General features: G+C 45.3%; 2 protein-coding genes across 6 annotated transcripts; both read left to right on the top strand.

The window, feature by feature from the left end:
- Window positions 1-19060: 19060 nt before the first annotated feature.
- Window positions 19061-22390, top strand: LOC128841686 (toll-like receptor 13). Its single transcript, XM_054036963.1, has one exon. The coding sequence runs from the start codon at window positions 19061-19063 to the stop codon at window positions 21917-21919; it is 2859 nt and encodes a 952-aa protein (XP_053892938.1). The 3' UTR covers window positions 21920-22390.
- Window positions 22391-35019: 12629 nt separating this feature from the next.
- Window positions 35020-86974, top strand: CSNK1A1 (casein kinase 1 alpha 1). Of its 5 annotated transcripts, none has more exons than XM_054036964.1 (11): window positions 35020-35553; window positions 36368-36474; window positions 53354-53480; window positions 55141-55239; window positions 57778-57861; window positions 62979-63118; window positions 66988-67066; window positions 68114-68188; window positions 69633-69739; window positions 71029-71177; window positions 77556-81235. In XM_054036964.1, exons 1-11 carry the CDS (start codon window positions 35431-35433, stop codon window positions 77582-77584), a joined length of 1119 nt encoding a protein of 372 aa, XP_053892939.1. In that variant the 5' UTR covers window positions 35020-35430; the 3' UTR covers window positions 77585-81235. The 5 variants fall into 5 exon arrangements, with proteins under 5 accessions (XP_053892939.1, XP_053892943.1, XP_053892941.1 ...); XM_054036968.1 differs by lacking the exon at window positions 77556-81235 and adding an exon at window positions 85469-86974 and having other exon boundaries at window positions 35021-35553; window positions 71029-71141; XM_054036966.1 differs by lacking the exon at window positions 77556-81235 and adding an exon at window positions 85469-86974 and having other exon boundaries at window positions 35021-35553.
- Window positions 86975-122635: the final 35661 nt, after the last annotated feature.

Here is a 122635-nt window from a genome sequence, read left to right as displayed (position 1 = left end):
ACAGGAAGTTCCCAAAAGAACATTGAGCAGTTACTGCTTTGAGATTGCCAGTGATTGCTCAGAACACTAAAACTGATTTTCCTCACACAGAGACTGATGCAGACAAAGCCCGACAAGAGCTTACCCAACAATTGCAATGGGGTTATTTCACATTAGGGCATCATGTACACACCGGTGGGGGGCAGGGCTGCTTTAACGTCCATTTGATTATTTCCCACATATTGTTCTTTTCAGCTCTTTGCCCCACAAGGTCTTTCTCTCCATTTACTGATATCACTGATTTCACTGTCTCCTTGCCAGTCAGAAAACACACAGTCTAGAAATGGGCTCACCGGCTTGATGTCATTTCAGACCACTCAAACACTGTGGGCTTGACAATTCAGCTCAGACTCATATGTTATCCTGTTCACATTCTGCTCAAGACAGAAACATGGGGGAAGGAAGTGAGAAGGAAAGAAAAAATCCAATGAAATATAATATGGGGGACCAGATCTTCAGCTGGTGAAGGCTGGGATAGATCCTCGAACATCATTTTTGCTGCCTTAATAAGGCAGAGGGCACCCACCTGTACCAGCCATGTCACTATCCATGGAGGAAGCTGTTTAGTCAGCATGCATAAGGGTGACAGAATCAGACACTTAAAGAGCACAAAAGTCCAGAACAAAAAGATGCTCTTCCTCTTCTCATCCCTCCTGGACAGAGGAATTTTAAGAGTATTGATTTTGGAGAAAGATTTATCAAAAAGGCACGGTTGGCACTTTGATCTGAACAGACCTGGGGATCACAGGTAGAAGAGCAAGTTGGGGGGTTAAATATTGAATACTCCTTGGGGGAAAAGATCCAAATTTATGCGAATCTACAGAATAGACTGTGAGGTTTGCAAAACCTGAACTCTCTGACAAACCCGTGAGCTATACTGTCAATTTCATCATTCCAGGGAGAACGGGGCAAGCTCTGAGAAATGGCGTGGAACTATCCAGTAACGAATAGCTGGAAACGATCTGGGTTTATATGTCCTGCTAGAGCTCACGCCGTATTTTTGTATTCCACCTCAGATTTTACCATATATGCTAAACAAACATTTCTGTGATGACAATGTTAAGATTGAGCTGGTAATTCCAATATCTTCATCATCAGCCCATAGTTAATTAGGCTCATCTGTGCTTGCATTTACCCACTGTGTGTGTACATATGCACTTGCACCCACAAAGTAGGCACATAATTGCACACAGATTTGCCTCCCGAAATTGTTTGAAAACTTGGCTCTGAATTTTGAATCATGCCTATAACTTAGGGCCTGATGCTCTGCTGACATAAACCGCTGAAGCTCCATGTGAAGCGAATGAAGTTGAGGATCTGGTCCTTAACTCCCATTGGGGCACAACGTCACTAGCAGGATAGGAAAGAAAGCAGACAGTGAAATTAAGTGGAGGGGATTTGATCCAAGTAGAATGCATCCAGTGGCATCTTTTAGTGCGGAGGGGTTTATTTATGGGCTGACATTCATGAAACTGTATTTGGCTCAACTCCTGTGATATATTCCAAAGAGACTTTTTTCTTTATAATAAAACTCTCTTCTCATGAGAGTCATACTCACCGGAACATTATTTTTCAGTGTTTCTAGCCAATCTCCCTTCTAATTTGACTACAACCTACTCAGCTTGATCCCATCTCAGCATGGGCTCTCTCCCCCAACCCTCCACCCCTTTGGACTGTGAGAAGGAATGTAAAGCTCTATCAAAATTTTGACCAGTCATTCCCAGTGCAGAGACAGCCGCAGTTAACCTTCTCCTTGCTCCTTCCCAGGTTTAATGTCTCTCCTTTGAGTTGGGTGGGTAGAGTCACCCCTGCCAGCTCCCCCTGCCTGAATCAGGAAGCCTCATTTTCATCTGTCACAGACTGAGAAGTCTTGCTGCTTTCGGCATGATGGCAGTTTTTCCTCTTTCCCACTGAATTTCAATCCTCCTTCCCACTTCCTGTCTCCGCCTTCTCCTGTTCTCCCTTTCCCTGCGTTCCCTCTCTTCTCTCTCATAAATAACATAAATAATGGTGAAAAAATAGACCCCAACAGCAAGAGAGACAACTAAATGTCAGCTCTCGATCACATGGCATCGGAGCCACACCCCTCTTCATTTTTATCATGGTTTTATGGCTCCTCTCTGCCCCATTTTATGCTGTAGGGACCTGATGTCCCAGTCTCCAGTGTTCCCTTCCCTAGACCTTTAATCAAAGGCATGTTGGCATAGTATTCTCTTCCCAGGGATGTGCATCCCTGCATCTCCCATTCATGCTCTCTAAATTCTCACAGGGCTGCCAAATCTGGACTAGGCCAGTTATGCTAATTAAGCCAGTTCCAGTTCATGATAACTAACAGTTTGAGGACATCAAGAGAAAGCCAGATGCTGATTTCAGAGTGATGGTTATAGGCTAATGGATGTCAAACACTCTGCTCTTCTATTTGATTCAAGAGCTTTCCTCTTTCTCTATATGCAGACCAAGCAGTCTGGGCTCCTGGAACTTCTATTGAAGTCTCAGTATCACTTTAATTGCTTTTTTCAAGAAAATAAACAATGCCGATATTTATTCATCTTCCTTCCTCTTATTAGTGCAAAGGATGCAGGTGGCTGCCTTTGTTACAGGGGCTTATTCTAATCAGCAATTGGATTTTTCCATTTCACCATAAATTCCTGACCACAACTGGGGCTGGCTGGCTGAAAGATGCCTTGAGATCTCAGGATGATCATTGGAACCAGGCATCCTGGGGAACTGGGAGAAGGGCCTGGAGCCTTTCATCTCTGGGTCACAGGTCCAAATCAAGCCCCAGTTGGATTGTGGACATCGCCATCTGATAGCTACAAGAAATGAGTGGATGGATCTTAGTCCAGTTCCTAGTGCACATCACACTGAACACTACCACACTTGGTCCTGTTTTTGGCAACCTGTAGGAGGAAAGGCTGTGGTCTGACAGGGCCATGGAGAGTGGCAGGAATAAGTAAATAAAGTAACAAGTTTGCTGGAGAGTAGGAATAACTATTTTACAAGCTGGATATTACACAAGCATCCACTAGAATTATTTGCCCATCCCTCCCAGTAAGGTCTCCACCCAACAAGCCCTGGGCTCCTCACACACTGACAGGAAGCTAACTTCTGGCACCTCCATGATAGCCTGCTAATTTGCTTGCAGAGCTGGCAGGTGGTTCCTGCTTTTGGACTCAGAATCTGAAGTCAGGCTGTGCAGGTTTCTGTGGTGATGCACAAGGAAATGTAACCCTGCAAAGGAATCTGAGAATAGGAGTGGAAGAGAAGATGGGTGTGATGGAAAAGGAGTTTGTGCCTCCCATTCACATTCCATACAAACAAAACTGCACCAGCTGCACCTCATCACTGTAGGGAGAAGGGTGCCGTTCTATTGACACAACACGATTACACCACAGTTTCAGACTCTGGTCACCAGCATCCCCCATCAAATAGTTTCTGACCTCCATAAGGGAGACAGTTCTGTCCTCATTAGGCAGGAAAAGTTTCTCAATTCAGGTCAGGAGGGCAAATGCTCAGTCCCACCTAGGACCTCTTTTTGGGTGAGATGGTAACATAGAATCATACATATACAATATGTGGACTACCTGGGGACCTCTTACTATGCAGATCACTGACAGAATAGACCGTAATGGCCATGTATCTACACTCCTGTATGTTCCAAAATTCCTTGGGATGTTTGGGGTGAAGTACATTTACTGTAAATAAGGTAACTAGGAAAAAATAATTCCATCAAGGAAGTCCACTTGCAGTGCATTGTCTCTAAAGTAAATTCTTAAAAATAATATTTAGATTAAATCAGCCCCTCTGATTCTACGAAGACATGAGAAAGTGTCAGATGGGGAAAGGCTTTTGAGAAAGACCCAACCATCCATATTTGATAATACTATTTTCCTCTCCCTGATTTTGTGTTGATTCTGCAGTTGTGTGCCCATTATCGCACACACCTGACATCCAGAGCTGGACCTATACCCTGCTGTACACTACTGCCCCACAGTTCCAAAGACCCTGGACTACATAACACCCCCAATCTGCAGCAAAATACCCCCACATCCTGCCATCGGTAACCCAAGCACCACATCGCCAATGAAGCTGCACACTCGTTTGCTGGTATATTCCACACTATCAGCACACCAGGGAGCATTGGCTTTGAAAGATAAGCTGAGATGCCTACCCGAGGTGAGCTCTTCCTCTCTGGTGTATATCTTCCAGGGAATCACACTAATCCTGACAGCTCATCCACTTCTTATAAGTGTTTCTGCACCAAACTGACCAGGAGTCCACTCTTTATGGCCCATTGTTGTTCTGAAGATGAAATCAGATGCTGGTTTCCTGGCCACTGCTGCAGGATCCGAACTTTGTTCTTCCTGCTTGGATTGAAAGTCAAAGATGGAAGGAACGTGAGAGCAACATTGCAAAGAATAAAGCTGCCAAGCCAGTTGGGGCACAAGCTCATCAGTCAACATTTCCATTGGTGCTGATGCAACTTGGAATGTGTTTGCTTGGAATGTATTTGCCTTCCCACAGTGACCACAAATTTATCAACTACTGCCAGAAGACATAAGGACTTTCTGGCTCAAAATGGATTAATGCTTAGTTTTCTTGTTGGTAAAAAGATAAACCAGCTCCATGAATTCTAAGAGACATTCCATGTATTTCCAGCAGAGACAGGGAAGTGTTAGTACCATTATACAAAGCACTAGTGAGACCTCATCTGTAATACTGTGTGCAATTCTGATCTCCCATGTTTAAGAAAGATGAATTCAAACTGGAACAGGTGCAGAGAAGGGCTACTAGGATGATCCGAGGAATGGAAAACCTACCTTATGAGAGGAGACTCAAAGAGTTTGGCTTGTTTAGCCTAACCAAAAGAAGGCTGAGGGGAGATATGATTGCTCTCTATAAATACATCAGAGGAATAAATACCAGGGAGGGAGAGGAATTATTTAAGTTAAGCGCCAATGTGGACACAAGAACAAATGGATTTATACTTGCCATCAACAAGTTTAGGCTTGAAATTAGGCAAAGATTTCTAACCATCAGAGGAGTGAAGTTCTGGAACAGTTTCCAAGGGGAGCAATGGGGGGAAAAAACCTAACTGGCTTCAAGACTGAGTTTTATAAGTTTATGGAGGGGGGTATGAGAGGACTGCCTATAATGGCATGTAGCTGATCTACGACTGCTAGCAGCAAATATCTCCAACAGCCAGTGATGGGACACTAGTTCGGAATGGCTCTGCATTACTACAGAGAATTCTTTCCCAGGTGTCTAGCTGGTGGGTCTTGGGGTCAGGAAGGAATTGGCCTCTGGGTCAGCTTGGCAGAGACCCGGGGGGGAGGGGTCATCTTCCTCTGCAGCATGGGGCATGGGTCACTTGCAAGTTTAAACTAGTGTAAATGGTGGCTTCTCTGTAATTTGAAGTCTTTAAACCATGATTTGACGACTTCAGTAACTCAGCCAGAGGTTGGGATCATTCTGATGGCCCAGACATCTGGTGCCTAGTAACTAACAGCCCTGGACAGCCAAGCCTCTGCAGGAAATCAACCAATTTGACAAGCTGGGGAACAAAGGAACTAAGGTGGAAAGCAGGTGACAAGAGTTTTCCAGGACAAAGGACTGGAGAGGAGCCAGAGATGGTGGCTAAACAGAGGCAGCTGGAAGGGAGGGGGGCTGGTGAAATGGGGACTTGGGGGTCAAGAGCCAGCTCTTAGGGCTCTGGATCTGACCAAGATGGACTTTGCCGTAACTTCCAGCTTGCTGTGCTAACAAAGAATTGTCTATGTTGTGCTCCAGACAACTAATAAACCCTTTTGTTTTTACAATGCTGGCTGAGAGTCGCTATTGACTGAGGACTAAGGAAGGCAGTGTGTGTGTGTGTGTGTGTGTGTGTGTGTGTGTGTGTGTGTGTGTGTGTGTGCACGTGCTTTGCTTCCCTTTGTGGGTGTGGGTGTGTGGGTGTGTGTGCAAGGCTTCCCCAGGTGGCCTATTCAGCTGGACGCACTGCAGGGAGCTCACAGCGTGAAGCTGGGGTGATGACGGTTCTGTGGTTAATCCCAGGAGGCACTGAAGGCAAGGAGCCTTACCCTCCAGCGAGTGTGTCCTGCGGGGCTCGTCACACTGAAGACGCTCCTGCCAAGGATTGATTCAGAGCTGTTCAAGAGCACCAAGCCTGTGAACCCATGAAACTGGGTCAACAAGAGTTTCTAGGAACGACTGAACAGACTATCGGTATTTCCTGTTCATTTTAAAGAGAAGCAGATCTTGTGTTTTACAGCATCTCCATCTTCTTGAATGAAGGTGGATTCTTTGCAGGCGGTGTCAGATGCAAAACGATTTTTTAAAGACCAATTTCTTGCTAAACTGCTGCTATGAGGTGAACATCAGACACTCTGGTGTTGGGGCCCAGGAAGGAGAAGAATAAGACAGGGCAGATTGTGCAGACAAATACTACAGACAGACCTTCTGCATGTGGAATGTGATGCAGAGAAAACATTTGTTTTTTTAACTACGTAATTACTGCCGTTAGGTCATTTCTCACAATCCTGCTTCCACTGCAGCTATGGAAAAATTCCTATTGACTTCAGTGGCAGCAGGCTGTGCTCCAAGGTGTCTCGCCACGTGTTCCATTCTGCCATTGTTTTCATACCCAGTTGTTTATTTTCCTTGAAATATTCTTTATCACTAACAGAAGGGAGTTTCTCTGTGCTATTTCCTGTTGCCTTTCCAAGCACAGAGACTACAAACTAACAAAGGCTAATATCTTACAGGCCATTTAATGTGATCACTAATCTCATTATGGCCTGGGGGAGCAAGGGCTGCTTGGAAAAACAGCACTTAATATGGAGTAAAATAATGGGAGTTTTAAGTTCTCTTGATGGGATTTATTTCATATTTTTATGTTACAGCTCCAGCTACTTTGACCACCTCGGAAGGTTTGTCTCAATGATCGCTTGAGTCAGTTTGCACCTGAAAAACCACAGGCTGTTGTGGAATGGCTGATAATTCTGAAGTCTTGTATTAGTTCATTGCCATTAGTGTGACTGAAGATCTAAAGACACATTCTCCTCTTAGTTATGGTGCTATAGCCCTATTGAATTCAATGAGAGGGGAGTTTGAGTTTCACAATATGAAAACACCTGGTATCCAGTCCTGCTGTCGTCCCAAATGCAGGCAGAACTCATGTAGACCATACTGAGGGCCTGCAGCATTTCATGCTGTGGGCCAGATCCTCAGATGGTGAAAATTGGTACAGCTCCATTGGCTTCTGTGAAAGAAGGCTGATTTACCCCATGGGAAGATCTGGCCCCAGCTGTCTTTATCCTGTTACGTGGGAGATGCACAAGGGAGACTCGCATAGGGAAAATAAGAGGAAATTGTTATTTTAAAGACCTTTTTTTCCCAGAATTATTTGCAACTTTTAAAAAGTGTGTTATTAATAGCACTTATGGAAATGTCATATGTTCAAAGTGTTGAACAAACCAGCCAGTTTCACTCCCTGAATTATAATGCTAGTGAAGTTTCCTCTGTGACCTATGTGTGTATGAAGAATGACGCAATTACTGTGATAGAACAGGTGATATCATAAATCTGAGAGCTTACTGCAAATATAGAGAAAATTAGCTTTTATATGTCATATGGCCCAACCTTCCTCCTCAAATCATCTAGGAGTAGCTCCAGTGAGACATTGAGAATACACACTTTATACATAAGATGGACCAAAGCCGGCAAGTCAGGAGAGATATTAGTACAACCCAGCTTGGTGGATACACCAAGTTCAGAAGAAGTGATCCTGGAAATTAGGTTTCTCTGTTCTGTTGTCCTTACGTCGCAGTCTAATCTCTTCCCAAGGGAGTTCCAGCTCTGCATTCACCTGCACTCTCCTTGAACACTGTCCAAGAAATGCACGATCCAATCATTTCCAACACTTTGGCCCATTCCCATATAAAGCAAAAGGAAGCTGGAGGAGTCCAGGATGGTGTCAGGAAGGTGTATCCTTGTGGACTGATGAAAACTGAACATTTATTTCTTCTGCTTTGAATCTTGAGCTTTTCTCTTTTGCTTCCATGTCAGCCAATCATCCTGGGCTCAGGAAAAGCCTGATGAAGCTTTAGAATGACATTGTGACGTTGTGCAGTCTATATGGTTTTATAAAAACTTGATAATAAGTCAATATAATGTAACTGAGATGGTTTTAGAGAAAATACGGTAATAAGTGAATGTAACGTAACTTCATGCAAAAGGTCTCTTGTAAGGTATCATTACAAAGCTTATAATCTACTGAGTATGATCATCTGATTTGTATAAATGTACCACTCTTGTATCCAAAACTAGAAATATAAAATGTAACTCTGAGGGCCTATTGTAATTGTGTAAAGTGTGGACCATTAATGATGGTTTGGAATCTTGATGACTCCCATTGTCTGCAGATGGCTGTATTTACCTGTGAGTCTTCCTGTGTATGTGTGTGTGCTGGCAAGTGAGTAATGAAGTCTTGCAGTAACATGTGATCATGTCACCTGAACTGGAATCCATCTTTAACCTGGTGCTTTTCCAGTGAGGGGGGGTGGAAACCCAGAGAGACAAAGAGTTCCCGCCTTATGCAAAAGATATATAAAGGGGGGAAGAGAACAGAGAGGGAGAGAAGCCATCATGAAGAATCCCCTAGCTACCACCTGAGCTGCAACAAGAGCTGTACCAGGGGAAAGAATTGTGCCCAGGCCTGGAAGGTGTCCAGTCTGAGAAAAACTTACTGAAACATCTCTGAGGGTGAGATTATCTGTATTTAGTTTGATTAGGCATAGATTTGCGCATTTTATTTTATTTTGCTTGGTGACTTACTTTGTTCTGTCTGTTACTACTTTGAACCACTTAAATCTTACTGTCTGTATTTAATAAAATCACTTTTTATTTAGTAATTTACTCAGAGTATGTATTAACACCTGGGGGAGCAAACAACTGTGAATATCTCTCTATCAGTGTTATAGAGGGCGAACAATTTATGAGTTTGCCCTGCATAAGCTTTATGCAGGGTAAAACGGATTTCTCTGGGTTTAGACCCCATTGGGAGTTGGGCATCTGAGTGCTAAAGACAAGCACACTACTGCGAGCTGTTTTCAGGTAAACTTGCAGCTTTGGGACAAGTGATTCAGACCCTGGGTCTGTGTCTGGAGCCAGACGGGAGTGTCTGGCTCAGCAAGACAGGGTGCTGGAGTCCTGAGCTGGCAGGGAAAACAGAAGCAGGGGTAGTCTTTGCACATTGGGTGGCAGCTCCCAAGGGGGTTTCTGTGATCCAACCCGTCACAGTGAAAACTGAACATTTATTTCTTCTGCTTTGAATCTTGAGCTTTTCTCTTTTGCTTCCATGTCAGCCAATCATCCTGGGCTCAGGAAAAGCCTGATGAAGCTTTAGAATGACATAAATCCCTGGTTTTAATAAAGAAAATGCAGTGCAATCTGTTCTTTTAATTAACAAACAAGATGGAGGTGGTTTGTTCCATTAAGTGGCTAACAAGCAGTTGGATTCTTTCCCTTGACTATAAATGATTGAGAACTCCCGAGTTTAGGAGGAAGTAAGACCTGTGGAGATTTCAGGATGACAAGAGGGACTGGAAGACTTGGGAAGGAGATCATCTCTCGGACACAGCTAGATTCTATCTGGTCCCCAGTTATTAATGGGCTTTGGACCTGGCCTTGGACATCTGTAATCATAATTGCCTGATAGTTGTTCAATAGACTTTTTTATCTATCAGGAACAGTGGTGCAAGTAGAAATCATTTCTTGCTGGTACTGGGCTGATGGGAGGGACACAAGGGGGGGGGCACGTGACCTCCCCACATGACCCTCCATATGACTCCTCCCCACCCCGCCCCCAGCCAGGAACTGATAAGCAGTTGATCAAAATCACCTTCTCTGATCCCTTGGGGCCAAAATCCTGTTCCCATTGAGATCAAAAGGAGTTTTGCTATTGAGTTCAATGGGAACAGGCTTTGACATTTGGAGAGGAAAGAACAAAACCACTCAAGCAAGGGCTGTGTTGCTTGTACCACAGGTATCAAAGGCTGCTGACTCATGAAAAAGTCAGCAGACACCTGATCTTTGACTATTGCAAGGGAGAAATCAGCAATCAATGAGGCTAAAACAGTCTCTGTACCATATCCAACTCATAAGTCCATCTGCAAAGGATCAAGGAAATATGAAGGCTTCAGATTACCTTAAAGTCCTCAGTCCCTTGGTTAGAATGCTCCCATTAGTATATGTTCATAGACCAGAGGCTGGAGCAGGAAAGAGGCCAGAGCAGGAAAGAGGTAAAATGGATAGGTTTCCAGGCCAGGGCCTTTTGGCTTCTGCCAAGTGCCAAATAAAGGGAAATCTGTTCTTACTGCAGAAGATGGTGTTTGGAGTCACATGGGAAAGTTACATATCCATCACCCCCACCCATATTCTAGTTAGATTAGAACAGTCACAAAAAGTCCATTAAGTGTAGACAGGTGTTTTCCAGGGTCCATAGTGAGCTAAGTGTTCCTTAATGGGCCATTCAACTTGACTTGTCCCTTCATGTGCTGGCTAAATACCTTGTGGGCTTTATCACAGGAACAAACATGTAGTAAACATAGCGAATATTCATAACTTCAGATACCAAGTTGAATATAGATGCATAGAAATAGCATAATCATAAGTACCGGCTATTTCACCTACATGACTATTCCCAAAAGAGATTCTGAAAAATCACACCACATACCTCAGAGCCTATGTGTCAGCACCATGCCCCACTGGAGTTTTGTTATCTGTTATGTAACTACAGAGATGGAGCCAGTGACATGACTCCATTTAGCTTAAAAAGGCAAGGTTAATTTTTAGCTGTTCAGATGTGACGGCACCTTTAGTCCGTGAGGGCGTACTGGCTGGCACACATTCAGGTTAATGGGCTTCAGTGTTCCTTTGCAGTTAACTTTTTAATGTTCATAAGCCTGGCATGTGCTGAGGTGGTTTAAAGCAGGGGTCCCCAACGCAGTGCCCGCGGGTGCCATGGCACCCGCCGGGGCAGCCATATGCGCCCGCCTCCTGGCCGCCGGACAAGCAGCCGTCAAAATGCCGCCATGAAGCGGCAATGTCAAGAAGCACTACCGCCGAAGTGCCGCCGAATTTCAGCGGCATTTCGGTGGCGACGTCTCTTGATGATGCTGCTTCACGGCGGCATTTCAGCGGCGACGCCTCTTGACGTTGCCGCTTCAGGGCGGCATTTCGGCGGCTGCTTGTCCGGCGGCCACAGTCGTCCGGCGCCTGCGCCACAGAAAAGGTTGGGGACCACTGGTTTAAAGCATAACACAGGCTCTTATGTTTGCAAATCTGTGAACCTCTGCCTCTTTGAGATTTTATTATTTTTTTTTTTTGGTTGGTCATAATGTGGGAGGGCCTCCTCTTCGCCCTCTGCTCATGAGGTTATGTATGTGTCTTGTGGCACTTTTCTGAACACCAGTTGGAAGGAATTTTTTTTCAGTAAGTGTGGACTGATTCTTTTCTCTTAGAAGGCATGTAATTTTTTCAGCTTCACACCAATTAACACAGAAAACAATTGGGGCTGTTAAACTTTCTTCAAATTCCATAGAAATTTAAGTTCAGCTATATTTTCCAGTACAGTGATGAAATGGGTGTTTGTATATACAAACATCAACATGCTTAACTACTCACTTTCCCCCCGAATATGTAGTATTTCAGTCTGTTTATATGGAATATGGGAGTTGCGTGAGGAGCTATTTCAGCATATGTATGACTTATTAAAAGACAAATTTTAAGTAGGACTGTATCCTAAACTGCATTATGATATCGTACTCAAACATTGCATTTCAATGGGAGATTCAACTTCCTTTATAGGAACAGAACAGACTTCTCAAACGCTTACCACAAAAGTGGTCCATAGACACGCAAATAGTCCCATTGTCTTCAATGGGATTTATCAAATGATTAAGGGTTTACAGGACTAGGTTCCAAGTCTGTAAATTGTCCTGGATGAAACTGACAATGCCTGAGCTGTCAGATCAGAAGGAGTTTAATTCGAATAAAGGTGGGCAGATGTGTGATAAGTCTTAGCTCCGTTGCTAAGATGAGGAACATATTTTCAGCAAAGTTCTTGGCAGATTCCTGAGGCAGCTGGTTTAAGGACATCAGTGTCTGGCATTATAATCTTCACTTATAGTTCTCTGACCCACAAAGCTGGAAAATGAGGCTTTTGTTTTCTTTGTTTTGCTGCTCCAGTTCCAGTTAGCAAAATGCACATTAGACTAGTTTGGCTGCAAAGAAGAATTCTATGTACACTAGGGTCAACACCTGATTCCTGTCAGGCTGCAGAACTGGGCTGGCATCAGAATCCAAACATCCTCTGGTCAGTCCAAGCAAAGACATTCCTCTAATGATTTGGACTTGATGTGATGCAGTATGGATGTCATGGATAGGTCAGACCAATGGGGAGAAACAGAATCAAAAACACTGTTTAAACACCTTCCATCCTCCCAACATTCCTCCCCTCTTGAGTACTCCTGACCAATTTTACAGCACAATACATATGCTAACAAACTTAAACAAAGCCTTTGTTTAAGTTTGTTAGCATATGCATTGTGCTGTTAAAGCCATATAAAGAATGAATGCCCTCCCTAGCCCTGTTCTGCTCCTTTAAGGAACAGAGCTCAGTCCCACCCCACTACTGGAGACGGGGGCTAGCCCCAAGTCTTTCTGCTACCCCGTACCTCCTAAAAATCTCTTGCTGGTACTGCATACTGGAGCGTACCACCCTACTTGCACTCCTGAACAGGAATCAATGACCACGGTATCTAAACCCAATGCAGAGAATCAAAGCAAATAACATAATTCCAGAAAGGAACTCAAAAAAGGGAACTCTGCAGTCTGTGGGGCAGACAGCTGTGGAGGATGGGGGTATGGGTCTAAAAATAGCCTTGCTCTGTACATTGTTGAGAAACTCTGTGAAAAAAATCGTTGGCCTCAGCGCAAAGACTAGTGGAGAAATGTCTCCCATACAAAATTGCCATCACAGCTGGCAGGGACTAACTGAAGTGCCCTTTCACACCAAGTGGTGGTCCCTCCTGGTCAGTATTCAGGCACATCGAGGGGGAGCTTGTCCTGACACTGCCTGCGTTGTATGTGCTCTGGGGCTAAGTGGAGGATTTGCCAAAATGGGTTATGCTCCCCAGCTCGTATTTAGGAACTTACATAAGCGGCCTGCTATTGGAAGGTGCTAAGCAGCCAGCACCTTCCAGTGAAGACAAATGGTAGTTGCTGGGTGCTCAGCACCTCTGAAAGCAGACCACTTCTTTAGGTGTCTAAATATAGATTTAGGAGTGCAACTTATGTCCCTACTTTGGAAAGTCTCCAGAGCTGTCGCCATGACACTGTTCTCCAGCGCTGAAATTCATTTAAAGCCCCACTCCAAAGGAACCCTTGGAAGATCTTGGTCTAAAAAACACCAGAGCTTTTCAGGGATAGCTCAGTGGTTTGAGCATTGGCCTACTAAACCCAGGGTTGTGAGCTCAATCCTGGAGGGGGCCATTTAGGGATCCAAGGTAAAAATCTGTCTGGGCATTGGTCCTGCTTTGAGCAGGGGGTTGGACTAGATGATCTGCTGAGGTCCCTTCCAATCATGAGATTCTATGAATGCAGCTTGCAACCTTTTAATCTATCACTCAGATCCTGAAGCTAGAAAGGGGGACCTGTGCATTGTAAGCAGTGCTCATAGGACAACAGGGAACAGGGCTCTGTGCATCAAGGGTGAGATTGATTTGATGGTGATATTTATCTTACTGTGGCAACAATAAGATGAGAATAACCCTTCCTTTAGCTAGCACCTTCCATCCACAGCTCTTCACAAATGCTAATGAACGGAGGCTCACAACAGCCTTTTGAGGAGAGAAAACTCAAACAGCATCTCTCAGGCCATGCTCTTTTGATCTCTGCAAGCAGCAGCTCTCAAATGGCAAGAAAATCTTTGCAGCTCAGTGGAGAGGAGCAGATACTCAGACCAGAGGTGACAGATGCATTGATCACTCTAACTGAAGGGACTCAATAGGATTCTGTCTAGCCGTAAAGGGACACCTTTTCAAAGAGACCCGAGCTGCAGCTTTTCCTTCACAATTATTTGTCTGGAATTGGGTGTTCCAGTCTGGGGCCATCTCTGGGTCGAAATCCCCGAATCCTTACTCCTGCAAAACTCCCACTGAGCAGTGTCAAGGGACTGGATCTCTCATGGACATCCAGGGGAATGGCACATGCTCAACACCTCTCAAGATGTGGCCTATCAGGAGTTGAGCCGGAGTGAGAACAGGGTAAACACAAAGTACAGTGCGAGTGAGGGCTCCTCGGAACCGCTGATGTCTCAGACCAGTTGCCTGAACACTGACCTACAGGGACTGCTGGTAGGGATGAAAGGGATTAAATTAATCCTTGACCTAGAGATAGGCAAGGGCCCAGCTGACACTCCGGCACAAATCTGCACAGCTCTGGGGTGGGTGCAGTTTCTGCTATCCCACCCTTTCAGGATAGCCCATTATCCTCCAATTGGTCCTAGACAAAACAAACAGCTGGTTCTCAGTCTGTAATCCTCAGGGAACCATGCCCAAGCATAGTCTGTAGAATACAAACCACTTATATCATATCTGCCTGGTTGCTTTTGTTTTCCTCTATGGTAACAAAGACATTTACAGCAAAAGGCCTGAGATTTCCTTGCCTCCTCTAAAGTGCCATGAGCACAGGAAATATATTTAAGGCTCCACCCTGCAATGGCAGCTAGCTTCCTGTTTGGGGACAGAAGTAGGCTGGGTAAGCAGAAGGTCAGAGCAGTTCAATGGTGCAATAGGGGAACCCCATGACTCTAGCTGCCCTGGGAATCCACAGGCTGGCAGGGTGTGTGAGACATAAACTGATGTTTTCTGGAGTCACAACTGATTATAATGACAGGTTTCAGAGTAGCAGCCGTGTTAGTCTGTATCCGCAAAAAGAACAGGAGTTCTTGTGGCACCTTAGAGACTAACACATTTATTAGAGCATAAGCTTTGGTGGAGATGCATCCGAAGAAGTGGGCTGTAGTCCACGAAAGCTTATGCTCTAATAAATTTGTTAGTCTCTAAGGTGCCACAAGTACTCCTGTTCTTTTAACTGATTATAAAACACTCAACCCAATCATACGGATTGAAAACACAATGGGCCAGATTCTTACCTTTTGTAAAGGGCTGAAACTCCATAGAGTCAACGGAGCTGTGTCCATTTACACCAACAGTGCATCTGGCCTAACGTCTTGAACCAACAACATGTATCTACGCTGTTCCCACAGAAACACAGATATGATGGGCACCAGCTAGATTCCATGCATGTGGCACAGGAAATGAGCACTGGCTTCATTCTGCATTATCTACAGATGCATTGTAAAGAGCCGGCTAGCTCATTATTGGGTATCATTACCATAGTCCAATATCCATAATCATTAAAACAGGTGCCAGAAGTGGGTGGCAGCAACTTGGGAGCAGGCTGAGAAGGGAAAGGCTGGACAGCAGTTAGCTTAGGAGTTGGGGCTTTGGAGGGCTGGAGAGCTGAGAGTTGCAACAGCCCCCAGGCAGAAGGCCAATGCGAAGGGGTCACACTGATTCCTGGATACCCTTATACCCATGTGCTGGACTGCCCCTCTGGGCTAAACTGAGAACTGGGATTTATCTTGTAACCGTTAAAACAAGCATGCCCAGGGCGCAGCTGTTATTTCTGGCAGTCCTAGGAAAAGAATCAATCTTCAGTTATATAAAGTGTGCCAAGGTTTTGGGGAACCCACTGAGACTTAGAGCCTGAAGCCCTTGTGCTTGGAGTGCATACATACCTTGCCTCTGAGCTTGTGGTATGCCCAGCACACGACTAACACTCAGGGTACAGTGGTACTCACTGCAATAGCCTGCTGGGGTCTCAGTTGAGGCCTGGGTCCTTTTCCTGAGATGGACAGGAGAGGGCAGCATATTGCGTCACCAAGGCTGTGCAATTGGGCCCCAGGGAACTCCCTCCCTCTGAAGGTACAGACATTTCAGTCAAGCCAGATACCTCCCCAGTTCTATCCCTTTTGGAGTTTACATCTGTCACTGGCTTTTTTGCCTTAGGAAGCTACTTATGGGGCCAAAATGACATTGGATCTCATCTCACAATCTTCCTAGCATCCAGGAGCAGTAACTATGCAAAGACAAGAGCTCCCATTACAATGGCCCCAGGAATGGCCCCCTGAGGCACTGCTCTAATAGTCTGGAGATCTGCGTTTTAGACCTTGGTCTAAAAACTCGCTGTGTGACTTTGGACAAGTCTCTCTGTGCCCCACTGTGACAGGGGGTTCTACTCACTTCCTGGCAGTTCTGGGGGATTAGCTCGCTCAGGCCGACACTCCTTCCAGCAGTTATACCCTGTCAATTTCTCCTCTGCAGCCTGTCTCTCACTCCAGAACTGCAGCGTCCTCTTCGTCACTCAGCCCTTTGAGCAGGTCACTATTGTAGTTACTCCTTGGGGCATGTATGTGGGGTGAATGTATCAAGGTTCCTGCTCTTCAGTAGCCTCAGGCAGTCTTCCACTTCACTGCTTCACAGTGCCACTCCCGCAGTGACTAGGGTGACCAGATGTCCCGATTTTATAGGGACAGTCCCGATTTTTGGGTCTTTTTCTTATATAGGTTCCTATTACTCCCCACCCCCTGTCCTGATTTTTCACATTTACTGTCTGGTCACCCTAGCAGTGACTGGTAGGAGAACCCAGGCCCACCCTCTACTCCGGGTTCCAGCTCAGGGACCCTCTACACAGCAGCCAGGCTCTGTTTCCTGCACCTTGCTGCCTTTCCCTGAGCTACTTCCAAACCATCTGGCCCTCCCCACTCCTCTGGGTTTTCCAGTCTCTTCCCTCCATCCTCCCAGGGAGTAACTTTAGGCAATTCATCTCTGCAGCATGCCCCCTCCCCAAACACTCCTCCCTTTTCCCAGGGGGTGATTGCAAACTTCTCCCGGCTGCCCTTTCTCCTTCCAATTTCCTGTCCTCACCTGTCCCTCTCAGGTGAGCTTCTCTCTAAGTAGCTGCCTCCAGCCTAAAGTTTACCCATTTGCAGCCTAATTAGCTGATTGGCCCCCGTGGTCCAACTCAGCTCTTGCAGGGCCAGTATGGGGAGCACACCCCACCACGCTCATACTGCCACCAACCCCAAACATTCAAAAAGCACGAGATTGGCTTAAAATCATGCGATTTCAAAACCCAGTACATTTGGAGTTCTTTTTATTTGTCTTCTGGTGTTTGCACTTTTAAGGGTCACGTTTTCCAACTTTTCTCTGCAACCACGAGGGCCTGACATTTACTTTTTAAAAAGCTGAGATTCTCATGCAATGCAGTGGCAACACTCCATTGAATTTCCTTATTGTTATGAGGTTTGACTCACAAATATTTATAAAGTGCTTTTGAGATCCTCAGATGGAAGGCACAGGGTGAAATTCACCCCTTTGCGAAGGACTTAAGTGGAGTATACCCCTTGTACTGGCTGTCTGCCTCAGGTGAATTTCACTGTGGAGAGAATGAAGTATCATTAACCATCATGTCACAGGATGACTGGCCCTTTAAAGGGAGATGGGTCCAGCCCTACCTATGACTCACTTAGTTTGCCTTCCCAGGTGGAGAAAATGAACAATGTCACAGGACAGGCATGCCATGTGGATAAATCAGGCCTCCTGGGGTGTAGATAAAACAGAAGCCTGTGGAGTGCAAAGGGAAGAGAAGAAAAGCTTTTAGATAGGAAGCTCTGGGAGTCGTTGGAGAAGGGAGAGACTCAAAGGAGGTTGAGGAGGAAGCTGCATGAGCCGCTCCGCACACAGACTCTTCATAGCTCTCAGGCAGAGGGCCTCAGGGGCAGAGGGGCTGCCAGGACAGGTCAAATTTCAGTGAGTGCTGTCACAACCCCACCTTTTGAGCATTCATTCCACCCTTTGTTAATAAACACAGCCCCCAAGATGCATTAAAGCCTATGTTACTTGACACATTAAAGCCTATGTTGAAGTTATTAGGGAGCCCCAAGAAAAGGAAACAGAGGCAGGGGCTAGCCAAAAGCCAGTCCAGATAGATGGCTCTGTGACGTATCACTATTTTGATCATGAAAAATGTAAATGCAAGACAACCCAAACACTTGAATCACAAATTCCAATACTAAATCCTGTTCACATTCCTAGGAAATGCCCCTATACTGAGCAGGTCTGATTCCTACCAGCAGAGGGTAGCAGTGCACATACATACATATTTTATCCTCTAAACTAACCACCAAAAAAAATCTCATTTTCTGAAAAGAAACGCTCCCAGATTTTTGCCTATTATCTGGAAAGACAATTGTTGAGGCATGTCTTTCAAAGGAAGCCACACAATGCATAAACTCACTTTGTTTGACCTCCCAACTACCTCCACGGCTGAGACAAAAATAAACCACATAAGCAAATAGGCCTTTTATAGGCCAACTTTTCAAATGTGGTCTCATTCTTGCAGGTGCAGTTTTGTACCCATGATTATTTGCACTAACAGTTCAGGACACTAAGATGTCTACAGGTATGTCCCTGATTTACAGGAGCAATTGGGGGTTTAAACATCTGAGTGACCTAAATTGCAAAATCGAGCTCTGGTGAAGACCTGGATGAAATTACGGCCTTTCTGCACACTTACCCATTGTGCACATGCCTGAGTGTTTTATGCAGGCCCTAACAGATGCTCAGATACCCACTGCACCGTCCTTTGAAAATTTGGCCCTTTAATTTTTAATTCTTCAGTAGGATGAGACGTAAAGCAACTAACTCCAGCTCTTCTGAAAATAGAGATCTCAATATTTTATTAATAGTGATATGCAATGCAAGGATATTTCTCTTCCTCATTTGGAGACTTTTCCTGATTACACAAGAGCACTAATTTCACTCTCTGTTCTCTCCTCGCTACAACGACTGCTCTTGGTTTTGAACTAAAGGAGCGCTCAGGAGTTAGAGAGATGTTGTTCCTGCAGCTTTTCTCTGCTTTGATTTTCTTCAGCCAAGGCCAAGGAGTGGCTCCTTACTCACTGCAGAACTGTATGGTCCATGGAAAGTGGAGCAAAACGATAAAGGTGCTGTGCTATCATCAGAACTTGTCACAAGTCCCAAGTGATCTTCCCTGGAATGTAAGCAGCTTAGATCTGTCTGAGAATCGGATTGCAAGCCTGAGGCAGAGTGACTTCAGCAAACTGAGTCTGTTGCAAGTCTTGAATGTTTCTCAGAACCAAATTCATCTAATTGAAGAAGGCACTTTTACTCACACAAGTAGCCTAAAGATCTTGAACCTCACTTCAAACCAGCTGAGAGTTCTTTCCAGCTCTATGTTTGATGGGCTGGGGAATCTTACAGTCTTGCTACTTAGGAAAAATAATATTGACAGGATTGAGCCATCTGCCTTTGCCCGCCTGATGAAGTTAAAGGTAATTGATTTATCATCAAACAAGTTACGTTCTCTGAATGCTTTGGATGTTGTGTTTAAGGTAAAATCTTTGGAAGAGCTGCACATAAGAGAGAACAATATAACACATTTCACGACCAAAGATAATGTGCCCATGTGGCTTCGTGAACTGGATGCATCCCATAACCCAATCTCTTTCATTGATGTTGCAACTGATGCTTTGTATAGACTTCTTTCACTGGATTTATCTTTCTCTGGCACCCATAACCACATTACATGGATTATACAAGACCCTTGTTTCCTGAAAGGGTTAAAGAGATTATATTTAGGAGGGATATTTATGACACCACTAGACATATTGACTGTGGTTCAAAAACTGAATTGCTCTTTGCTAGAGGAGATCCACCTAAATGAGTTGAACTTGACTGATTCTGACAATCTCATAGAAAAGGTATGCCTTTGGCACCGCAATGTCAAGACTCTTAACTTACAAGGCAATAAATTTGAAAGCATTAAAGGAATTGTCTTTGAAAACTGCACTCATCTATGGCATTTGGATCTGGCACACAACAGGTTAAAAGTGGTGCCGTGTATATCTTTTCAGCCCCTGAATTCTTTACAGAGTCTTTCCTTGGCAAACAATGAGTTCACTGAAGTACCAAATGCAACTTCGAATATACTGTCTCTGAAAAGTCTGGATCTCAGCTTTAACCAAATTAGGGAAATTGTCCCAAATGACTTTGCCAATCTAAAGAACCTGGAGCACCTCACTCTAGCTGGAAACAGAATCACTAAGATCAACTCAGATTTGTTTCCGGATCTACACAATTTGTTGGAATTAAATTTGGGAACGAACCTCCTTTTGGAAATCTCACGACCTTTTTCAGATAGTTTAGGGAAGCTGGAAAAAATGGAACTAGCAGGAAATAAGATGAGCTCCATCAAGAAAGAAACTTTTAGGAATCTGACTTCTCTGCAGTTTCTTAGCCTGCTGGACAACCAAATTAGCACAATAGAACCTGGAGCCTTTGAAGGTCTGAGCCACCTGCAGACACTGCTTCTTGGAACTAATAAGATCACCAAGGAAACTTTGCAGAAAGGCATCTTCCAGGGAGTAAACTCATTGGTTGACCTTCAGCTTTTTGAAAATTACATCTCCTATGAGACATCTGAAGAACTTGACAACCCTCCCTTCATTCTCCTGAAGTCCTTAAAATATCTCTCTCTGAACAGCCAACGTCACAGAGGGCTTCTGAATTTCCCATCTAACTTCTTGCAGGGGTTGGAATCAATAGTGAGAATCCATGCAGGCAACTTGCCCATCACTGATTTGGATCCAGCCACCTTTAGTTACACCCCTACGCTCCAAGAACTGGATTTGAGCTGTAATCCTATCAATCCCATTAGCCCAGCTCTGCTCCAGCCTGGACCGAAGCTGACAGAGCTACATCTCAATAAAATAGGGCTGCAGTCTCTTGATTTTGTTCTCCACGTAAACTTTTCTAAGCTGTCCATACTCAGGGTGTCTGGAAACAAACTAAATGTAATTGAACTTAAACACATAAGGGCTTTACCTTACCTTACCTTTTTGGATCTTAGACAAAATCCTTACACTTGTTCTTGCGATAACCAAATGTTCCTCAGTTGGTCTCTTCATGACTTAAAAACTCAAGTGCTCTATTTCTACCAGTACACCTGTGCTTTCCCACTTGCCAGTAAGGGAAGGAAACTATGGGCCTTCCACACCTCCTCCTGCACAGTCAACCATGAGTTTATCCTGTTTGTTACGAATACAACCACAATTATTTTGCTGATGATAGTATGCATCTGTTTTCGCTGGAGGTGGCAAGGGATTTATGCTTACCACCTGCTACTTGCCTATATTCATGACAAGAGGTACAAAAGGATGAGGCAACAAACAAAATACGACTATGATGCGTTTGTCTCCTACAACACGCATGACCAGGAGTGGGTGATCAATGAGCTCCTTCCCACACTGGAAGACAAATACCACTGGAGGCTATGTCTGCACCATCGTGACTTTGAACCAGGGAAGTGCATCCTGAAGAACATTGTGGAAAACATCTATGCCAGCAGGAAGACCATTTGTGTCATAACCCGCCACTACCTGGAAAGTGAGTGGTGCTCTAAGGAGATCCAGATAGCCAGTTTTCGCCTCTTTGATGAACACAAGGATGTCCTGATCCTGATTTTCCTGGAACAGATCCCCAGTGGTAGTCTATCATCCTACCACAGAATGAGAAAGCTGGTGAAGAAGAAAACATACCTCATGTGGCCCCAGGAGGAGAAGGAGATTCCACTGTTTTGGCATAAACTCAACATGGCCTTGAAGACAAGTGAGGGGAAAGAGGATGAAGATCCTATTTTGTCTGGGATCATTCCAGATGAAGATCAGTAAAGACAGTGGCCTGCGGTGACTCTCTCTGTCTGCTTATGACATTTCTGATGGGGCCATCTCTGCGATTTCTAGATATCAGCCTGGATATTGAAGACACTAATGTCCAGTATTTGAAATTATTTGGCTTCCCCTCACTGCAGAGGACTGTGACAGTGGCACTTGCATTACAAAGAGGTTAGTACTAAAACCACCTGCACATTGCCAGGCCACGGTTGAGGCTTATAGACTGTGCCAGTGACTGTATGTGTGTGTGAAGCTTGCATTGATACTATGTGTTTTTGTACCTGTTCTGTGGCTAAACAGAAGCCTTGAGTCTGCAGGGCCATCAAGCTTAATTTACTGAAATTTGTTAATTGGGTTTTAATGCGCTTTAAAAATGTAAAAGAAAGAAAGAAAGAAAGAAAGAAAGAAAGAAAGAAAGAGCTCAGTAGCAAAGCTAAGTAATTGTGAACCAAAGAGAGCAAACCTGGGGTAGAAAAGAATGATAGAAACAGGGCCGGCTCTAACTTTTTTGCTGCCCCAAGCAGCAAAAAAAAGTGCCGCCCCCCGCCGAGTGCCGCGCCGCGCCCCCCCAGCGCCGCGCCCCACGCCGCCCCCCCCGCCGAGCGCCACCGGAACCCCCCCCCGAGCGCCGCCGGAGCCCGCCCCCCCCCACCGAGTGCCGCCGGAACACCCCCCCGAGCGCTGCCGGAGCCCGCCCCCCCCCGCCGAGCGCCACTGGAACACCCCCCTGAGCGCCGCGCCCTGCGCCGCCCCCCCCGCCGAGCGCTGCCGGAACCCCCCCCCGAGCGCCGAGCCCCGAACCCCGCGCCGCCCCCCCGCCAAGCGCCGCGCTGCCGGAGCCCGCCCCCGACCCCCACCAAGCGCCGCCGGAACCCCCCCCCCAGCGCTGCGCCCACGCCGCCCCCCTGCCGAGCACCGCGCTTCCGGAGCGCCCCCGCTCCCCACGGAATGCCGCACCGCGCTCCCCCCGCCGCCCCTTACCAGGTGCCGCCCCAAGCATGTGCTTGGTTGCCTGGTGCCTGGAGCCGGCCCTGGATAGAAACAACCTTTGCAAACCCAAAACAAAAACTTAACAAAATTATGAATGCCTTCCTGTCTGCAGCTGTTTGGCACAGTGAACATATAACCTTTCTGTGAAACTATTTTAAAACAATTTGCAAATCACCTTTAAGAAAAGGTTAGGTACAAACTTTCATTTTCAAACTCCCTGAAGTTATGTAAATCCTGCTTCGAGGCCATTAAAGAGAACAACTGCATAGAGAAAAAGCTCTACTATGAACTTTTAATTATCTTTACACTTGTTAAAATCTAATGTTTAGGTTAATTTCTACATTTCATTTTTTAATCTTTAGGACAAGAGATTGATTACCAGTGTCAATCAGGAGAGGGAGAAAATATCCACACTAAGTCCTGCTCTACACATTGTGTTTATACTGGTAGAACCATGTTGGCTGGTTTGTAATTTTTAATGAAATAATGATACTGGTACAACCCCTAGAGTGGTTGCAGTTATCACAGTATAAAAGAGCTTGTACCACTATTGCTTATTGCACTTCCCATACAGGAATACCAGTATATACATAAGAATATACCAATATAGCACTGTTTTATAGATATATAGCTGTGTCCACATTAGAGGGATTGTACCGCTTTAGTTTTAGTGGTATCATTAAAATGGTACAACTTTTGTGTGTACATAAGACCTAAGGCTTAAATGCAGTAAAGCATTTAAGCACATGCTTAATTTTAAGCAAGTGTACAGATCCTGTGGTGATGAGCAAGGTCTGGGAACCAATATGGAATAGAATAGAAGCATGTGACTAGACCCACTGAACTAGAGCTGGGTTTTTCAACAAAACAGTTTTGTTGGAAAATGCCGATTTGTTGAACTTGAAATATTTCACGAAAACACGAACTACACACAGGCAGGGCTCTATCCAAAATCCACCAGCTTGGGGGCCTGCAGCTCTGAGCAGTCTCACTATGCGGACTGCACTATGGTTTCAAGGTCTCTGCTCTGGACCCAAGAGCCTGAAAGGCTTTAGGGGCTCTCAAGGCTTCCAGACTCCCAGCCACAGAACTGGAAGACTGGGAGCCCTGGCTTCTAAGCAGCCTGATAGAGAGTCAGGATCCTAGAAGCCCTGGGAACCGCAGCTGAGCTGGAAGCTCAGGCTCAAATTCACAGAGAAATTTTTGCAACAAAATGTTTTGATTATTTCAAACGGATTTTCCCCCCAGATTTTCCCTTTTGCAGGGAATTTTGAAATTCTATGTGCATTTCTAAACAGAACTTTATTTTTTAGTTTGGAATTTCCCACAGAATGAAAATTCCGACTTTCAACCAGCTCTAATCTTAATGACTTTGCTAGACTGGGCCCTTACTTCCTACTCTGGCATAAGCAAATGGATTGTGAGGGATTCTCTGTTGTTACAAGAAGACACCTTGTGATAAATGAAGGGGGGGTGGGACTCCCTTTTCTGGACACCCAGCCAGCCAGTAGCTATAAAATCCCTCTTAGTAGCTGTTCTCTAATTGCTCTACTTGTAAAGGGTTAAAAAGTCTCACTGCTATGCAGGGGCGCCTCCAGGCACAGGGCAGCAAGCGCGTGCCTGGGGCGGGAAGCTGCAGGGGGCGGCGTGAGGGCGGCAGTCAGGCAGCCTTCGGGAGGTGCGCCGGTCCCGCAGCTTCAATGGCAATTTGGTGGCAGGACCGGCAGATCACCCGCAGAAATGCTGCCAAATCCGCGTGACCAGCGGACCACCCGCATGCATACCACTGAAGGCCGCCTGACTGCTGTGCTTGGGGCAGCAAAAAACATAGAGCCACTCCTGCTGCTATGCATAGGTAAAAGGAAGTGAGTGGGCACCTGGCCAAAAGAGCCAATGGGAAGGCTAGAACTTTTTAAAATTGAAACAAGACTCCCCTTTTGTCTGTCTGTTGTTCTCCCGGGGAGAGGCAAACAGGACAGAGCTATGATGTAAGAGCTTGGGCCAGGTATGAAAAAATCATCAGTATCATACCTAGAAACTACTCATTTAAAATCCCAGATATGTAAGTAGATCAGGAAATGTCTAGGAAGACGCAATTCGGTTTATTCCTTGTATTTCATTATGACTTGTGGATTCTTCTGTGCTAACCCCAGGTCCTTTTGTTTTGCTTGTAACCTTTAAGTTGGACCTCAAGAAAGCTATTCTTGATGCTTAATCCTTGTAGTTGTTTTCTTTTTTTAAATCTAGCAAATGTCTAAATTCCAAGATGTATTTTCTTTCCTTTTTTTTGGTTAATAAAATGTACCTTTTTTAAGAATAGAATTGGATTTTTGTGTCTTAAGAGGTTTGTGCACATGTTGTTTAATTAGCTGGTGACAACAGCTGATTTTTTCCTTTTTCTTTCTCAGCTCTTCCCCGGAAGGGGGTGGGGAGTGAAAGGACTTGAGGGTACCCCACAGGAGGGAATTCCCAAGTTCGCCTTCCTGGGTTCTCAAAGGGGTTCTGCACTTGGGTGGTGGCAGCATCTACCAATCCAAGGTCAGAGAAAAGCTGTAACCTTGGGAGTTTAATACAAGCCTGGAGTGGCCAGTATTAATTTTTAGAATCCTTGAGGGCCCCCACCTTCTGCACTTGAAGTGCCAGATGGGGAATTAGCCTTGACACACCTAGACAGATAGTGTGAGTTAACTGGATGGTTTTGTTAATCTAATTTGGTGATATACAGTAGTAGAGTCTTTGTGGATATTCCCACTATAACTCAGCATTTAAGAGTCACTACAGGATGTTTTAAATGAGCCCATTCTGTTGCATTTTGCTGAGTATTTTTAATAGCTGCTGTCTTAATTCTTTAGCATATGTTAGAAGAGAAGTTTTTAGTAAAACAAGGTGAATGATGCAGCATTTATGAAAAGATGACACTCTGGGTCACATCCACCACTGCAGTGACTTCAGCGGAGCTGTTCCCATACTCTAATACTCAGCTAATGTCTAATACTTGACTCTTGGCCTCAGTGATCAGTTGTGACAGTGAGATCCACAGACTACTATGGGTTGTATAAAATGATTTTCTTGTACTAGTTTTAAGTTTGCTGCCTTTTCCTTCCATTGAACATCGCTTTGTTTTTATATGAGAGGGCATCAAATTTGCCTTCTCCAGACCACTCCTTATTTTGATGCTCCCTCTTCTTTGTTTCCTCTCGAAAATAGCCGCAGTCTTGTCAATTTCTTTTCTTACTGAAGCCTCTCCAGGCATCTAGTTACTACTCCCTGCCTCTGAACCTGATCTATTTCTGACATATCTTTTTTAAGATGGGCTGATCAGAACTGAACACGCTATTCCAGCCAGGGGAAGGTGTACCCTGGATTTATCCAATAGCATTAGAATATCTCTAGCAGTATTTCCTGTCTCCTTCTTTATGCACCCTGACACTTTTTTTTTTTTTTTTTTTTTTACTGCCATTTCACATTGGCAGAGGCTTTCATTGAGCTGTTCACAATGATACCCAGACCTTTTTCCTGATTAATTAGGGTCTGATTCTTCCACCTTTACTCATGCTGAGTAGCTCCTCACACCATGAATAGGACCACTGGAAACCACTATCACAGTGCCACCAGTTGACACCATTGCTGACAGTCTCAGCAGAGAGCCCAGTGACTGAATGGGCCACAGGTAATGAACTCCCCTTACTTTAGCAGGGATCTGTTGTATTAATCTCAGGGTTGAGGCACATGGACCAGAAGCAGAATTTGGCCTATTGACTGTAACAGCCAATATGGAGCAATTGCTGAACTCTACATCCTGTCAATAACTTCAGCAGCCCAATATTCTGGGTGTCTGAGACCTACTAGTGGCTCTCAGAGGAATAATGCTACCTCTGGTTATGTCCCAGTGCCTTGCCCTTGGCCGATGCCCCGATGCCTTGGCCCCTAGCAGCACAAGATTCTTGTCTACAGCAGCAGCCCAAAAAGCTGTGAGCAGCTCTAAAAATAGATCAGTAAACAGCCTACTCTCTGCTGTAAAAAGCCCCCAGCTGAAGGTCATAGAAAAGCTACAGACCTGGCCACCCTGTTCAGAAGGAAAGCCACAAGGAAGCTGTGCCCTTGTCTCAAGGACATGCTCCTGACATAACAGCATGGGCAGTCGGGAAAGCACTGAGATACTGAGGCAGAATGGGTGTCTTGAAATGAATATCCCAGTGAGTCTGCAAAACCATTCATCCAGATCTAATCTGATGCATAAATATTGTAGCCAATAACACAGGAGCTGGCCCGTCGCTAATGCAGAAGCACGTAGATGTTAGCCATGTTACTGCTCTTGTATTAACAACCTTTCCTAACTGCATCAAACAGGTTGTACTGCCCATGACTGGGAATATGATATTTCATAGGTCTCTGCAATCTGATATTTAACCCACCAGTCAGATGGAGAGGCGGTGTTGTTTAATAACTAGACCAAAGTACTTGAAGTCAGGTGATCTGAGATTTATTCCCAACTTTGCCAATGACTTCCTGTGTGACTTTGGGCAAATCACTTAAGGCTTAGGCTCCCTTTGTGCCTTTGAAAATCTTTCCCCTCAAATGCGGCAGCCCTCAGTTTCTGTGAAATGAGGTATTGCTACTTGTCTACTTCACTGGGTTGTTGTGGAATTAAATTGATGAAAAGTTATAATGTGACTGGAGATCCTCAAATGGCAGGAGCAATACAAGGACAAACGGGCAGATCCTGATCTCATTTACATCAGTGTAAACTTTGAGTAATTCACTGGACTTGCGTCAGGTTAACGTTGACATACCTGAGATCAGACTCTGTCCCAAAGTCTTCGTACGTGTTATGCTATTTGTGCAGTGCTCCACCCTAGCTCTGATGTTAAAACAGTAGTCCAGTAAAATTGAATCTAGGCTCGCCTCTCTGACACTGGGTTCCAGCCCCCTATTGTCAACAGAGCAAGCAGAGTGAATCCCGGCAGGGGGCTCAGAAATAATTATTTTAATTAAACACCCAATTATCAGCACTCACAGGCCACCCATGAGGAGATGCGCTTGACACTCTCTGACCTTTCAGATCACTGCATGGTGTAGCTTGTCATTGAAAGGCTTCCCTCCAATGCTGCTTGGCAAGAGGAGGGGATATCCCTGCTGCTCAGAAGGACGATCTGGTCCCTCTCTCTCTCTGATTTCATAGAGACAGATTCATTGGCACTATTGCAAGAATGCTGCTGGATCTGTACTGTATAGAACAGCTGTTTCATTATGGTGTGCACAGCCCCCCTCCCTACCCTGGGATCAAATTAAAAGCTTTGGGGACATTCAGTTGCATAGAAAGAATGACTGAAGTGTGAGCAGTGCTTGGATCAAAGTGATATTGAGCTAATTATATGAGAAAGGTTCTCAACAAAGCAGGAAGTTCAGTTTCTCTAATGGAGAGAGAAGAAAGGGGATTTATTCCTTTTGCTTTATCTGGTGATAACAGATATAAACATCTCTTCCTTGCTTCATGCCCCCTGCAAAACAATGAAATACATGAGATTCATAGAGCATTTCAGAGCCTTTAGACGGAGAAAATATTAAAGGGCTGAGGCTAAAAAGTGTGGTGTATTGAAAGTGTGTTAAAATTATAGTCTTTTAAAATTCTCAATGGTTTAACCTTACCGGTGACTACTACTGCACGCTTGCTGGCGAGGGTATTCTGTCGGGAAACGTGCAGTAGTAGTCAGTCTCCAAAGATCCAGCCTACAGCAAGGTGAGATGACTTGCAGAAGGTGAGGTCACTGCTCAAATTGCAGAAAGGGAGGTTTAGGTTGGACATTAGGAAAAACTTCCTGTCAGGGTGTTTAAGCACTGGAATAAATTGCCTAGGGAGGTTGTGGAATCTCCATCATTGGAGGTTTTTAAGAGTATGTTAGATAAACACCTGTCAGGGATGGTCTAGATAATACTTAGTCCTGCCTTGAGTGCAGGCGACTGAACTAGAAGACTTCTCAAGGTCCTTTCCCGTCCTAAATTTCTATGATTCCATCAGATTCATTTGTCTCAGGCAATTTTTTTATTGTATTTTGTTGATGGTGGTGTGTAGGCTGATAGTTCCCAATTTTAAGTTTGAATTAAGCAATTACTTTTTTTCTCTCAGTTATTTGCAAAACCATCTTTGAAGCTGGGAACGCACGCTTTTTTTGCTGATCGGATTTGTCCATCTTCCTCTGACACACACTACAAATCCCCTTGCAACCCACATTTACAATGCCACTAATGCTTCCTGTGGTTTACATCTTTTAAAAAAGAAACCCAAAGTCAGAAGTTTTCATCAGTTCATTTTGTTTCTGATACTGACAGGCTGTGCATATGTTGTTAACATCTGTGTAACTTGTGTTTTTTCTCAAAGGCTCAGAGTGAGAACATGGACGTAGAGGCTGTGGCTGCATTTCTGAAAGGCCTGGATGGCTTTTGGACTGTCAATATCATTCACAGCTCTATAAACTAAAGACCAAACTCCACAGTGTAGGCCATGTTTATCCATGGGAAAGCTGGAAAGTTATTTCTCCTATAGGGCATGACAGCTGGAAAGGTGCATTATGAAGAGTGTTCCTCTTCCTCTGAGGTATCAGATATTGGTCACTACTAGAGGCAGGATTCCAGAATAGATGGATCTATGTGTCTAATCCAGTATGGCAGACGGTAGGGTACCATACTAGACATACCTGTGGATCTGATCTTATATAGCAAGGGGCAGAATACTAGCTTAGGCCTTTGAGTCTGATACATTGTGCCAGAGCTGGATATAGAACTGGATGGACCTATGGATCTGATCTGATATGGGTAAGGCATGGGATACCTGAATGGATAGCTCTATGATGTTCATTCAGATCCTATGTCCTTCCTAATGCCATTCACTTAATGTGTTGAACTCCTGCCCATCCAGAAATTAATTTCTCTTTCTTGTACTTGAGAAAAATATTACCTTCTTGCTATTATAGAAAGATACATACATAGGTACATCTCATAAATTGCCAAGACCCAAATCTTAAAACTGGCATTTATAATGTGGGCAGAACAATAGCAGAAACAGGAAATGAGCCGAGGTCATTTCAGTATCATACAACTAGACTTGGAAGAATTAGATTTTTTTTTTATAATTTTGATGGATAATATTGAGTTTTAAGCATTTTTTTCAATTTGTATCAATTTAAATCTTCAGTTGTGCAAAATTATGGGATTTAAGCTTTTTTTTATTGTTATCGATTTACATTTTCACAGTTGTAGGAAAGTTGGGGGAATCAGAAATGATTTAATGACAGTAGATATTGAGATTTAAAAGGTTAAAGCTTTATAACTGTTAAAAATTGTCAGCATCAGGTGTCAAAATACTCAATGTAAATATCCTTAAATCGAATTCTAATAAGTTCTCAGGCAGCATTTTTCTTACTTTGCCTATTTGTAAATTTCAGTTATTATCTATGGAAATATTTTTGCGGGTTTGTGTGTGTGTGTGCAGTGAAATTGACATTCACTGATAAAAGTTGAATCCTGCCAAGCCTATGTACATTCTATGATGTTCCTTGAACCTCATGCAGATGAATGGCATGGTGGAATTGTCCCTGTGATCTTGTGTGCAAGCATGCATGGAAAGTGTATGTGTGTGCATGTGTATGTTTAAATAGTGGGCAATGCATGTGTTTGTGTGTATGTGCATGCACATGAACACATGTGTGTTCTTAGGAGTTGGAATCAGAGGGTTACCTGGGGAGATGATTGTATTGATGCTGATGCCTTTGCTAACTAGAAGCATAGATAGATAGATAGATCTCTTTTCTTTCTGAGACAGCCAAAACTCCCATCCAGCTTTCATCATCTCCCATCTTTGCTACTGTGGCCTCCCTAACACCCATATCACCATACAAAATGCAGATGTTAAGATCATCTTCTGTGTTTTGACCGAGTCCCTTTGAATCTCCTCACTGGCTCCCTCGGTTTCATGGCATCAAGTTTAACCTTCTCGTCCTCACCTTCAAGGCCTTTCAGAACTCTACTCTCTAAATGTATCAGCTCTTGTCTCTTCTTGTATTACTCTTCCTCCATTTCAGCATGTTCATCAGCTTCTCACACACATCTCTGTGCCTTCTTCCTGGCTGCCCTCTATGCCCAGAACATCCTTCCTGAGCTGATCCTCTTTCAAATCTTTCAAAACCCATCTCTGCTGTGATGCCTGTAAGAAGTTAACTAATTAGTAATGGCTTGAGGGACTAGGGTGACCAGACAGCAAGTGTGAAAAATCAGGATAGGGGGTGGGGGGTAAGAGGAGCCTATATAATAAAAAGACCCCAAAATCGGGACTATCCCTATACAATCGGGGCATCTGGTCACCTTATGAGGGACAGATGGGGATAACTGGCATTTACCTTATATATTTAAAATCATCAAGAGAAAAAATAACAAATGTCTATATGTATATTACAAATTGTATATTTGATCATATCCCCCTTCATATGATACTTGTCTTCTTAGATTGTAAGTTCTTCAGGGCAGACACACTGTCTTCATGGGATTCCAATCCTGATTGGAGTCTCTGGGTGCCATTGTGATATAAATATTCAGCGGTGTTGGAACAATTTTTATAGTGAGGGTGCTGAGAGCCATTGAACCAAACTGTAAACTCTGTATATAATGGAAACCACTTTGAGCCAGGTGCTGCGGCAGCACCCCTCAGCACTCCTAGTTCCAGCACCTATGTAAGTATTAGTTTTAAGCAGTAATAATAGCAGTAACTTTTCAGCCATCAGATGGCAGCATTGCACAATTTTGCAAATCTAGAGCAGAGAGGTCAATAGCACTCAGATACACCCATATATGGTCTATTTATCGGACAACCTGTTTTTCCAGCTCTTTCAAATAAATGTGACTCAAGCCAAACAGCTTCCCAACTGCTCAAATCCCTTCAAGAGCAGCTATTAAAAATGCTGTAGAGCTTTAAGTGTTCCTGAGCTGTTTGCATATCATGATCAACAGTAACAGCATGGGTAATTGGGGACACAAAGCTCCTTATTTAGAAATGAGTTGAGGGAGTTGTTCTGAGACATCTCAAGTGCCCTTGAAAGTCCAGTTCCCTTCTCCTGTGATATGTATCCATACTCCTTGGTACAAGATCAACATTCACTTTCAGTGAGAGACCAGTGCAGATATTTCTTACTTATGCAAAGACAGAATTTACATGGGAATGAGTTTGGGGCTGACTCTAACTTTGGACATCCTTATTGATTCTCAAGTATGTGGATTAGTCCAGAATGTGATCAGTGTTGATTAAGATCAGTTTTATTTTCATTGCAGGGAGAGATGGGACCAAAGCAAAACTCAGATCCAAATATCCTGAAGCACAAGGAAGTTTGGATTTGAACTTTGCAGTTCAGAATCATTGCTAACTGCAAGCTGTATCCCTTACTTGGACTTCTTCATCCCTTTTGGTTTCCTGCTTTGCAGCCACCTTATACATAACAAGTGCAGACCAAATGAAATTAGGCAAGTCTTAGAGTTATCACATAGTCACAGCCAAGACTTAGGGCTTGTTGACAGAGAGTTCTTCTACCACTATACCTAAAGCCATTTAGAAACCAATATAGTTAAAACAGTACAACTCCCTAGTGTGGATGCAGATATATCAGGGGAATAGGCTGTATTGGTATAAGCACCTTTATACTGGTATAATTGCATTCACACTAGGGGTTGTACCGCTTTAACCATATCAGTATAAAGTCACAGTCCTAATCAAAGTAATTAAATCGGTACATAAACTGTGTGTAGACCAGGCCTTAAATTAGGCTCCTCATCATTCATAAGCATGTGGTTAGCAACCCCACCAGCTGAGCTGAAAGGGAGCTTCTGTGGCTGATCCAGTTAGCAAGAGACATGCCAAGTTGGCATCTAATGGATGCTGCTTTTATAATTTGGCTGCATTTCTTTAGATACTTTCTGAACAGGGCTGGAGGCCTAAATCTTCTCCCAAATTTAGTCTTGCACGGTGGAGCCCATCCTGACAGTAAGTAATCATGAGTCACAAGGAATTCTCAGTTTCATGCTCTTGCAAAAGAACAATGCAGAGAATGGATCGAGAGGACAAAGAAGGAAAGAACATTTAAAAAGGCAGAAAGAAACAGCAGACCCAGAATATATCTGGCTGACACAAAGCAGCTGCTTAAAGAATTCCCAGCAGAAATTTGCAAGGCATCTCCAAGACTTAGTACTACACAATTTACAATCCAAAAAGACTCGTAGCTGAACCAAGGTTAGGAGGTAAATCAGATCATGTCAGATCTACCAAAGAAGGATGATAAAACAGAGCTTGTGTATGCACAAAAGCAGAGGAGAGCTCCACTCCATTCTTAATTCACCCCTATTGTGCTTCTGGGCCTGAGATACTGCAGCAGGCATCTCAGAATAGCAGGAAGACTTTAGGTGCCACATGTTACTCTGAATTCATTTTTTTATACAATGAAGTCAAGCACTTAACATTAATGTTTCAAAGGTTTTCAGATTTGATTTGGGATCTGATAAGTTGTCAGCAGAGCTTGGATACCATCCACTTTGGGCCATACTCAGAGCTGATGTAAAAGGTGATGTGAATTACAGGTTATGTGTGTACTGGTCAGAAAGATGGTGTACATGGGGGTAACTGACACACTGAAGATCAAGAAGGGGGTATGTAGCAGGAAAAGTGACTAAGAGGATGGGTACAAGAATCAGATCTATGAATACAGCATTTAAGCTCAATGTAACATTACTGCTATTTTCCTCAATGTGACCCCAAAGCATTAATTTATTATTTATAAAGCCACCTAAGTCAGGTACCTGCTCCAAAAAGGTTCTAGAGGAGATCCATCCACTTATAAAAAGATAAGCTGTTGCAACTCCTTTGACTTCAGTGGGAGTGGACCCATTTACACCTGGTCTGACTTTTAGGCCCTTTATATCTTCAAAGTATTCTTCACCTAGGGTCCCCTCAGCCACTTTACAAAGAGCCAACCAACCGGCAATATTTAGCAGATTGGTTTGTGGGATGGACAAAAAGTAGCTGTGCATGTGCAGCCAAATTTTCAGAAGTGGCCACTGATTTTGGTTACCTCTGGTTTTGGGTGCCCAAGTGTTGCCAGCTTTCATGCCATTTGGTGTTTTTCTAAAGCCCCAGCACCCAGAGTCACGTGATTAATTGAGGATCTCAGCTTTGTTAAAAAATTGTCTCTGTCCTTCATGTCCGTAGAGAAAACTTGAAAATATTAATCTTAGAGGCTCAAAAATCAGACGCCAAACAAAAAATAAGTCCAAATTGAGACTTTTGAAAATCTCGTAATTTTTAAGCCAAGCTCATGATTTTTCTGTGGCTTGACTCATGATTTTTTAATACTCAGCATGAGCAATACTGCCAGCTAGAGACATTGTGGGCTTGATTTTCCAGTGCTGAGTGTTGAGCACCAATTGAGCAACTCCCACTAACTGCACTGAATGCTGCAACAGATGCTGAAGATCTCTGAAAATCAGGCCCCGGCTGTCACAAGCTGGACACCAAAAATGGAAGCACCCACAATGAGATGGCCCCCATCTGAAGGGGGCTGAGATTGCTAGCCCAGGGCCCTGGCTCTGCTTTCCCCAAAGCAAAGCTGGCTGCCAGAAACAGAGATCTGGGTCTCTGGGGTGGCTTGGGGGGCTCAGCTGCCCTGGAGCAGAGTCTAACCCGCTGCGTGTGCTCTTGCTGCAAAGCCCACGTGCCCCTCCCTGGCCCCATTCCCACCAAGTTGGCCATGTCAAGTGACAGAGGCTCCTAGTGATTTTGAAAGGCCACTGGCCCTTTAAGGATGGGGGGCGGGGAACAGGTGAGGAGGACGGGCAGGCATGCGCCCGTTCCTTTTCACCCTTCCGCCTGGATTCCGAATAGGGTTGTGCGCATGTGCACTTGCGGAAGCGGACGCTGCGTGAAGAGCCAAGCTAGTCATTGACTTTGATTTAACTCCTTCTACGCATGCACGCTGGCTCAACGTCCTCGCCTGCCCTCTTAGCTTGCACATGCGCGTTTTGTGTCCTGTCGACCATGCACAGTAGCTGCCCCGCCCCGTTCCCAGAGTGCCCTGCGCGGTGAAGAAGCGGCGGCCGCAGAGTGGAGGCATTTTGTGTCCGTGATAGCAGCCGCGCGATATACAAGATGGCGGCGGCTACTGAGTGAAGTACCAGCGGCGGCGGCCGGGATCCGGCGGTGCCAGCTGCGCTCGGATCCCCAGAGACTCCCGGTGCCACTCCCGTATCTCTGGAGCGGGCAGAGAGTGTAGTGGCGCCCGGCCGGGGAGTAGGGCAGAGCCGCGGAGGAGGACGCCCGCCGCAGGGGCCCGGCCTAAGCTGAGCGGCGGGGACCAGATTCCTCCTCCGCTGCCGCCTCCCACTCCTCCTCCCGGGCGGCGCAGAGGCCCCGCAGGCCCCTTGCTCCAGTGTAGGACCCCCGCCTCACTTCCCCTCAGCGCCGGGAGGGCCGCGAGCCGCCCCTCACCATGGCGAGCAGCAGCGGCTCCAAGGCCGAGTTCATCGTCGGGGGTAAATACAAGCTGGTGCGGAAGATCGGGTCGGGCTCGTTCGGGGACATCTATCTGGCCATCAACATCACCAACGGGGAGGTAAGGGCGCCACGTAGCCCCGCAGGGAGCCCCGGGACTCATCCCTTCAGGCAGTCCCCGCCCCGGGGCACGCACCCAGTGACCCTCATCGAGCCGGGGGCCTGTCAGCCCAGGGAGCCCAGGCCCCTGTGGTTGGTTTCACCAAGAGATTGGGCGATCAACGTACCCGCCGGGGTGGTTAGTCCGCTACCAGAGGGAGGCTGGCCCTTCGCAGGAGAAACTTACCTGGTGATAGCACATCGATTCGGGGGATCTCCACTTACCCTGGGGATGGGTGGTAGAGTTAGGAACATCCCCTCTCCTCCCCCCCCCCCCCAAGGGATATGTCCCTTGCCATCAGCAGCGTAGGGGATCGTCTTCCCCTCCCCCAGTCATCCATCCCTTTCCACTTTGAGGGGGTACACACTTACCGGGCACACACTTACCTGGCACTCAACATATGGGGAGAAACACAGAAGACCTCCCTACTCTTCGGTTTTCTTCTTTTTCCTCTCTCCATCCCACATTTTTCCGAGCCACGAAGAAACAACTCCCATCTCGATTAGTCGTATGGATCTGAAGACTAAACATCTCTAGTCCTATTTCCCTCCCAGGATGGATATTTATGCACAAATCAGCACCGTGTGGATTTTATTTGCAGAGCCCTGCTGCTCCTCCATATTATGGATACTGAGCTAGTGTTGTGAGCTCTAGAAAATTTTCCCATATTCCCAAAATCTACTGCAGCAGAGCTCTGAGTGGGAGTGGAGTGCTGTGGTCCTCCTAAACCCCTGTGCTTGGTGGATGCTCTGATCCCTGTTCCCTCTCACTGCAGGAAGTGGCTGTGAAGTTGGAGTCTCAGAAGGCCAGGCATCCCCAGCTGCTGTACGAGAGCAAACTGTACAAGATTCTGCAAGGCGGAGTTGGCATCCCCCACATAAGGTAAGAGTCAAATAGGCTGTGGGACATTAGTATGGACTCTTGTCCAGTGCATTGTATGATGGGGCTCCATGGTTAGAGAAGGGTTGAGTGTTTTTACTCAGGATTGATTTAGGAGGTGGAATAGTGTGTACACTGTAGAATTAGCAGGATCTCTCCCACCCAGCCTTCCCCATTCCCCCTTACTGCCCTGTTGATTTCAGCCTTTTATGCAGCAATCCCTGAGGAGGGGGAATTCCTGCAGGATTTGTGTTTGGGAGTGTAGGCTGGCTTCCGGGGAGGCAGCATTGGAAATGGCTGCTCTCTTTTGTTGTGTTTTTGTTCCAACATGTCTTCCTTCTCCGCTCAGAAAATGGCGGATGGACGTGACTAACCCTTCCCCCATCTTCTGTTGGGACATGGACATGCTCTGGCATGTACCTCTCTTCCTTCCAGCACATTTGTGTGTCCGGAAGGCTCAGGTCTGCAGAGAACCTCCAGGGGGAATGAAATGGCAGCCCCCTTCTGTTGCCCACAACAGATGCGTCACTGAGCCCTCTAGAGATACAGTGCCAAGATTATATCCCCTCCTCCCCCCCATTCCCTTGTTATGCAGCTTCCTTGTTTCATGCTAATTATGAAAACTTGTTTTAATACATCGGGGAGGCTTAGTTAGAACTATTTTTAAATTTTCTTAGTAGTGAAGCAGACTTGAGAATTGGATTATTGTACTAATACTGGTAGGTCAGCCAGGTGAGCAAGAATAAATCAAAAACTGGTGGGTTCCCCTTACTTCAGTATAGAGATGAACTGAAATTTAACTATCTTTATACAAAAACTTTTTATAAGAGTTGTCACTTTTCAAGAGCTTTCATTGAAAGCTTATTGTATTTAAAATTCTGTGAATTGTGTTTAACATCTGTTTTGTGGTGGGTGAGAAGAAAATCAAAACTGTTATTGGAGTCAATGGCTACATAAACATAACTCAGTGGTTTTGCAAAGCATAGGGTACTAGCAATAGTTAGGATTGGAGGAATTAGATTTTTATTGGTAAATCTTGATAAACATCAGTTTCACCATGTACACACAAACCAATGAAAAAAATATTTCCATCAATAATAGAAATTTACAAATAGGCAAAGTGAGAAAAATGCTGCTTGAGAGCATAGTTTGATTTAAGGATATTTACATTGTATATTTTGAGGTGATGTTGACAGTTTGTGCTTTAATGATTTGAAGTTTTAACTCTTTGAATCTCAACATCTGCTGTCCTAAAATTACTGTTGTCTTATCCCCCAAAATTCCCTGCAACTGTCAAATTTTAAATTGATAAATATAGAAAATGTTTAAAAATCGATTTTAGCCATCAGTTGTTTTAAAAAAAAATTAAAATTGGACTGACAAGCCTAGCTATAGTACCTGCTTTATATCCCTTCTTTTTCTTGTTTAATGTACATAAAGGATATAACCCCACAGATTTTGTAGGACATTTTGACTGGCCTCTGTTATTGTAGGACACATTATTTTGTAAATCTTATTGAATACTAATTAGTTTAATGCTTTCCTTCATTTAAAATAAGGACATTTGTGTGTGCCCCCAGTTATGGCATATGTGCAGTAGATATTACTGCTCATAACTATATTGCCATAGGCTGTGTTGTCCTATATATTTAAACCCTTTTCAAAATCAGTATAGCCTTATGTAAGGGTAGAACAAATATAACTGTATGAAGTAAAAAACCTCTAGCTTAAACTGTGAAATCAGAGCTGCATAGACTATGCAACTTCAGCATCCTTTTCAGAGTTTTAAAAAGGAAAGTCTTCCATTGAAGAAAATAACTGAAATTGTCTGTTGAAATGTCACTACTGAAATATTTCAGAGTAGTAGCCGTGTTAGTCTGTATCCGCAAAGAGAACAGGAGTACTTGTGGCACCTTAGAGACTAGCAAATGTATTTGAGCATAAGCTTTCGTGGGCTAAAACCCACTTCAGCTTATGCTCAAATACATTTGTTAGTCTGTAAGGTGCCACAAGTACTCCTGTTCTTCTTACTACTGAAATAGTTGCACATTAAAACTATGCTAACTTGGAAAAATTGCCAAAGCGAACAGATACTTAATATTTCACGACCAGTCTGAAAAAGCAGGTATTTTTAGGTAAATGTAAATTGTTTTTCATTTAAATAATAACATACCTGTTATGCTACCAACAAGTCCTTAACGTAGTATCGTTTCCATGTAGCAAAAGCGAATTACAGTTCAAAGAGATGTCCCTGGGCTTAATCGGTAATAAACTTACCTATTACTGTTTTTTCCAAGCTGAGATGCTAAGAGTCAACTTAAATAATATTCTTGTATAAAACTTACCTACTGTTTGAAAATAACTAGATTGATATCACTGAAAGAAAAAACTTGTTTTTAGTATCTTTCTAGTTTTTTCTTTGTGCATTTGACAGTATTTTATATATCCCATTTCACTTTGTGTATTGTCAGCAATTTCCCCTTTATTTTGAATGTTTTTTTCCACACAACATAGGGGAATGAACAACTGTTCTAAAGAATAGGAAATGATGGGTAATACTACAAAAAATTGGTCGGGAGATTTGGCAACTGATAGTATCTGAAACTACTCGACTCACTCTTTTTTAAAACTGACAAGAGTTCAGGTTAAGCAATCCCTTAGATAATCCTGACTGACACAGTCTCTAGTCAATTTCACTTTCAGATTCTCACAGTGCTAGTCCTAACCGTCTGTGTTCTGCAAAATGTTGCCTTTCAGAACATCTACCTTCATTTGAAATCCTTCCACAGCACTTCTGCTGGGTTTAAATCTTGGGTGGGGAGGTGGGGGGTATACTCTACCAAAATTTGAATTGACAGTCTATAACCACACGTTTCTACTTTTGGCTGGCATCTTGCTCGATGATATCTGGTGACAGTTGCAGTGAGAACCTAAAATAAAGGCTTCTTATTTTGTGTTTTCTACTTTAACATCAGAGAAGGGCAATAACAATTTGTACAATAAAGTTCTTGTCCACAAACATTAAGCATGATGGAATTTGATTCAGGCCAGATACCTGTGTTGCTGTGAATGAAGATGAATAACCTGACTTACAACATGGAGTGTGTCACTAAAACACCCATCAAGGATACGTACATTGTACAAAGAATTAATTTGTTACCTTGATCCTGGTGATGTCCATACATTGTGCATATTGTGCTTGATTTTTCTCTTTAGCCACATGTGATCTGGTACTCTTTAACTGCACTCTTTTTGGGAAAATGTTTGACTTTTATATTTAGTTTAGTTTTCAGTTAAATATTCTGACAGTATACCATGTCAGTACTACAACAGAATGTGTGTAATTGAAACAGTTCGAATAGAATTGAGTTGTGCTCTGCTGGAGGAGAATATTAAGGCAAATTTAATCCTTTTTTCTTCATAAGTCAGGCAAGCTTTAAAACTGTTATGAAACCTTACAGCTGCACTCTATTAAAGTAGTCATAGCAGGAGGCATTGTGATCCAGTGGGTAGGACACTTGACAGGGAATTGAGAGCTCATTCTTGGCTTTGCCACTGGCTTGTTGTGTAATCTTGAAAAAGTCACTCTTTCTGTACTTCAGTTTCCCCATCTGTAAAACTGAGGTAATGCTTTACAAAAGAATTCAAGCTCACGTTTAACAAACTGGGGAAAGTCGAGAGGAGTGCCACAGAACCAATTAAAGTTTCAGAAAATATAACTTATGAGAAAACATTGGAAAAAAATGGGGGTGGTACATCTGGAGAAGAGAAGATTGAGGGGGGACATAAGTCTTCAAATATGTAGAAGGTTGTTACAAAGAGGAGGGAGATAAATTGTTCTCCTTACGCACTGAGGACAGGGCAAGAAACGATGAGCTTAAATTGCAGTAAGGGAGATTTAGGTTAGACATTAGGAAAAACTTTCTAACTGTAAGGGTAGTCAAGCACTGGAACAAATTATGTAGGGAGGTTGTGGTATCTCCCTCCGGTAGTTGGAGGCTTTTAAGAACAGGTTAGTCAAACGTATCGGGTGGACAAACTACAGCCTGGGGGCCACATCTGGGCCTTCAGACGTTTTAATCCCGCCCTCGAGCTCCTGCTGGGAAGCGGGATCTGGGGCTTGCCCCACTCCACGCGTGCTGTGGCTCCGCGCGGCTCCCAGAAGTAGCAGTATGTCCCCCCTCTGCCTGCCCCTTACTCATAAGGGCAGGCAGGGGGCTCTGCATGCTGCCCCTGCCCCAAGTGCCACCCCCACAGTTCCCATTGGCCGGCAACCGTGGCCAATGGGAGCTGCAGGGGTGGCGCCTGTGGACAGCGCAGCACGCAGAGCTCTCTGTCCGTGCCTCTGAGTAGGAGCCAGAGGTGGGACGTGCTGCTGCTTCCGGGAGCTGCTTGAGGTAAGCGCTGGCCGGAGCCTGCACCCCTGACCCCCTCCAGCACCCCAACCCTCTACCTCAGTGCTGATCCCCCTCCCATCTTCCGAACCTCTTGGTCCTACTGTCCTGCACCCCAGAGCCCACACCGCCAGCCTGAGCCCTCACCCCCAACCCCCTGCTCCAGCCTGGAGCCCCCTCCCACATCCCGAACTCCTCATTTTTGGCCCCACCCCAAGGCCCGCACCCCAACTTCGTGAGCATTCGTGGCCCGCCATACAATTTCCATGCTCAGATGTGGCCCTTGGGCCAAAAAGTTTGCCCACCCCTGGTCTAGATAATACTTGGTCCTGCCTCAGTGCAAGGGACTGGATTCGATAACCTATCGAGGTCCCTTCCAGTCCTACATTTCTATGATTCACTGCTGAGACCTGTGTATAAAAACCACTAGATAACACCTTTGTTATGCTGTATCTATATAAGAAATAAAATGGTAAGCCTGAGTTACTAATGTAAAGATTATGCAGGCTAGCTTCTGAAAACATGCTGGGCCTTCTTAAGCCTGGTCTGCACTAGAAAATTTGGTTGATTTAAGTGTGTCCATTTGAATGAAAAATCCACACCCCAGAGCGGCATTGTTAAGCCAACCTATGTGCCTGTGTAGACAGTGCTAGGTTGATGGAAAAATTCTTCTGTTCACCTAGCTACCACCTAGGGAGGTGGACTACCTGTGTTGACAGGAGAACCCTTCCTGTTGCCATAGGTAATGTTACACTGAAGTGCTGCACATACCCTACACATATCAAAGCAGTAAACACGGAAGTGCAGTTACTAATACTTTTGCAATAAGAGGCAGCCTCTTTTGAATACTCAACTCTCTTGCCTCTTAGATGCAAGCGCAGAAACATGCTTAGATACATCTAGTCATCTTGGTTTTACTGGATCTTCAGATATGTTGAGATAAATTAGCTAAAAAACCCCTTACATGTCTTCATAATTTATAAAGAAGCAAAAGGGCAAAATCCAATTTTAAAATACATTTTTTGAATGTCACCTCAAAGAGCTGAGAGAGCTGACAGTACATGAATCCTCAGCCTTCACTGTAAACAGGACAGGTTGGAGACTTTGCAATCCTTATGTTTAAGATAAACACAAACAGTCAGATTTGGGCAGGAAAGGTTTTGCTTTATGGTGTAAAAGAAATCTTGAAAAAAGGGCACAGCTATTATTCCATACCCCCACCATGCAGACCCCTTCAAATTATTAAGAATTTGAAAATAGTTCTGAGTACAAAGAACTATATAAATGCACTAGTAGTTAAACAATCTAATGTGTGTTCTTGACTTGTACATTTATTGTGCAACATGAATTTCATTTTTGATTTGACAGAAAGAACTTGAATCAAGGTTATACTTCTTTAACTGATTTTTGTGCCCTAAGACAGCTCTGATGGACTGAATGAAAAGTCCACATTCTTCTGACAGGTTTATTCTGATGGTTCTAGGGCATTATGTCAGTCCCCTTCTTGTACTGTAATGCATTTTCATGTTACTTTCTTGTTTAATTGATCACATTAATTTGGGGTATTTGACTTTGTACCAGGTTCCTTGGTTCTGGCTGGCTATATATTTGGCTGGTGGCTTGTTCTGAACTTTATTTCTTGTATTAATTTATTGTAACTTAAATGTCTTTCAGGATGCACCCTCTACATATTTTTAAGTAGGTTTTCTTTGGGTAGAGATTTTTCTTGAGGATTAGTTGTTCAGATGAATTACCAGGATCTGGCTGTATTTGGAATGGGTGATGTATCTGCTCCTTGGTTACAGCTAATCATGTGTAACATATTAAATGTTGCATTTATTTGAGGGCAGAACTAAGGCTGTGGCTACATAAGGCTTGTGTAGACAAGGTATAATAACACATACACTGGTAGGTGATGATTAATGGCACTAAAAATATACCATTGGTTCTTTGATGAATTCCAAGGCTACTGAAAACATATGTATTGTGTATATCATAATTTTCCTTCCACCAGGCTTAATGTTCAAATCTGTTGTATATTGTACAGGTGTTGAGGCATGTTTATGCCAATTTCCATATTCCTTATTGCAGGGGGAGTGGAGAGAGAAGGTTGAAGCTTCTTACAGCTTCCCACCATCTTCTTGGGAAGCAAATTCTAGAAGACTGTTTATGATTAACCTTATTCTCCTGATATGACCTACAAGGTTTAGAGTAGTCTGCCCTATGTTCTCACTATAGGAGTCTTAATACCCCACTAAGCATATGAAGCTGACTATAGTGACATTTTAATTCAGTCGTAAGTAGAATCACACCATTTTATGGAGCTATTCAAATTCAACATTTAGCATGGGTCCTTCCTAACTTACAAAATGAGTAAAACCTACTCTAGCATTAAGCCTCAAGAGTGCAATATGTGCAGTTAGATGAGTAGTGATGTAAAAGACATTTGAAATTTATTAACGTAAAACCATTCAAATTTATAAATATTATAGCTTATGATAATGCACCCTTCAAACAGTGTCCTGAAACATCTTAAAAATGTTCAAGGGTCTTTTGGCTTTACTGTTCACTAGTATCTCCCACAATAATGGACTATTCAGGGAAACGGTGAAGCTGAGTTACACAAAGTACTGCAGGAAGCACAACGTAAATTGAAAAAATAGGTACTTAATAGTAATCCTAGGATTTGTTAGTAACAATAGATAAATAATTATCAGACTTCTTTTCAAGTGAATGTCCCTTTAAGCAGTGTTTTATACAAGTTAAATATTTTAACTGGTGAGATGCATTCTCAGCTTGGAACTGCTTATTTGAGATCATAAGACAGGGCTTGAAAAATAGACCTGCAGACATGGAGAGGGCACAACTGTAACTTCCATCAGCAGCGCTCTGGTGGGAAAAGTCCAGTTCTTGTGAATTGCTGGAAGCAGGGAAGGTCCTGTCAGTGAATTCTGTTTCATATTTGTAGGTGTGTGAGACTCCCCTGCCACTTCTTTTCCCTTCCAGCAACTGATGCTTTTCTTTTTGTGACAGAGCCTTTTGGCTGACAAAGAAGGTAATCTCTGCTATTGAATAGGGATATCCTCAATCTTTTCCAGATCTTCTCCTATACTTGGTTCTGTCTGCCTCTGCTCACAGCTTTATCTAGCGGAAGCAGATACCAAGGTAGCCACCAGTTTTGTCCATTTCAGTATATGTGGCATCCTGTATGCAGTAATTAAACTGACCAGATTTTTGTCGGTTTTTATCCTGCTTGGGAAAGCTGAGCGGCACTAGAGCAATCTAAAGACTTGGGATGAAAGCACTCCATGGGTTCCTCCTTATATTGGAGGATTATTTTTGCAACCCAAAAGGCAGGAAGGCTTAATTTCTATAGAAACCTATGTAGAAACAATTTACCAGATGTAGATTTTCTGCCTTAAGCAATTAGTAAAATAGCAAGTCAGTCACTTAGAAGTGCATATGCAGCATAGAGAGTTCTAGTCAATTTAAATGATCAGGCTGCATTCCATTTATGGGAATAAGTAGCACTAGCATACTTTATATATTTGAAATCTGTCTTAGTTGTACAAAATAGTCACAATATTTTATTTATAGTAACTCTAACTTTCTTATAGAAAGTGTTTAGTTGCTGCTTCTTAATTTAGTACTTGGGTGGCCTAATTTATAACTAACATTAATTGCCACAGTGAGTGACATCTGCTAAATATTTCACTTGACTGTACCGGTTATCCCATATTATGTTAATTGCATTTGTATTCCTGACTCTTACTTGGTCAACAATTAACAATTATTTTTCCAGCCTTATGGAAAAGAACATACAAGTCAATATGGAGAAGCTAACACATATGTAAATTGTAAAATACTTAGGCAATTCAGTCTCAAATATCTCACGGTGACAGGCTCTATTTTTCTTATATATACTCTGTGCATTACATTAGGAGGGGTTGAATTAGCAAGTGTAAAGAATCCAAACTCTTGGTGCATAGGCATACTTGTTTGCCAGGAAATTTTCCTCCATCTTTAATAGTTGAAAGGTGACTGCCATAATGAAACTGTATATTTGAAACAGAAAGATATTAAGGAACCAGTTGATTGGTGCCAGTCAGAATAATTGTAGGCTAGAGCAGTACAGGATACTGACAAAACATAGGGAACCAAGAAAAATAAATGTGTGTAATGTCCCACGTAGAGGTATGAAATCCATATGCGTAAGCTGTGCTGGTCTCAATAAGTTATCACTGATATTTTCAAGTAGTCCATTTCATTAGATGTAGTCTGAGATAAAACACATTTCTATTTGAGTAAACGAGATCTAAAGCTGTAGTGATATGTTTGAACCAATAACAGCTTTGTCTGCATTTCCTCATAGACTCAAATGCACAGGTGTGTTTCCCATGTCTAAGATTGCTACTATGGCTACTTTCTGCTTCAGTTTTATTGTATTTAGTAACATGATGTACTTTGTAACTGTCACTAGAGTGCCTTTTATATTGCTTTGAGATTATTCCTTTGCGTCCTTTTTGCCGGTGTTTGAGTTTTACGTTTGTGCCCCAGTTAAGGGTGGATCTGTATGTTTGAGAACTCTTAGATGGGTATTTATCTGAAGATGTAATGGCTTTTTCTGCTCGAAGTTTTGTGACTGCTGTTTATACTTGTCTAATGATTTGGATTAAGCTCTTACCTGCTGTTTTGTGGAACAGTGAAAGTGATACAACGTGGTCTGAAATCAGGCCTAGAATCTCACTGGCTGTTGGGCTAACATAGAAACAAGTGGTTTCATCTACTGCTCCTACACATGGCTTTCTTCCTTCTCCCTCTGTTAAATACTCTAGTGAGTCCTTCCTCATTCAAGATTGAATGTACAGGTTACTTTAGGAAGTAACATTTGACCATAAAGTTACCGCTTTGATAATTGAACAAAATTAGTCTTTTGTTAATAAACTTGCTATTGTTAGTCTAGTTTCTCAAGATCTTCTATATATTAATTTGTCACTGGCCATATTCTTGTAACATGTCTCACTAACATCAAGGTTTTGAAATTGAAAAGTTTCAAAATGTCCGTTATAGCTCGGCCGTGAAAAACACGTCACTGACTGTGAAATTTGGTCTTTTGTGTGCTTTTACCTTATACTATACAGAATTAATGGGAGAGACCAGTGTTTCTTGAACTCAGGGTCCCGACCCAGAATGGGGTGGTATGGGGGGAGGAGGCGGGGGGTTGCAAGGTTATTGTAAGGGGGTTGTGGTATTGCCACCCTTACTTCTGTGCTGCCTTCAGAGCTGGCTTGCCAGAGAGTGGCAGCTGCTAGCCAAGGGCCCAGCTCCTGAAGGCAGTGTAGAAGTAAGGGTGGCAGTACTGTGACCCCCTTACAATAACCTTGCAAACCCCCCTCCCCACCCTCATTTTGGGTCAGGACTCCTACAGTTACAACACTGTGAAGTTTTAGATTTTAAATATCTGAAATAATGAAACTTACGATTTTTAAAATCCCATCACTGTAAAATTGGCCAAAATGGACCATGAATTTGGTAGGGCCCTAGTTGTAGCCAACTTAAAAGCAGTTGCTGTTTAGAGGATGATGCCTTGGTGGAACTAAGTACAGTAATTGTGCACCTAGCACTGCGGTATCAACACTTTCATTTGCTTTCCTCAAGGTTAGTCATTTAAAGAAATAAAAACCATGGGTTTGCTGAGTAAACACTAAGGTGAATCATGTGACTTGGCAGAATGCCTGCTTGCCCATCTGGGAGCTGCAAACCAAATCCTTTCTCACACCACAGTATCACATGACTTAATTCCCCAGCATAGTGAGATAGACATTGACACACAGGACGTTACAAACAAGTTTTCCAATTCTGCCTATGTATGTTACACTGCTTTACTACAGTAAAAATGTGCTAATGCGCATATATGACTGGAAGGTTTGTATATTTTTGCAAGTCTTTGATGCCATGTAAGGTTTGCTTAATTTGAAAGTCTGTCCTTATCTTAATCAATACCTTTTGAATAGTTCATTTTAATTAATATGAAATTTTCAGCCCATTGGAAAGCAGGGATGCATACAGTTGTAAATTTAACTGACTACTGCCCCAGCTCTGCAGGCCTAAAACTCTCAAGTCTACCTCAATTTCTGATCTCCCAGATTTCTTACCCCTATAAACAAAGAGTACTTTACTAACTTGAGTGTGGCCTATATCTAGGCTTGGCAGGATTTGATTTTTCTTTTTTGATTTCAACTGATACTGAAAACATATATTGATATTATTTTAGACTTTTATCAATTTAAATTTTCAGTTGTGGGAAACTGTGTTTGCAGGACCAGACAGTGGGGAGGTCAGACAGTAATTGTTTAATGACAGTAGATGTTGTTTCAAAAAGTTAGCTTTATAACTGTTAAAAAGCAAATTGTCAACATCACGTCAAAATATACAATGTAAATATCCTTAAAGCAAACTAAGTTCTCAATCATCATTTTTCTTTCTTTGCCTATCTGTAAATTTTGATTATCATTGATGAACATGTATTTTCATTAGAGAGTGTGTGTGTGGGGGGGGGTGAAATCCCATTTATTGACACTTACGGATTAAAAATTGATCATTCCAAGACTACCTGTAAATTCTTAGCCATGCCCTGAAGTAACGACTATTTAGCTCAGAATGCAAGTTATTTCACAATCAAGAAGCATCATTTTACGCAATCATGTGTTTGCTAGTAATTTTGCAACCTCTGAGATCTGACAAACACCATAGTATGATGAAAAAATTAACATGTTTGTGGATTAATGAGCAAGGATGGGTGAGCATCTGCTGTGCCAAAAACCAGAACATGCACACCAAATTTTTAGGCCGCAGAAAAAATAAATATCTTGTGTGAGGCTGAGTAATCTCTTTGAGGACGTTATATAATATGAATTTTTACAGGGTAGGGATCTCAAAGGACTTGCGTATATTCCATCTTTCTTATTAGTGTGTCTAGTGTGAGTGGCTAATTGTGTCTTAAAACAATGTTTTAACTTCTTGACTTCGTTCATCATAAACTTTTTGCCTTGCCTTACTTCCAACACATCCAAAATGTATTGATGCTTCTTGACAGTAAACCTCAATCTGAGATTTAAAAAAAAAAAAGGTAATTTCCTGCAATTCCAGATCCAAGGCAAGATCAGCAGTTAATCTCCAAAAGATATCTGGAGAATTTGTAATCGGAGATGCTCAAATAGCATCTCATATCTGGCTAGATCTTTAAATACCCTTAATTCACCCCAAAACATAAAATTAGGAGTGTATTGTTTAATTCTGCCAGCTGCTTTGGAGCTAGGCCTTTGAGAGAAATCATGTGTAGAGGAGGGGAGAGTTTGTGGCAGGGGTGCCCTAGGTAAGGGCCTCTCATTTTTTTTGGTAAAAATCTAATTTTCTCATAACACAAATGGCAATGCTGATTTTACGTCTGTGTAACATTGTTCTTCTACATGCCAGCTAACATTGATTAAATGAATATAGAAGTATAAAGTTAACTAGACTACTTGCCAGATCTTTCTACGTTGTAAGTATATTTTCCAAGGGTTTGCTTGTGAGAGCCAAGTTTCTGCATTCCTTACTATTAGTTTCCAATAGTAGCAGCTACCAAACAAACCTTGAATGGACAAGATGTAGCCTAACTTCTTAATCCAGTTTTTCCTGGAAACATTACAGGAAAATGAAGTTGTTGATTTGCAGTGTTTAGCAAAGCAAACACTGAATATTTCAGATCTCCTTTACCAAACCTTTCAAATTAACTGGTTGTGTGAATAGACCAGAGTTATTTCTGACATGTAACAATTTAAGAAATTAAAGAGGTGGTGAAATACTATAGCATTTTCCAACATACATTCCTTTTGGTAAGCTGTTGCAGAGCTAGCTTTGCTTTAGGCCATGGAGACTAAATATTACAAGCCTGTTAAGAACTCTTGATAAATACTGAAACCCTTTATTTTAGAATTGGTTCTGAGGAGAGGGATTTTTCTGTATTTTAAAAAATCCCCAAACAAAATCTGCCGTAACGGACATAATCCACCCAAAACAGAGTTTGTTTTGGTGGGAGGGAGAATACATTGAGATGTTAGCAAAAATCTAAAAATAGACTGATTTTAGTCTGGGTGAATGATGTTCCTAGTCCACGCCTTGATAACGGTCTAGTTAAAAACAAAAAACCTGTGCCTTGTTAGGAAAAAATCCTCCCTCTTTCAACAATTCATACACCTCACTGAGATATATATACCTGCACCGTTTGGTTGGGGTCAGTTACCCATAGAGCATATTGCTTCCTTGCGTCGTATAATCCTTAATTTAATTTAAATAAAAAAGATGGCTGAAATTAGCCTTCACTTTCTAAATTTGAGGTAAACCTAAGCACTTAGTGAAACATGTTTGGGCAGAAGCAGGTGGAGCTATCCTCGTGATTCGTCTGTTTGTTCATAGCATGTATGAGGATTGGATGGAGGGATTGAAATGCTTTTCAAAGCAAGTAGGAAACAACTTCTATGGAAGGTCTGCCCAAACGCTTGATCCCTCTAACTATACACCCCCAAAACACACTGATCTCTTATTTCTTACGTTGAATTAAGCAGCTTTTTTAGTTCTAAACTAATCCATTAGCTCCATTGTTAATGTGCTCATTTCCTGTGTTAAGTTTTAAATCATAGAAATGTATGGTTGGAAGGGATCTTGAGAGGTCATCTAATACAGTCCTCCTGTGTCGAGTCAGGGCCAAGAACACCTATATCAGGGATTCTCAACCTTTTTTAAATCCGGTCCCACCTTAGCATTGTTTTTCCTGGACTCCTCCCACTCTACCCCCTAAAATTGTTTTTGAATGAGTGACATTGCATCCTGGTGCTTGCCCCTGTACCCCTAGATTTACTATAATTACTGAACTATTAGAAGATTTGTCATGCCCCTAAAAGTTGGACACCCTCCCCAGGTTGAGATGATCTGTCCTAGACCACCCCGACACATTTGTCTAACCCAGGGGTCCCCAATGCGGTGCCCGCGGGCACCATGGTGTCTAAGTGCGCCCGCATACTGGCTGGCAGACAAGCATCTGCCGAAATGCCGCCAAGAAGAAGCATCCTCTGGATGGCGTTGCTTGTCGGGGGCATTTCGGCAGATGCTCACCCGCTGCCACGGTCCTCCGTGGCTTGTCGTCTGGCACCCACCAGGTGAAAAAGGTTGGGGACCACTGGTCTAACCTATGCTTAAAAACCTACAGTCATGAGATTTTGTTTAAAAACACTTGAATTGCAGGATGATGCATATGTTTTCAGTATGCTTTGCTGCTATTTGACATAAAAGGAATGTGGACTCTGAAATCCTGGGTTCTATTCCAGGTTCTGAAGGGAGTATTCTCAGGTGGCTTCAGACCCTTCTGCCCTTACCTCTCCAGCCTGTCCGTGTTTAGTCTCTGCCCTCTTAGCTCCTCATCCCTCTGCATTCCAGTCAAGTTGTTCCTCCTTCTCCCTAGGTGCCAGCAGGGGGTGCATGGGAAGCTCAGTTCCCAGTGCATGTTGTGACAGTGGCTTTTGCCAGGTAGAAGGAGCAATAGCAGGAACGTGTGCTCTACCCCTGCAGCATGCCCATTAGAGAGAGAATCTTTGGAGAATGTAGCTGCCAAACTAGGTGCTGAGACTTTCAGAAACTCCTAACTTGGCCAAATTTCAGTTGCTTATAACTTTACCAGAATTTAACTGTTTGGGTTGAAAATGGTCTTACAATGGACAGTGGTGGGTAACTGTATCTATTTTAGACTGTGCAGGTAGCAATATCTATAATGCAAACAAAATATAGTACTTTTTGAAAGGGAAACTGGAACCTAAAGCTTTCAAGGGGGCCAGGACCAAAGCCAGAGCCCTACTGCTCTTGGGGTGGGGGGTCAAAGCCTAATCGCTTCAGCCCCAGGCAGGGGGTGTAACCTGAGGCCAGCGCCACACCCACCCACCCTGGAGTCCAGCCCTGGGCCCCAGCAAGAGTAATGTCAGTCCTTGGCAACCCCATTAAAACAGGGTCTTGACCCACAGTTTGAGAACCGCTACCCTAGACTAAAGAGCCCCTGCACAGGGGTCGGCAACCTTTCAGAAGTGGTGTGCCGAGTCTTCATTTATTCACTCTAATTTAAGGTTTCGCGTGTCAGTAATACATTTTAATGTTTTTAGAAGATCTTTCTATAAGTCTATAACATATAACTAAACTATTGTTGTATGTAAAGTAAATAAGGTTTTTAAAATGTTTAAAAGGCTTCATTTAAAATTAAAATGCAGAGCCCCCGAACCGGTGGCCAGGACCTGGGCAGTGAGAGTGCCACTGAAAATCTGCTCGCGTGCCGCCTTCGGCACGCGTGCCATAGATTGCCTACCCCTGCTCTTGCATCTTCTCCCTGTGTATGTACTTTAAGAATGTGATCAATTTGTCTTTTAACCTTCTGTTCCATATAAATTACACTTCCAACCTCACTGTAAGGCATGTTTTTCTGACATTGAATCATTCTTGTGGCTCCTGTCTTAGTCCTTTCAAAGTGTTGACGCCTGCCTGGTGGGGGTCTCGTCAATGCCACATACAGTGGGGATATTGCCTCCTTAATCCTCCTATTCATATTGGCCCTCTTTAGCTGTAGCATCACACTGGTAGCCTGTGTTCAGTTGGTTACCTACCACAACCCCTAACGTCCTCTTCACACTCTGCTTTCCAGGATATAGCCCCCAGCCTGTCAGCGTGGCCTCTACTTTGTTCCTAGATGTAGGACAATGCATTTGGCTGTACTGAAACACATGACCTGGATTGATGGAGTCAGTAGTGGTTGAGGACAGAGCAATCTGGGATACCCTACTTTCCTAGAGTCCTCTCCTTAAGTAGGTATTTGCTACAGGAGTTATACAGACATGTGGTAGTTGGGGCATAAGTCGGAACTTGATATAGTCTTCCGTTCGCCTACCTTTATTTTTGGGATAGTTATTACTAATGCTATGGCAAGGGTCATATTGGTCAGATCCCAGAAAAGTTAATCTTATTTTCTTCACTTTGTATGATCGAAGTCTCCAGTGTCTGACTCTGTCCATTGAAAGACCTATGTACAGGGTTACAGTAGTCAACTCTGAAGGTCACAAAAGTATGTTTACTGTGGCTAGGTCCATCTTTGATAAGATGAGGTGCAGTCTCTGGCTAGTTAGATGGCAGAAGGTTTTTGTCATGACCATTTTGTCAAGCAGTAATGAGCAAGGAGGACGTGTGCTGTAAACTGCTGAATCCTGAGAAGAACCTTTCAAAGCATGTCCTTTTCCTGACTTTCATCCAACCAATTATCTTGATTAGACATTATTTGGAGAGGTGCAAGTTGAACTGGAGAGAAAGCAGTGGTGGTGGTTGTTCCTTCTTGCCTCTCTTCCCTTCCCCTCTCCCCCCAGAAAGATGTTAAACCTGATGGGAGGGAGGTATTTAAGCTTTGTGGGACTTCACGGTTGAGCACTTTCAATGTAGATGAGCCCACTGCCATACTGAGCATTCTGAAGGGAAGAACTGGAGTTATTTTGAAGTGGTCCCATCAACCCCTATTACATCTGGTAGGATAATAGTATGCATTGGTATGAAATACCATAGACACATTAGTAGGAATACTGTGGATGGGAAGAGATCTTCCCTCATTGCTGAAAAAATAGATATGCTTTTTGTAAGTCGTAGCTGCCTCTGCTTTGCTCTGTCATTTTAATTTGGTACACTGGTATTTTTCAAATGTTCTGTCAGAAAGTGGCAGACATCTAGTTGAAGACTGAGAGGGATGTGAGAGTTGCAGGTGGAAACTGACACTCCTTCGTTTGAAGTGAAAATTGAAGGCACACCTTATTAAAATACAAACAAAACCTTTTTGCTCAATGTCCTATGAAAGTGGAGTGATTTTTCTGGAAAGTAGGGTGACTCAGTAAGTTGCTACAGAGCTTTTTGTTGCTGCTTGCTTTACAAAAAGGTATTCTATTTAATAATAAAAAATTAAACTGTATCCTGCTTGTAAAGGCCAGCTGCCAGTCGGTTGTTTTTAGTCAGTGCTTTTGGTGGTTAATAAGAGAATGGGAGAGTTAACATAGTTAAAGGCCAGCATTATGTACTGCTTTCTGGAAATCAATGGCAGGGAGAACAAAATGGAGCTGATCCAATTAAGACCTAAACAAAATGAATATTATAAAAGAAATGCATCATTGCCACTAATCTACATCAAAGTAAATTACTGTCACAAAAATACTCCATGTCTAGCAGTAGCCAGGGCTTGCTTATAAATACTGAACACTGTAAAACAGTCTAGTTAATTGGATTTGTGCATCAACAATCTCAATTGTTATTTTGAAGTGGGAAAACGTATTACTTGGCATCTTCTAGAAAATATTAACTGGCTACCTCATTGTTAATACTACAGATTGTTAGTTTATCTTAAACAGAATGATAACTTAGACATCTCTGCTTCATTACAGGTGGTATGGTCAAGAGAAAGATTATAATGTTCTAGTTATGGATCTTCTGGGACCCAGCCTTGAAGACCTCTTCAACTTCTGTTCCCGCAGGTTCACAATGAAAACAGTACTTATGTTAGCAGACCAGGTATGTGAAACTTAAATTCACATTGTAAGGAAAATGAAGCAAATAGTGCTCCTTTTAAGTATGTCAGAATGTGTGCAACTCAGTACTCCAAATACTCAAGTGACTATTTGACCCACATAGAACAAAAAATAGGAACAGTGATAGTGGCAGTTTCGTGGTATAGAGCATAAGATTAGCATTGTAGAGAACTAAGAATGCAACACAAATATTAGTATTCTACCCGTGCTAGTGTTAATGCTTTATAAAATCATGCTCTTAATTTTATTTTACTTACATCACAGATGTCAAGTATTGGTAAAAAGCAGTCTTCAAAATTTTGGGTTAATTTGTTTAAATGAAACGCCATAATAGGCTTCAGCCAAGCATGTTGTTGGCAGGCTGTATATAGACTTTTTTGTCAAGCTCTGCCACTGCACATCAGTGTGTATCTGCTACATTCTTGCTATCCTGACTTTGTCTTCTCAAATTGAATGGTTTTGGGATGTCTGCTTTCCTGTAGGGACAAGCATGGGGATGCCAAACACCTTTCTCTTAATTCAAATCTCTAGAGTTGAGGTTGTTGTGAAAGGAAAAGTTTTGATTCTTCGAGAGTAGCTTAAGTATCTATGGGTCAATAGGAATGCCTTTAAACGCACCGCTAGATAGGATGTAGAACTTTAGTACAGGTTTCAGAGTAGAAGCCGTGTTAGTCTGTATCCGCAAAAAGAACAGGAGTACTTGTGGCACCTTAGAGACTAACACATTTATTAGAGCATAAGCTTTCGTGGACTACAGCCCACTTCTTCGGATGCATACCTTTAACTTTAGTACAGTAAATTTAAAGATGGCCACTGGGACACATTGCATTAGGATTGTTTCTAGCTTAGAGAGATGCTACAGTATTGACACCTGTAGTTCACTAAGGCCTGGTCTACACTTAAAATTTAGATCAACATAGCTGTCGCACTCGAGGTTGTGAAAAAATCCACACGCCTGAGCACCATAGCTATGCCAACCTAACCCTCTGTGGTAGGTGCAGCCAGGTTGATGGAAGACTTAGCTCCTATTGCTTGGGAGGTGGTCCTACAGTAACAGGAAAAACACCTTCCATCGCTATATGGGGTTATATCAGCATAGTGATGGCGTTGTAGCTATAACACAATTGTCCCCGTAATGTAGTCCTCGCCTAACGCTGTAGTAGTATTGTCCAGCCAATTAAGATAACCAGAATAGCTAAAAGGCACATGTGGAGTAACAAACTGTTAATGAGTTGGTTCCTAGTTAAACAATATCAGGAAAAGATTTCTAAAACAGTCCTGTAGTAAACAAAGTAACTTCTGCTAGATTGCTTGGATTTTTTTAAATTTGTGGATAAATCAATTGTGAATAGCACTTGTGCTATTTATAGTGAAACAATTGGACACTTTTACACTGAAGGCTTGTAGTATTGGTTAAGTGATGACAGACCAGTGATTATCTTCATCAAACTGTTTGTCGCTTCACTTGACACATCTATTTTGTGAGTACTTGTTAAAATGTACTTGGTTAAATATGCAATTTATAACTCATTCATTATTAAGGAAAATGAACTTGAACTGAAACACTGGACTTTTTTTTCCTAATATCTTTGATCTTTCTCTTTCTAATGTTAAATTCTGATTATTTTTTCTTGTATTTACAGATGATCAGTAGAATTGAATATGTGCATACAAAGAATTTTATACACAGAGACATTAAACCAGATAACTTCCTAATGGGTATCGGGCGTCACTGTAATAAGGTTAGTCTAATGCTCTCTGCATGAAAGAACAAGGAGGGTAATGCCTCTAAGAATGGTTCTGATAAACATTTAGATTTTGAAAAAATCTATTCAGCTTGAGTTAACTGTTTGTCATTGCTGAAATGGATATGCTAAAGAGACTAAATCAGTTTAATTCTTTGATGCCAGGTGGTGGGATTTCCTTACATGTATTGCTAAATGCCGTGCCATGAACATTTGGGCCTTTGACCCACCTCACAAGGAGGATTTAATGACAGGATTGTTTTTAAACAAAAAATCTGAATTGTAAACTAATGTAATTGATTACCTAACGTGCTCTGTCCAACTATGGTGTTTCATTAATCAAAGTTCGTGCATATCAGAATAGCTTAATTTTTTTTCCCTGAATGTTAAAATCAAATCTTAACTCTTGGCTCCAGGACTGATTTCTTGATGCAAAATGTGTTCGCACCAGCTTAGGAGCTCCTGACCTACCTGTCACCAAGGTGTTAAAAATTTGTAATGATTGGTAATGAAATCTTCAGGATTATGCATACAAAAATAAACAGTCAGCCTATAAATGGTAGGATTGTTGACTTAAACTGTATTTGTAACTGAATTTCTGCAAACCTGTCAAGTTGGAGAAGTACTAAAATGTAGATTAGCTGAAAGCTTGAAGATCACACATCAAAACTGACCTTACTGGATCTTAACGTATTTAAGTTAAATTGGGGGACTTCTAGTTGCTAACTTTAAACTTGTGGGGGCGGGGGGTTACCTTAGCCAGAGATGCATGCTTCCAGTTGGAAACTTTGCATAGAGAAATACTGTTTTCAATGATTAGTTCTGTTGAGTGAAATGTTTAATTCTCAATTGTTATGTTGAGCTCGGGCAGACAGGCAGCATTGGCAATGCAGTAAGCATGCTATTTAATAGAAATTTTTAACTTGAGGACAAATGTAAATTAAGCTTTTTATTGGAAGCAAGATTCCCACTTATGTTCTTTATATGCTATCTGAGGATGTTTACTATCTTTCGGCACTATTAGCTATAAAATGTTTACCTTTGTTTGCCTGTATGAATGCCAACTTGAAGCCATTAACATTAGAAACAAAATTGGTTGCTAACATGAGAAACATCAGAGTTCTGTCTGAAGGGGTGCAGTGCACAATGAACATTTAGATTTAACTGTTTTTGTTGGAAAATCTTTTGTAACAGTCAAATTGAAAGGTAAAGTCTTCATGTAATCCTGTTGCTGTTAAACCTTGCTCATTCCCAAGTTTCATACTTTTACTCTATAGAGCTCTATTTTTCTCTGCTATAAAGCAGTCAGGTTCTTTAATTTTCTGGCAAGACCTGGCAATATAATTAGAAAAAATTAAAATAGCTTATTTTAATTTTTTTTACTAGTTTGTCTCTGATTTCCAACTTCTTTCGTTTTTGGCCGTTTTCCCACACTTTTGCACAGTCATGCTGGGTTGGCATTGTAGCTCCTTGTTTTACCTTGATATGGAATAATGGCCTAGAAAATACTGCTGTGCTCATTTTATTAGATGAGCATGTTAGTCGCATCAGCTGAGTGGAAAACCTAAATTGCCTGCAGACCATGAATTTTTAGTCAATGCCACTTGCTATCTGTGTTAGGGAGCTACACAATGAAATGGTGGTAAACACTCTTGTTGTGGGCATGAGTTTTATTAAATACCAAGTTGAACAACTTAGATAGTCCTTGATGTAAGAATGTAAAATTGTTGCTTTACCTAAGCAGAATTGAAAAGGGACATTTTGGTTCAGTTTTGGACTAATGGCTGCTCCATTTTAGAAACACTTGCTTCCAGATATAATACACTGTTTTGTTCCTTTTCTTTGTAGCTAAGTGCAGCTACGTATTTAATAGTTTTGTACATACTCCTTGAGGACATGCCAGTCACAAAAAGACTAGGGTGCCATGGTAATCTTGTTCCAGTAGCTTCCTGTCAATTATAAGCAATATTTTTTTTTTAAATGTAGTCACAATTTAAATTTAAGTGATCAATTTTTAAATTATTCTCAATTTGATATTTGGGAGTAACTTTGTTCCTACCTTAAAAGGTGAACTTTCAGCTCTGCTAGAAATAAGCCCTGCATGCTTATGAAAGTAAACTTTAAGGTGACTAAATGCCTTCTACCTCTTCCTTACTGAAGATTTACTTTTTCTGAATGTCTTTTGGGGAAGGGCAGTTTGTGGTATCAAAGAATGCTTTTGTAAGCAAAGCTTCAATTTCCTTTTTTGATAGAGCCAAATGTCACCATTGCTATCCCTGTTTAAGGCAGTGCCATTATGGAGTGGCTCGTATTCAAAAATTATCTTGCCACATCTTTCAAAATTCTCTCCTTTAAAAAAAAACAAACAAACAAACAAAAAACTATTTTGGAAAACTACAGTGCTTGGTGGAAGAAGGATGGCATTTGGCTACCCTGTTCTTTCTCTAATGCCTCGGTGTTGCCTGTCTGCGCCGGCCATTGTTGCAATGTAAGCAATACTGTTTGATGCACTGCCACCCTCTATTGTTTGTTCAGTGTTTAGAATCTCCAGTGGGGAAGAGGAAAAGAAGCATGACTGTTAGTACTTCTCAGGACCCATCTTTCTCAGGATTAAACCAGGTCTGAAACTGTCTCCTATTCCAACCTCAACCCCAAATTCATGTGCTTTATTTATTTTTTTGTTTTGTTTCTGGAGAATGTAGACCTTGCAAAAGCACCTCTTATGTTGGCATTATTCAGACATACTTGGCAAACATGTAACATTTCTAAGATGTTTCCCTGTGGCGCTTGTCTAAACTGTAAAGTGTTTTCTGTAAACTTTAATGTGAAATGGGTTATATGTACATGCCTTGTATTCAAATGCAGAAATTGGTTTTAGTTTGGTATATAAAACTTTAGTGCAATTCGTTGCATGTCTTGACGTGGATAGGTTACCCCTTCAAACTGGTAGCAATGTAGCAGCAGGACTTGCTCATAGGGCTGTACATATGCCCGCTAGCAGGGTGCATGTTGTATATCTGAATGTGTTCAGATATGGGGAAATCCTGTTGACTACCTCAGTCAGTCTCCCTTCCCATGCAGTTTTTGCTTGGTAAATCCATTTCAAATGGTGGTGTGAGGGCACTCATGACTTAAGACTGCGCTCATAAAATGTAGCTGCCCTGATAAGCCTCTATTGGATAATCTCACGTTGCCTGTTGCTTTCAAATCTTAAGTGTAGGGTTCCTTGCTGCTAGGAGGGAGGACATGATTGGAAAGGGAAAGCAAATCTTGTGCCTATTTCTAACCATGCAGTTGAAACTAAATGGAAATTAATCAGTAAGCAACTCATCAGTTGGTTGGTAAGGTGTACTATTCTGGTATGTAGCTTGCGGAAGCAGTAATCTTCACTGCTTGTACTACAGAACAACTACCTATGCTGCACCTGACTAAGTCATTAGGAATCTAGTTCTGAAAACATGTCAGTCAAGGCAATTTTTATTCTGCAGCTGCCCTACCCTTATACGTCAAATTAAATTAAGGTGCTATTGAACTTGTTTCTATGATGGCTCTTCTGTTAGTGCTGACTGGCATCTGATGAAAGAGTCTGTCCATGTTAAAATTGGGTCAGAGGGTGTTGTGAAGAGATCCCAGCCTCCTACATTGACAGATACTACTTTACTCCATTGAACCCTTAGTTGTCTAGAAGGGAGGTGGCTGAACTTGCTGTCCTGCTCCTGGAGACTAGGTTAAGTCCCCAAGGAAAAAAAAGTTACAGTGGAATACAACAGAGATTCCAGTTACTTGATCAGTGTAAAAAAGGACTATACATCACTGGATTAGGCCAGTTTTAAATAATTGATATCTGTACATTTTAAATATGAGTAGGGAACAACAGCTTTATGAGCCCAATATGCATTTAAGCAGGTCTATAAGAGTTGTAGCAGGAAGCATGGAGTATCACAAAATTCCTGCAACTAATCTCTTTTTTTTTTTTTTTTTTTTAAAGCAGCAGCAGGTAGGATTTAAAATGCCATGTGGAACAAAACTCCAGGAAAAAAAATACAGAATTTGCCTAAAGAACTATAAAGACTGCTGCTGTCTGTGTGGATATTCCTTTTATTTTGATTGGTATCATTAGGCTGTGTTTCTTCCTACACTTACGATTAATGGCAGACCCCAAGGATTACAAAAGTGCTTGTCATATCAGTTGAGACTTTGAAGTATTTAAAGTACTTTGTAAATTCCTTGTGTAGTTTAAATGTTCTGATTAAGTGAATGTGTGTAGTCATTGAGGAAGGTGGCTTTCCTTTGAGGCATAAAACACTTGTATTTGTTATTACTGGAAGGAGGCACTCTAACAAACAGCTTTTGTGATCAAAGGATCATATTGGTGGCGGTCATGTGATCACAAAGCTTTAAACTTTGAACAGTGGATGGGAGTCATCTTTCTGGGTGGAGGTCAGCTATAAATTTACATCACACTTAGTTTTTCCTATGTCAATGGTAGGTAGCTTTTGTAGCATGCTAATACAAGTGTAACCCTACAGCATCTACTTTAGGACTTATTAAATTGTCCCAGTAGTTCTAAGAATTTGAGGTTCCTGCTCAGCCTGTGAGGTGTTCTCTGCCAGTAGTTGTGTTGTGTTTGGCTAAGAATGGAGATTTTTCTGACTGCTTTTTGAGGCTGGCAGTGGCTTCATCTGGTGGAACATGAAATGACAACAACCTGAATTACTGGAAGAAATTTCAGTAAGGCAAAGCTTTCCCTTAAGAGAAAAGGAAGAAAGAAATTTCATGCAAATTTGTGCGAAAGCAGGTTCTTAAGATCATGGTCTTAAATATAAAACAAGTATAAATTATGGCAAAATGTCCCCAAGTTCTTCAGCATCAAACATTGTCCCTTTTCTCGGCCACGTAAGACCTGTCTTCAGGCTGCTAAAGTGTCCAGTAATTCCCCACTAAACGTCCTCTCGCTTAACGTTGTTTTGATCTTACGTCCCTGCTCAATTACAGAACATGCTCCATTTAAAGTTGTGCAATGCTTCGCTATAACGTCGTTTGGCTGCTGCTTTGTCCACAGCTGGCAGCCCCCCATCTGCTCCCCTACACCTGCCCCCAGCGCCTCCCGCCCTCTGGCAGACCCCGCGGATCAGCGCCTTCCTCCTCCTCCCCCCGCGGCAATCAGCTGGCTTGCGGCATTCGGGAGGGAGGAGGAGCAGCAAGGACTTGGCGTGCAGGGTACTTCTCCCTCCCCTGCCTCCCAAACTGTGCAAACCAGCTGATTGCCACAGGCAGGAGGGAGGGGGGAGCCTGCGCACTGAGTCCTCACTCCTCCCCTCTCCCTCCTGCCAAGCCAGCTGATTGCTGCGGGGAGTGGGAAGGAGTGAGGATGCGGAGCACCTCCCCCCTCACTCCCCTGCCTCCTGCCCGCTGCAATCAGCTGGCTTACGACATTCAGGGGGCAGGAGGGAAAGAGGAGGAGCGAGGACTCGGTGCGCAGGCTCCCCCCTCCCTCCCCTGCCTCCTGCCTGTGGCAATCAGCTGGTTTGCAGGGTTTGGGAGGCAGGGGAGGGAGGGGGAGCCTGCGGGCCAAGTCCTCGCTCCTCCCTCTTGAAGGCTGCAAGCCAGCTGATTGCCGTGGGCAGAAGGCAGAGGAGGGAAGGGGGAGGAGTGAGGATGCCACATGCAGAGTAAAGGAGGGGGGAAGAAGAGGTGGGTTAATGGTGGAGGTTTGGGGGAAGGGGTGGCGTGAGCGGGCCGAGGGTTGAGCCCCCTGCCCCTGGTGCTTGCAGAGTAGGGGAAGCTGCTGCTGCGCAATGTGCTTCTCCTAGCCTACAGCACCTCCTTGCCTGCCTCATTGTCTCCAGTGCCAGTGGGCTGTGCCTGTGTGGGGTAAGGTGAGGGAACCTCCCAACTATAGTACTGTATGGCAAAAAAAAATTTCCCTGGAACTTAACCCCATTCCCCACCCCCAATTTACATTTATTCTTATGGGGGGAATTGGAGTCGCTTAACAACGTTTCACTTAGTCACATTTTTCAGGAACATAACTACAACATTAAGTGAGGAGTTACTGTACTTTTGAATTTGATTGCTCTCCAGAAGAAACTATAGTTAACAAATCTCCACCAGCCAGCCACCCTAGAGTGGAGCTTCTTTGCATAGTAGAAATGTTGATTTAATTTGTGTTACCACCTAGATGTACCAAAGGCAGCCCTCTCTCCTTATATACTAGGGTAAAACTATCCCTTTGGTCCATCCTCGCCCCCCTCCCCCCCCCCATGTTGAGTGAATTTAAGAATCATGTCCTCTGTCTTAGTTACCCGGAATAATCTTTTGAACTTAAGACCTTGAGTGTGATTTTCCGAATTATTTAAGAGTTGCAAAAGCACTCTTAATAGCCTGACGCTCAGCCACTTCAATCCCTCTCCTATGTATGGACTGAGACCCCAACCTTCTGTTGGCCTCTGGATCTAATCTATGGCAGTGGGGTGTCACATGCCATCAGGCTGAAACTTGAAGGTTGAGCTAAAAAAATTATCTGAGTATCTTAAAGGAAAGAAAGGAACAGATTTAATTGTTCAACACTGAGCCGAGTAATATTCCAGATCTGACTGAACACACTTTTTACATACCTCAGTCTCATTCTTTGCTGCCAAATTCTGCCTGAAGTTTTGCCACAAGAAAATACAGTAACAGCACACTAACCGTAATCCAGTTAAACCTACTTGTTATTTAAGTTTGATAGTTATGGAGGTTTAGTTGACATGAGCTTTGTAGAAATAAATCTTAATCTGATCCTTTTACTGGGCTAGAGCTGCTTGGCTATGTGAGTATAATCAGCTGGATTTAATAAAAGCATCTCATGGTACTTGGCTTGCTGACTTCTTATCAGTAGCTTAAAAATATGGGTGTATGGCTGAAAGCAATATATCTCATTGCTATTAAAATTGGCCTTTTATGCTATGCAAAATGATCTTTGATTGCTAGGACAATTAAAATGCACAAATGCTAGCACAGCAAAACATAATTGAAGGGTTTAAGTTGCTGAACTACCTTTTAAGTGAATATCTAAATGTATGTAGTGCAAAATTGCTTCAAGATAAATACATTTTTGTGATGCATACAGCCATACCATATTTTCATTTCCCTTCCTAACTAATAATCACATGTCACAGATCTTGAGTAAGGGCTGGTCTATACTGCCCCAGAGTTTGCACTACAGCGGTGTGACTAGCAGTGCGAATCAGAGTGCTGTTCTGCGACTCCTCCATGTGGCCACTGCTGACACCACCCAAAAGGTTCTTAGTGTGCATTCATGTAGTCCTGTTTGAAAAGGACTACATGAACGCACACTAAGAACCTTTTTAGTTCACACCCGCAGAATCTGTACAAGGGAGTTACAGCATGCACTGTTGTTCACACCCCCATAGTCCAAACTGTAGGGCAGTGTAGACATAACCTTAGTGTAATACAGATTAGAACAGTAGTAAAGTATGTTTAAGATTAAACCTTTGAGTTGAGTAGCACAATCTAGTCCCTCCCACCTGGAAAAGGAAAGGCTTGAAATAATTGAATATTAAAACTTCGAGTTTGCTTGTCAGGGGCAAATAAGACTGACTACCATGTTACTTTGCTTCCTTTAAACTATTGCCTCGTTTCATTAGGTCTGTAGTTAAACCAAAGTACATATTGGGTGGGGTTTCCACATACTTGCATCTGGAAGCAATAACCTATTTTCTTTTCTCTTTAAGTTATTCCTTATTGACTTTGGTTTGGCCAAAAAGTACCGGGACAACAGGACAAGACAACACATACCATACAGAGAAGACAAAAATCTCACTGGCACAGCTCGATATGCCAGTATCAATGCACATCTTGGCATTGAGCAGAGGTGAGTTCAAGGGGGATTACTGCAGTGCTCCTGAAAGCTGTGGGCTGACCTCATTCATAAGACTCAGAAGTCTCTAAACTACTTTCACTCAAATGTGTGAACACATCCCTTGGCAAATACTTACTTTTCTGCCTGCTTCTGCCAGAGTATGAAAGCTAATTAAGTAAGTGCTTTATTTTCTTCCTTGAAGTAGATTGAGTCTTGCAGGCTGAAGAGACACTTGTTCTGAATAAAATTTCAAAGCACAAGTTTTTTTCATTGTGCTGGCACTTGTTGTTGTCACTTTGAAAGGTCTTGGAAGATCCACTTCCATAGCCCATTTTTTTTTGTTTCAGGAATGGGAAAAACTCCTAACTGGCTTCAGAGGCCTTTTTGTACTGACTTTCAGTGCTGGTATTTTTACTTTGTCTTCCCCCAGTCATTAATTGTTAGGTTATGCTTGTGCCCATACCTGCAGGTAAGGTTTTGAGGATCATGGCACCCCTGCTTTCCTCATCTGTTCTAGTCAATCAAAAGGGTGGATTTGCAACCTGGAGTCAGAGTGCATCACTTGCTCTGCATGCCTGAGCTCCACTCCTCCAGAAATCAACTGGAGCGGGTGCTCTCTTCTCTAGCTGTCCAGTAGCATGTGTTGGGCACATCAAGCCAAACATGAGTTGATGCTGTATGTTCATCCCTCACCCATTCCTGCTAGATATCATTATACATAAGACATTTCAGAGACTAAAGCAGTATAAAGTAGAGCCCTGCGCAGGACTTTTTTTTTAATTCTCCTCCCATATCGTTTCTTGCACTTTTATCCTGCTCCCATCTGCAAAAACTTTAGGTCCCGTAAGAGAAACAGATTCGCCCATGCTACTTTAAAAAAAAAAAAAAAAGTGTGTGTGTGTGTGTGCACACTCACAATTCAGACAGTTTTTACTACTAAAAGAATAAAACAAATCTTGCTTAAGCCATGTTAAAAAAAAAAACTTCACTCCTGTTATAATAGACATCAAATCTTTTTATCCCTCGCTTAAATTTCAGTATTAAAACCTTTATTTAATTTTTTTTGTTTTCCCTCAAATTACCACAGTTCACTTTTTTCCCCTCACTCCTGCCCACAACAACGTGCATTTTACCTGCTCCTGCTGTAATTGCAGTGGGTCCTGCGGGATCCCAGTCCTGCTGCAGGACTCTTGTATAGAGCCATAATAGGTCACATCCTGAAGTAGTTAGCCTTTCCTCTGAATTTTTGCTCCCTGTGGGCTGTAGTCAGAGCTTGAACATTATTAAAACATAGCTTGAGCAGCTGTTTTATCTCATCAGTTGTAGTAAAACTTACAACTGACTATTCAGAGCATGTGGGAAGGGTTTAGTACCATAGAGTTTAGAAAAGGTCCATATGTTTCCATATTGACCTCCTTCCTCTATTTGTTTTTTTGTGTGTAGCAGTCATGAATAGCAATTTAAATATGGTGGTTCTTCCCAGGCAATGTTCTAACATCTTAGACGTGGGGCAAACAGAGAAGGTGGGTATTAGATCTTCTGATGTGAACACATGCTCTTAACACAGGTTTTGATACATTGCATCCTAAGTAGATTTGAATAAGCCATGATCTGAAGGTAGAGGCAGTGATCATAAAAAGGACTATGCATTCTTTGGGGCTATTTTTAGTTGTTTGAGTCTGGCAGCTCTCCCATCCTCTATTTTGGTATTTGGAATTCTAGTTTAATGGTAAACTTTCTTTACCCCACTCTCTCTAAGAATTACTAAAACATTCAGAGTAAGCCAGCAGTGAAGCCACTAAGTGATCCCCTGCTGTAAATCAAGAGAAGATGGAGACGACCTGAAACTTGACAGCAGACCACTTCATCAGTTACTGTGCTAAATTGAGACTAGTGCAGGGTTTGCTCTGTCAAGTGTAGTGACAGCTGTTACTGAAGTAGCATAAATACCTAGTATAACAGAAGGTGATATCATCTCATCCTTTACAAGCCAGATATCCTGGAGTCCACTTACATGCGTTTCGATTCTAATGAAGCCTTTATTAGGAAATGTCAGTACAAGACTGTAAATTCCAGGCTTCATACTGTACAGCTATGGCATTGAAAAATCCATTTAAAAAAATTACAGGGGAGGTGCATGCTGCCCCCTCACTGCCTGGGCTCAGAGAAGAGTCTGCCCCAGAGTCCTACTGCCACCACCCCCATATAGGCTCTTAAGCACATCATGTCTATGCACAAGGTCACTGGGGTTTGCTAGTGCTTATTTTAAAATGGAAAAAACAAATTATTTCAGAACCAGCAAATTTTGCACACTGTGGCCTAGGAAACTGCCCAGTCTGACTATGGTCACCCTCATTTTTCCATCCTACCTTGTAAGTACAGTACATTCACTGAGTATACTCTCGGGTAGTAAGCTCTGCAGGGCAGTGTTGTCTTACATGCACATGTGGATTCTTTTGTAATCTACTTATGTAGATACTCCTTCACTACAGTCTCATTAAATAAACTCCCCTCTGCTGGCTTTCCTCCCCTCTCCCTTTAGCCCCCAGTGGGCGGAAAGAGGGAACCTATTGCCGTCTAGCTTCTCTGCAGACTCTGATTCCTGCAGAATAACTGCCTGGCAGGAGGTGTGTTTGATGAACTGGGGTTTGTGGGTAGACACAGAAAACTAGTTAGTCCAGACCACACTAAAGAGGCATCAGCAGCAGGCTGGCATATAGAAGGGCAGAAGCCTTCCCTGGTATTGCAGGGAGGACATTGCCAAGAAGGAAAACTGGTGGAGCATATACCTCCTCGCTGCAGTGAATTGCACCTGTCTTTAAATACTCTCTCAGAAGAATGATTCAGGAAAATGTTATCTGTGGAGCATGTTTGGTGTGATAAGGTCTGAGGCTGCTTAGTGGTGCCGGAGCATGTCTAGTGGAAACAATGTTTTAGCAGCAAGCTCTTAATGCAGTCTGCAAATGGCACTGGAGCTTCCTCTTACAACATTTTTTCCCCCTTTTTTGATGGTGATTTAAAAGTGTGTTTTAAATAACTTACATATAGGGGTCACAATGGCTCTCTGTCTAGATATGTTGATAGTAATTAAACATCAGAATCTACAGTAAGCCCCATAATAAAAGCAGGGTTCAAGGAAAACTGTTTTAAGTAGATCAAAGATGTAAATAAGACTATAGAAGTCTCTTAAAATAACACTAATTCAGATCAGGTTTCTGCCTGAATTACTTAAGGTCTGTCTATATTCCAGAGACTATAGGGGCATAGCTCTGTTGGAAAGGGGTTTTTACATTGGTGTAGGGATTTTGTCCCCAAATGACCATAAGTAGATCGATGGAAGCATTCTTCTATTGACATCGCTGCGTCTACGCTGGCGGTTAGGTCATCATAGCTAGGTCAGTCGCATGTAGATTTTACACACTCCTGATTTAGGTTTGTTGACCTGAAGTGTGGACCGGGCCTTAAATGAAGTTAATGCATCTGTAGTTATCAGATTTTTCACTTTGGCTTTCTGGAGTTCAATGGGAACAAACTTTCATAGATGTGCAGGTGTTCAGTCACAACTGCAACTAATGTCAATAGGAGCTGCATGGGAAAGTCATTTTCCTTGCTTTGAAAAACTAAGTAACATTGGAGGCTTGAGACTGATTGTTACATGTTTGCCCTAAATTTCAGCATCTCTAAAATATCTTGTAGAGAAACATAGCTTAATCCCAGGTTTTTCTTCCATTTTGCTCATTGATTCCTTGTGTCATTGTTAGAAATAGTATGAACAGACATGACACTGTTTCTAGTTTAAGGATTCTTATGAACACTAAATGGTGTAATCTTAATTTTCTGATAACATTTGCGGTTTTTAAGGTTGTCTTTTTTCTCTACAGTCGTCGAGATGATATGGAGTCTTTAGGCTATGTATTGATGTATTTTAACAGAACCAGCCTGCCTTGGCAAGGATTAAAGGTAGGCCATGCAGTCTGCAGTCTTACTCTAGATTCTAAACATTTAAGAGCTGGGAATAGATGCTTTTGACTACTAGCCTGCATAAAATGATCTGTGCAGTTCTAACTCAGAGCTCTTTTCCAAGTTTAGTTTTACTGGATGTGACAGGAGAAAGCCTCTGCTTTTTCTCATGCTGTATACAGAATGTGTGTATTGTTTCACTTCTAAATTTATTCTAAACAATGGCTTACATCAGCCTTGCAAAAGTACTCTTCCTATCCAAGGGTGAGGTCATTTTGGAAAGGGAGACTTAAGATATTAAAGGTTATTTTAGTATTCTCAATAACTATGCAGGATATGAAAGTATAAATTTAAAAAGAAAATGTAAGTCTAGTTTGTGGGTTAGGTAGGTGAATTGCTATCTTAATTGAAACATACACTAAGCTTAACACAGGTGTGTATTTGCATTACCCTGTGTCAGAACATGGGGTCATCATGTAAAAGCATGGTCAATTTGTGATTGAATAGTGTAGACTTATTCTTTCCTGTATTTTAGTTTTCTTTCCCATATGGGAATTGTGCTATTCAGGGCATGTTACAGCTGCACAACCTGTAAGGTTTTTAAACCGGCAATCTGCTTGTGAAATACTAGAACTTTTCAGCTGCAATCTAATGTAATGGTTGCTCACTAAAAAGCACAGGCAGCAGTTGAAGGGAGTTCAGGAATTGGAATTAATGGAACTTTTGCAAATGGATATTCAAGTAGGATCTGAGTGGACAAAAGCAGCAGCTAGAAAGACACGAGATGTGCCATGTGATGGAAGCCTTAGACTGCAATAAATGGTATTAAACTGTGTCCAAATCTTAATGCCAGATTGACCTTCATTCCCTCTGCAATAAGTATGTGGGACTTGGAGATTTCACATTTAAAAAAAAAAAAAGAAAGAAAAAACACTTCTGGTTGACAAAGGGCTTTCCCTGTCAGTTTGATTTTTATTTTTTGCTACTGTCCTTGTTAATCCAGTGTTGCACAACATCTTTTTATATTGTGACCCACATGTTCCACAGGCTGCAACAAAGAAGCAAAAGTATGAAAAGATTAGTGAAAAGAAGATGTCCACTCCTGTTGAGGTTTTGTGTAAGGTAAGAGTAAATAGAAATAACTTTTTCACCACATGACATCCTTCCTTAGAAACTCAAAGGACATGTCCAGTGTGTTGGACACACAGTCAAAGCACTTTAAATAAACTGCATTCTCTACTCACTTGAATTCTCCTGCTAGCCATTCCTCCTTGAACAGCAGGTGCAGCTGGCAATCTAACAAGAACCTTAATTTGCAAATATAAATAAGACAGGCATAGCCTTGGTTTGGGGGGGTCTGAACAATATAAATCTTCACCTTTGCCAATTCTGCTTGCTCTCACCATGTAAACACTCGGCCAGGTTTATCTGGGTTCAGTGTCATCCACTTTTCCTAAAGTATTTCATTGAGGTACAAATAGAACACTCTCATCACAGGAAAGATTGGATGAGATGGAGCTACAGAGCTCCTCCAGTGCTGTGAGGGAAGACTCAGCAACCCATGTTTCCTAATAGTCTCCTATACCTGTTGAATAGAAGAAGCAATAGAATGGACCCCTGTGGAATCCCACTTGAGAGGCCTGACTGCAGAAAAACAATTGTCCAATACTGTTGCCTGGGATTTCAAAGGACTGGCTCACTGTACCCTCTCTGGGGCTGCAGATGTCAGCACCTCATGGCATCAAAGGCATGGGCATAGATGCCTGCTTTTTACCCATCTCCAGGATAGATTATTTTGTTGGTTAGGTGTCCTCCAAGAGTCCCTTGGGTCTAACTCTGCAATCCTGCAAATCCACCATATAGTGAATGTAGGAAATGTAGTTCTACTTCTTACAGATGACAGACTTTAGAAGTATCTGTCACTGAATTTTCCCTTCTCTTGCTTTTTCTCTTACAACACTAGAGCATTCGTTTATGCAAATAACTATTTTATCCTTAAGAATAGGGTGTTTAAGCAGCACTTATTACACAGAAATTCACATCATGATGCCAGTTCTCAAAGTAGGAGACTTTTCATGATTAAGTCCCAAGGAGCATTAAGCAGTAGCTTCTGTTTTTACTTATAATACCCCAAAATAGCCTGTATGAGTAACTTTGAGTTTTCTGAAGAACTATAACCCCTTCTGTTGGGGCAAAGGATTTTTAAGAACTAAGCATAATTAGAATAAAAGGGGAAGGGTATAAAAGAATAAAGCATTTGGTATATTTTTCAGTTTTAATTAGGTGCCATTGTTTGTAGATATACCTTTATTTTTATGTTACAGACATCATATTAAGGTCCTGTGAATTAAGACAGGAAAAGGAATATATTGTTGGGTGTCTGGTAATCGGATGAGCATCCCGAGCAAAATGGGGCCAAAACAGACTTAAATTCTTGCCTTCTCCTAAGACCCAAATCCATTTTTTAACTCTGCCTTTAAACATTGGCTATGGCTTTTTGATTTCTGAATCCTTACAAATGGCTCCTCATTGCGGGTCATAGTTTGACTAATGCTGTTGCTTACAGGGATTTCCTGCAGAATTTGCCATGTACCTGAACTACTGTCGTGGCCTGCGCTTTGAAGAGGCCCCTGATTACATGTATCTGAGGCAATTATTCCGTATTCTTTTCAGGTCAGTCTCAAAATGTAGCATAATGATTTAGAAATCTAATTGTGTCAGCACTCAAATGAAAAATTACTGCTTCATGAATCTTATTTAGAGCTAGGTTTGGTTTTTTTTTGTTTTTTTTTTTAAAACAACTCCTGGAATACGGAGACTTCTAAGTTTACTTCAAGAAATCATTTAAAATTAGAAACCGAGTGCAAACTACAACTTTAGAAAACCAGGAAATGTGGCACAACATGAAACTGGCTGTGAAGGAAGAGGATCTTTTCTATTTGATCTGTTCCGCCCTGGCGATTACCTAGCTCAGTGACTTTGATCCCTCTTCATCCTCAACCCACAAAATGTCTGAAATTGTCCCACATCTCACCATCACCAGCAACTCTCGGTGGCAAGAGGATTATGGGATTTGGATCACGAGAAGAACCAATGGGAGGCTTTTGGGTGCTGTGGGGATTGGGGCTACATATAGATCTGCTGGTGGTGTCCTGGAAGTTTATTTGAGGGGAGGGAATGGTGTTTTAAAAACCATTAATGCTTTTTACACTGTAAAGAAGCAAACAAGAACATAAGACCAACTGTTTTCTCTGTAAATTGTCTTTTAATAATGGAAGTTGTTGTTGACCCTCTGTAATCTGAGCCCTTTGGGATCTTGCAAATCATCCTACACTGAAGAGTTATGAATTTATAGCACCACAAATCTTTCCTATAATACAATATAAAGAAAGAATCATAGAATATCAGGGTTGGAAGGGACCTCAGGAGGTCATCTAGTCCAACCCCCTGCTCAGAGCAGGACCAATCCCCAACTAAATCATCCCAGCCAGGGCTTTGTCAAGCCTGACCTTAAAAGCCTCTAAGGAAGGAGATTCCATCACCTCCCTAGGTAACCCATTCCAGTGCTTCACCACCCTTCTAGTGAAAATATTTTCCCTAATATCCAACCTAAATCTTCCCCACTGCAACTTGAGACCATTACTCCTTGTTCTGTCATCTGGTACTACTGAGAACAGACCCATGATGTTGGGTCATCATGATGTCAGTGTAGGCAGAAGGAGAAGCTGGGCTATGCAGAAGTACTTATCTGTGTGAACGAGGGAAGCAGACATTACCAAATGGCTTTCAAGCTTACTCCAAGGATTCCTTTCAATTATTAATATCTAGCATTTGTACACTGCTCTTAATAGTTTTTGTAAAGTGCTTTGGAGATTAATGTCTAGCTTCATTTCTCAGCATACTGGCTTGAAATTCACAGTAAGGTAGTCATGTGTTGCAGTAAGTGTTTCCCTGTCTTCTAGGACCCTGAACCACCAATATGACTACACATTCGACTGGACAATGTTAAAGCAGAAAGCAGCACAGCAAGCCGCCTCTTCCAGTGGGCAGGGGCAGCAGGCCCAAACCCCCACAGGCAAGCAAACTGACAAATCCAAGAGTAACATGAAAGGTTAGTAGCCAAGAACCAAGTGACGTTACAGGAAAAAAATTAAACACTAAATTGGATAATGCCAGTGATTTAAGTGTTAGATCAAGGAGATGGTTTAAAAACACACATTTGGCTGTTTAAAAAAAATAAATAAAGAAGACGTCCTTGGAGAATTTGACTACTAACTTTAAACCAAAATGTCCTTGTTCTTCATATCATTTCTTTTGGGGATGTTGGGTCATTTTAACCACTGCATCTTTTGCTCCCGCATTAACCCCTTTTCCAAAACAAGAAACTGACTTGGTGTTGGGAATGTGATACATGATACAATCCAAAATCCTAGACCTAACACTTTTTTAAGGGATAGTTCTCATTAACTAGGGCTAGTACGTGGAGACTTTGGGTTCTGCTCTGTTCCAGTTATAGGAGTGCTGTGGGTTTTTCTCCGCTCTGCATCTGTTCAGCAGTGAAAATGGAAAACTGTGAATGATATGGTTTAATCAGTTGTCTTCCTGTAATGTTAACATGTCCAGCATTCAGCCTCACTTGGCCCAAAGTCCAGGGAAAGGACCAATAAGCCTGGAATGTCTTGCTCAAATTCAGGTATAATCTTGAACTGCTGTTGTACTTCAAGGTTTTATCCCAGAAAGTCACAATTTTCCATCTTTTCATTTCAAAGTGGTTGGACGTTCTTGGTTTTCAGACTTCTTGGTATAAAACATAAGTTTTTAGATGATGGGTTTTGTGGGGAAATGTTGTGAAATGTTCAGATGCAATTGCTTTCCAAAACTTCTTTTTGAGACTAAACATGCTTCAGTTTGAACACTGTTGAATTCTGCTGGAAAAGCCCTAAGGACTACTTTGAATATGTTTTCTTGCTACTTTTAAAACTCAGCTCTTTGAGCAAGGAAATTATTTCAATCTTACCTTCACAATGCATGTGCTGTATTAGATTATATTCCATTGATGCAGTAACAGTTACTACTATAGCAGGTCCTTGTGCCAAACATGGCTGAAACAAAAGAGAAACCTTGGATAATCCTTGGTTAGAATTTAACCTGCAGTGAATCTAGGTGTGAAAGTCAGTAAGCTAACAGGTTAAGTTTAAGACTAATAATGCAGGGAAGTGCTGTGAAAGCCACTGCACAATTCTGACTTCTGGCGTTCTCTTACTGGTAGACCAAGAGTGCTACACTTAGCAGGCGGGTAAATTGAAGGCCTACTTAACCACTGTCAAGTATTCCAGCAAGAATGGCCTGATGTAGCTGGCAGCCTACCTTTTTAATTGCATCAACCAGGATGCCAACTTGAACATACCGGTTGCTCACTCTGTTACATGCTAATGCCATCTGTTGGGAAAAGGTGAAAGTTGAGCATCTTGACTGGTTAGAACGTTACAGAACAAATATTGTGTGTGGGTGTGTATGTATATATGTATGTGTGTGGGTGGGTGGGTAGGTGGGTGTATATATGTGTGTGTGTGTGTGTTTTTTTATATATATATATATTATATATATTATACACACCCACCCACATGTAAATAAACTCCCACTATTCCCCTCTCGATAATCTGAAAAGTCCTGTGCTAATGAGGGGGTTCTGACATCACATCTCAGTAAAGGCCTCTCCCTTTCTGCTGTTTTTCTCTTGCTGCTGCTTATGAATCCATTGTGTTTGCTGCAGAGAGGAAGAGCTCCCTCTCCCTTTCATGTGATCTGGAAATCTGTAAAGGTCTTGGGAGGGAGAGGGCAGCATGCCCAAAAATGTTTTGATTCGCTGGAATCTTCTGGAGCAGCAGCAGATTGGCTACTGGTTGGTTGAAATACAAGAGATACTTCATAATCTGGAGAGCATTCCAGAAGTAGAGACACATTAACAGTGACATAAATTATGCAGAATTGGGGAAACCCGAATCATTTGTATGGAAACTTTTTTACTAGACATGAACATGGAAAAACGGTTAAAGCTAAGTGCAAGTTCTGTTCTCCTGAGTATGACATGTAGATAGAATGAAGAAACACTTTGATGAATTCTTATGATGTGTCCAGCTACTAGCAAAGATTATTGCAGTCAAACAGCAAGATAGGGAAAGTTAGTCTGCATCAAAATTTTTCTTCTGTGCACTCCAACTTTGTCTTTGGCAGCATCATGAAGCATGCTGGGATTTTCTGTTAAGACAGTGATATTAGTGAAAGTGAAGCTAATTCCACTTCGTCTTCTGATAAGAATTTTGATACTCCACCTGCTTCAGCATTGAAAACTCCTTCTTCTGGAAAGTATTCAGATGTTCATAATCAAATTGTTTTTAAGAGGTTTTTGGATAGAATGTGCCATGATCAGAAAAAACCTAGCTTGACTATATTTGATAGAGGTATTTATGCCAGCAATATACCATTTCATACTATCAAAAATCCTCATATGCTAGAATTTTTTCATAAGTTGCATCCTATTTACGAAGTACCAAGTAGGATACAGTTTATAGGAAGTCTTCTGAGGGCCAGAGCAGACGATCTGAAAAAGAATAGGTGTAAGTTCCTCACTTGTCTCTAGTATTTGATGGATGGAGCTATAGTCACGGAATGCTCCTTCAACTTCATGATAACTCCACAGTGCTTTATTCGTTTCAGTACACAACTGAGAATCACCACACAGCCCAATATATTGTTGACCGGTATAATAATGTAATCAATGAATTGGCTCCAGGGAAGATTATTTTGGTTGTGACCAACAACATGGCTAATATGAAAGCTGCTTGGGCTTTAATAAATACGTGTCCACACTTTCTTTGTCGTTTGTGCTGTCCATATGAGGCAGCTTTTCATTGATGAGATCTGACAACTTTCTCATCACATGTCAAAAGTGAAAAGCATTATCAAGTTTTGAAAAACCAGCCATTCTTCAACGTTATTGAGTACAGGACTCAGTATCCTCCACACTTAGTAAGCATTGTCATACACAATGGGCATCTTCTATTAAATGTTTCAAAGATCTTCAAATATGCAAGAAGGTCATTCAATAAACAGCTGTTGGAAAAAGGGGTGACCAAGTGCTGCCCCCAAGTACTCCGCACCGACAGTCTCAATATCTTGAACATAAAGCTCAAAGTTCATTTCACTGCTTGTACCGCATAGCTCAGTCCATTCAGACTATGGAAAATTATAGTTCAACATTTGTCTGATGCCAAGAACGAGTTGCTGATCGATACATTTTCTGAGTATACTGAACACAATCCATGTACAAAAGCTGAAGAGGAAAGATAATAGACAAAACAGTATCATGGAAAACCAAGTGATCACTCCTGCACATAATGCTGCTGACCTTCTTGATCCACATTTCTAGAGCCAAGAACTTTGTGGTGACACATTCAATTCAGCTTGTGACCTCTTAGTAACTGTTGCAAATTTTAAAGCATATACAAATGTGCAAACAATTCTGATGGAGGTGTCAAATTATAAAGTAAGAGGTAGCCTGTTCAGTCACAAAACAATATGGTGTGCAGTCCCAGCAGGGAATCAAGAGCTTGCTCCTTAATCACGGTGGAAAGGGTTGTGTCCTCCTTGCAGTTTAGCTACAGTGGCAGAAGTGATTCCCTGTACAACTGCATGTGCAGAACAAAATTTGTGAGTTTGGGGAATCCTCATCCATTCAGAAACTAGAAATAAACTGAAGCCCATCAGTGCTGGGAAGCTCGTGACCATGTGTCACAATTTAATATTAGAGAAGAAAATGGCAGATTAAGAGTTGACTCCGTATTCAACGGATGAAGAGGAAGGAGATACTGATGAATTTTGGTGGCAGAAATAGATGAAGTAGTTGAAGCTGAAGAAAAAGATAATGAAAAGCAAGATGCTTGAAGAGTTGGCCTGCTACCTACCTAGCATAAGTGCATTTAAAAATGACTTTTCTTTTACATATGCTATGTTTGTGTTCTGTTTAATTTTTCTTTTGTGACTGTTCAGTCTTGCATTGTTGTATGCAGTGTTGTTGCCCCGTTGGTCCCAAGATATTAGAGGGACAAAGGTGAGTGACGTAATATTTATTATTGGACCAACTTCTGTTGGTGAGAGACAAGCTTACACAGATGTTTTCTTGCATAACATTCACATTGCTAAAAAGTGAAATAACTTTCCTCTTATAATTAGGCACAAGTGTCTAAAGCTAAGCCTGTTGGAGATCATAAAGTGTTACCTTTTTGTTGTTGTTACTATTCTGATAAATTAGTGCTTTAGTGGTTTTCCATATTTGACATTTTTTGAATAATGTTTGACCAAGTCAATTGGCCAACTATTTTGGACTAATCAAATTCACAACCCTAACTGCAGTTGATGCAGATTCTTAAAGCTTGATTTGCAAGTTTAATCTTCACTGAGGGAAATTAATCTTTGACCGTTACTCATGTAATTTGTTTCAGTTAACAGCTGCAAAAGAACTGTTCTGTGAGTCTCCTTGCTAAATGGTGAATACAAATAATTTTTTTGAAAAAATACAAAAATAGGATTTTTAGATTTTTAAATTAAAAAAAAAATCTCTTTAAAAATAAACCTGTTTAAAATGAAGTCTGAAATTACTATAAAATATGTTAAGGCTTAATCTTGCTGTAATCTCTTAAAACACTTAAATAAAAAAATACATATGCTGAATCCATGAGCCTCTTTCAAAAACTTTGAGCTAAAGGATGCTTTTCTGTGTGAAACGTTTCCCCCCCTGATTCTAATTTTTGAAGTGAAGCTTTATAAATGACACAATAGGTCATGTACTGTAATAGCCTGATCCTGTGGTGGACCCACAGGCTGTACTGCTTGGTGCAAGAGACTGGCAAAGTCATCATAAGTGTTGGACCAGGCCTCTTAACTTCAGGAGATATGCATCTCATCAGGATAATCCACTGAGACCACCTGGAGGTCTCCTACTCCTGTTTTATAGCTTGGATTGCTAATTCTTTTGTTTTTCTGGGGCTGGGTAGAGGAGTTTTGTAACACGGGAGAAGGAGCAGAAGGGTGCAGTGTTGGAGTGAAAACAGGACACTGGGAAGAAGGGATAACATTCTTCAGAGTGCAGTCTCTAGCGCAGTATTTCTCCAATGCGGCCACTGTGGCTGCATGCAGCTACCAGGGGCTTCCTTGCGGCCACCGTCTCCTGGGCCATGACGGGGACGGGAAGGAGTGGCGAAGTAGCGGCCCCTCCCTGTTGCTCCTGGATGCACTGCCTTGGTATTGGTTGCAGGGCTGCCAGTAGGGCTTGAGTCCTGCCCCTTTCTGGAGACACATGGGGCACAATGCTGGAGGAGCAGGCAGCCAGTGAGTTCCCCACCTTCCTGGGGCAGTGGGGCTCAGGCTTTGGGCTTCAGCCCTGGGGAGGCGAGGCATAAGGCTCTGGGCTTGTTTTTGGCTCCAGCCCTGGGCTCCGGTGGTGCAGCAGCAGGCCCCAGGCTCCAGCCTCATGGCTTTGGGCTCCAGCCCCAGACCCGATCCCCTGTCCATTTCGGTATCTGGACACAGGGCTTCAGGCTCCAGCCTACAAGTATTTTAGGAAAAAAATATGAGCAGACACCAGCAAGAATTGGTGGCCGCACTGTGAGGCCACCAAAACATTTGTCCTGAGAACCCCTGCTCTATTCATTTCAACACTGGGGAAGGGGGTTCGGGGAGAGACCTGCCATGGCTGCAGGACATACTTAAAATAAAAAAATTGTACCTCTGGGTATAAAAGGAACATATGCTAAATGTAAGCAGTACAACAGAGATGTATGGTCTGGTTGTGAGAATGAAGCATGATGCAAAATGCTCTTCAGAAGGCAGTGATTTTGAAGATGATGTGGACATATCTGAACAATCTGGATTAACTGGTTAGTAAACTTATTTTTCCATCATTCTTATGGACTGCCCACTATGTCTTACTATGTTAACAAATGATAACTTAGTTTATTGTCACAAATTAGTGTTTTGGGTAGATCACTTACTTACCAATTTCAAAGTTTTTGTGTTTAAAATATAATTGGTATATTAATTTGTTGTGGGGATACTTATCAATTACATTTTTACTGTTGCTGCTGGACTTCTGAAATAACTTTTTTTTATTGTGCAGTATAATCAAACCTCCTAGGTGAAGATTTCCTGTTTAAAAGTAAAGTTTGATTAGGCATTTGTGAATTTTAACATTTAAAGGGGTTTTTCTTTTCACACAGTCTGGTATGTTGCTAGAAATAAGGGTTTTTAAATAGATTTGGATAATTCTCATGATTTATGTTCCTATAAAACTAGGTTCCGAATAAATTATTTAAACAGTGGTACAAACAGCTCTAGTAGGATGCGTATTTCATTTGTAATCTATCTTTTTACTTATTTATTTTTAAGCAACATTGAGTAATACTAGTGAGTGACTTTTACCATTTTGTTTCAGGGTCCATCTTAGACAATAAGGGTTTATGAACATCCATCTGCAGTGTCTACAACTTCAGAGTCATCTGCTGGTACCACTAGATTGCTGCAACTAAATGTATGTCAGACGGTAAATTAACTGAATCAAAAAAAGACTTCATCCAGTAAAACCATGGATGCATTAGTAATCAGGACCAGCCAATTCCAGCCAGACTCATTGGGTGACAAGATTTCTTGGTTCATTTATGCAACAAATTCTCCCTTTCGTCTTGTTCAGAGCAAACATTTCATTGATGGGGCTCAATCATTATGATGAGGCTACACTCCACTGGCAGAGAAGACAATGCTGGAACGTTACTGGACACAGAGTGAGAGAATGAAATTGAACAGTGTGCACACAAAAAATTGATGGGAAATTCATTAATCTGAGTCTTGATGAGTGGAGCAACATACACAATGATCCAATAATATGTGCTTGTGTGACAACAGATGATGGGGTTGTCTATCTTACAGGAACAATTGATACATCAGGAAATATCCACGCAGCAGAATACTTACCAGTAGCAGTAAAAATTATAACAATTTGAACGAAAATTCAAGCGTGTAGCATCATAGAAAATGCTACACATGTAGCAAAGATGAGAAGCTATCTAGAAGAAAATAACAAAGGATCCTGAAACTTATAACTTAGGGATGCAGTGCTCATTTTTTTTTAGCTGAAGTGCCCCTCCAGGAATAAATGAAAATGTTGAAATTTCAAAATAATTCCCTAACAACCACTTTGCCTCAGCTTTGCTGAAGAGAGGAGGAAGATCCAAACCAATTATCACCCCATATGTCCAATGGGATTAGTAGTTGACTCTTGAGGTATTTATTAAGAACTGACCTGTTCTGATGACTATTTGTGAAACAAATGGTTGGCAAAATAGATGGAACTATCACAGCTGAAGTAGTCAACATCAAACTGAAGAGAAATGTAGAATGCATGCTGCATATACTGAAACCTTTTTCTGTAGCCTGGGATAAACTGCAGAACGATTGCTGTTTTGCTGATGGTGTTGAACTTTAGAAAGGAACATCAAGAGACATTGAAGAAAGGAAATAATGAACAACAGTTACATTGCAGGCAGTAAGAAAGCGCATGGATCAATCATTTACTCCATCTCCTTTTCTTGTTGATATTGTCAACCCAAAGAAGCAGGGTAGATGCCTTAACTGCTGAAGATGCTGCTATAGCATTGGCATCTAATAATCACTCATCAGTTATGCCAACCACAGTAAATTTCAGGGCTGGAGGTAAACCATTCAAGCTGTACATGTTAGCTAACGATTTAAACAAAGTCACACAACTGAACTGGTGGCAGCCACTAGTTAAGCACCTGGAACCAGAGTCTTTTGAAGTGCTAAACCTACTTTTGACAGCAGTCGCCTCTTCTGCAGGCACAGTGAATATTTGCTTCATTTGAACTAATTCAAAGTTGAGAAATCAATTGGGAGTTGAAAAAGCAGGAAAGCTTGTCTCTCTTCCAGTCTGTGAATAAAAACAAGGAGAGGGGATGAAATCAAACTTTTAAAACTAGAAGGATGGCTTAAGAAATGTAGGAGATTCTCTTGTTCAAGAGGCTTAGGCGAAAAGGAACTTCAGCCTGGGCAAATTTTCAAATGTGCCGAAGTGAAAGTAACTGGAGCTGATCTGAAATCGATGTAATTCACTGCTCAACACCGTTAATCCCTCTGTTTGCTAAATCATTTAGTTGTAAATGTGAAATACGTTTTGATAAGCAGTTGTGTTGAATAAAAATGCTGTTTTGTGTTTAAATTGCAGTTTTCATCCTAATGCAGCATGACTCAAATTGTGTGCAAAAAGTTAATTATCCAGTAAATAAGCAATATCATTCACTGTTTTCTAGCATACTGAAAATGTACAATTAATCTGAAAATACTGACTAAAATTGCTTAAATAAATGTGTACATATTAGAGCTGTTGAGTAATCGCAATTAACTCAAAATTAATCGCTATTAATTACACTTTTAATCGCACTGTTAAACAATAAAATACCAATTGAAATGTATTAAATATTTTGGATGTTTTTCTACATTTTCATATAGTATTCTGTGTTGTAATCAAAATCAGTGTATATTTTTGATTACAAATATTTGCACTGTAAAAATGAGATTTTTCAATTCACCTCATACAAGTACGGTGGTGCAGTCTTTGTTGTAAAAGTGCAACTTACAAATGTAGATTGTTTTTGAGTGGTTATGTACAAAAAAAAAGTAAAACTTCAGTGCCTACAAGTCCACTTAGTCCTACTTCTTGTTCAGCCAACCACTAAGACAAACAAGTTTGTTTACATTTATGGGAGATAATGCTGCTCTCTTCTTATTTAGTGTAACCAGAAAGTGAGAACAGGCATTTGCATGGCACTTTTGTAGCCGGCATTGCAAGGTATTTACGTGCCAGATATGCTGAACAATTGTATGCCCCTTCATGCTTTGGCTACCATTCCAGAGGACATGATTCCATGCTGATGACGCTTGTTTTAAAAAAAAAAAAAAAAAAAAAAAAAAAATTGTGACAGTTCTTTCCCAAGGAGTTCAATGTCCCCTGCTCTGTTTTACCAGCATTCTGCCATATATTTCATGTTATAGCAGTCTCGGATGATGACCCAGCACGTGTTGTTAATTTTAAGAAGACTTTCACGACAGATTTCACAAAACACAAGATACCAATGTGAGACTTCTAAAATAGCTACAGCTCTCGACCCAAGGTTTAAGAATCTGAAGTGCCTTCCAAAATCTGAGAGGGGCAAGATGTGGAGCATGCTTTCAAAGTCTTAAAAGAGCAACACTCCGATGCAGAAACTACAGAACCTGAACCATCAAAAAAAGAAAATCAACTGCTGGTGGCATCTGACTCAGATAATGAAAACATGTCGGTCCGCACTGCTTTGGATTGTTATTGAGCAGGACCAGTTATCAGCATGGACACCTCCTCTGGAATGGTGGGTGAAGCATGAAGGGACATACGAATCTTTAGCGCATCTGGCACGTAAATATTTTTGCGACACCGGCTACAACAGTGCCATGAGAACACCTGTTCTCACTTTCAGATGACTTAATAAGAAGTGGGCAGCATTATCTCCTGCAAATGTTAACAAACTTGTTTGTCTGAGCGATTGGCTGAACAAGAAGTAGGACTGAGTGAACTTGCAGGCTTTAAAAGTTACGTTTTATGTTTGAATGCAGTGTTTTTTGTACATAATTCTACAGTTGTAAGTTCAGTTTTCATGATTGCAGTACAGTACTTGTATTAGGTGAATTGAAAAATACTATTTTTTTTACCGTGCAAATACTTGTAATCAAAAATAAATATAAGCACTGTACACTTTATATTCTGTTGTAATTGAAATCAATATATTAAAAAATGTAGAAAACACCCAAAAATATTTAAATAAATGGTATTCTATTATTGTTTAACAGTGCGATTTAATCACTATTAGTTTGTTTAATCGCTTGACAGCCCTAGTATATATTAAGTGTACCCGCTTGGGTAGCAAAAAGATGTACCAAATCTAGTGTAAAGACTCTATTTAGTTGTAAATAGCATGTTTTAATGGTTATGTAAACAAGAGAATGCACCTTCCTTTAGAAAATAACTGAAGTACAAATGGAAAAGTTGATTAAAATGATTTAAATTGAGGTTTTCCTCTTGATGACTTAAATTGCCGTGATTTAAATCAGTCCGCCACCCTGTTTGCTAAATTATTAGATGTGTTTAGAAATGGGGTCTGTGAAAGTAGACTCTCCAGTGCTAACCAGATGTAACAAAATTGTTTTCCCCAGAGGAGTTAAAGAAATAGTCTGTCTTCTGGTACTTTAGTATTCTAACATGTAAAGTGTCAGAGACAGAACTGCAGACGCTGACTAGTATAGGTAGTTACTGCAGAGACCGTAAGTACAAATACTCGAGCTTCCTTTTGAAATGAGACTGGAAAATTCAGGTTGCTAGTAATGATCTTGAATGTACTTTATCAGCTTGTCAGGTGAGCATGGAAGCATAGCAAACCTGACCCTTCAAACAAAGAAGGCTTTAGTGTATAGGAAGCTCCAGTATCCTAGCTACAAAGCTTTCATTGCGGTTTTGGGTCTGGTCTAGACAGCTGTCCTTTTGAAAGTAACATAGGATAATGCTGTGCCACTCAGTAATGAAAACTCTCCAGGTTTTAGTTAAGTGAGCACGTACCCTTTTTCTCCATTCCTGTCTAAAAATTGGGGGTGGGGTGGAGGAAGGAACATAAACCGCATCTAGAATAGGAAAATGAGGTGCTTCATAAATGTTGTCTAACGCTTGAAATTTTTAACCACTTTGTGCCTAGTGTAGACCTAGAGGGGGTCAAAAAATTTGTTAGCCAGTGATGGTCAGTCCTAGGGCTATAAAGTAAAACTGTAGTCAGCTAACTGGTGGATAGGGAAAAGTAGTTAGGAGGGAAGCCAGGAAACCACCTCATCTGAAGGCTACTTGTACTGCTCTATGGAAAGAAAGGTAGTATACCACAGGGTCTCAACAAACTGTTTGGACATGCTTTTGCGGGAAGACATTGTCCCAACTCTGCCTTTTCATCCTAGGACTGGACAGCTACCAGAACCAAGAAGTGGCTCTTCGTGTGGTGGCAGCAGCTATTCTGTATTCTTTTCTCCTTCTCGCTCCCTCCCCAGTAGTTCCTCTAACGCTTCTTGTACGTTCAGGATTGCTAGAGGAAAACATTAAGGGGGTTCATGGATTCCACAACATGAGACCTGTCTCTTGTGCCCTCTGTGGTGGGGATGCTCCCATCTCCTTCCTTGCTTTGTTAATCCCACAGTCCTCCATCAGTAATACAAAGGAGAGGCAGCATGAGGGCTGGTTACTTACAGTACCAGGACACTGTATCCTGGATAAGTGCTGCTGTGTTCTTTTGTCAGAGCATTGCATTGGCTCTGGGCTGAGGCAAGAGTTGAAAGCAAGAATTAGCTGAAAAACCGCTTTTAAATTTGAAAGCTTCTCTTGTCAATGAAAATATTACAAACTGTGGTAGAATGTCTGATGTTAAAGCCTAAGAAGGCAAAGAAATGGCAACAGTATTTTCCCTTGGTGTTTAATGTTTGTAGTACTTGTATCCAAAACACTGCATGCTGTTCATCGATCATGGCAGTACCCAAGACCTCACTGAGCAAATTCTGATATTAGGCAAAAGTGGCAATGTAAAAATGAGCTTTTGTTTGCTTTCATATTTTCCCAGATTCAAATAAAATTTGTTTTATTGAGATGTTTTCTAGCTTCTAACACCAGAAACGTGAATTTGAGCAGATTTTTGTGCATCTTAGATCGTCCCCAGTAATCTGCAATTTGATCTTGATGGGTTCTTTTTTCATGACACAGAAGATCCCAGCTCATTATGCCATAGCCGTATGGACTCTGTAGCGCTGATCACTGTAAACTGGCTGCTTTTGTTCAGAGATGGGACTCAAACCTACTGAATGTGTTGTTTTTAGATGATTGCTTTCCTTACCATAAACTCTCAAACTAGTGAATCTAGTTCTGGTCCCATAGTTCCTAAATGGCTATTAGCATATAGCAAGATTTCCAAACTTACACTCTTCGACGCCTCTCCTCACTCATTTCAAAAGACATGTACTATTGGTTGTTCTTTATGCAGCTTGACAACTGGAAACAAAGCGCTATTGTCACAAGACTAGCCAATTCGGTGGTCCACAGGCCACAGTTTCGCCACTGATGTAGAATATCCTACCTTGCTTAACGGTAATACAGAACACAGGAGATTCACGTGGTTGTTGCATTTGTTTCCTTTAGTTTCATCCACTATCTTCCATAAGTCATTTCTTTAGATCATGCCATTCGTGTTATCTTGTACATTGAGTATCTGTGATGGAGAGTTGATAAAAGCTCTAAAGATGTTTGATTTCTTGAGCATAAGAATTTCCAAAATGCAGTGACTCTATAACAATGATAGGTGTGTAGTAATAGAGGCATCTGAACAAATGATATGGTAAAATGACACTAGTGTTGGACAGTCTCATGACCAGACTGCTGGGGGTCCATGTACATACCAGATTGTGGTTGCCAGTCTAATCAGCATGACATGCCAAAGTACAGCCCCAGTATCTGTGTAACCAATGCTGAGACTGTAGGAAGCGTTGGTCAACTTAGCTAAGACTATCGCAGCAGAAGGACACAGTCACACAGGAAAAATGCAGACTGCACAACAGTAGCTTTTTCCTGTAGCTTTTGATGGGGGTGCTTAAAAGAAGGTGGTGTAATTGCTGAGCAATTTAAATGCTTTTCAAATTAGGTGCAGTGCACTCTTGACTATTTTACCAGCCTATCAGAATGTGAATAGTCTGAAGCCGCGTAATGATTTGGGACGAAACATGTCAGATGGGCCTTTATCTTTCAACTAAAAACATACAGCTGCAGTCATTTGGATAAGGCATATTAAAGATGAGTTGCAAAGAAGAAAAGAATCTTGGACTCTAATCCTTTTTGGCTTCTTTATTTGAAGTTCAGTTTTCTTTACAGATCGTAAAGTATTTTTTGCTTGTTTCCATTAGAAATCTAAGTGTATTCTGGAAGGCTCTCCGACTGCAGCACTAGTGAAATGGTGATGTCACAAGAGCTAAAAGCTGAGCAGTTAAAGGAAAGGGATTTTTTTAATCACTGGTCTTAAAATTATTTTTAAAAATCTGTTTAATGATTGACTCGGTTAAAGGAAATCTGTTAAAGTTTCGGCATTTTAGTCCCTTCAGTAAGTCATTAGTGTTCAAACTTCCCTCAAAAATGCCTGACTCTTTTTTTTAAAGTTCAAAAAACAAAAATAAACAACCTGTCAGGCCTTTATCGCTCATGAAATAGCAATGGTCACAAGTCCAATTTTAAAATACTTATTGGTCACCTTTAAAGGTTTTGGGGTACCAAAATGACACCTCATGGGGGTGATTTGATTGAAGGTTTCTTGTGTAGTAAATCTAGTGGCTGCATCTGTTTCAGAACAGAATTAACTGCTCTCAAATAAATTTGAGGGGGAGGAGGGAGAAGGTCTATCAGATGGCCAGAGACATTCATTCATAAACAAAATGCACCTTGATTTGTGAACATCTCACTACAACACTTCAATCTATAGTGTTCCTTAGAGTCTGGGGCCTGCCTACAATTCTTCTTAAACTTGAGCATTCCTAGTAGCACCATTAAAAGTAGACCACTACAAAGGGCATAAATGAAGCCCTGAGGGAAAAGTAATTGGTGCCCAGACGAAGCAATGGCTCCCACTCGACACAGCACAATATGCCTTTTTAAAATGATATGAAGCAAAACACCTGATTCATAATTGCTTCATAGTGGAGTGAAAAGGCATTTTAAAGTATTTCTGCACCGTTCCAAAATGGTTCTAATCAGGCTGGCCCCAAAGAAAAGGATGAAATCTGCTTCCGGCCACTTGATGCTCCTCAGAAAGGCAGTACATGTGTACTGCCATCAGGTGACCTGTGGTGACATTCTGTAAAATACACACACAGGACATTACAGACAAGTAGAAAACAACTCTGAAATTATACCCTGCTTCCTAGTGGCAAGAACACATCTTGTTCTTAAATTATATGGCTGGCTGCCAAACTGAATGCCCATTTGAAGGACTTTGCATTTTGTTAGTGCATATGTGTACTGTTGCTATACATTTATAAACCTGTGGTGTTGATTCAGAACAGTGATCAGTCAAACCATGTTTAGCTTTAGAAAAGGAAAGCAGGGACCATGCCATTCTAAAATGGAACAACATTTTCCCTGTAAATCACCATAACTATTTGTGTTTAACCCTGCCATCCCAGAGGCTATTCCTTTTCTTTTCAAATATCAGTAAGTTGCCTTTGTTTATCTTACAGGTTTCTGAGCATGAAGAGAGGAACAAATGAAGCAGAGCAGATCGGAGCAGGACTTGACACTCCCCAAATCCTAGAAATTTTAGTTCATACGTACACTTGCCAGTGGTTGTGGGCAACCATTTACTTGGTGTAAAGAACTTAATTTCAGTATAAACTGGCTCTGGGCAGCGCTGGTGATGCTGCACTTTGAGTTGTAGCAGCAGCTGTAATTGTGAATTACTGAGATAGTGAAACATGGTGTCCGGTTTTCTATTGCATTTTTTCAAGTGGAAAAGTTAACTAAATAGTTGACACAAAATGGTGGAGAAAATTGTGCATATGCCAATTTTTGTTACCTTTTTACTTTGAACTACACTGCTTATGAGATCTCATTGTTTTGGAAGAATGCCATGAACAGTCTTCAGCAACAGTTGTGATCATTGTAAATGCTCACAATTGTGCACTCTTTCTGGTTATTCCTCCCTGGGTTTTGAAAGTTGTACACTTAAAACATTCTTAAAATTGTTGGCTTCTATGTGCAACATACCAAGCCAGCTGACATGGTAGTAACCAAAGATTCCAGTTTTTAAGCGTATGAAAGACTCTGCCTGCTTACCTGTGCTAGAAATAACAGCATCTAAAGTGAAGACTTAAGAGAAACTTAGCGACTACTAGATAATCTTTAGGACTCTGCATTAACTCTATAATGTTCTTGGTATAAAAGGAAAAACAGCATATTTGTCACAGAAATTTAGTTAACATCTTACAACTGAACCTGTATGTAAGTTGCTTAGATAAATGTAATCACTGTAAACATCTATATGATCTGGGATTTTGTTTTTATTTTGAAATGGGAGCTTTTTTGTTTACAAGTTCATTAAAAACTAAAAACTTTCTGTAAGGAAATGAGAATTTTTTTTTTAAATTTGCCTTGTTAATTCAGTCTAAAGAAAACACCACTCCAGTTTTTTTAAACAGACAGTTTCAAGGCCATTTGTTAAGCAAAAAGTCATATTTCTTTCTAAATCATTTTAGATTTAGTATTGTAATTCTTCCTCACTTTTGTTTTTAAATAAATTTTGTATTTTTTTTTCCTTGAGGGGGAAGGGCAGTCTTGCATTTTTTATAACCTGCTGCATTGATACCCAGCCCTCTATAACAAGAGATTGGCATCTTTTGAAGACCCCCCAGTATTGACAGCCCACAAGCGTTGCCGTTGTCTTGCATTGGCTGGACTGACTTGTTATTAGTTTTGAAAATTTAGAATGGAAGTGTTTGGAGGGTTTTAAACCAAGGCATTTTCTTTCAAGTTCTTGTGAAGTGGATATGATCAAATTAACTCTTGTTCTTGGACAGCCTCACATCGTGCAGTGTTCACATTGGTTACTGCGCTGGGCTTTCCTCCTCACTCTTACTTTAGCCCAGCTGAAAGAAAAGTACTTTTATTGCTGGTAATTCTTTAACAGTGTAATTTATTCCTTTATAGCATGTCAGAATAAATTAAAAAAATCTGAAAATGCTGCCAGATGCCTATTGTGTAAATGGTGTTTTGTACATTAGCCTTTTTAGACTGTTTCCATACATGTAGCAAAGTTTTTGGCCAAGAGGCATATTTTTCTTGTTGGAAAAGATCTTTCATTTGAAAAATTCTTATTATTCCAAGTCTGCAATATATCCTGTGCACTCTTACTAAAGAGACTGAGGTCACAATTATAACAGACTACAGCTGTTCCAAAAAGTGGGCAATCTAATGGGGGGTGGCGGGTGGAGGGGCTCGTATTCTAGTTTTCCTGATAAGATGTTAAATTCATATCTGCAGAAACCTTTGTCTTGTGAGCTGGCAACTATATTAATAAACACCACTTCAATAGTTAACATGGGTAAATATCTGTTTGGATGGGCGAGGAGTTTGAAAGTGCTCAAGATCTCAAATATATCAAAATATACTTCCAGTGCTTCTGTCTATGTATACGAAGGGCTTTGTTTTTCTTTTGTAACTTTGCCTTTGAGTAAAGACAGTTTCTTGCAGTCAGAGGGGGGAGAATGCTTAAGATAGCTACATTTCCAGAGTGAATGGGGAACTGATTTCTTTCATGTATTTTTGGGGAGTCGGGGTAGCGGTGAGGTTCTAGGTGGCATTCCTCTGCTTCATATTTTGCCAAAGGAAACTTGAAATTCTAAGCATTTGACAAATCCCAGTCTCAGTAATGGAAACAGCCAGATTTCAAAGGCACCTGTTGCCAAAGCATCTAGGCACATAATTTACAACTAGGCAAACCACAGTAGTCTAAGGTATATCTAAACTGAATGGAAAGTCCCACTTCTTAAGACACACTGGTATAAGTGGAAGACATTGATCTGAAATGTAAGCTCCTCCTGGACAGCTGTCGTGTTTCCAGAGAGGATTAGTTGATCTGAACTTCATAGGCCACCAATGCTATTTCCTTGCAGAGATGTAGTTCCTCAAAATTGTGGGGGAAATGCCATCACAGCCACTGTCAGCTACTGTTTTGGGAAGATACGACAGTTGTAGGGGGAGAGATTCCTTTCCTGTGTAGTTTATAATCTTGTTCTTCCGCTTACAAATGAGTTTGTAATGGATTATCAATGGGGAAAAAAACGTCAGCAGGTGTGTAGCACTATAAGCGAAATCCATTCCTAGCTGCCTGCCTAGTTCACCTAGCAGGCAAACCTGGATTTGGTGGAGTCAAGAGATCCTGTTAAACTACAAAAGTCAAATTGTGCTACTTCCATGTGCAGGAAAGGATGGAAACTAATTGCTACTATTTAATACGTATATATGGTTCGTGTTTGATGTGAAAACATGAGTCTAGCATGGGAAATGCTGTCATATGCACATCAGTCAGTATGGCATTGTTTGGGAAGGCACTTCCCACTCCTGCAGGCATCGGGCTGAACAACGAATAAGATAGAATCTCTTCCAGAGGGTGGACACTAGCTGAATGTTGAATGGCTGTATACTGTGCAATACATACTGTAACCAAAACCTAAAACTGAAGCCAAAGTACTAAATTCTGTGAATCTGGGCTAATGGCTTTCAGTTTCAGCTCTGCCAGATACGTGTCATGGGTGGTTCCCTTACTAATATCCAGTGCCCTAAAGGGCAAAGCAAAATATTTTGCAACAGATTTCCAAGCAATTATAATGTACCTACAATGGTCATGTATAAGCACAGACTAAGATCCCATCCCTTGCGAACTTGCCTCTTAGTGAGAACCAGCGTTCCCGGCAATTGAACATAATACCATAAAGAAAAACAGAGGTTTTAAGCAATTTTGTAACTGTTTAAGTCACCAAGAGCATACTGTCACTTTGATGCTGTTTTTAAAGTGTGGGCACATTACCAGGTTTGTAGGGCTCCTCCAAAGTTCCATGCACTTTTCTGTTCATGTTAGAGCAAGTGCTCTGCTTACTGCTCTGGGTATTAGCAGTGGGGGTTCTGGTAAGTGATTCTAGCTTTTAACTTGGACATGCAGGTTGGTTTAAAAGAACGGAGCCTGCCAAATGTTTACCAAACACATTGAAAGCCTGTTCAATGTATAACCTTGATGTACGCAATCTTTAACCAAGTTTATTCTCTTGAGGTGCCTGAGGGTTCTACTGGTTTTTATTAAACTTTTGTACCTAAACTCAGTTGTTGAAGAGATGTATCTATTCTGTTCTACTATTGTAAGTGTGCTCTTCTGAAAGGTTCCCTGGACTTGCATGTGGTTTTGTGGATTGTACATATACTGAAGTGGGAATTTTGCATCGAGGAGCCTACAGTGTCTAGTTCAAAACTTACATCCAGTGAGCTTTTCACATAGGGTTTTAATTTCCCTTGATACGGTTCTCCAATTTAGAAGATGTTGCTGAGCCAGCCTGCTTTCTCAGCTTCATCTGTTCCCTACTTAGAGTGAAGCCATCATGCTGAATTCATACCAGCCTGATGTCGTAAATGCACGTTTACAAGCACCGCAGACTCCAGCAGAAAGGTGAAGTTGAGCTGTGAGGAAGAGCTCTTTGCTGCAAGCACAAATGTCTCCCATAATTGTAATTGGGCAGGCAAAGGACTAAAGAAAACCACCTTCCTAGAGCAGCTCTCTCCATGGCTTGCTCTAGGGTGGGACAGTAGATCTTTAAAGTTCCATTCTGTAGGAATAAACCAATGGGCCTTTGATGCAAATCCTGTATGCAGTGAAGTCTTTTTGGGCTGGTGGTCAAGAAGCGTAAGGCTGGCCCCTGCACGGCCTTGAGGACTACTTGGATGGAAACCTTTCCAAACTACACATGAGAAGCTGCTTTGTCCCAAGTTGTGAAGAGAAAGTTCTCCCCTTAACGCACACTGTCCCAAAGAAAATGGGTCTTTTAAAAAAGAGTCTTGCAGGTCCCAAACATACTATTCTTCAGCTGAGTTTGAGGCATTAAAGTTTCTGTACACGAAAGCTTTGGTCTAGTTGACTTATTGAATGCATGCGTCAAATAGCATGTGCAAAGGAACTGTTCACAAGTGCAGCATGCATAGTATGACTGCCATTAGTAGCCAGTGCTGATTTCAGAGAGCTAGGATTAATTTGTGAAGAAGAGATGAACTCCAGGTGAAGTAGGTAAACTGGAATCAAATTTTCAAATACTCTATACAACTAGATTATTATATAAAGCCAAAGTACTTCGTATTACTAATGGAAAGCTTTAATGTTTTGCTTCCTGAAGGTACTTGACCACATTTTCAGTAAATATTTAATCTTTGTTTTTGTATTTTTCCCTGCCTCTAATGTGACCCACTCCCTTCTCTCCTGGGTTTATCAGTCTGAAATATTTATTCTGGTTTTGGGAAACCCTAAATTTCCCATTTGGGGGGTTGAATGCGGGGAAAGGAAGCTGCTTGTACTTCAGTGGATCTTGGTTCTCTACGGTGCCCGTGCAGAATGTCAGTATTCATAGCTAAGGAGAGGAAAAGTCTTGAACAATTTTTTAAACTAACAAAAGGGGGGCAGCAATTTGAATGGAACTAGTAAATATTTCAGAAGATAGGGTGGGAATCCTGAATTTAAGTGCATACTGGGTAGAGCTTGCCAACTTACCTAAATTTAGACACCTTTTGTTTAGCAGCAGAGTTTTAAACAGAGTTTTTTTTTAAAGGCACAGTGAAAACAGTAAATCAGGATGTAATAAAACACCTGATCAGAAAACCGATTCCTCTTCTTCTCTCCATCCCCCTTCTTTTAAAAATAAATCACCTTTGACATAATGCATGGACTGGCTCATAAGCTTCCCTGCTGTTGGGGAAGTCCCTTCTCCATGCACCTGTGTAATGACCTACTCCTGGAGACTAGGGTTTTGCTCTGTATAAACAGCATTACCTAAAGCAGTGATTTTCAAACTGGGGTATACATACTCTTAGGGCTATATGAGAAAAATCCTGCCTTCCCACAATTCCCTGGGTGTGCCTAGAAGGCCAGACATTCTCCATGGTTTGCTGGAAAAGAATCACAGAGTGGCTCTGCTTATTGCAGTGCTAAGAACCATGGGATATCTCCCACTAAGTCCTAGCACCTCAGGCAGGTGAGAACAACATCTGTGAGGACCTAGTAACTTGGGTATGGCTTTGCAATATAGCTGCTCACACCTAGACCAATCTGGGTATAGGCAGGGAAATTGAAAAGGGACACCAATTCAGAACTCACATTAATCTGATCTTGTAGCTATAGAAAACAATTTTTTTTGATTGTTTGCTTTGCCTGGACAGTGCTGTCAAATGTTTGCCTCCTGTGTTTGTATGACAGTTTTACACAGTGGCTGAGAGCAGCTCAAACTGGAAAATACCAGAGGGGAGGGACACAAGTCTAGGTTCCTTCTAGCCTGGTTACTGGAAGCAATTAAGCTAAGATTTCCATGCTGAACTAATTTCTTTTTTTGGTTGGCAGTTCCTCCTGCAGGAGCAGTTGGTATTTTAGAAGGACTACTTCCAAGAGTATGCTGCTGTTGTGTCATGACATGTAAAACGGCAAGCCCGGCTGGTTAATATGTCTTAGAAGCATTTCTAGTATTTAGGGCCATTACAAAATCTAGAGCACTCATTAATAATCCTTCAGGAGAAAGCGCCAGTTCTTCCTTATGTGACTCAGGAGTTTGCCAACTTATGTCACACAATTGCAGTGCAGTGATGCTAGTAGGCAACACCTGAAATTCACACTGAGTCACATCCTGGAAATATACCCCACCCTGCTTCCCTCCTCACTCTTCACGGGGGGAGGGAGGGGAACAAAGTGCACAGCTGCGTTGCACTTAGCCCTAATAAATGTAACTACTTTTCACTCTGCTAGGTGCACTAACTGGAGTCAGCAATATTTTTAATAGATGTGCTTGTGCTACAGTCACTCCAGTGCCCACCACTTATCCATGTTTTACATGAGTTTATAGGGCTCAGTTGCAATGAGCCCTATCTGGCTTGTGATAATGGCTTTGTGACTAGCATTAACCTGGTAGCAAGCCCCATAAACTGATTACGCCATCCATTCTGTAGAATGAACTTTCTCCCTGCTGACAACTCTTTAAATTATCTCTCATCTGACCGTTCCTGTACCTCTTGATAACACTCAGAGCCTCTCCTCTCAGCGGGCACATGTTGAGGGTACTATAGAGGCCTCAGAATGTGTTCCCTGCAATTCAGAGAAAGACTTGCTTTTCTTCCAGTATGACATGTGCTCTGTAAAATATCTTTGCATGTACCCAGAAGGCAAAGTACTGCATTCTCAGGCTGCATCTCTAACCCTGCTCAGGCATGGTTTGTTCATGTGTCATGCAGCAAAACTTCTTCAGCTCTACACTTTACACTAAATTTCCTTTTCCCCCTCAGATAGCAAACTGTCTTGTTAAGAACAGGAGTACTTGTGGCACCTTAGAGACTAACAAATTTATTAGAGCATAAGCTTTCGTGGACTACAGCCTGTCTTGTTAAGGATGTCCAAACAGGGGGCGTGTCCTATGCACTTCCTTCCCCTCCCTTTTGTGCTTGCATGTTCTCCCTGTGATGCCTCCAGTAATTGCTTTATGTGGAAGAAGTGCTCGGAGGAAAAGCATAGTTAGCTGGGTATTTTCAAATGCCAATTTAGCAGCTGGCACCAAGGAGCGGCAGCACCAGGGAGGCTCACCAGCCCTTTGTGGACCAATACCAGCCATGGATTTGGATATTTGACAGCATGAGGCGACGCCCAAGCCTTTCAACACCTTTCTGCCATCATGATAAGTTCCTTTATCTAGTGGGTGTGTTTTACATTTAAAAAAAAAATACATTCACTTCAACAAAAGCCAGGGTCCATCACCAAGCTCACATGAGCAGCTGCCTGCTTCTGTTGGACTCTGGCTGCCATAGACTAAGGAAGTCCGAGTTTAAGGCCGGATGGGCCCAGTCAATCACCTAGTCAGTGTGGGATTAAAGGCCATTGCTGCTGTTTTCCTCTCTCCCTGTTGGGGGGCTGGTCAGTGCCAGTGTGCTCTAAGAGAGGCACCAATGGCTGCCGGGCTGCCTCATTACCTTTAAAAGGGGCAGCAGGAGGGCAGCTTGTGAAAATAGAGCACCACAGCATTTGCCTCCTTTGTGGTTGCCAGGAAATGGGTAAACAGCAAGGGATAACTGGAGGGGGGTTGCGCTGCAGTTTTCCTTTAACTGGTGCCCGGCTGTTGCCCCTTATTCCTGCATTACTCCTCCTGGCTATGGTGGGGGAAGGTGCCGGGGGAGAAATGAAGTCACTGGGCCTCTAGCCCTTCATGCTTTTCTGGCTGAGCACATCAGAATTCAAATTGCCTTGTCAATGTGTAAGTGCAATCTAGTATTAACCGTATTCCAGGGAGGCTTTGGATGGGACTGGAGACTTCATTACCTGGAGGCGCTTGAAGTAGGTCAGAGTCCAAGCAGGCAGAGGAGTGTGTAGAGAGACTTCGTTGTCCCAGATTGTCTAGCACGTTTTGCCAACACTAAAATCACTTCTAACATTGGAGGGGGGAGTCCTTGATACTGATCAACCCTGCCGGTCAGATCCGGAGTCCTTCATGTAGGCAGCAGTTGCTTGGCCCTGTTCGCAAGACTTGCAGTATGTAAGCTGAGGCATTTGGCCTCCTGGGCCAGAGCCCTCTCTGAATTCTAGGAGTGCTTCTGGGGGTCTATCGCTGCTTACATGGGGCATTTCTTCCACTTATTGCAAATAACCAAATTGCAACAGTTTTCCTAATAGACTACACACGAACTCTCTCTCTCTCAAGGGAAAAACGTGGCTGTCGCGGCATGCCCAGCTCTTCCCTCTTCAAAGAGCAGTTGGTTCTCTGGAGCAAGTTGACGCCTCCTGGGTTGTGTTGGAGCTGAAGCATATTGAGTTGCAGCAGAGCTCAGCTTTCCTTTCGGTTAGATGTTGGCAGTGTTTGCCTTTGGCAGGAGATCATGGAACAGGAGTGAGGAAACTAACACATATCTGGCTAATGGCTGGCAGGGAGGGATCCCGCTCCTCCTGCTGAGTGACATTCACCAGCTGCTGCTGTTTGTTTAGTGTGTCTGGGATCATAGTCCCAAGGGAGAATGCAGAGCACTTGGGATCCATTTGGAAAGAGCAAGGAGAGGGTGGGGGGAGAAATACTAAACCCCATGAACTCTTTCCAGGAAAAAACTGTGTGTGTTGCCTACATCTGTTTCTAGAAGGGCACAGATATATGCAGGAACAACTTCCATCAGCTGACACCATATGGACACTGCCATCTGCACTGCCGTAAGTGTGAACTAGAGCAGAAGCTCTGATGTTGGTCCAGCCTTTATTGCTGGGATACCAGACCTTGGCAGAGGTGAATGGTCTCCCGTAATTACGGTCACGGAGGAAGCGGTTCCACTTCATGGAAGCAGGAGATGCTGATCCTTATGGCAACACTTTCCAACAGCCCTACATAGAGTCACTGTCCAATGGCTGAGGAGAAGGAGGGTGTCTACCAAGCTTAAATTGGAAACAAGCTCTTGATTTCCCCTCTTTCCCCCTCCCCCTCCAATAGTCTGACTGGCTACATAGATTATTGTATGGGAAATGGTGATTAACATGTCTATAAATTCTGAGGAGGGGAAAGCAGCCGTGGAGCAGTGACTGGCTTAGCTTTGGCAACACTTGAGTGAGAAGCTTTTGTCCTCAATTCCAGTCTGCCCTTTGGGTGTGGCTGAGATGATCATGGTGATAGTGTGGGCTCAGTGACCTGTGCGCCTGGGGGCAGAGAGCTACCTTGGCTTCTGTACCGTCCTCTGCATTGCTTCTCTAGCACTGTGCAACTGGAGCCAAAGGCCGTGTCAGTCAAAATGTTCCATTGGGCATATGGAAAAGCCTCCATCTCAAAAACGGTCATTGTAAAAGGAGGCTTCAGCTCTTCACATGTGCGTCTCAATCAGCCTCTGCGTGTCTGTGCCTGAGCTTTAATAGTCTGCCTACATCCTTCCCTAACGGGAGTGGTTATGAGTAGCCAACGACCTTCCTCCAGCAGAGCTGTGCCAATAAACTTCTTCCAAGGCACCGGCGGGAGCAGTTTGAGGAGGGCTTTTCAAAAATGCCTTGTCCCAGGTTTGGACTGATGTAGCTGTTAGCTATGGGTAGGTTCTTACAACTGTAGGGTTACCATACGTCCGGATTTTCCCGGACATGTCCGGCTTTTGGGGGCTCAAATCCCCGTCCGGGGGGAAATCCCCAAAAGCCGGGCATGTCCGGGAAATCGGGAGGACTCGGTGGTGCTCGGCCGGGCCGGCGGTGCGGGGCCGGGGGCATGGTGCCGGGCCGGGCGCGGGGCCGGAGGGAGAGCCGGGGGCGCGGTGCCGGGCCGGGAGCCGGTCAGCCGGGCCCGCGGGGAGCCGGGGAGCTGGGGGGTGCACCGGGCCGCCGGGGGCCGGCAGTGCTGGGCGGGCCGGGGGTGGTCGGCCGGGGGCCGGGGCCGGCACCCCAGGGCCCGAGCCGACCCGACCCAGGCTGGAGCCGCCGGGGGGCCAGCCTGGGCCGCGCCTCCTCCCCCCCACATCCCCCTTACCTGCTTCAGGCTTCGCGGGAAGCAGGGGAGGGGGCGGAGACTTTGGGGAGGGGGAGGGGTTGGGGCGGGGCTGGGGGCGGGGCCGGGGGCCGTGGAGTGTCCTCCATTTGGAGGCACAGAATATGGTAACCCTATACAACTGTAGTTCTAAAGCAGATGTAGTTAGTACAACAGTGTCTTATACTAGCTCCGTGCAGGGGCAGGGGCATGAGCTGTACAGTTATAAGGCACCTTTATGCTAGTATAACTGTGTCCATTTCAGGGGGTTGTGCTCTTTGAACTACAGCGCTAGTTAAAGTGATATGGTTGTGGGCAGACAAGGCCAAAGGGAGAAAGGAGTACAAGTTCCCCTGTTTCGTGCTATTAACTAACTAGGTGCTTCTGAAAATCCCATGCTTAGTTCATAATAGGCAAGTGTCTGTCAGCCATAGATTCTGATGCTTCAACCGGCGCGGTACGTAGCAGAATGTGCTGTTTTATTTCCCCCATAAACAGCTCCACTCCACCAGCCTACATCACTTGCTCTGATTCCTATTTCCCAGCAGTCCCCCTTAGGGTGACCAGATGTCCCGATTTTATAGGGACAGTCCCTATTTTTCGGTCTTTTTCTTATATAGGCTCCTATTACCCCCCCACCCTTGTCCTGATTTTTTCACACTTGCTGGTCACCCTAGTCCCCCTGCTGTTACTAAAGGTGACACACCATTCAGCCTGTGCTTTACAGCCGGGAGAGGGAGAATGGACGAGTGGGTTACTTATTGCCCAGCTCGCACACAGCCAATGGGATAGCACCTCATGCAGAGTTCGGTGCAAACCAGAGTGGCTCTCTCTGCTGTCTCCGTTACAGAACTGTGCAGGCAGCGCATTCTGACTGTCTGACAACGGCTCTGAACTGTGCCCCTGCCTGCCCTTTGGCCTCCCAGCACAGGCACAGCCCCATTCAGCAGGAGCTCTGCTCCTGTTTCTGTTTGAGGCTATCCTGTGGTGTAATTGCATTTCCTCAGCATGACTGAGAAAAGGAGACTGCACCTCTAAGGCCACGTCTTTGCTGGAAGAAATGGGCTCTTTAACACATTAACAAACATAGTAAAAATCATAGTGTAGATAAGGTAGTCTAGTTTTAACACGCTGACATTATAAACTCATCTCTCTTTCCTAGTGAAGACAAGGTCTAAGGCTTTCATCTCATGTTCTCCTTCCACTTTCACTGTGCTCACCAGTGCAGAAGTCTTTATTCCTGCTCTGCCTTCCATGGTCTGCCATAGGCCAGCCCTCACAGGGGCAGCAAGGTGACAGGATTAGCTGTTCTCCATCTGATCAGAGCAGCTCATTGGGCGGTTGCGCCGCCCCAGTATAAGACACCATGTTAGAGAGTGGTGGCAGAATCCTCCTAGAATCCTCCCTTCTCTGCCCTTCCACAAAGAGAACCTCCTCCAGCCAGACTCCCCACGCCTTGCCTTACCCACATCGCACTACAGTTCGGCCTTTCTGTGCCCCAGTTCCCGCAAAAAAAGGGCAGAGTTACAAAAGCCCCTATGGCGCTGCTAAACCAAACGGCAGGCTCCCTCCTCTTAAATCCTCCGGCACCCTCCCATCTTGCTACTTCGCTCCTAAGCAGGGCTCCCGTTATACCGCCAGAGGACACTGAGCCTGGTGTAATATTAAACAGTGAACTGGGCAACTGATTTAATAATGCTGGTTGTACTGAGCTTTGTGAACAAGCTGGATTCAAAGCTACGCGGGTATGTCTACAGTGCAGTGCACAATAAACCCAGGCTGGTGGTCTCAGTGTGTCCAAACTGGATTGTAAATCTGGGCTTACAGTTGCTGGATCCGGGTCTCAGAGTCATGCTAATGTGTCCATACTGCACTATGCATCCCTTCTGACTTGAGCTGTGTCCACTTTCCAAAATGACAGGGCTTAGACCCAAATCACAGTGCGAGTTGGGCTCGGACCCTTTCCCCCTGCCCCCCGTACGGTCCTAGGATCTGGATCCTAGGACCTAGGTCCTGAGTGTTTGCTGACCTGAGTCAGACTGACCTGTGTGTGGATGGAAAGAGGGGTTGGGCTCAAACCTGAGTCTGAGCCCGGGCTTAGTGTACAGTGTAGACATACCCCAAGTGGCTCTAGCAACTTCTAGCCCCAGCTATTAAAGTGGAAGAACTTTAATCAGCTAAAATCAATCAATAAACTTCTTAAGTAGTGCAAATGGAGCATGCCTAGTACTGGATCACCCTGGTCACTGTCAGTAGCTAGAACTTGTATCTTTCTGGAGGACTCATGACATTCATGTTGGGGTGGTTGGTCTGTTCCCACTCCCAAGCCTGGTCAGGGAGGAAGAATTGTTCTGTGATGTCAGCACAGCACTGGGGTGGGAGTCAGGTGATTTGGGCTCTAATACCTGCTCTGTCACTGACTTGCTAAGTGATCTGAAAAAAACAGTTGTGACATAAACAAGAGGCACTTCCTTTTCTCCCATGGGTAGTAATTCATGTGTGCAAAGGGAAGTAAGTGTCTCTGTGCTTTATGCCAAGTTAATTACTTTGCCTGCTCCAGGTGCTCAGAGTCCTAGCTCAGTGAGCATTGATTCATAGATTCTAGGACTGGAAGGGACCTCGAGAGGTCATCGAGTCCAGTCCTCTGCCCTCATGGCAGGACCAAATACTGTCTAGACCATCCCTGATAGACATTTATCTAACCTACTCTTAAATATCTCCAGAGACGGAGATTCCACAACCTCCTGAGAGGACTGGGAGGGGAGGTTGTCAAGATCAACAGGTCCTGAACTCTCCTTGCCTCTCCTTAAAGGTCTTCTAGGCTATAGTGCTGGGAGTAGGACCATGCCAGCAACAATGCTGTCCTGAGCCTGGGATGGGCCTTCATAAAAACAAGGACACTACCAGCTAGTGTTATCCCTACCCAAAACCTGTGGGCTGGCTTGGTCTGTGCACTCCTGATGCCTCAAGCTATTGGCCTTGAAGATGCATTTGAACAGTCTCCTTGAGATGAAGTATGATTTATAACAGAGGGGCAACAGCACCAATCTATTGCCCTAGGGTGCAATCTGAAGCCAGAGAAGTAGATTCTGGCTCCAGTACAATGAATTGTCCTAGAATAAATTGCTAATCTTTTATTAAAGGCAAACAGTGCCAATGATGGTTTTGCATAAGTATTCAAAGGGGCGGGGGGTGGTGATTTCCACAGGAAAGAGACTCCAGCGGAGCAGAGGCAGTAGAGATTAGGCATTCCCACAGGTAAGAGCATGATTTTTCAAAACATTCACAGTTGTCCTTAATCTCTGCTCCTCTGTGAAGCCAAGGGCAAACTGATCAGCCAGCACTGAGTGCTTCAGAAAATCCGCATCTCTAGCCATAACAATTTTTAATCATTTCAGCCCATTTTGCCCATATGTCCTCCAAAGTGCTGAGCTGTTAATTACACCCAGGCCTGAAGTTGCTCTATTTCTCATATCCCCTTATTGTGTGGACCTCCACTCCTCTGTGTTGTCTTTTGCAGCCATAGTGATATAAACACTGGCTGTGGCCGTTCTAAACAGAGGTGTTTAGTCTCAGCACGTAGGACGCTTTGCTAACGCTGCAGGAAGTTAGACAATAGAATCCTGAACTAATTGTGTCAATGTTCTGCAGTTTCAGGAAGGGATTGCTCAGAAATGGTCATTAGCAGAAGAGAAATGGCAAGAACAGTACGTCTGGGGAGGAGGGGGGAGGTGTGAGACGGAGAATGTGTTGCTTGCACAGAAAGAGTCATCATAGGACACTTTTCAAACCAATTGTTGAGAGAAAGAAATAGCAATGCTCTGTAAATTCCTTTCATTAAAGCGTCTATGCCCCGCTCCCTCCTCGAGCCCCACTCCACACACCTCTGGTGCTGACCTCCAGCCCCTGAGCACTACCTGAGCCATGTACCCTGTCCTTGCACCCAGGAGTGTGACTGGCTTCCTTAGGTGACAAAGGGAAAGAAGGGGCCATGTTGAAATATTGAGTCAAATTTACAGCTGCAGCACGGGGGTCTACTGTCCAGTCCAGGCATTCCGATGCCATGGTGAAGAGAATGGGCGCCGTGGTCTCATATGGCCACCTCCTGCCGTGGACAATGCAGTAGGCCCAGAACACCCCGCTCTCTGTAACGAGAGCCTCCAGTTCCCCTGCTCCTGCTAACTCCCCAGGAGTGACGGTCGTCTGTCTGCTCAGGGGCTGCTGTTGAAACTCAAGAGCCAGGCTTGAGTTTCTAGCTGTTTTCTTAGCCATCCAGTGTACAGCATGGGGCTGGGGGAGAGGAAGGGGAGTCCTGCCACACACGGTCTCCCTTGTCCATCATTCAGACCTGTCTCCTGAGCTTTGCCCTCCTGCCTCCATGCTGCAGTCCCTCCCGTAGTTCCTCTAGGATTACCATATTTTAAGTGTCCAAAAAGAGGACACTCCATGGGCCCTGGCCCCGTCCCAACTCCGCCCCTTCCCCACCCCTTCCCGGCCCCGCCCCAACTCTGCCCCCTCCCCTGGATGCTTGGAACATTTGATTCGCGGGAAGCCTGAAGCAGCAGGCAAGCTGGGGCAGGGGGGCGAGGCCCAGTCCGGCCCCCCCGGCCGAGCGGCTCCCTTCGGCGGCCGGCCTAGGCCAAGAGGCTCTGGCCCTGGCGTCTCCCGTCCGCTTGGCTCGGGCCCTGGGGCGCTGGCCCCGGCTGAACACCGCCAGCCCCTGGCCAAGCACCGCCGGCCCCCAACCCTGGCCCTGCACTGCTGGCTCCAGCCCCCAGCCCCGGGCCGAGCACTGCCCGGCCTGGCACCGCCGGCCTCCGGCCGAGCACCGCCCTGCCCCGGCCCCTGGCTCCGCACCGCCGGCCCCGGCCAGGCCCCCGGGCCGAGCACCACCGCCAACGGCCAAGCATCCCTGGCCCGGCCCTGGCCCCCAGCTCCGCACCGCCGGCCCCTGGCTCCGCACCGCCTGGCCCCCAGCCGAGCACTGCCCGGCCCCGGCCCCCGCCTCCGCACTGCCGGCCCCCGGCCCGGCACCGCTCGGCCCGGCACCGCTGGCCCCCAGCCGAGCACTGCCCTGCCCCGGCCCCCGGCTCCGCACCGCCAGGCCCGGCCCCGGCCCCTGGCCGAGCACCCCCGGCCCAGTCCCCGGCTCCGCACCGCCGGCCCCAGCGGCTCTAGCCCTCAGCCAAGCACCACCGGTCCCTCCCTCCCTCCCTATTTTCCCGGACATGTCCGGCTTTTGGGGATTTCCCCCCGGACGGGGATTTGAGGCCCAAAAAGCCGGACATGTCCGGGAAAATCCGGACGTATGGTAATCCTAAATTCCTCTCTGCAGGTGCCTACCTATGTCAACAGAATGACTGGTTTCAGGTTTAAGCTGCATTGTCTGTGGTCTGGTAGGAACCTGTCAAACCTCTCTAGCAATGGGGTGGGGACCAGGGAAGCCCTAGGGACTTGGTGTCAGCTGGGCGTGCCCTCCTGCTGTAGTTTGTGCTGGCAGTTATGTGTTTCACTCGAGAGGCCAGTGTTCCCCTCTTTAAACGCTGACAGTGCTTCTGGGGAGGAAATTGTTAAAGGGGTCAGGAGGACTGGATCCCACCAGGACCAGCAATAGGAGGGAGAGCTCTTCCTCTCTCTGTCACTGCTCTGAGTACAGCCACAGGCCCTTAGCCTCTGTCTGAGATGCAGAACAGCTACAGCTGTCCTGCCAGAGCTTTCAGCCTTGTTCCTACTGGATGTGGGTGTCTGCAGCAAGCTCTGCTGATCCACAGAGCCTGGGTGGCTCGTTGTCAGGGCACGGTGCAAGGGCCCACCTTATTTACTCACATGTCTGACAGCCATGGTGGGGTGGACTGAACTCTCCTTGAGGCCGGGCCAGAGCAGTCTCCTTTGATTGCTAACCAGCTTTGCACTGCCCCAGACACATCAGCACGCGCCAGCATAAGGCATGGCCCACGGTGTGGGGCTCTGATCAGTTGGGGCCAGGGTGCCTGATGCCAGGGTGAGGGGAGTACCTTGGAAATCTCCAAATAATTGGGCCCCATCCTGCAAACCCCAGCAGAAAGACCAATCCTGGAGCCAAGGGCTGGAGTGAGGAGAGGGGCACCTGGGATCAGTATTGAGGTGCCGTAGTAGATTGGCGGGGAGAGCTCAGAAGTGGAATAACGGCGGAAACTGGAGGGGTCGGGGGCATGGCAGGGCTGTGTGGAAGAAGAAAGCTCAAAACTAACGTTCTTAGTTTCATGCAGGCTAAACGAGCCCATGTGGCTGGAGTGTTGCCTCACACCCCACAAGCCCTGGGCCCTTTCCCTGCAGAAGGGGATGAGGGGTGCAGTATGGGCTGCAGCTGGCCAACTGACTGAGGAACCCCTTAGGCCTGCTCTCAATCCAGGTGCAGCAGCTGAAGCAGCAGGAAGACAAACAGGCCCTACCCTGCTAAGGCGGTAATCCTCCGCAGGATTGTGTGTGCTTAGCATTTCACTCTGTCCCCTGGCAACAGCAGGTGAGCGAGACTAGAGCAGCCCAGCTGAAGCAGATCCTTTAGACAAAAGCTGGGGTTGGCCCAAATACAAACGGATCCCTCCATCTCCTTCCTGTCGGGACTGATTTCAGCAGTGATTGCCGAATTATTTACTTAGCCTCCCTGCAAATAGCCAGCACTGATGGGCTAGGCTCCAGGGAAAGGGCTGGTCCTGGTCCTGGTCCTGGTCCTGGTGCGAAGTTCAGCAGCAGGTCAGGTTGCTGGGATGGTGACGCCCCAGCTGGCCAGGAAGCAGCGTGGTCCCCATCACAGGCAGGGGCTGGGAACAGAATCACAGGGGAAAGCTAGAGAGGCAGAACTCCTGCTGCCCTGATGCATTGCAAGTTGAGGTTTGAGCTGGGACGGGGAGGGGGTTCTCTTTGGAGCAGTCAGCTGGCTAGGACAAGCCCCTCGTTCCCTAGGTACGGCTCTCCAGCAGTGATGATTATGTATTTTTCCTCATTCCTGTGGACAGCCCGTTGTGCTAGGGGCTGTACGTGCACAGAACAAAAAGATGGCTCCTGCGCCAGAGAGCTTTTTCCCCTGTAAGCAAGTCCGCCATCTCTCTCATGCATCTCCTTTCAGGGCAGGGAGGGGGAATGCGGTGGCCCATTCCAGCAGGAATATTCTCTCTTCCATGGAGATCCTTTAGCAAAGATATAGCTGGGGAACATGTAGCAGACTCCTAATTCAAAAGGCACTGGGGGACAGGGGGCATGTGCTTCTATCTGTGCCTCCTCTCTCCTCCCACGTGGCTGTTGTTATGCTGGTTAAGTCCCACAATTTGAAGTGGTAGAAGAGAGCCTGACAGCTCTGGCTCCTTAACTCATCAGGGAACTCTCTTCCCGTCCTGTCGCTGCATCCCTTTGGTTTGCAGCCCTTTGTGTTTCCAGGCAGCTACCACAGCCTGTCTGAGGCTACAGACCAGCAAAGGGCTCCGTGTGTGTGGCAGGGCCGGGGGGGTGGGGGGGGACGACGACACGACACACACCTTTCTATTGAAAAGCCACTGGAATGTGCAGAGTCAGGTCAAGCTCCCGTCTGCTCCAGCTGTAGGAGCTCCTGCCCGGGCTGTGGGGTAGGAACGGGCACTTAGCAGCTTTGGCTGCAGGTGCAGGAGCACCTGCTGATAGGGGTGAAGTCTGCTTCACTTGTGTTTTATGGGTGTGATAAAGCCCCACCAGCTTTTGAGTGGCTCAAAAGAAGAAGAAAGGAGCTAATTAGAGGCACTACCCTCCTTTCCCGGGTATTCCCCGCCAGCAGCCTGGGGCCCAGAGGTCAAAGTGCAGGCTGCTCCGGTATCCGCCCCAACGGCCAGAATTCCATGGCTGATCTCAGAGAGGAGCGGGAAAGGGGGTGATTGGCACTTGCTTGCTTGCCCTAGCCCTGCCTAGGCTCTCTGTGACCCTCCCACCCCTTCCTCTCAGCCAGTTTTGCCAACCTCCAGGCCCCTTTTAGCTCCTGGGCCTGTGTGTGACCCAGCTTGTCCTGCAGCCATCCCTCAGGCTCTTCCTAGGATGCCTCCGCACCAGGTCCTTCTCAGGGCCTCCCGGTGTGCCCCTCTCCCGCTCTTGGAGTGTGAGCTCCTGCCTGGTTCAGGGCTGGGCTTGCCACCCGCACTCAGCACCATGAGGCGCAGGCCCAAGTGGGGGTGGAAGATCAGAGTTGGCCTCTATTCCTGGCCCTGCCATGAACGGGGGGCTTTCCCCCCACCTAATGGGGTGCAGGGGATGGACGTCTGTGCTGCTGCAGCCTCTCTGGTTGCCATATGTCAGGGCTTGCGTTTTGTCTGCTCTCGGTTCACTTTCTGGTGGACTGGCCCCTTGTCTCGCTCATGGTGCTTGCACAGCAGGCTGCGGCGCCCTGGGCGGGGCAGGGAGCAGCGGCCCCACCTCTCTGCTTTGCAGCACTGCTGTGGCCCGTCGCCCAGCCCAGCCCAGCCCAGCCCAGCCGAGCAGGTTTCGAGCTGCTCTGCTCATCAGCAAGGGTGGGGACGCCAGCTGCGCTCTGGGCCACGGAGGCTGCTGACGATGGCTCTTTCAAGCCCTGCTTTTGGCTGACAGTCTGGGCATGTCTGGGCAGTGGCTCCCTCTCCAGGGCAGGGCTTGGCCTGGCCCTCCTTTCTTCCTGTGCCATCCTGCCCGAGAGCTTCAGGCTCCCATTTATCCCCTCTATTAAAAAGGAGCAGAGAGCTGGGTCAGAAAGCCCCACACTGCCAGTGCCACCAGCAAGGGTGCCTGAGTGCAGCTGACGCTGCTGGCTCACAGGCCTGGGAGGCAGTGGGACAGGGCAGGGATGGGATGAGCAGTGTGTTAGGGCCATGGGTGCAGGGGGCACTGGCATAGCTAGATTGGCAGGGGCACTGGAATGGCAGGCTGGACTTCATACCACTAGTGCCAACGTTTCCAGCCCCTTGGATCTCGCTGCTCTCTTGTACTGGGGTCGGCAGCTCCTTCTGAAAAGTGACAGCCCCAGCGCGGCCCCTCCCTTCGCAGTGCCCATTTCAGGTGGGCAGGAATATGGCCTCCGCTCCTCTGCTGTCTTCCTACGGGCACCACAACCCCAGTGTGCCCGGCCCCAGGCGCAACCCCTCTGCTGCACCCTGGCCCCTGGGGCCTTTCCTGTGCGGCCCCCTCTGCCAATTTTGCTTTCTCTGTGCTTGGCCGTGCCCGCGCTGCATGATGCAGCTGTCATTCACATGCACGAGGCAGGCCTGGAAAATGCATTCGGGCACTTTGGTGTTTACATGAATCTCCTGAAGTGCTGACTCAGGCAAGCGGGGAGGGGGAGCGCTGCGCTGTAGTAATTCCCCTGCTGTTGAGTTTGTGCTGTGATGGGTGAAGGGCAGACAGCGGGAATGTGTGCCTGGCTGGGGAAGGGCACCCAGTGCCCCCTTCATCCCCAGCTTCTCAGCCTTGTCCTCCCTAATCGCTCACGCTGCATCTGCATTGCCAGCCTCCACCAGGCGCTCTGGGCATGGCCTCTGGCCCACGCGATGCCCAGTCCTTCATTCTGATTTCTAACCTGCTTTGGGGTGACCCAGATGGTTCTTCGTCTGCAGACGGAGGGAGGGAGACTATGAACCCAGCTCCTTCAAATATTTACCAAGAGTTAGGCAGGTGGGCGTGGAGGCCTTCAGTAAACTGGCAGGAGAACAGCTGTTGAATGGTTAGCAGGAAATGCTATTGTGACCACCCGGTGGGATTTAGTGCTGCGGGAGGCCAGCGAGGCAATGCTCAGCTTGTGCAGCTCAGGGTGTCCTGACATTTGCCAATGTCATGCTTCAGGGTGCAAACTGATCCCCCAGGAGTCAGGAAGGAAACAGCCCCGTGTATGCCATCCAGGTTGCACAGCATTGCACCATGGCCTGGGTTTTCACTTCCCTCTGAAGTAGCTGGTGCTAGCAGCGCAGGTGGGGCATTGGCTGGGTCAATGGTCTCATCTAATACAGCCAAGCAGCATAACTCAGTAGGTGGGTCTGTGCCTCCTGCACAGCAGAAGCTGGGCCCCCACGGCTCTGTCCCTTGTGGGTGGGGGGTCAGGGTGCACTCTCAGGCAGGGCTGGTTTGCTCCTGGCAACAGCTGGGTTCCCCGGGAATCATCTACAGAGAAGGCACTGGGGCGGGTCCTGGCTGGCAGAGGCCTGTGCAGGGGATTCCCGCGAGGGAAGCAAGGGGCTTTGGTTCATCTTCCTCTCTCTCTCCCTCTCTGCCATCCTTTCCTGTGCCTGGGAGCGAGCCTGCTCTGACATGTGTGACTGCTGGGGGTGACTGGGCCAAAGTGAGAGCGCAACAGAGGCTAATTACAGCCACGGTGCCCTTCACCCATTAGCACCATAATTAGCAGCTGTGCTGCTTCCCCTTAGAACATAGCAGTCAGGTGGGCCCCGTGGGTAGGCTGGAACGAGCTCCTTGTTCCCGAGCAGGGCCTGAGGACAGAGGGGTGCACTAGCCGCATCCTGAAGAGCGTGCTGGGCCAGGCCTCCTTTGAGCTGACAAGCTGGGGCTTGAGCCAATCTGCTCCCTCTCCCCTGGGGAGCCAGGGTCACATGGCTGCCCCTGCTCAGGTTCAGTATCTCCTGAAATGGCCATAAGTCACACATGGAAATGAGACCTATCAAGGCCTCTCTGAGCCAGCCCTGCTCGGTCACTGCAGGAGTATCTGCTCCAGTGCATTGGCAGCAGTTGTATCATCCCTCTGGAACTGTGTGAGCCCACTGCTGTGTCATAGAATCCATGGACCAAGTGCCCTGTCCCCATCACACTGGAACCGGACTGGCTCCCTTGTTGGAAGTCATGGCAGAGAGGCCAAGGACTGTCTGAGCCAGAAGGGTCCCTCCAGCTCAGTGTTATTACTCATGCTGAAGGGGTTTAGGCTCCTGGGCTCTCAGCCAGCTCATCCCACCAGCAGGAACTCCAGGAAATCTTGGACTACAAATACTGAGCACAAATGAGATGGGGGGGGGGGGGGGCTCTGCCTCTAGTTACAGATGTGCTTATTTGTTCTAATTAGGTCTGCAAAAGCAGGTGTACTGAGCAGGTGGCTGTCTCCAGCTCAGGGCTAGAAGATGAGCAGACCCCTGGCCCCGTGCTCCAAAGCACAGCCCCGGGGTGTGCAGGGTTTGGTGCTTGGAGCAGGCAGGTGGGTCTTGCTGCACAGGAGCTGGGAGCTGGAGCAGCCATGAGGACTTGGGCTAGCCCAGCACCTTCCTGACCCCCACCGGGCCAAACAATGAACCATCCGCTTCAAAATAACACATGACCCTGACTCCGGGTGAAGCTAGAGCTGTTGTATTGGCATGTTGCCCAGCGGGTGCTGGATGGTTAAATGGGGAGCTGATGGTGCTTCCTGGGCCATCGCACAGAGAGATCGAGCTGTATGTAAGGGTAACTCATTGGTGAGTGTGAGTTCCAGGGCCCCCTCTGGGCCGATCCATGGACGATCTGGGTTGGTGACGTCCCCCAGCTATGCTTTAGCTTCGTGCTTTTAGCTCAGGAGGTCCATGGTTCAGTGCCGGCATGGCAGCTAAGATGGCAGCCAACACATAAGCACAAGGCGGGTGCTGCTCATACAGGAGCCTATCTGCGTCTGAGGGAGGCGACTGTCGGACTGAGCTGGGGTGGACGCTGCTGAGGTGAAGCTGCTGTGTGACTGGGCCTGGAGGGTGCAGAGTCTGTGGTGGAAGCACAGGGTAGAGGTTAAACCCAGGGACTGTGGGTTCTGTTTTCAGACCCTATTCTTGGCCCTGCAGACTTCAGGGCAGACTTCCTAGGGGACCTTGGACAAAGCACTTACTCTGTACCTCACTTTCCCCATCCACAAAGTGAGGACCAGGGGAGTGGGTGCTCCTAGCTGGAGCTGAGCCCCGGGGCTGCCTGACAGATGGACTCCAGAGGTGTGGGCAGAGCTCAGCTATGTACGCTCTCCTGGCACGGACCCAGCGGCAGAACCATGGCTCTGCTCCCCTCTGACAGTACGAGCAGCTGATGACGGCCGGACTCACCAACACAAGTTGCTCTCCTGCGACACGACTCCTTCCCCTTCCCCTTGGCACCAGATAAAAGCACGGAGCCTCTGCTCCTGCCCGTGGAGTGGCACAGCATGTGGGAGGCAGCCTCTCTCGGGCCCCAGAGGCCAACGCAGGACAAGGGGGATTAATTTTAAGCTGATTTCTGCCACCTGTTCGGGAAGCGCTGACACTGAGGAGGTGCTTCACGTCACTCCGCAGTCTCCCCCACTGCTGGCAAGTCACATGGTGCCAGCATGCGCCCGGGGTGGGGGTGGAATTAGCGTGGCAGTGTCAGAGCAGAGAGGGAGTGGGGGAGGAGAAGGGAGTCCCAGCAGGGCCCCTCTGCCTCCCCGGACAGACCTGATGCTCCCGTCCCATCACGGATCTCCCCCATTACAAAAAGCCTGGCCAGGGTGGAGGCAGGTTTTGGAGAAGGGCACAGTGAAGGCCAAAGGGAAGCTGCCCCTTCTCATCAGAACCCAGTTCAGCCCTCTGGTGTGGTGCTACCCACCAAACTCTGAACCACTCGTCACCCTGGAGTGGGAGCCCCCTGCCTTGTCCTGCTAGCTGATGTACCCAGCATCAAGCCCAGAGCTGTGGGAAGTTGGGTGAGGGGCAATCTTCCTCCTGCTGTTGAACGGGGTGGCACAGGGAACAGCTGGCCTCTTGCCATCAGCCGATCGGCTGTGGGGGGATGAGAGAGAACATATTAATTCCTGCCATCATCCTCCTCCCTACGGCCCCGAATGGGCAGGGGCGACTCTATGTTTTTTGCCGCTCCAAGCATGGCAGTCAGGCGGCTTTTGGCGGCATGCCTGCAAGAGATCCGCCGGTGCCGCACCTTTGGCGCCCCTGCCGCCAAATTGCCGCCAAATCCGTGGGACTGGCGGACCTCCCGCAGCCATGCCGCTGAAGGCTCCCTGACTGCCGCCCCCACAGCGACCGACAGGCCACCCCCCGCGGCTTGCCACCCCAGGCACGCGCTTGCTGCACTGGTGCCTGGAGTCGCCCCTACAAATGGGACAATCAGATCTTTCCGTCAAACATGCACACAGGTCTGATTGGAAACTGACTGTCCCCACCGGCTGTGCAAATAACAGCTCCAACTCCTTCTCTTTGACAGCTGTCTCCGTACTTGCCTCATGCAGTGAGGGACACAGCCGGAAAGCTCCTTCCTGCACTCTGGGACCCTGGCTCCTGCCCCTCTCCATCGGGGCCACATGCACTGCGCTGCTCCAGGCGCCGTTCAGTGGAACTCAGGGGGCCCTCTCTGCATTTACTCCCCAGTCACTGCTGTGGTGCCCGAACACCCCTCCCGCCTGCCTGGGAGCTGCTGGAGGAAATAGCAGCGTTGTGCCAAGGGCCTTGGGATCATCCACTGGGGACGGGCGAAAAACTCCGTTGGACAAACATGATGATTTGTTTTGATTTCTTGCCATGAAGAATTAATCAAAGGACTCCTGCTCTGCTCGGAGTCCCTCTGGTAAGCTGCTCTTTGATCTTCTCACCCTACAATCTGCTCTTCAACCCCCGGCTCATTTCCGGGACCCCTTGCAGCCTGAGTATTGCTGTAAGCACAGCTTATCACAAGTGTTGCCAGGAGGATTTTCATCGCTGCCAGTATCCCCTGGAGTATAAACCTTCATTAAATGTATCCCCTGGAGCAAGTTCTAACCCAGAAGGTATCATTTTTGAAGGTATCATTATTTATTGCTTACAATTTTTTTCCCAATTAGGCAGAATTTCTGCAATACCCATTCCCCCCACCAAAAAACCCTTTCATCTCTGTATAATTGGACAATATGTATAATATCCAACTGTAACCCTTCTGCCCATCTAAGTTGGCAGCAACAAGGGCCGGGTTCTGTATCTAGGGGTTCCGTTTCAATAACACAGTGCAAAACCGGCTCGAGCCCCCACCCAGTGACCTGGGACAATTACATACCACCCCCTGGGTGCCTCTAAGAGGCAATACTTCCCCTCTCGCAAGCACGGAGTCTGAGTGTAACAGAAAATGTTTAATAACATGAGGTAAACGACATCAGCATTAAATTGGAAAAAACACCACAACTAGAGTTCATAGACCAAACCATGAGCGAAGACCCACCCCAGCAAATTGGGCCGTGTCCTCTCCCGTTGGTTCTTGAAACCAGCGACCCAAGAATCACCAAAGTCCCAAAAGTCCGACAACCCCCCAAAGTCTCTGTCCCTGATCAGTGCAGCCCCAGAGTTCAAAAGGGGGGTGTGTGTGAGCAGGGTGTTACGGGGCACCTTACGTGATCCGAGGCCAACCGGCTGCTTCTCCGTGGGGTTCCACCCAGCCTTCACCACGAACTGCTCCACTCCACCCGCAGTCCCACTCCTGCCGTCCCACGAACTGCTCTGGCAGCTGCTCCGCTCCGCTCACCGACCTGTGAGCCGTGCTGCTCCGCCCCGCTCCGCTCACCGACCTGTGAGCCGTGCCGCTCCGCTCACCGACCTGTGAGCCATGCCGCTCCGCTCACCAACCTGTGAGCCGCTCCGCTCCAGCCGTCCCTTGGGCCGCTCCCACAAGGCTCTGTTCTGTTAGCTGCTCTGCCAGCCGCTTAGCATTATAGCTTCAGGCTCCCCCACTAGTTAACACCGCCTCAGTGATTTCAGCTCTTTTGTGATTTCAGCTCATAGTAGGGGAGCCCCAGTGCTAGTGCACCACCGGCCCAAAGTGAATTCAGTTCAGCAGTCTGTAACTAGACTTCTAATAGAATCAAAAGTTAGCTCTGATATTCAACAGTGGAGAGAGGAGGTAGTGCAATTGGTGTTTCAACCCCTCAGAGAGGGCCCATACCATCAGGTACAAATACCTGTCCCCATCCTCTCTCAATTCACTGGGTTTTGTAACCCATGCCCCTTGACAAGCACATGCTACTTAGGTAATGGTGAATGACTCACTCAGTCCTTCTGTCATACACAGTTCCACTGGCCTTGCAGAATCAGGGTAACAAAACTTTATTCTTCCTGCCCCAATAACAGAGAAACTGGGGATCCCACACCAGCCAAAGTAAGCACTTTGAGTTGCTGTTGTTTCATGCCAGGCGAGTGGGTGTGCCTATGCAAACAAGATCAGCCCCTGGAGTTCTTTTCCACACTCGCCATAATTCACCACCAGATGTCAGGGTAGAGCTCATCCTGACTCTGCTTACACAACTATACATTGGATAATAGATCCATTATCCATCAGGAGCGTCTCCTCCGTTGCTCTCCTGGAGTTCACCCTCTCTCTGGTCCTTTCTGCTCCCAATGTGTTTTGTCCTTGCCACGTCTCCTCGCTGGGTCTAGGGCCTGAAGCCACTGTCAGGGTCTGTTTTCTCTTGGGCAATGTGGATTTCTTTGGAAATGTGCATGAAGAGAAACAGACAAGCTCCTCTTGGAGCAGATGTCTCCTGTACCCGCCAAATCACATCTTAACAAGGTGCCACAAGGAAGAGCATCAGCTGTAACCATTTGCACAGGCTGCTACATTGGCTAGCTTCCACTTCAGAGGTCATCCTTAGGCAAGCAATTCCTGAATCACCCACATTTTGCACAGGAACAGGTTTTGCGGGTATCCTGGGTCTGCGTAAGCTAGATGCTATGCCAAACCCTGCTTCCGTGCAGCCAGTGTCCCACAAAAACCTACCCTCGTGTGCTCGGTTGGCATCCCCTCTTGCCACTGCTCTGATGCCCAGAATTCAGCCTTTAATTCCTAACCAGGAGGAACTGCTCTCCCCATTATGATTCAATTCCAGCTGCAAAGAGCCAGCTGGCCAGCCCATAATGCAGGCATGGCCTCATTCTGGAAGCCTGGCCATGACTCATCTTGCAGAACGGGTAGATATCTGCTGAGTCACCACCATCCTAGCCCATGAATGGCATGTTCAGAGAGCAGCCTCCAAAGGGCCAGCAGAAGCCTGGTAGCTGGGGCACGAACTGACATGCTACGAATTTGCATTCTCACATGGTTTCCCTTTTCTGTGTTCATGTAAGAATTCACAGCAGCAGAGTTACTGTCAGGGCCTAGAGCGCTAGGATTTGCGGGGCGCCATTTTCTTCGGCAGCAACCGCGGCGGCCGGATCTTCGGCCACCCCGGTCGCCGCCGGCATTTAGGCGGAGAGAGCTGGGGCAGTGGAGCACGGGGAGGGCCGCCTGCAGCAAGGGGGGAGGGGGCAGCAAGCAGGGGAACTCCCCGCCCAAAGCTCACCCCTGCCCCGCCTCCTCCCCGAGCACGCCGTGGCTGCCTCACTTCTCCCGCCTCCCAGGCTTGCAGCACCTAAGCTGATTGGCATTGCAAGCCTGGGAGGCGGGAGAAGTGAAGCAGCTGTCGGAGAATAACAGAGTTCTCACTTTTTGTTTGGGTACAGCAAGTCAGATACTTTATATTCTCTCTATCAATTGCATAGAGGGAGAGAGCTAAACAGGTCTCTCTACAGGTAAACAATTACAGCAAACCTTTATACCTTTCATTACAGACAATAATAAGCAACAGCTGCATTTTGTTTATACATAGGCCATCTTGATATCTTATTTTTTTCACTTGTTTTGACTCTAGTCTACATACAATATTTTCTACACATTATCTACACAAGGTCACAACAACTTCTTACACAGTTCTTTCCCACTCGCCTCACACAATCCTCGCTTTTACAAATCTCGCGTTATTAAGGTTACATTTAGCCTGACTCTTGCTAACGAACTGTCATGCATTGCATCCCCTTCCTGTCAGTTCTTTCTCTGCTTCCACACAACCACGGCGTGCTCGGGGAGGAGGCGGAGCAGGGGTGAGCTGGGGTGGGGGGGTACCTCAGGGTGGGGAGCTGCTGCGGGGGGGGCACCTCAGGGCGGAGGGGGGGTAGTGCCTCAGGGCGGGGGCTCAGGGATGGGGGGGGCGCAAGGTGGAAGTTTCGCCTAGGGCACGAAACATCCTTCCACCGGCCCTGGTCACTGTAATGACAGCAGCTTTTCAGGAAACTTAGGCCAAAATCTGACCAACAAGGGGCGGTTCTGTGAGGTATCAGCTCTAAGGAGTTTTCATATGGATCTATGGATTCATGCCCCGGGAAATCCAGATGGTTTCTAGAAATCGCAGAAGCTTCACTTTGCCATGTGAGGGGAGCACGATACATAAATGAGACCGCCCCACACAACCCACCTGCGTTGGTAAAATTGCCAAAAGAAGGGGGGACTTCTTTCTGGCTGGTTCTAGCACAGATTTCATGAGGTTTCTCCCTGGCTCTCATGGGCCACCTCAGCTTGTGCTGCTGTGATCTTACAAACTGAGCAGGGCTGAGCTAAGCTACGCAGCATCTGGGAGAGTGACCTTCAAAGGAGCATGGAGGTGGTGCTGGAAGTGGTGAGGGTGACTGGGGAGGTCGCTCCCTTTCTTCTGCATCAATACTGAAGCAACTCCCCAGTGTATTGTGTGTCAGTGGGCTGGTGGGGCAGCTTTGGGGCAAGGGGATGTAAAGCAGATCTTGCTGACTGAAGTTAGAAAAGATCCCACAGCATGGCCTGTAAGAGCAGCGATATTAGGCCTGGTGGCCTCGGCAGGAGGGAATTACCTCTCTGAAGCCCCCCAGCAATTTCAGCTGGATACAGCGTTCTTTTCCTAACCAGTTAGTTACTGTTTGGTGCTGAAGAGCTGATGTCTTTCACCCAGCTGGTGATGGTTGACATGGTGCTAAAGTGACCAGATGTCCCGATTTTATAGGGACAGTCCCGATTTTTGGGTCTTTTTCTTATATAGGCTCCTATTATCCCCCACCCCCGTCCCGATTTTTCACACTTGCTGTCTGGTCACCCTACATGGTCCTTATCCATTTCCTGGAACTTTGTTAATGTATGAAGTGAGGTTTATGGAAGCTGCTGTGGAGAGGCAAAGAATGATGATGATGATGATGATGATGATGATGATGGAAGAACCACCAGGAGTTTCATAGGAGCTTACCACTATGTTGTTAACTTTTGTAATTTTATCACACGTCTCACGCTATTCGGTGCTTTTCTTTAAGCTCCAGCTCCTGGAGTCAGGGGATCACATGAGGACCTCAGCTTTCATTTTAAAAGCACACATGCTTTTGCAGACCTAATTAGAACAAATAAGCACATCTGTAACTAGAGGCAAAGAAAAATCCCTCCTATGTATTTTTTCTAAACCAGTCTCATGATTTCTGGGGGCCTGGCTCCTTGGGGTTGGCAGTACAGCGATCCCCAGTGTCCGAAGCCCCTTCTGTGCACCCCAGGGGCTCTCTGTACAAGTGAACACTTCCATCAGTACTGACCTTGCCTTCTCTACTATAAACAGATAGCAAAAGGCATATTGAACAACAACAACAAACCTTCCAGAGCAAGACACTCCACACCACCCGCATCTCCCTCCAGGGAGAGGCAGAGAGAACAAACAGCACGTGACAGATGTGCGGTCGTGTGCTCAGATGCTACGGTGATAAGCCCAGTATAATAACCCATGGAGAATAGATTAGAAGGCCCTGCATGGGCTCAGACACCAAATACTCCTCCCCGACCTCCAGGAAAACAATCAGCTGGAAATTGGGAATAAGGCTGGAGGGGCCGGGCTGCCAGTGTGATGAAGGCGGTGTTTTCATGTCCCCTTTGAAATGCGCTCCTGGGGTGATACAGGGAATCAGCCCTACTGGTGCAGCCCCCTGTGGACCTGCAGGTGCTCAGGGGCTTAGGAGGAGGCAGTTGGCTCCACCTAGCTTCTACCATTATCTGCCTGCAGTGCAGCATCCCTGGAAGGTTTTGTTAACTCTGCAAAGTCTCTACGGTGGGAGCAGCTGGGCTGGAAGAGAGATGCACGTACCTCGGGAAGGAGCTGCAGCTGGCTGAGGTAGCCACAGGGCCAACATTTAAGGATGTGAGCGTCAGGCTTGCAGCATCCAGCCTGGCTGGAATCTCAGATTCAAACCCCAGTTGTGGCCTCCGAGCCCTTCTCCCTTCCGAGGGAGAGGAGTCCCTTGCGGATCACTGTGCCGGGTCTGTCAGATCTGACCTTGGCCCCTAAGCTCCTGTCTCCTTGACATGGACAGGAACGCTCCCCTGGCACTTCTTGTAACGGCAGGGGTTTGACTAGCACTCTGGGCCAAAGCTTAGTCTCCCACCACAAGAGGAAGGAGGATTTTGTGGCTAAAGCAAGGACTGGGAGGCAAGAGACAATTTCATTGTGCCGGTCACATAGGCGCCCTCTCTGTCTCAGTTTCCCCCTCAGCAAAAGGATCTTACCTCTCTGAAGCTCCTTGCCACCCTCCAAGGGCTGCCGGGAGGCTATATTAACTAAGGTTTATAAAGCAGGTTGGGAGCCTGAGATGGAAGGCACAGTGGAAGCACAAAATATCATTATCTAGTATTGCCTGCAGGATGCCCGGTTTCCACTTTCCACCCCAGAGACAGCTGCATTTTAACGGTGCTATAATAATGTAGACAGTTTGCATGGCTGGGGCATCCCACGGGGTGAAAGCTGCTGTTCAAATGGAAACATCCCTTTATTTTATTCAAGGGGCATAGATGGAGGCTTCCCTACCAATGCTGGGGCAGCCGTTTTACTAGCAGGCTCGGGGCCTGCTGCAGATTTGCGAGGTCCCTGGCCTAACACTCCATTGTTCAGATCCTGGGGGTGCAGAGAAGGGTGGACAAGGCTGGCTTGGGGGAGGTGGCGGGAGGGGGGAGCCCTACACCAGCTTGGGACTCTCCTTATGCCGTGGGTAGGCCCTGGTGACCTGGTGTCCCAGAGCCTTAGCGCTGCAGAGAGACCTGGCCTGGGGCCTGCACTGCTACAGCAGAGCTGGTCAGGAAGTTTTTGACAAAACATTTTTTTGGGGGAGGGGAGGGGGTTGCTGAAAATGCTGATGAGGAGAAACCAAAACTTCGTGGAAAGGGTCGTTTGGAATGTCCCAACTAAAAAAAAAAAGTGGAAAACAAGTTTTGCCATTGTCAAAATATCCCATCGAGGCGTTTTTTAAATGAGGTTTGTTTCTCTGGCTCCGGATGACTTCCTCTTTTGAAGTTGAACAACTCATACTAAAAGAAAGGTTCAAAATGGTTGAAATTGACGCCAACCTTTTGGATTAGCCCAAACTGACATTTTCCCCCAGGTTTTCGGCTTGTGACTGTTTTTTCAGGAGTGTGACTGTTTGTCCAGTTCTGGGACGGGAACATTTTTTTGAAATCGCAAGAATTCTCCCAGGATGGAAAACCTCCCCAAGCCAGCCCCGCTCCGCGGCGAGGGCATTTCATCTCGGGAAGTGCAGCGTTGTGTTTGGGGCTGGGGCTGGGGGGATGGAGCCCAACGAAGGCTCAGGGGTGGCCTCTCCAGGACTAGACTGTGCCATGTTGCTCGAGGGGGTGGGAGTCCATACTGGTCACTGGATTGCCCAGCCCAGCCCCTTTCAGCAGCAGGGTTCACTTTCAGGATGAAGTGGATCAAATGCAAAAGCTCAAGAGTTTGGTTCCTGCTCAGGCAGCAGCAGGTGAGCAAGGTGGGCAGTCAGTGGGTCCTCCTGTGGTGGGGAGGGAGGCAGGTGCAGTTTGGGGGGCCTTTCGGCACACAGGAGGCTTTGGGGGACCTCTGTTAATATACGGTCTCTGTGCGGGATGGTCCTGCTGATCCCACCCTTGCCCTGTCTCAAGGCACCTGGGTCTCTGCCAACCTACAAGCTGACAGTTTCCCAGACTCCATATCACAGCCATTTCCACCCGTGGCACCAGCATTCTGCCATCTCCATCGGACACGAGTCCATCCCATGGAGGGCAGGACGTGGTGGGGCAGGGCCATTTCGCCATATCACAGCACGGCAGCAGATTCCTAATTCACCTGGCAGGTGCTGCTCCCCTTGTCCCTAGGGGTGGCGCGGAGGCACATGGTGCCCGCCCCCCTCTGAGGGAAGGATGTGCTGGGGCGGGCTGGGCTCCAGCCCCGCTGCTGACTCCAGCTCCTTCTGAATGCAAAGGGGCAGCCCCACAATACTCATAATGGCAGCTTTTCTAGTCTGTACTTCCCCTCCCAGCCCTGTTGGAAACTATTCTCTGGGACTGGGAGCCTGCTGGGGTCAGGGAAGCTGTGGCAGCAGGGATGGGGATGACTGTGCAGGGGGCTGTGACCGTGTCTTTGTGTGTGTTTGGGGCAGCTCTGAGCACACTGATGGCGCTTACAGTGACGCAGCCGGCGTGTGAGAGGAGCTAACGCCCCGCTCTCCCCGTGGGGCAGCCCAGCCCTGGTGAGACACAGGCCTCGGTGTGGTGAGACAGAGAATGGCACCCGGCTGTGTCTGGTACCTGCAACACAGAGAGGAGGGGAGGGAGAGAGCCAGCAAGCGGCGGGGGAGGCTGGGCTGGCGAATTCTGCCAAGAAAAGGTGGAGGCTGTTCCCCTGCCCTGTCCTGTGCCAGCCCTGCAGAAACCCCTCCTGGGGTGTGTCCTGCCTGCGCTGGGCAAAGCTGAGTCAGCAGCTAAGAGGCTTTGATCTCCGCTAACCTTGGGATGGCTGACGTGTGCGCCTGCCAAGTGGAGGCTGAGGGTTGTTCTGTACTCTGTGTGTGTGTGTGAGAGAAAGAGGAGGCATTAGTGTGAACATGAGATGTGCGCAGATCCCTTGTGTGTGGTATTGGGAGGGTATCAGTGTGTGAGTTCACGATTGTGTTGCTGTGAGTGTCTGTGAGGGACAGCTGCTGTCAGTGGGAGCCCTTGGAGGTGTGACTAGAGCCTTACACTGCTGGGAGCTGGGGATTGGTGCCAGTTGGTTGGGGTTTGGGTGGACTCCCGGGAATTGGCCACGGAAGCTGGAGGAAATGCATTGCCCGCCAGCTGTAGCAGGCAGCTATGAGCCAGCGAGAAAGTCCTAGCAGCAAGAGATGGATCCAGACTCCCTCACTGCCCCTAGTGACAGGCAATAGCCAGGGAGAGCCAGGCAGTCGGGGCTTAGATGAGAAGGGCAGAAAACAAACCACTTGGGGCGTGAAGGCGGCCTGTCCCTTGACATGGTACGTCTGGGCTGAGGAGGGTGTGTGGGGAACAGAGCCCGGGGAAGCCCGAGAGACCACTAGCTAACTCCTGCAGGACAATCCCAAGGTCCTTCCTCCTGATTCAGGCCTGGCTCAGGCAAAGGCCCCTGTTGACCCCAGCACACCAATATTCGGGGCTTTGAGGGTTGTTTCTGTTCGGAGAAGAAACTGGTCATGGAGTCAGGTATCTGTGATGCAATCCTGTTTATTTTCAAAGAATGCACAAAGTCCTGTTTCTGTGAACACAGGAGCAATCAAGCAGCAGGAGCAGTGCCGTAACAAGGGCCAGGCGAGTGAGGCACTTGCCTCGGGCACACAAAGCCGGGAGGGGGCCCAGAAAGCAGCGAAGAAAAAAAAAAAAAGAAAGAAAGAAACAGAGAGTCCCTGTCTGTCCCCTGCATCAACTGCTGCCGCAGGGTCCTAGTGCCCCCCATCTCGACTGCCAGGGCAGACTGATTCTGAGCCTGCCCTTCCCCCTCAGACCCTTTCATTTTCCAGTGGGACCCTCCAGCATCACAGCACTCCCCCCCCCCCCGCCCTCAGTCACCACTCCTGCCCCATATTGGGCAAGGAGGCAGCCCCATCCCTCACCCCCAGTGAGGCTACAGTCAGGGGCAACAGCATGGGAGGAGGCGCAGGCAGCACCCCCTGGCACCCACCACGGGAGAGGCGAGGAAGATTCCTGGACCTGAGAGGGACCCTAGGAGCACATGCAATGACAGTGGTGGGGGGTGAGTGTTCTGCTGGGGGGGCAGGAAAGGGGGACTCCTCCCCCAGAGCTTGCTGCTGCCAGCAGGGAAAGGACTGGGGGGAGTCCTCCTCTCTGGCCCCTGTCCTGGAGCAGCCTGCCTGCACCCCAAACTCATCCCCAGCTCTGCCCTACCCCAGAGCCCACACCCCCAGTCAGGGCTTTCACACACACCCTGCACCCTCAACCCTCTGCCCAAGCCCTGAGCCCCTCCAGCACCCCAAACACCTTATCCCCAGTCCCAGCCAGAGCCCTCATCCCCCCGCACCCTGACCCTCTGCCCCAGCCCTGAGCCCCTCCCACACCCCAAACCTCCCATTCCCAGCCCCAGACAGAGCTCTCACTCCCCACACCCCAACCCTCTGCCCCAGCCCTGAGCCCCTCCCACACCCCAAAACTCCCATTCCCACCCCCAGCCAGAGCTCTCACCCATACTCTCGCCCTGAGCCCCTCCCACACTCCAAACCCCTCATCTGCAGCCACAACCCACAGCCCTCACCCCTGCACCCCTTCCCTCTGCACCCCTCCTATCCCCAAACTCCCTCCCAGAACTGCACCCCAATCCCCTGCCCCAGCCTAGGGCCTGCACACCAAACCTCCTCCCTCACCCAAACTCCCTCCCAGAGCCTTGGGCGGGTGGGCAGAGTTTGGGTGGGGGCGGGTTCTGGGCACCACCAAAATTTCTACAAACCTGCCACCCCTGATCCTGCCCTGCAAACCGGAACTCCCAGCATTCTCAGGACACATGGTGATCCCTACTGGCCACTGCTGATATCCAGCACCTCCCTCCTCTCTTAACCTGTGAGTCCCTCTCTGGATTGGAACTGGACTGGAACCAAAGATCATCTTGGAAGCAACATTACCAGCCCAAGCAGTCAAAAATTATGAGTTAGACCTCCCAAAATCACAGGCTCTACCGCTGCCGCTTCATTCATTCTTCGGCAGCAGGCCCTTCCCTCCGAGAGGGACTGAGGGACCCGCTGCCGAATTGCCACCGAAGAGCCGGCCCTGGGGGAGGGCGCAATTTTATATTCTTGCCTCGGGCGCAAAAATACCTAGTTACGGCTCTGAGCAGGAGGAAGTTTCTCTGCTCTCAGTTTCAAGCCTCTTTCAGCCAGCATTCTGCCCAAAAGCTCTCTCGCTCTCATATTTTCTCAGGGCCACACTTGAGTGCTCGTTCTGTCTCCTTGGCTTTCAGCTGCTTCTCTACCAGGTTCTCTGGTGTTTCTGCTGCTTCTCTCCCACCTTCCCCCACCCCCACAGTTGCAATCAAATCAGTCCTCCAGCCCATGGGGACTATGGTTTTTGTCAGACTCCTAGGAAGCCTCTTGGACAGCATGGTCCAACCACTATCCAGGCCTGCATGTGTTCTAGTCCTTGGCCGGTGGTGTTCTTTTGCTTCAGCTGTCAATATGAAATGGAGCATTTAATCATTCCCTCTTTCAGTCTGAATGGAAGGCAGTTCTCACACTTACCCTTGACCCCAGAGCCCAGGCTCAGGCTCCAATTCATCCCCGGGCCTGAGATGAGCCTAGCACAGGGACTGTGTTTTGTACCATCTTTGTGCCTCCCTTATGCTGGAGCTGAAGGGAGCCATCTCAGGCCCTGGAGCTGGTTAGAGCAGCCTTTGGGGATGCCCCAACCCATGTCTAGCTGCCGACGGTCTCTGTGGGCCACTGCAGTAGCTAAGCCCTAGTCTACACTTAAACTTTAGATTGACCCAGCTACATTGCTCAGGGGTGTGAGCGGTTACACTGACCTAAGGCTGGTATAGACATAGCTGGGTCGATGGAAGAGTCCTTCTGTCAACCTAGCTACTGCCACTCCGGGAGATGGATTAATTACAGCAATAGAAAAACCCCTTTCTGTCAATGCTGGAGGTGTCTACACAACAGCTGTAGAGCGCGTAGTGCAGACACGCCCTATGACAAGCAGGGGTGATGTCCCACTCGACGCCCTTTACCCAAGGCTGCTCCCCATCATGTGCCTGAAGCAGCAGGCTCCTGGGCCACCGTTCGGGCCATTCCCCAAAGGTCCCTATACATTCTGCCACGGCCTGTGTCAAGTGACGGTGCTCTGTCGCTCTCAAACACCTCCCCCACACACACTTAGACCCAACACCCACCTGTGCCTCAAGTCCCTGCCCACCCACCCCCAGCCCCTCACTCCGCTGCTTCCCAGGAAAGCCAGTGGTGCGCGGTGGCTGAGATTCAGGGCTATTCTTAGCCTGTCAGTCACTTGTATCGCATGACAGACAGTAACAGGAATCGAGCCCCTCCCATTCTGCTTCTCTTCAGCTGCCTCCCAGGTCACAACAACTATCAGATCTGCTCTAGCTCCCTGGGTCGGGAAGGGCCATTGAATGGGGAATTTCGTGCTGTGGGGCAGGCAGGTGCTGGGAGCACCACGAGGCATGGGCACTGGGTTGTGCTGGGCGGGTGCACCAAGGGGCCTGCACGCACCATGTATTCCTGGGGGTGGAAGCATTGAGGGCCCACTGCCATGGGGCAGGAAGCACCGAGAGCTGCTTCCTTAGTGATAGCCCAGCAGGGGTCACCCAGCTAGCCCACGCTCCAGCTTCGTGCTGTGAGCCCTGCAGAGCTCTCTCTTTATGTGCCTCCTAGGCCCGGGGCCTGCCAGGCAGTTCCCAGAGCAGCTGGCAGTGCTCATGGAGTGGGCAGGTTCCCCTCCCCTGAGTGGGGCCGGCGACTGGCTGGGATCCGCTTGGCGGTGATGGCTGATACGGTGCTCGTGGCGCACCCCATCCCTGCCAAGCAGTGCAAACCCCACCGCTAGTCGCCCTGCGGCAGCCTGGAAGAGAGAGGGCAGAAAGGGGAGGTGCTGACCACCACCTAGGTGAAGCAAATGAGCCATGGGCAAGGTCCAGCGGCCAAGGGCTGTGTCCGGGAAGGGGCTGGCCCTGGGCATGTGCCTGAGCATGGGCCCCGGGAATCAGCGCAGCTGGTGCAGGGCGATGCGTGGCCCTGAGGGCCTTGCTGAGGAAGCGTTTCCTGGCCATGAATCACCTGGAAATGATCCCTGGATACCGCCCCGTCCCCAGTGACTCAGGGATCAGCCTGGTGGGAGTAAGGAGATTGGGGAGCCTGGTGCAGTCTTGCTGCCCCCTCTGGTGGGGGAAGGCAGGCAGCATGAGTCTCTAGGCCTTCTGCAGCACCCATGGCCAGCTGGGGTGGGTGTGGGTGGCCAGACAGCACTGGGACCCCCTTCCCATACACTAACCCAGAACCTCTCTTCTCCCGCAGCGTGGGGTCCAGCCAGAGAAACCCCACAGCAAGATAGCTGGGGTGCCCCAAAAGTCCTGCACCCGTCACATCTTCCTGGGGTAATGTGAGGCTGAGCGTCAAGGGGTCATGGCCTGGAGCAGAGACGATGGGGCTAGGCAAAGGCCTGGAGACTGTGGGTAAAAGACACTGTGGGGCTGGTTTTTGACGGCAAACAGGGACCTCAAGGGGTTTTTTAATACTAGTGAGCTAGTTCCTATGCAATCAGTGCAGCATCCATCTAGCTATCTACCCACCCTTCGGCATGGCTAGGTTTAGTCCGGCCTGGTGTGCGTTGTCCAGGTGTAAAGAGCCCGCTGGCAAAGCCTATGCCCGGGTGGGAGACCCCAGGGCTCAGCTGCCTGTGCTTGTTGCCTGATGCTGGCAGGGAGTCTGGCTCGGCTCGGCTCTGAGGGAGCTGGCAGCAGGGCTCCCTCTGTGACCATTTCCGGTACAACTTGGGGGAAGGGAGAGCTCTCTGTGCCCCGCACCCATCACACCTGGGACTGTCCCAAGGAAATTCCCTCTGTGTCCCCTGGCCATGCTGCTGGGGCCTCAGTGCTGAGCCAGGCAGGCGGAGCTGGGCTGGGCTCCCTGCCTGGGGGGGCTAGTGACATAGACATATTGCTTGCAGCTCCTCTGGGTCAGTGTGTTCCAGCCTGTTCCAGCAACTCCACCCCCCACCCTACAGGTCGACACAGCCCAGGGGTGAGGGTGCAGAGATTTGCTGTGTGTTACTCCAATACAGTGCAGTCTGCCTCTCCAGCTGCCAGGTAACAGCCGCGCCAGGCCGCGGAGGTCAAGGAGCCAAGGGAAGCATGAGGAGGGGGGCTCAGGAAGAGCATAGGGGGCTGGGTGAGGTGCCAGCCGGGGATGGCATCACAGAGCTTCCAAGGTGTGGATGGGAAGCCCGGGACTAGGGGATTCAGCCAGCACAAGAGAAGGATCTTTGCCAGCTGTTTGGGGGGCTCTGGAGTGTTGGGTTGGCAGGAAAGAGGGATCCTTCCCAATGGGCTTGGCAGACTGGAACATGGGTCTACCCGGGTCACTCCTTTACCTG

Source organism: Malaclemys terrapin, chromosome 8 (genome assembly GCF_027887155.1).
Source record: "Malaclemys terrapin pileata isolate rMalTer1 chromosome 8, rMalTer1.hap1, whole genome shotgun sequence".
Lineage (NCBI taxonomy): Eukaryota > Metazoa > Chordata > Testudines > Emydidae > Malaclemys > Malaclemys terrapin.
The sequence above is the reverse complement of the archived record's forward strand: the minus strand, read 5'-3'. Positions and strand labels throughout refer to the sequence as shown.

What these genes read in the sequence shown, in the direction of transcription:
- LOC128841686 (XM_054036963.1), top strand. Translation starts at nt 19,061, where the DNA reads ATGTTGTTCCTGCAGCTTTTCTCTGCTTTGATTTTCTTCAGCCAAGGC.
- CSNK1A1 (XM_054036964.1), top strand. Translation starts at nt 35,431, where the DNA reads ATGGCGAGCAGCAGCGGCTCCAAGGCCGAGTTCATCGTCGGGGGTAAA. An exon ending in CTTTCTCAGGATTAAACCAG is followed by an intron (nt 57,862 to 62,978) that starts GTCTGAAACTGT and finishes TTTCTCTTTAAG; the next exon opens with TTATTCCTTATTGACTTTGG. An exon ending in TGCCTTGGCAAGGATTAAAG is followed by an intron (nt 67,067 to 68,113) that starts GTAGGCCATGCA and finishes CATGTTCCACAG; the next exon opens with GCTGCAACAAAGAAGCAAAA.